Raw genomic sequence first — 119,682 nt, 5'->3', positions numbered from 1 at the left:
GCAGGCACGTCTTATCACGTCTGACTTTCGCTGGGATAATGCTTTCCCTCTTTCAATTTTAGGAAATGTTACTTTTTCTACTATCACTCTGTGGGCTGGCTTCGGAACCTCCTTTCGTCGCACTGCGAGCGATTGCGCTCAAAAAGTCATCGCGCGCTATGGTCCGGTGCTCCGAAAACCATGATATTCAGCTGTTTTTTCCGATGGAATAGCACGTGAATATCACTGAATTATCATGAATTTGAGTGAATTTGGCACACTCTTCATATTGGTCTAGTAAAAATGTGACCTTAACTTGGCAAATATCCGAGTTCAGTTCGCAAATATTTACATAATTAAACTTGGAGTACATGACATTCACATTAGGAGGTGGCAAAAACCTAATAAGAACAAATGCTGTTGACCACATGATTCTAGGTGGCGTAGTTTTTTTATTATAATTCAATGACACGTTTTCTGGGACACCCTGTATATCGCAACTTTTATATAAAGCACCCCTGGAGGAGCGCAAGGGTGGTGCGATTTTGTTTACACAATCACGCAGGAACAGCATGTGATATATGATGCGCGCGCGAAGGACATTTGGAACTTCTTGGAAACTGCATAAGCGAACCATTTGTTTTTGGTTACAGAAAGCTTGTTTCGGCAATGAGCAGGTGGTCGCATAGCGCTGTGTGATCGCAGCATCAAAGGAATCAACCCCTCCAAGACCGCCATGCTTTTCCTCAAACATGTACTCAATAAACGTTGAAAGGTATTTGTTTTCCCTGTCTGTTTGTTCTCGTAGAGCTATCTGAGATTGAGACACCCGATTGGGTTAGAACCATCTGAAGCCACCGCTGAGCGATCCGCGCACCATCTGGCGAGCGCTGGTGAAGGCTATGTTCAGTAGGCCAATCAGGACCCGCTAGCCATTATGGTGGGCAGGGTGTCGAACCGAAACGTTTTTCGTTCCGGTTACATCATAAACGATCGGGTACCGGTTCTGCTCCGGAGCAAAAAATAACGGTTCATACCGGTTCCGCTTCTGCTAGGAATATTCACCCCCACAAAAAAAAATATCGATGTTACAAAATGTAAACCCGTTTATTCCGCATACACGGTATTTAATATCAATAGACAGCTGTGAAATTGGTAGCTCCTGGTTCCTGTAGGTTACTGTCTGTTGAAATATGCTTTCTCCTTTATTGAAACACATGCTACAAACAGACTTGTTTGCCGTGACGTCATACGTAGAGTACTTTCTTGCTGGGTTGGAGCGATTGCATCCCATCCGAATGTCTGTTGCTACTGTCTAGCCAGCATGCACCACCGCACGAGTACGAAGCAAATCGAGGAACACCTTCATTCGCAAACGCGCTCGACGGCTCCGTTTTATTTTCTTCATGTCGTGTCCACAAAAGAGTTGCCACTTTGCACGGGCTTGCCCTCGCGTATACGTAAATGTATTCAACTTAGCTGCTCTCAAACAAGGGACGCGTTGCGTGACATTATCGATAAAGAAGCCGTTATGCAGCCCCCTTGGGTCGCGGTTTAGTTGATGAGAGTTTGGGGGGATCAAATTAAAACGAACACTACGGCACATTGCTGGAGAGTCACATGTACCTCGAAGTCTGTGTGCGTGTGCGAACTATAAACCATTACAAAGGGAACCTAAGGGTCATACTATACCGACATACATTCCACCGTAACCGTAACCCTCGTATAGTCCCCATGACATGACTTCAGAGCACACGACGTCTGTTTCATTCGCCTATCCGTAGTCCAAACCGGCAAAGTTTTTTCTTGGACCGAAAACCGTTAAATATATTTTTCGGTTTCCCTCCTGAGCGAAAATAACATATACGGTTTCGATTCCGTTCCGGTTCGCACCAAAATAGCGTTTTTTTCGGTTTTCAGTTCCGGTTTTCGGTTCGCTCCGACACCCTGATGGTGGGGCTTAGAAGTCTGTGGAGAAGTGAGTAGGCTTAGCGGGGACCAATCAGCGGAGCTGGCTAATTAGTATAGAGGCTCAGCGTGCACCAATCAGCGTAAAGTGGGTGGAGCCAAGTAATTAGCATAAAGGGGCAGCGCTATGATGAACCAATCAAGGATAAGTAGGTTTAGCGTGGACCAATCAACGTGAAGTGGGAGGAGCCAAGCAATTAGCATAAAGGGGTGGAGCTACGGTAAACCAATCAACGCTCAGTAGGCTTAGCATGGGCCAATCAGCGTGAAGTGGGCGGAGCTGAGCCGACTAATTAGCATAAAGGAGCGGAACTACGGTCAACCAATCGACGATCAGTAGGCTTAGCGTGGGCCAATCAACGTGAAGTGGGCGGAGCTAATGGCGACCAATCAGATGGCTTTGGGTTTGGATTGTGTTGGATTCCGACTGGATTGGGTTGGCTTAGAACTGGATTTTGTTGGCTTACAAGTGGATTTCGGCTTAGAATTGGATTAGAACAGGAATTCCTAGAATTGGATTAGAAAAAGGACGTCGTTGTTGGACCTAGGTCCCTACTACTTGCGTGCCGTCGAAGCTGAAACAAAACAGCATAGACGCACATTTTTTTTACGCATATGAGACGCAGCATAGACATTTTTTTTAATGAATAAGATGAGAGCAGCAAGGATACTACTTGTGCAGGCGGGTTGTGGGGTCGGGCGGACGTCCTGTCGCAAAGAGCTTGTAGCTACTGGACGACTAACTAATTAATCATTAATTCACTTAATAATTAGACGATTTCTGGGAAATGCGAGGTAGCAGAATTGGTGCTAGTCACTATTGAAATCTATCGTCCTTTTTGAACACCCTACAAATCCAACGTACTTCGAGATATAAATTGCCAAGTTTTGCTATGCAAATAAGCGGAAACCAGAACTACGCGCTACTGGAGCGCGGAAAGAGCGACAGGCATTCCGCGTGAGAGGGCCACGTGCTTTGGAGCGATAGAGCTGATTGGAGTAGGCGCTAACCTGTTAGCCAGATGGACCGCTCTCCGATCCAGATAAAGCGAAGGTCGTGTCGTTTCTGCGTTCAAGAAGTGCGTAGTTTTGGTTTCGGCTCACTTGCATGGCGAAATTTCACTGAAATTGACTTCAACATGTTGCATGATGTCAGAGCACTGCCACGAGAACTGACGCACCTGCGCGGCTCTCACCACGTGCCGATATTGTGTGTACTGTGCCGCGACGACAGAGAAGGGCAAATTCGTTTAGTCACTTTGAAAGGCTAATTGCCGTATTAATGGCACACAAGGCGCGAAGTGTCATTGGTGACGGAGCATACTCAGAAAGTGCATCGCCAAAAATTAACAGTGAAGAAAAGGAAGGAGACAACACAGGCGCTTACTCGAGGCCACCTTTACCTCCCCTTTCTAGCTTCCATTACGTTATTTTTAAATTTGCAGATGTATAGTTCCTAGGACTATGCGAGTATTGGGGCATTTCGAATACCGAAGCAAATAGTTGTGAATATGAACCAATATTCCAATTCCGATCCGATCCGATACGAATCGAAGTAACGGTTCAGGCTAGAAATGCTGCTGTGGCTGACTGTACGAGACCCCTTGGTAAGTCGCCCGAAAGCCGTGAATGCGCGCGGTTTTAGTTTCAGCTCACTTGCATAGCAGAATTCGGCATTGGATATTTCAAAGTACATGCTCGTTTCAGGATTACAAAATAGGATAGAAAAATACAATGGCTTTAACTAGGATCGGCTATACCATTCTGCTGTCTTAGTTTTGCCTGAAATCCCCTAACTAAAGAGTAATTAACGAATTTTAGGTAATTAGTCATCTTGTAGTTACATACTCCTTTCAAGCGCCTGGCCGTGTAACTCAACAGCAAAAACGGCATTACGGCTCTTACCTTGATATTAAACGATGACTATGTTTTCTCTTGCTGTACGACACAGACAAACGTTTTGAGAACAGACACCCCAAGCAGTAGAATTGGGGGTTGATTGGCGTAAGTCTTATAAGTGGAAAGCAACTTTGCGCGGAGCTCTGCACGAAACCACTACCATTTACAAGTAGTCACTTCCAGTTCCAGGCAATATAGGCACTATACTCACTTCCAGGGCTCTGCATTGCGCAGGATGTTATCACGAGTTGACTGAACAAGCATACATTACTCAAGTGAAATCTTTGGTTTAATGCATTCAGAACAACATTCGCAAAAAATATCGTTATACATAACAAGATAATGACATACGGTTTCATACTATGACGTGAAGATGCTGAGGCATGTAAATCCTCCCTGATGGAGCAACCATAAGCAGCTATATCCTATGGTTAGCCTGAACATGGCTGCCCTTTGATTACATTTTCCTATTTTCGTTCCTCTTCCTTTGAACAGAGACAGCTGCTGAGCCAATAAAAAGGAATATTTGTTTAACTTTCAGGGCAAACGGGCCCGTTTTGGCGACCCACCGTCTGGTACTCGATATCTCGTGTTTTGCGAACCTAACGTAATCTGATTTTGTAGTATGAACCGAAACTGTACAGACGTATACTAATGAAACTGCAATAGACGATTTTACGAAGATGTGCGCGTCACCAAGCACGCGGCGCAAAGCAGCATGGGAACATTGAGGGACACTGCTCCGTCGTCTGCTTCGGTTATGGCTTGGGCATGGGTCTGTTTTACAACGTTTGGGGGCACTCCGAACCGTATTCTGCAGCGCTATTTGTGGTCGCGTAGCCGGAGGTTTTTCCGTATACAGGCATGTATCACCTACACTGCGGCTCTGAAAAATCGTGGCGCAAGGATTTCCACAAAAGAGATAACGTTCCTGGTACGGCGGTAAGGCAGGTAACACGCCGGACACGACCGTCTAGTAAGGGCGCTCTACACTGGAGGAGGACAGTTGGCGCTGCGGTCGCCGGACGAAACTTTAGTGCAACAGGCCCATAGTACCCCGGCTGACGCTGAATGGGAAGGTTACCTCCGTCTCTGGCCATCTCATAATGCTATAAGGCGCTTGAAGTTCCCTTGCGTGCCACAGGTGGCGCTTGATATTGTAAAAGGTCTATTATGCGCGGTAAAAGGTAATGCCTATAAAACGGTCGTCGGGACAGTACCCTTTGCGGTGCTGTTCCCGGGAAGATTTCTTCTTAAAGGACTATTATGTACACAACGCCTGCCAGCAGATTTTCTCAATCGCGGTCTCAATGTCGAGATTCTGACATTCTGTCCTGATATAAGAGCATGTAACCACGTAAATCACCGACGTGGTTCTACAAGGCGGGGACGGAAACAGAACATTAAAGCGTAGTCGTAGTGTGATGTGCTGTTCAGATACACATATGTACCTGTAGCGTGACCGTGAATTGTGAATGTGACGTAAATTCTGGAATCCAAGCACAACCGGAAGAGATTTGTTAACCTGCATTAAAGCTGAACTGCTTCCAGAATGCGACGCAGAACGCCACGGCAGCCTATTTAAAATTCCTCTAGCTCGGATGCCACTCTGTAAAATTGCGCATATCTCAAATCACTGCGCCGTGACGTAGTCTTGCTCTGTCAGATACATTCGCGAGCATGTGTAGTTGTCAGACCTGTAAAGTAATTAATTGCAAGAAATTCAATTATTGTAAGTAATTACATTCGAAGTAATAATTATTTCTAGCAAATAAATATAGTTTTTGCATTTCAGTTATACGACCAGGCAGACATGCTGTCGAAGAGAGTATGTAGCTACTAGATAACTAATCACCTATAATTCATTAGTTAACTGTTACATTAGGGGCTTATGTGCAAAAGCGATCGAGATAGCAGAATGGGACACCATCCTCGTTGGAATCCGCTCAATTTCCCAAAACTTCTGAAACGAACACGTGCCTTGAAATATCCATCGCCGAATATTGCTATGCAAATGAGTCGAAACCAAAACCGTGTGCCTTAGTAGCATACGATCTTCATTAGCGTCGCCTTATCTAAGGTAAGGTAAGGTAAGGTAAGGTAAGGTAAGCGCAAAGCGGTTGATTTGGCCAGCAGATCAGCACTGGCTCCTATCATCTCCACCGCTAAGCACGTGACCCTCTGACGTGGGATGAGCGCTGTGCTCCCATCGCTCCTGAGGAGCATGGTTTCGGTTTGTGCTCATTTGCACAGCGAACTTCGGCTATGGATATTTGAATGGACGTACCCACGTGTACGTTTCAGGATTAGAAAAAAAAAGAATGGCTTTCAACGAGGATTTTTTCTCATCCTGCTATCTCACTTTTGCCCGAAAGCCCGTAATTAATGAGTTAATGAATTTTAGTTAATTAGTCTTCTTGTAGTTAAATACTCTCTTGAAGAAGATGTCCACCTGGCCGTATAACCCAACTGCAAAACTGGTACCTATGCTGTTATCATAGCTTTTAAAAAAAATCTGGTGCAGCTAAAAAAACACCGTTTGCTGAAATGAATGTAATTCAGTCTCAATTATTTTTCAGAGCAACTGTAGTTGTAATCGTAATTCAATTACTTCTGAAATGTAATTTTTACAGGTCTGGCTAGTTGCTTGTCATTTCTCGAGATGACAGATTTATTTATTTATTTAAAAAGTGTCCATCAACCGAAAATCCTACTAGATAGATAGAGACGTTTGGTAACGTGCTAGGCAAAACAGAGGAACTGTGTATATAGCTTCATAAGACTAGAAAGTGCTCGATCGAACTCAATGGGTCAGGCATCTGGCCAAACTTCCCCAGTTCCCTGATTGATGTACCATGATCGCGACTACATCTGCCAATCCGGAAGGAGGTTTATGCACCGAGGTCAGATCAAACTACTTGGTTTACGTGAGTTCTTCACGCAAGCATCTCAATGACTACACATACTGTCTTACTTCACCGTCAGCTAAAATTGCATCGCCGAATGCTGTTTGTAAACCGTTCCGTGTGCCCGCCAGAGCTGTAGATCATTTCGCTCAGGTGATCTCACTATCAAGAACTACCGCTTTAACCTGAGTCGCACAAGGAGAATGATTAAAGCAATGCTTCTGAAAAGCACATCCATTCCGAGGAGAACGACAAACTTGTTGACCAGCGATACGTTTTGAGCACCGAGTTCGTGCAGGATTTCCTCCGGTTCACTGAAGAAACAGAACGTATCCTCGTCGCAGTCCAGAGGTTGACGGCCAAAGCCATAAACTGCTGCGAACATTCCTTGCAGACCGTGGTAAATATGGGACGTGTATGTGACCCACCGAAATATCACATGAACAGAGTCCACTTTCACGAAGTAGCCACAGAACAGAAAAGCTGGAGATGCTGAAGGAAGGGCCATGTACATGCCGGTCTGAAATGTAAACAGTGAAATGTAAACAGGTGAAAACAGGTTTCAACAACGTCAGCTGGTCAGAGAGTGAAACGAGGAACGGCAGGTAAAAAATGACAAGCTATAACAAAATGAAAGCAAAAATAACAAAGAAATTTGTTCCGTCTGAGTGAACGGCTTCATTCTACAAGTCAGAAGCAAGTTACGTAGACGAGGCAATAGAACAGTGTGCACATAATATCACGCTCATGTCACTTTTTGTTCGATTAAAATTTCAGGGCAGCGTACGAGGTGTTATTTTTGCAATTGTGCTCATATCGTTGAAGTTTTCACGTAAACCTGAGATTGGCACCTGTGATCAGGGCCTAGGGGAAGTGCTCGTCGCGGTGCGTGATCGACAACCAACAGTATACGCAAAAGCACGAAGTGGCCCTGAAGACAATATTTTACCCATACAATCGGTTGGAGAATTACCATAATCCCCACTATATAGATGCTCCACTTTCACGCTATTATGGAGTGTATAGAAGGAGCGACACCTATGCATCGCAGTACTTTTGCGGCGCAACTATTCATATGGGTATAGTATTAAAAGCAGTAAAAGAACCATACTGAAGCTGAAGACACGGAACAGGAAGTGCTAAAAATGTCCCCGTAAATGTCCCCGAGTCAACTTGTCGCGCAACCACTCGCCTGGCTATCTCTTAGGTCGAACATGCATCTAGCTGGTCCGACCGGGGCAGATTGCTCAATTAAGTGTCATCTTCGCTAAGACTGGATTAATTGATGGTGAGCACCTGTAATAATGAACAAAGTCAGCACAGGCGACGAGCATCGTACATCCCTACATGCGTTTGAAAAGACTGGCGTTGTTGACAACCAATGTAGTATAGAAGGGCACTGAAGTCAGCACGGGCTCTGACAAGTTTACACTTTCCGTGCACTGAGAACGTTCTACATGATGCGCATGATAACGCCGGAAAATACGCTGTTCCTATCTCAAAGATGTGGAATAATTTGCTGCGTCAAACTTCGAACATGTGGCTTCATGGTACCATGAATGCTGCCTCAAATTCTAAAGCAGAACTTTTTCCTCCAGAAAAAAAAAGAAAAGAAAAATAGAGAGAGCAAGAACCAACCTGTAAACTGTTTTCATCAATGCTAGACAAAACCCTTATGCGTAAAGTACATTTTGTCGCCTGCCACAATTGTGAATTTTTCATTTCTTTCACTTGGAGCGACACTTGAGTCAGCCCTGCTCTTCCTGAAGGCACTAACGTGGTCTAGAACACTACATACGCCTTCAGACGTTGGAGCAAGCGTCTCGCGTCTCATACTCCACGACACAGCAACCGTCGTTTGAACCGGTACTGTTACCCGCCGAGGGTGACGCAAAAACAGGGAATGGAAAGGCTGCATTGGGGAGGTTTGTGTGACTGTCACGTGGTCTAGGAGGGTTGGAAGGTCTGGGAGATGAGAGAGTAGGGTGAATGTGTGGGGTGAAGAGGAGGCTGTGCTATGGACGAACGCTGCGGAACAAAGCCTGCAAACAAATCCACCAAGAGAAAAGACATTCTACGTCAATACAGTATACTAGACACAGTTATGTTTCATAGGTAGGGCAGGTAGGCAGGTTAAGGTGAGGTGGTGGTGGTGGTGATAGGGCTTGCCGTTGTCGGCCTCACGTATGTGGGCAACGTCACGACTGACGCCCTGGGGGAATGTGCGTCCTGGGCCGACTTCTAAGGGAACTGTGCCGACATATGTCTGAAAGCGTCTGAGGAAAACCCAGGAAAAACCCCAGACAGCACAGCCGGCACCGGGATTCGAACCCGGGTACCTCCCAGTCTCGACGTGACATGAGTTAAGGTGAGTAGGTAGGATGCCAGGTGAAAAAGGTGACTAATAGCGTGCGTCTTCGTCGGCCTTACTTTACGTGCAAGGTGCATCAAAAGCAGTGCTACATGTATAAAATACGCGCAAGTTACCAAGTGTTCAGCTAAATATAATCGCACCGTCCACCAAAACGAAAATATGTGTACAGTGCTTACGCACATCTTAGGTGGAACTAGCCGCCTGACAAGCGCTGCTGCAGCAGAATATTCTGAATAGATCAGACATGACAGAATACGTACGATAAGAAAACACATATTTTGAACCAACATTGGACGCGAAAAAAACATGTTGCAGAAGCGCTGTTGAAAATCTGGTAAACAACGAAGTTATGTGGCCAATAAACAAGAGTTTTATCTCTAAGGTTTCAGTCGAGGCTATCCCAGGTAGCGAGCAAGCTCCAACACCTTCCAGGGAAGTCGATAACCCAATAAACCAATAACCCCGTACTTGGCATACCTGCACAGTGCTGGCGGCTGACACCACAAGCCCTAAACCCTGTGATACCGACCCCACTTGAATGACGAGGCAAACCACCGTAGCTGCACGCCAAAGGACAGGAGGTTGCGATGTGATCCAGTAAAGGAAGATCATCATAAGCATCGGACAGCATATCTGCAAGGTAGAACAAAATGCGTGGGACATACAACTGAGAAAACGAACAGGAAGTATGAGGTTTGCTACTTTTTGTACTTCTGAATGGAAATGACCTCGTATGGCCGACAGTGAAGACAATATATTACGTATACAGGGTGGTCCACCAGCCATGATAGAAATAATAGAAATAAATAGAAATCAAAATTAGTAATAAAATAAATAGAAATAAGCCCTTGGCTCCGCCACGAGCTCATTTCCACGGATTTTCCGCGAATTTATTTCGGCAATTCCATTGCATTACGAGTGGGATTATGTGATATCCTGAGTAAAATGACCACGGGGAACCCATTTCCGCAAAGAAAACGTTATGTTGCCCTGGGAAATTTCGGAGTTCAATTCAAGAAATTAACTTTCCGTCAATTGAAATGAAATCAAAATGTTACCAATATGTGGTAAAAGTTATTGGCAGAAAAAAATCCCTTGACCGCATATCTCTCCGGGGCCTACGTTTTTTACTATGAATTTCTATCATGGTTACTGGACCCCCCTGTATATTGATCCAGACAAGTGTCCGCTTATAGTTCCACAGGTAATTGAATTTCGCTGAAATACTCTATGAATTCACCGAATGAGTTAATTCGCAGTTTGCTTTCGGACATTGGTAAACGTACGGAACGTGCTTAAGGAACTTTCATTCAACTGTTTACTTATATCCATAAAATTGTTCTTGGCTGGCTAGCCTGCACTCTTTCAGTTGCATTCGTTACTCCGCTTCTCATGTGCGTTGGTTGGCTATCACCTGTGTTAATCGAGTGTTCAGCATACTCAAAGGAGCACTGAGGTAAGCCCTTTTCTTTTTGTTCTCCATCGAATAAAATGAGTTCCCGCGAAAGGACGATGGGCGTATAGGTGACCTACAGAGCGAGCGCAAGGCCTTTGTTCTGCACACTTGCGGCGAAGAACATACAAAGAAACAAGGCGTGGAGCCTCCAATACGTCACGCTAGAATCCTGTCGGGCGTCTGCGGCTGCTTTCTCCGACTGTTTTTGTAAATTCGATTGCACAGCTATAACGCACTGCAGAGCGAAAATATTTTGCATGGTGACCCTTGCTGGACAGGTCGACAGGTGAGGCAGGATTTCCAGCGAAGGTAAATGTAAACTCATTGCTCCTTTAATTCGCAGCCTGCTCTCGGACGTTGGTAAGTGCGCGGAACTTCGTTAATCCATTTTCATTCAACGATATACTTATTGATAAAATTGTTCTGGCGGGCTAGCCTGCACTTTCAGTTGTATTTGTTATTTTGCTTCCTGTGTGCATTGGTTAGCTATCATCTGTGCTAATCGCCTGCACAGCAGAGCTAATTCGATTAACTGGTAAATGTGGGGTTCTTTCTTCATGCACTTTCATTCAACTGCTTACTGATCGTCAAAACTGCTCTGGCTGGCTGGCCGGCGTGTTTTCAGTTGGACTTTTACTTGGCTTCGCGCGTGCATTGGTTAACCTGTTGGCGAGTTCGGGTAAAGCATTTGAGGCACTCATTTCTGCCCCGAACCCGAGCGACAAATTCGGGTACTGCTGTCAGAGCACGAGCTGCGTGTTCGGGTGACGCACAACGGAGGAGTTCGCTCGCCGCAAGAGTTTTCGCTTTCATGTTTTTTTTTTTTTGTTTTTGCTGCCAGGGGTCGAGTTAGAACTGCCCTCAACCCTCTTCTTCCGCTCTCGACGAAGAGTTAATTCGCAGCTTGCTCTCGGACGTTGGTAAATGTGCGGTATTTGCTTGATCTAATTTCATTCAGCTGTTTACTTATCGTTACAATTAGAGATGGGACTAATCCAGAATTTTCCGAATCCGAACCAAAGGAAGGTTCTGCGAATCCCCGAATCTTACGAATCTTGAATATTTCGAATCCTTTCTTCAATAAAATGAAAAAGGGGAACAAAAGAGAGAGAGTTGAAAAAGCCAGGGGAAAAGCACTTCGACTAAAAAGTGTGTTGAAGCAGAATCTGATACCTTTGTTAAGGAAAAACAAATTAAATAATCATTCACTTTCAGGAGAAAGCATACCCTTATACTTCTTCTCAATTTACTGCTCAGAGGTCGGATTCACAAAGAGCTCGTGCGACGGAATCTGTCGTAACTCCGTCGTACGGGAAAGATACGACGAAGTGTAGATTCACGAAGGGCACGCGTCGCAAAATCTTCTCAGCTTACGGCGGAATCCTGCGAGAGCTCCCGAGCTGTCTTACGAAGAAAGATGGCGGCGTATTTGGCAGCGGTGGATTTGGAGACGGCAAACAAAGACTCCGTAATACACGCCCACGCATTGCACTTTGCCACATAACGTTCGAGATAATCCCCGAAGTGTCCATGACGCACTTTTTTAAGCTTCAACAAATGCTTCAATTTTGTTCTACGTAAAATCGGGTCACAGGGAGTTTTCAAGCATCCCCTACACCCCGCCGAGACACCCCGGAAAATTTTTTTAACATTCCTCTAAATTGTCTGCAAGAAAGGCAAAAAAAGCCATAAAAGCCCGCAGGCGAACATATTGGGAATGTCCCTGCTGGGTCGTCGAAAGCGTTTCGACAGTGATTGCATGGCATTCATTGGCTACCGAAAGACCGAAAGCACGTGTGGGACGGACGACTTCTTCTGACTGGACAACTATAATTGGTATACGATTGCATATTTTCGTCATCGTTACCATAGCGAAAACATAGTCTCGCAACCTTTGGCTGTTTCTCTCAGAGTTGCACGTGACAGTAAAATGAGCAACTTCCTCTGGAAAAGACGTACGCTCTACACTACGGTAGCTTTGTGAATCGTGTTTACGACGCCGTCGTACGCGCGTCGCAGGCTGCGACGTCTTAGCGCATCTTAGCGTTGCTTACGATCGCGTTTGTGAATCCGACCCCAGTGGAGTTAATTCGTGTCTTGCTCTCGGACTTTGGTAAATATGCAGTATTTGCTTAATCCACTTTCATTTAGCTCTACTTATCTTTAGAATTGTTCTGCCTGGCCTGCACTTTTCCTTTGTATCTGTTGCCGTGCTTTCCATGGGCGTCGTATTGCTATTTGTGCTAAGCGGCTGTTCAGCACAGTTAATTCGCAGCTTGCTATCGGACGTTGTTCAATATGCGGCACTTGCTTAATCACATTTCATTACACATTTTACTTCGTTAAAATTGTTCTGGTACGCCAGCATTTTTTAAAGTTGTGCTTATTACTTTGCTTCTCGTGTGTGTTGACTATCATCTGTGCTAATCGACTGTACAGAAGAGTGAATTTGCGGTTTGTTCTCGGACTTTGCTAAATGTGCGGTACTTCTTTAATGCGCTTTCATTCAATGTTTATCGTTCAGATTGCTTTGGCTGGTCAGAAATTTTTCAGTTGCATTTGTCACATTGCTTCGCGTGTACATGTGTACGTGTGCACTTTTCATTTGTATTTGTTGCTTTGCTTCTCGTATGCTTTAGTGGGCTATCTTCTGTGTTAATCGACGTAGAGTTAATTTGCGATTTCGTCTCGGACGTTGATTAATGTGCGGTAATTCCTTACTAAACTTTCACAGGACCGTTTACTTATCGTTCAAGTTGTTGTGGATGGATGGCCTGCACTTTTTCGGTTGTGTTTGTTACTTTGCGTCTTGTAGGCTTTGGTTGGCTATCGCTTGTGCTAATCGACTGTTCAACAGTGTCAAATACGCATACGTAAATTTGCTCTCGGGCTTTGGTAAATGCAGACCTGTAAAAATTACTTTTCCAAAGTAATTGAATTACGATTACAATTACATGTTCACAAAAGTAACTAAGTTACAGTTACAATAACTCATTTTCTATTGTAATTCAATTACGATTACAATTACTGAAAAAGTAATTGCATTACACTGAATTACATTCACAAAGTTGACTGCAACGGGCAAACGACGTGCAAACTGCAAGATTTGATGTACACATTTATTGCGCATGTTCTGAAAGATGGTGGTAGGCTTGTGGTAGAGAAACATGTTAGAGAAGTCTTACACAAGGACAAGTCTCTTGCCATGTTAGAGAAACACCGAACATCACAGTCAAAAGGCTTCCTTTCTTCATGTATGTGAACAAAGTGCGGATCATGAGTGCAGCTTGTAACGTCCATTGGCTTTTAAGAGTAAGGTATTCTCAAAGTTCTTGTCTGCAAGGCTGCCACGTCTCCTTGTCATAACAAGACCACCAACCGAAAACACGCGCTCCACTGGTGCACTGCTGGGCAGCCCAACATTGTACTTCATGAACACCTCGAGCACACAAGGAAGATCTTTCAAGCACTCTAACGACTCTGAAGTGCGGGTCGATACCCACCATTCGTACTCCTTTTCCCAAGGCGCAAGAGTTTTTCTCCTTCCACATTCAAATGTAAAAAAATTTGTACCGAAAAATGTACCGATCTGAATCGAGTCTCTGGGTAATCACTGTGAAAAAAGAAAAAAAAAAGGTGTGGAACTGACCCAAACATTGGGCCTTCCCAGATAGCGTTCAAAGTAATTCCGAAAGTAATTGAAAATGCGTTATGCGTTACTTGTAAAAGTAGTTCAATTACAGTTACAATTACATAAAACCTAATGTAATTCAAGAAGTAATTTATTATGAAGAAAGTAATTAATTACAGTAATTCAATTACTTGTAATTAATTACTTTACAGGTCTGGGTAAATGTGAGGTAGTTGCTTAATGCACTTTCGTTCAACATTTTATGTTCCGTTAAAACAGTTCTAAATGGCTGGCATGCACTTTTCAGTTGAATTTGTAAATTTGCTTCGTGTGTGCTTTGGTGCGCTATCAGTTGTGCTAATCGACCGTTCGGCAGAATTAATTCGCAGCTTGTTCTCGGACGTTAAAAAATGTACGACGCTTGCTTAATCCACTTTCATTCAACTGTTTCCCTTATCGTTAAAATTGCTCTGGCTGGCTGGCCTGTACCTTTCAGTTGTGTTCGTTACTTTACTTCGAGAGTGCTTTGGTGCGCCATCATCTGCGTTAATCGACTGCTCAGCAGCGTTACTTCGTAACTTGCTGAAAGACGTTGGTAAATGCGCGGTACTTGTTTAGTCCACTGTCATTCAACTGTTTACCTATCGTTAAAATTATTTTCGCTGGCCTACACTTTTAAGTAGTATTTGTTGCATTGCTGCCTGTGTGTGTTGGTTGGCTATTGTCTATGCTAATTGGCTGTTCAGCAGTGTTAATTCGGAGCTTGCGGTACTTGCTTAATCCACTTTCATTCAACTGTTTACGTCTCGTTAAAATTGTTCTGACTGGCTGACGAGCGCTTTTTCAGTTGGATTTGTTAGTTTGCTTCTGTGTACTTTGGCTGGTTTCATCCGGACTACTCCACTGCTCAGCAAAGTTAATTAGCAATTGGCTCTTGGACGTTTGTAAACGTACGGTACTTGTTACATACACCATTTAACTGTGTAGATTTCGTTAAAATTGTTCCAGTTTACCTGCTGCTTTTAAGTTGTGTTTTTACTTTGCTTCCAGTGTGTGTTGGTTGTCCACCACCCTGCCCATTGTGCCTTGGGGTAGTGGGCCGCATCTCATGTGGCCAATTTCTCCATTTATCATCATTAATTTATCTGTTGTTGTTGTCTATCATCTGTGCTAATCGAATCTTCAGCAGGGTAAATTGGCAGCTTCCTCTCGGACGTCGGTAAATGTGCGACAGTTGCTTAATGCACTTTCATTCAACTGTTTACTTATCTTTAAAATTGTTTGGACTGACTGGCCTGTACTTTGTTATATCTCTTACTTTGCTTGCATTGTGATTTTATGTCTATCATCGGTGCTAATCAGCTGTTCAGCAGTGTTAATCCGCTGCTTGCTCTCAGACGTCGGTAGGTGTGCGGAACAACCTTAATCCACTCTCATTCAACTGTTCAACAACAACTAAACTTGTCGTTAAAATTGTCCTTGATGTCTGGCTCGCACATTTTAGTTTGTTACTTTGCTTCGGTGTGCTTTAGTTGGCTATCCTCTGTGCTACTCGACTGATCAGCAGAGTTGATTCACAGCTTCCTCTCAGACGTTGGTAAATGTATGGTACTCGCTTAATCCACTTTGAGTTATTTGCTTATTGATAAAATTGTTCAGTAGGATGGGCGGCTTGCACTTTTCAGATGCATTTGTTGCCTTGCTTCTTGTGTACTTTGGTCGCCTATCATCCGTGGTAATCGACCATTCTGCAGAGTTAGTTCGCAGCTTGTTCTTGGTCGTCTGTAAATCTGCGGCACTTGCCCAATCCACATTCATTCAACAGTTTACTTATCGTTAAAACTGTTCTGTCTAGCTGGCCTACACTTTCAGTTCTATTTGTTACTTTGCTTCAAGTGTGCTTTGGTTGGCATCATTTGTGGTAATCGAGTGCTCAGCATAGTTAATTCGCGACTTGCTCTCGGACGTTTGTAACAGTGCCCCATTGCCTAGTCCACTTCCATTTAGCAGTTTACGTTGTGTTAAATTTGTTCGGGCTGGCTGCCCTGCACTTTTTCAGCTGTATTTGTTACTTTGCCTGCTGTTGGCTTTTGCTCTCTATTCATCGGTGCTAATCGACTGTTCAGCAGTGTTAATTCGTGACATGCTCTCCGACGTCGGTAAATGTGCGGTACTTGCTTAGAGCACTTTCTTTCAACTGTTGACTTATCTTTAAATTTGTTCTGACTGGCTGACATGCACTCTTTCAGTTCTATTTGTTACTTTGCTTCCAGTGTGCCTTGGTTGGCTATCATCTGTGCTAATCGGGTGTGCAGCACTGTTAATTCGCAGCTTGATCTCGAACTTTAGTAAATGTGCAGCACTTGTATTTGTTACTGTTCATTGCGCGCATTGGTTGCACAGCATGCTAATGAAGCATTCAGCAGCATTAATTCGCTGTTTACTCTCTTACAATAATTAGCAGTAGACTTACACGGTGGGTAAGCCTATAGAGTGTTGTGACATGCTGCACGTGTTGTAGGATAACACTGCGGACAGCGCAGGGCGCTGGTCGCTCTCAGACCTGCTTAGGGATCCTTTGGTGCGTCGACATATACTTGTCAGCATGGCCAGCCCATCTACATGCGCAAGAGGTGTGCCTCTTGTGAGCTGATCTCTCAGAATCCTTCCTGGCGTTGGAACGTTTCAGGCTACGTTACGGGCATGGGTACACCCACAAATATCGTAGAGACCTGCGGTCAGGCACCTTTTGCATCTCTTTGTGGTGGGATAACCTATATTTTTTTCGAGATAAATAAAAAATGTGACCGGCGGGCATCATTCGATTATAAATGTAACTGTCATGTGCTCCCTCTCCTCTTGCGCGTAATTATCTCTCTTGGATCCATCTGGTACCACGTGAGCTGCTCGTCTGACTATCTCAGCATATCAAGATACGAAACAAAACAAAAACAATATACTTAAGACGCTTCCTGGCTTTTGGTCTATTTTCACACCCCGATAGGGCAGAGATGTTACCACGTCAGTCCTTTTAATTGACTATCATTGTGTGGGCGTGGTTATGCGGACGGTGCTGGTACACTCGCATTATTTTCCTGCAACGCGCTGCAGGAAAATAATGCGGGTGTACCAGCACCGTGGTTGGTGGAGGTCCGCGCACACCACCATTTCAGGTCGCGGGTAGGGATGCATGTGGCGTCTGCAGCTGGCGTCTGCGGTGGCATGTTTGTGCGCTTGCGGGAACAAATTTGCATACCTGCGCTCACCTTTACCATGATGTGGGTTAGTTACTTGGTATGTTCCTTGTTCCATGCCTCAATTTTCTTGATGTGTGTTTGTGTGCGCTAGCTAGTAAAAAGATCATTGCGGTGTGTTCCACAACGTTCTGCACAAAGAATGCAGCCTTGTAGAATAGCTGCAGTAGTACACGCAGTGTAGCTGGCATAGTGCGTTTGTTCGCGATTGAAAAGTACGACCCTTTAAAGGAGCAAAGAGGTGACATTTAACATGTCTCGAAACCTTGTTCCATCAGATGCAACCATGCAAAATATTTTCACTCTACGGGGTGTTGTCACTGCGCAATTAGAATTACAAACACACTTGGAGAAAGCATGTAGAAGAGTGGAAGCGCAAAAAGAGCCTGGATGGCTGGAATGATCCCCACACGTGACGGCGTCAAGACTTCGTGTCTTTCTTCTTCATTTCATCCTTCTCTGATTGAGCGCTACTTGCACTCGCTTATGCTGCGCTGGTCAACGTCCAGACTCACATGATCAGGGATAGATGACGTCATGACCAGGGTGTCTACCAAATTGCAGCCTCCAAATTCCCTGTCTTTTCCAGGTTTTCAATGACAATTTCAAGCGAATATCCTGACCAAAACAAAAGGGCACTTGGTACCTTCTGCTACGTTTTGATAGATACCAGATAAAAAAAATAGTTGATTGAGTATTATCGCGAAGGCTGCCCTACTTTTCTGCCTCTGAGCTTGTCGTATTGGCGAACTGCTACTCGCTGCAATGTTGCTGTGGCGCGGCCTCTCAACCACTGATCCGCACTCGTGATCCGCTGTGCATCGTCACGGCGGTTGTCCGCGATTTTCGCTGACTTCAGCTGCTTTTTGGCAAATCCCCAGACAGCACCCTGACGTTTCCAGTCGCATCAAAATTCCCTGACATTTCCTGTTTTCCAGGTTGGTAGACACCCTGATGGCGTACGCTCCTTCTTTCCTTGTTCTCTTACCCGCTCTTTCCAAGAGTGGAAGATTTTTGAAAGGTGTCATAAGGAGAGGCCTCGCGTGCACTCAGCAGGTCATCTGCACTTGTCGTTCTAACGCTGCAGCAAAAAAGGAGAAAAAAAAAACAAACTGGCTTAGTCGTGTCCGAGCCGTATAGTGTTTACATGAAAACGTCGCGATCTCCGATTCATTTGCTCGGCTCTAGCTCCTCCACGGTGTTGAGACCTCCCCCAACCCCTCTGGATGCGCTCCATTGTCTTTGTAGGAAACTTTCACACTCACACAAATCGAAGTTGCCCCCGGTGGTAGAGGGTAAGGGCTCGCTGTGCGCGCCGGCGCTCGAATTTCGCTGCAGCGCTAATCTTGTTTGGCGCTCTCGTAGCTCTCTTCATCGCACAGCGCTGGACTTTGGGGGCTTTTTGGGTTCCTCTCGAGACGTCCCTTCTTCTGATTAACTTTTCCTTCGATTCTGATAATATTTTAGTTTCATATAATCCCACATTCTGGTAAAATTTATTGAAATTTGCAAATCTGTAAAATTTTGGTTAACGTTGTTGAGGTCAATATCGCTCGAGGTCCAGGTAGACCTTCTCAAGTGCTGCCCTACGCCACCTCGATCGGCTTCCTAGCTTCACGTGTTCGCGAGATAGACTGCCCGCAAAGTTCGCGTACCCCTATATTTCCGTCTCCCTCGCATGCGTCCGCCACACCCACACGTTGCGTCAGCCGCCGCAATGACCCTGCTAGGTAGAATCTCGCCACTTGGTCGCTATGGGTTTATTACTCACCGAGTTGTCGCGTCATGAAGTACGGCATAATTTCGTTGCATGGTAAATTTTGACCTGGCAACCAAACCGAACTTACAGACGTTCTCACGTAAAACAAGATGAGTCCACCTCAGTGCTCCTTTAGTTTGTCACAGGAAAGAAATTGCTTTATTGCAAAATCACAACAATCGCTGGCCTACAGAGTGTTACAAGAACCCTGGGTAGAGTGTATTACAAGAGCAATGCTCAAACGTCCACTTACCGTGAAAGGCATTTCAACTAATGTCCTTGCTATGTAATAGTTCGCAGGGCTGTACCAGCAATTTCGGTGTTCCCTCAATAGCACACTCATTTCAGTTGGAACTGGAAAGAGAAACACGCAGAATTTCAGGAAACATTGTATCTTACGCAGTGGTAAATACATGGTGGTGGTAAATACATGTGGGTACATGTGGGTAAATACATGGTGGTAAATACATGTCGACATTCTTGAAGCAGTAAGGAAACAGCCAAAGAAAGCATTACAAACATGAAAGAACAAACTCGCACAATATATGCGGATTCCGTTCTACGTAAATCCTACAGAATATGGTCAGGTTTGTCTAGCCCGCAAATGGTAGGTAACTGCGACACTAAAATCTGGAACGGTGCGTCATACCGTGGTTGTTTAGCTAGATATTGGACTGCTTTAGCTAGATATTGGACTGCTCTTCAATCGGAACCTTCGAATAAATGTCATCTGTATCCTACATGAACTATGTCGTTTGCGTCCACCGCACGTGCTTTCCGTAATCGATGTGTCACATATGCCTTGCCGACATTTTTTCCCGAGACACGCTAAATCTCTGCCCACATTAGACCTGCTGCATACAATAACCTTAAAAAGTTACACATTACGATGATTCTAGTTGTAAATCGTAATTGCTTATTGTTAAATCGAGAGCTCCACCTCTAAAGCCGTTACCATTGGTAAGGCTCCAAATCATAGAATCAACTCATACTGCAAAGCTCTTGGAACACTACAAAATATAATTTTCAATGTACGTTAAATGAGGTTTAGTGTTGGACTGATTCTACAACTGCACTGCCATAATTTCGTCCGAGAACTCTGGAGATATGTTCGTATTCAACCGTGTACGAGAAATCCGAAAAGTAAGTGCTAAGCACGTATGAAGACACGTAAGCTTACAAGACTACCCGGCTGACTTGTGCCTAGTGGAGTGAAAGCAGGAACGTTGTTGTCATCGAGAATACGGTGGGAAGGGCCACAATGGCTGAAATACAAAGAATAATGGCCAAGACAAAACGTCCGAAAAGAAACGCATACGTGACGAAGGTACGTCCTCTAAGACAACAGTGCAAGAAGTCCAATTTTCGGCAACCGTCAAGGAATGCAAGACAAAATAAGACATATTTGACATATATATTGAAATAAGCCATACTTGACATTAATCCTTTTGGGGATTATAGCGGTTTCTTAGAGTAACAACCTAAGTGTTACGGCTCATCAAGTGCATATCAAACGAATTTTGGGCGCAAAAGTGCAGAGGTGTTAGATGACACGAAAAAGTACTGGATAAAGCGAGTACAGAAGAAGTTTCACTATACCAAATGATTCAAAAATGAAAAAAGGAATCTGGAGACTGGACGGAAGAGCGCTAGCGTGCGACATACCCTACGAAGATCAACACTCAGTAATCCTTCCAACAAATGTGTTTTTGGAGGGGCTCTTAACATGTCACCTGCACGAGAACATGTATAACGCAGGTGCAAGAGACACGCTGGCATATATACGACTGTGTTCAAGCTTTTGAATAGTTCAAGGACAACAGACAAACGAAGTACTTCGAAGACGCGTAATACATTGAGATGCTCGCAGAATTGAAAACAGTATATGCACAGTATTCAAAACAGTATTCAGGCACCGGAAAGGACACCACTTCCTCAGGACCGGGCTACTCAGCAGCCACCACTCAGCACAACAGGGGTGGACCTTGCAGGCCCGCGTTAGGCAAGAACGCAAGACATGAAAAAAATCGAGCACGGGGTACTAGGTACCTATATCGTGATATTTACTACAAGGGCTGTACATCTGGAGATGGTTAATAGCACGACAGCAAACAGCTTTTTGCAGCCGTTTAGATTTATAGCATGTTGAGGACTCTGCTCCACCATATACAGCACATGTCGTCTAAATGAGTCAGGTCTTCTAAATGAGCTCATGAGGATATCAACTAGATGATGAACGACCCCACTCTTCGGCAGTTCACACCGCCTAACTGAATACGCTGGAACGTGCAAAGAGCATGTTGGGGGAGGGTTCTATGAAACACTGGTAAGAAACATGGTCTTCTCCACAACAAGCCGTTGGAAGAACCAAAGACAGAAGAATCTGAGACGACACTCGACGAGCTTGAAGGAATCCTAAACAATTGCCTGCTAACCTATGTGTACACAGATGCTGACAGTCTTTTTCCTCTCACTCAAACGGGAATCATTGGAGGACACATGGTGCCTTCAAAGCAAGCCAGTAAACACGTCATCAATGAAGATATGGCGGAAGTCTTGTCACACGCGTTTTGGAGTAGCCAGTTCTGACTGGGTCGGGACTAACCTCTCCATGTTTTTCTTCTTTTTTTTTCAATCCAATCCAATCTTGTCTCAGACAAGGCTTCATGTATACATGCAAGCTTAACTCTTTCATGAATAAATGAAGAGTTAAGGGGTGCTTTCACGACGAAAGGTCGGCGAAAGCCCACCGTAAAGGGTGAGAGACATAATCCTAGTGGAAGACGTAAGAAGTATTGGCGCGTTTTGTCAAGTAGGGCTAGTTCATTTCATCCTGTAATTAAACAATGAAGTTGAACAAGGTATTCGATAATCTATGCTCTTTGTCTTCCGTGACATTCAGGGACAAAAAGGAAAAAATACTTGCCCAACATGTCTTCCATATGCCTGCATACATCCCAGTTGCTAAAATTATTTTCACGCGAGATCGCTGAAATCGATTTTTCGGACCGACAGCACAATCGATAGCAGAACTAGCCCAAAACAACAATACTTACATATTAGGACGGTAGGCATAATGGACTGGAACAATGCGACGCAAATACACAACATGAGGAGGGAGGCGTTGTTCATCACTTTAGTAGCGCTGTCACCGAAGTCGTAATATAAAAACGCTAGCATCACGGTGAAGCACATGTACGCTACGACGCGAAGGTGTGCAGATACCTGAAAAAGAAATAAAAGTTATTTCGGGTGCCAACGCTCACTTGTGTCGTACCAAAACGCAGCCGTTTCGAGGCGCGCAAATTGCTGGCCGCGCTCAGATCTCCGAAAGAAGAGACGCGAAGAGGCCAAATACCTGCCCTTTCACTCTTCCTTTTCCAACCTCCAGCTGATAACGGCAGCACGGTTGCAACGCAAAGAAAGAGCCAGACGAAACAGGAAGGGGCGGGTGACAGTTTTTCTTCCGCCGCATTTTGCACCTTGACGGAGAACTGAGCCCGGCCGACAATGTGCGCGTCTATCGAAACGACGGCTTTCGTTTTTAAGCTATTTCAGGAAATGTATTTTGCAATGCAATGGCTAAATCCGACGTGCGCTTTCTGTTTCTGACAAAAAAAACGTGATGTTGGCTTCGCAAATTTGGGAGATTAATTGGAAAAATTCAATTTCTCGCGAACTAAGTTTCAGAAGAGTGCTCAGAAGTAACGGCAAAATCTCCCTCGAGACAAATAACGTTGACACCACAACGTTCAGACAAGTAGATTTTATAATGCGATTTTTATCACGCTAGGTGAAACACCCTGTATACGTATATACAGTGTGTTTCACCTAACGTGAAAAAAAAAAAAAAAAAGACATCGTATTACAAAGTTACTTGTGCGAACGCTATGGGGTCAATGCCATTTATATCGGGAAAGATTTTGCCTCGACTTCTGAGCAATTTTATAAATTTAATTCGCGAGAAATCGAATTTTCCTAATTGATATCCGAAATTTGCCATGTCAACATCACGCTCTTCTGATAGAAAAAGAAAGCCCACGATTCACCCCATCGCACTGCAAAATACATTTCCCACTACTTTGGCAATAGATTTTAAAAAATTGCGAAAACCGTCGTTTCCAGGCGCGCAGATTGCCGGCAAACTCATGGCGAATTCGGGTGGTCATTTCATGGCAACACGGCCTAGCGCTCGGAAATCTCTCGGAAATTGCCCGCGCTGGATCATGTGACATTTGCCACCCGAACACGAGTTCCAGGAATCTAGCAGTTTTAGTCGCTTGGATCACGCTTGGGGCATTTCGGTCGCACGTCTTCGGGTTTCGTCGTCAGCGGACCCACGTGAACTACGATGTGCCGGCCAATGAGGGCACCCGCCACCGTTGCAAAGTGCATGTGACGACACCGAATATTGCTGGGCAACCCACTGCTCGGTCGTAAAGAGGCCGGGCGAAAAAAGGGCTAGCTGGCAAATACCGGGCGCTTGGAAAGCCCCACGCGAACATGCGAGATTGCTTCGCTTTGACCAAGCGAACATACTGCTCGCGGCCTGTCAAAAACAGTTGCCACGAAATGACCAAACGAATTGCACATCAGTTCCCCGTCAAGTTCATGCAAGATGCGGCAGTAAGAAATGATTTTTGCAGTGCAACGGGCTAAATCCGACGTGCGCTTTCAGTTTGTGTAAAAAAAAAAAAAAGAACCGTGAGGTTGACTTGGCAAATTTCCGAGATCAATTATGAAAATTCAATTTATCGCAAAATGAATTTCAAAAAAGTGAACAGAAATCATGGCAAACCTTTCCCGAGATAAGTATCATTGACCCCACATGTTCAGTCAAGTAGATTTTTGTAATACGACTTTTTTTACGAGAGGTGAACCACTCTGTGTACAGTTTTTTTTTCTCGACAGATTTTTTTGTCAAAAATTATTAGAGCTGCATAAATTTCGTTTTTGCAGGCGGGTAATATTGCCAGGCGGACATCCTGTAGGACAGCCATGTATAAATTATACGCATTTAATAAATTACACAATTCATAAATTATCTAATTAGATTAGCAGAAGTCTGTCATTATTCAAATCCATCGTGCTTATTAAACACCCTGACAAGCGAACGTGCCTCGAGAACAAATTCCCGAACTTCGCTATGCAAATGAGCTGAAACCAGAACTACGCTACCAAAAATCTGTGTGAAAAAAAAAAACTGTATATAATACCCGATGACAGTCTAAACACCTACGCAATAAAGCGAATCTCGGTTGTCGTTGTGGTGAAACACTCGAAAAATACAAGCGCAAGGATGTGTATTATTCAACACACAGCTGTAATTTAGACAAAGTTGTTGTTCCTCAACACCAAGCGTCTTGTTCCGCGTTCTAAGAACAACCTATCTCAGTAATGCGTTAAACTGACACATATCGCATAGACTTTTCTCACCTTATTTCTTGTTAAACAGAGAAAACACCGCCTAGCTAGGATAGCAAATTGCTTAAAGGTGCTAATCCGTACGTTGAACTCTTCACACGCTTCTTCTTGCTCCTAATGAAAGAAAACAGGTTGTGCTTGATCACCGATAGAGCATGAGCGATCATGGAGTATCCAACAAGATTAAACACACAAATCCTCGCACAACGGCCTTAAGCCCCATTAAACTGTTTAGTCATGAAAGGCGAATGAAGATATTAGAAAGTGGGGAAAGGGAAAACGATTATGGTAATCTAGGTTTGTAACTCAGTCAAAATTGTGTGGCTTGTAGTTGCACAGTTTGGGACAAAAGTTCACGGAACACCGTGGTGTCGCATTTCTCCATTGCAGGTACACCCTAGCAGCAAAAACGAGCGGACACACATATTGAGAGATGGATAGAATAGAGTCACTAAATAGGAAGCAGAGTAGCGACACTTAGCCGCCGGCGAGCGAGCCCGTCATCTTGGGTCCGGCGTGGCTGCGTCGCCTAGCAATGGGACACTAATCTCCCCCTTCTCCGCCGGAGAAGAACGCGCAGTCGAGCCAGCTCGCAACCGGGGAAACCGGTTCTGGATGGAGGGGACTCAACATGGACGCGCGTTCTTGGAATGAGAAACCACGTGACATGACGGGTCCAATCGAAACCAAAAGGCGGCTCCTGCACGGAAAATGAATGCGATACTCTGTATCCCTATTTAGTGACTCTGGGATAGAATAGCCAGTCATTCGTTTCTTATTCGATCTCTTCCAGATACATAGCGTGGTGTTGCTCCGATGCAGAAATATGCCAGTGCCGTGTTCCGTAAACCCTTGTCTCGAGCTAGTGGAAGTATGTACTAGGATCCCAAAAAACGTGTCATTGCGTCGCACGTGTCTGCGACGTTGACGTGCATTAAACATAGCTGTAACATCGTGTTAGCGTTTTGCGACAGTGAAGATTCAACCTGGTGCATATAGCAGAGCTTCCTACCCGTTTGCTCATTTTCTTTCCTCCATACTTAGTGAGGACAGGATGGTCGAAGTTGATATCTTCGGGCCCATCAATGCCCACAGGTGTGAATGATTTTGCTAGTCTTTCCTTGATTGGTCCGTATTCACCAGAGGCTATTTCTGTGACTGAGGAAAGAAGAGGATGGGGGGGGGGGGTCGAAAAAAGAGAAGAGCAATGTCACTCTTATCATGTTGTAAGAGCGTAGTCACATAATCCCACGCAATCTCATCGACTGATTAACATGGGAGGGTCAAAATTCAATCCGCCGAATCCCAGTTCGCCGAACGTAGTTAAACGGGTTGCTTGTGAGTGGGAATGGTGGGAGCTGATTAAATGGGAAACGAACGAGAAGATTGTCATCGAGCGTCATACTCGAAACGCCGAGTCTACAGACACAGGAACAGACAACGACGACGACGTGTCCTTTTATTAGTTTTGTGTCTTTCCTTGTGCCCATGCAGACATAGGCCTTTTCAGTATAGAGTTCCTCCGTCGGCTCTATGCATCTAATTATTGCATGTCTATGCATCTTGCATCTATCCCATATTATCATCGGACATCTCCTGCAAGATCGGAGAGTGCTGAATTAACCCCAGGGAGGTCGGGCTTGGACTACGTTTGTGCGGGCCGAGCCTAACAATAGCGGTCCAACTCTCTTTCAAGGTTTCCAGAACCATAAATTACCCCAAGAGTGTATTGCTCAAAGCGGCATTGAAAGCGAGTGACATGACGAAAGGATGAGGAAAAGAACAGTTTTCAATGCAGAACAACCTATATTCGCCGAATACGATACGGACTTTGGATCATTCCGCCGTTTGGGACACAAAGTTTTCAGGACCAAATAATTACGGCTTTCTCCTAGTGTTCAATGCGTTCGACGAGTTGGGATTCGGCAGACAATGAGGACACGACATTAGAGCTTACTGAAATCCGCAGGATTATGGTAGAGCGGACACTGCAGGTTCTGCGCACTTAGGAAGTTCAGCAACTTGTCGATTGGACCGTTGTAAATGCACATGCCTTCTGATATCATGTACAGCTGAAACACAAAAGATTGTTAGGATGACACATCGTTCAAGGAGGAGGCCAGAACTTGCGTGAACCTCAGGGGGGTTGTTACACTTCCATTACATCATGCACGCATTATAGTCTACGCCAGGGTATTGGGAAAACGATAAATTTTCTACTATGTCGTTGTTAGCGAAATATAGACCCTTGAAACAGGTCCCGTTCAGGCAATTACGTCACGTGGGACGAGAGCTTTGGCTTTTTCAATTGGTTCTCATAAACACGTGACACCTCCAGCGGACACCGCCTGCAAGGGCCCCAGCCTCACTGGCGGAGGGGTCTCCCGTGATGTGACAGCCAGAGCAGTTCCAGATTCGCGGTGCCAACTTTCAAGGCGTCTATTACCACATTCGCCGTTGAATTTGGAGTGCACGTCCGTATCGATGCGAACACCCGCCGTTTTACATCGATCCAGCCTAAACCAGGGTCGAGGGGTCACAACCTCTCTATGTTCTCGAAGAATACTCCTTCTATCCAATAAGAGAGTTATGGTCTTTATTTCCTCATCGAGTAACTATAAGAAAATCGCGCATATTCACAAGCAACTAAAAATGACAACAGACATACAATATATTTAACTACATAAATATAGTTAACAAGGCCTACAAGACGCCATAACGTGTCGGTTGCTATTATGATATAATAACTATTATAACTATAATAACTATAATTACTAGTATTATAATACTAGTAATAGTTATTATTGTACAGTATATTAATAGTATTGTAGTTATATGCTACCTGAAGGAAGTCATGCCGATATTGTGTCATGTTCCGTGGTGGATTCAACAATTTATTACTTATAGTGACATATATTTAAAACCAAGGTACCACCAAACAATGATGGCACTGCGTGACGACGAAACATGGCGGAGCACAAGTGTATTCTTCAATTACACAGGGAAGGTTAAGGTAATCGATGTTCACAATTCAAATGACACAGGCTTCGAAACCCATACCTTGAGGTGATTCATAATAGCAGTTTCCCTTACCTTATCAAAATGTGAAAATAGCTTCGCGCTCGGATTGTGCACAGAGCATATTACGGTATGCCCCGAAGCTGCCAATGATTTCATGACTTGGACGCACCGTAAAGCTGAATTACTGTCCAGACCTCTGAAAGACAAAAATACAGAGAAGAAATGCTAAAGTAAGCGCAGCGAACGTATATATTTCGCATCACAAGGTCGCCAGTATTCGCTCCTTTTCAAACGTAATCGTCATCTAGCGGCAAGATGACGTGAAAGAATCAGGATAATCAAGGAAAACTCGGAAAGCTGTGACATATTGGCTTAGGGGATACTTGCAAAATCGAAGTAAATAAAGTTACGGTCCTGCGTTCTTGCACGTTCGTATTTGCTGTTACAGATTCGCATTTACACTACAGACTCACAGTAAACGGTCAACAGACAGCCACCTTAAGGAATTCGTCACATGTCCCTCTGTCTTGCCTCTGGAACCTGCCTCTCATCCGTAAGGCCGCGTATCCCACATGCGGCAAATGCGCGCTGTAACGCGTATGGCTCTCCCTCGACCGCGCAATGCACGATTTTTAGCAGCATGCCGCGCATCGACGGCCAATCAGGTGGTCAACGGTGTCTGCGACTGCGTCACGCTTTTGTTTTCTTCCAGCCTCTGGCGCAGTCTGCAGAACGTTGACAGCGTCGTCAGCGCCGATATCTTCAGAGCCAGGAAGCCCTCAGGCGGTTTCCGCACATGTGTACAGCATGTGGGTATGGGCCCTGAGAGCACGCGCGCTCCGTGCACGTACGGATACGATCGCTATACGCCTTTACCTCGTCCTACGCTAAAACAAAGACCCGCAGGAATACAAGCTGTTCTATAAGACAGAAGAAGAAAAGAAGGCCGGTACCTCTCGAAATTAACCTCATGCCACCGACACAAAAAGGGTGAAGACGAAAACAGGCGTAAACGAAAATATAAAGCTTAGTAGTCACGCGTACAGAACTTGTACCGGTGTTAACATTAAATGTAAGATGCATACACATAACGGAATGCACCATCTTGAAATTTTAGTGAACACCTTTTCAGGACTGTGTACTTCGAACACCCCACCCACGCTGACACCACAATAGCGATTAAATGTAGCCAAGACTACAACAGTATATAACTTCCGTTTCAACCGAGAATATACATTCTGAAAATAGGGAATGAAGTGCGTCAGTTCTTCCGTCCGTGGGTCGCGCTTCTCTTGGGTCCCTCCTCTTCAGTTCTCCTTTCGTCAGCCATCAGATCCACTTAGGTACAAACCTAGGGATGACACTAATGTATTGCAAAACTAACGCCGAAGTACAGTGAGGAATACGGTAGCGACTGAGTGAAAAGAACAAAGAGTGGCTACCGATGCGTGGCCCCATTCAAGAAAGGAGCGCAGAGACCGATATAGGCGAAAATGAATAGCGTCATTTGCATCAGTTGTGCTGTTGTTGTTCGCTAACGCAGATGCGACAGAATAGGTGAGCGAGGACGGCAGGATGCATTCTGCATGCGCGTAGTTGGTCGAGATGACCAAAGCATCTCTGCATTTTTTTTTTATATTGTAACCTGGGGAGCTATTCTCGTCAAAAGTAATCCAGCTCGATTACTTTACGTCACGAACTGTTGGGCAGAGCTACCAGAACACGCTCCACTCATAGGCTCCCCTTATTTACCCCCAGCCGGTATCCCTAGCCGTCCCGGCGTCCACCGGCCCATGAACAGTAGGAAGGTCGCGCTTTCCTACGACATGGGGGCGCAATGTACTATACTGAAATAAACGACAGGGGGAAAAGGAGAGAAAAGCGTGGCGCATAGGTGTAAACGTGTATTACAATTAATGTGATGTGGTGATATTCCGTTCACTGTGGAATAACCTTCATGTGCATGGATTGCGAACCATTGCGCATTTCGCCACGTTGGCAGTCAAGTGGCGTCACACTGTAGGCTATGCACTCTTTGCGCACATATCGCACGTCGGCACAAATTTCTCTTTCACGATACAACCTACAACCTTCGAGAACACGCGGAAGGGCGGCCTCGTTGTGATATGGGCACTCCGATAAAGCGCGAAGATTGCAGGATCAAGGGCTCGACTATTGGTTGAGGGCGCGTGACCTACACCTCTGTTCATCACGCCTTCTTCGCGTAACGACCAATGACAGGCGAGGCACAAAGTAATCGAGGTCGACTACTTTGACGAGAATAGGGCCCCAGGGTGTAGAACCGAACCGAAATTTTAATGACGCTGTTGAACCCGAACTGGAGCAGAACCGGAAAAAATAATACGGTTTGCAACGAAATGGTTCGGACATTAAAAAAAGTCAGCAGAGGAGTTCAAGTGCCTCAGTACCCGAACGAGGACGCATTGGTTTCTATATCATGAATTTCGCAAATTTTCCAATCAAACGAGGACGTATAATATGCTTTCAGTGCCTTTTTAACACGCTGAAGCGCAGTTGTCCTTGTGAGCGCCGCGGCTAGTGCCCCACGCACACGCTGCGGCGTCTGCTCTTAAAAGAGGAGGCACCACGCGGACGCTTGTCCAAGCAAACGTCCTCTGCTAGCAACTACTGCATTTTCTGAAAGGCGAGTGGCTTGCCATCGTCCACCGAATGAAGCAGGAATGAAGTAGGCCAGTTGTGTAGCTCTATGGAAGAATATGTGACTAAGCGAGCGCCCAACATTTCCCTTTACATGTGAGCAGTGAAATTTAAACAACTCAAACAGCCGAAGTGGAGGAGCGCACGCAGAGCGGTACGTGTATGATTGGTGGTGGTTTGAAAAAGAAATTTAGTCCTGCTTACTGGTAGCGCAATTGTGTCGTGACACATTGCCTCTGTGTTGTGGATTAACTGGGACACTACTGGTGACCTCGGACAGAGCAAGGCTGGCAGTCTTATTTTCGACATGCTTCAGTACGGTTTCAGATCGATTCACACTGCGAAGGCAGTGTGCCGACTCAGTATCGTCGTCTATGTCAAATAGTGTCCATCTTATTTCGCTTTCTTAAGTGTATCTTGCTCGCACTGTGCGTGTGAAAAAAAAGCAGTGTTGTACGTAACGCCGATACTTTTTTCGGTATCGGAGTGCGGATCACGATACTTTTTTTTTTTAAATCGGCATCGGAAAAGTATTTCCGTTACGAATTTATGGTAACGCGATCTCTGTATCGTTACCAACACTTTTTTAGTGCCTCCCTTTCTTCACCGACCATATTCTTACTCTTATTCAATGTCGCTGGCCCGCCAAGCGCTCAACAAGAAGCCTGTGGGCACCCCTACGCAGAGGAGGACTTTGAGAACCAGCTATTGATAAAAGTGAAGCAAAGTGTCAGAGCTACATATTAAATGTTACTTTTTACTGCAAAACTGTCTTTTCCCAATTTGCTATTATACAAATCGGGTGTTCACATAAGGAAGATTTCTATGTTACATCATCTTCGTATTTCCAACATAAGTATGCGGCAAAGTATCGCTCACTTTTTTTGTAACGGTTGCGGTACTCCATTACTTTAAAAAACAGGTATCGATATCGGTATTTAGATACTTTTTATCGAAGTAACCAGTATTGGTATCGTGATACCGCGTTTCGGTAAAGGGCACAACACTGGAAAAAAGTGATTTTGGGAACAGAGAGTCAGAGAGTAGCAGGACTACACCGCTTCATCAACGTGGACGCAATTTACAAGTTCTCATCCATTCCTCCTTTCTCTCGCTAAAGGGAGTACCTGGCACACTAAAAATGTCAATGCAGACAACAGCAGTAAGCTATTGGCCACGCATTTCTTGATAAAAGCGGTTTTATGTGAGATATAAAACACAAGCGCTGAACCGGTTTGCGAACCGGTTCGATTTTTGCCGCGGCCGAGCCGGAACTGAACCGGCACGAAATCCAAGCAACGCAAACCCGAACCGAACCCGTATTTTTTTGCGGTTCGACACCCTGATTTGTAATCTTGGTTGCGTAGGTGTTGTCTAGTCAGGTCAAGTCGGGATGAAGTTGAGGTTCGAGTTCGGTTAAATGACTGTGCGACAGTAGTCCAGCGAAAACAAGCGCTAGCTAGACAGAGTCACGAGCTTCGACCTCAGTTTCTTGCTCACAATACGCTGTATAAAGAAAAATCAGCTCATTTACACCAGAATGTGGGTTTGGTATTCTTACGTTGTTGGTTCATCCAGGAATATGACAGGTGGGTTGCTGATAAGCTCTTGGGAAATAGCGAGTCGCTTTCGCTGCCCGCCAGAGAGATTTCCCGCTCTCGTGTTCTGGCATTCTTCTATGCCCCAACGCGCCATGGATTCATTTACCTAGAACACATAACTGGAATGTAAGCGAGCGACACAAATCAGGAATTGTGTGCATAGTACATGTCATAAAATAGCAGCATGTTGAATGAATCATTACTTATATTACGTCATTTAATGCACATGCTGCAACATACAGGTACACAAATGCTTTCGTCCTGTCTGTAACTTCTGCTCTTGGCTGGTATGAAATGCTCTGTAACAATCTGCGTGCAAAGTGGCCGCCAAGAATGCACGCAACTTAATTAAGGATGGAATCGGAAAAGGTGCTACAATTCAATCCAGGAAAAGCATGTTCTACAGGCGACTCTTTGCTCGTAGTCCGTCCTTCATACTGTATATATTGTACTGTTGTATTGTATACATCTATTCATATGGCCATATACCGCGATACTATTACTTCATTCGCGAGAAATTGAACTTTCGCAATTGACCTCCAAAATTTGCCAGGTCAACCGCACGTTCTCTTCTGTTTCTTCTTCTTTCATTTTTCTTTTTTACAGGAATAGAGAGCGCATGTCCGATTTAACCCATTCTATTGTAAAATACATTCCCACTTCTTTCGTGATAGCGTTTAACAAATCGCGAAAACCGTCAAGGCGCGCAAATTGTATCAGTTCTCCGTCAACTTAATGCAGGATGCCCTAGCAGGAAAACGGTCACCTGCCCCTTCCTGTTTTCTTCTCGCTCTTCTTTCAGATAACTTCGCGTTGCAACCATGCTGACGTTATCAGCAGCAGCTTGGAAAAGGAAAAGTGGAAGGGCTGGTACATGGCCTCCTCGCATTGCTTCTTTGGGAGAACGTATAGGGTGCCCAGAGTGCCTCAATACTAGCACCCTCTGCGTACACAGAGGGAGCTAGTATTGATGTACCCTAGCAATTCAGCAATTTGCGCGCCTCAAAACAACAGTTTTCGCTTCTTTTTTTTGCCATTACCATTGCATTAATGAACGTATTTTGCAATAGACTGGGGTAAATCCCGCATGCGCTTTCTGCTTCTGTAAAAAAACAAACAAAAAACGTGAGGTTGACTTGACAGATTTCGGAGCTCTAGTGAGAAAATTAAATTTCTCATGAATTAACTTTGATAAAAGTGCTGAAATCTGAAGTGCTGAAGTCTGAAGTCACTGCAAAATCTTCCACGAGGTAAATAGCGTTGACCCCATAATTTTCGGAAAAGTAGATTTTGTATACAATTTTTTATCACGTTCGGGGAAACACCCTGCATACCACGATCACCTGCCGACATGAGCCCTCGGAATGCGGATATTCTTTGACATCGTCGCAAGGCAGCTTTCGCTTGCGTCCATTTTACTGTCTGCGCCGTAACTAGCTGTCCTTTCAAGATGACACTTTGACATCTGAGCTCTCGGCTACTGGAAGTCCCAAAAGCGAAGTTTTTCGAACAAAAACAAATTGTTTTGAATATTACCGGCGAGTGTTTTTCGGGTTTCATCTATTTCGGACAGAGCAGGAAACACGTAACCCTACAGACCAGGAACGATCGCGAAAATATTCCGCGTTGATCGACAGACTACATTCTTCATGACTGCCAGGGAAGGCGTATCATGGTGTGTGATGAGTGCTCCTACGGTACCAGAAATGGGCTCACGTGTCTACGCATTTGCGATAGATGACGTATTCACATATGACGACTACTACTATGACTACATCTACTACATGATTATGATGATGATGATGATGATGATGATAATTCGCGGCTTTACCTCGCGAGACAACTGTGATCATGAGCAACACCACAGTGGTCGGTCTGTGGATTAATTTTTTGCCAGCTGAGGGTTCTTTAGCATGCGTTCAAATCTCGACACGCGCCACACCGTATTTAACGTCGATCGCGAAAGACGGCGTGTTAGGGCCAGTTCTCACTTGACGACGCCCGACGCGGCGTCGTGTGCGGGCGGCGGGTGCGCTGACAGCGCGCACGATTTTCATGTTCCCACCACAGTGGCATTCCGTCGTCCAAAGCAGACGAAAAATCCCTTTCGTGTAGGCCTTTCTGTGTCACCTAATTGGTCGGCAGCTGTCGTTCTCGGCAGCTCCCGCCGACGTCGTGAAAGAAGGCCGGCATGGCAGTATTTTTGGCTCGACGTCTCTCCTCTCCCGACTCCGGAAATGCGCGTCTATTTCCGCCGCCCGCTCACGACGCCGCGTCGGGCGTCGCTAAGCGAGAGCTGGCCCTTACAGAAACTCGTACCCTGCCACCACATTGGTGGCATCCTTTGCTGGGTTCGAACCCGCAACCTAGGGATCAGTAGGCGAACACGCTACCAACTGAGCCATCGAGACACGTACAGGTCACGATGGTAATCAATATGTGAAGGTAAGGAATTCTGCTTACTATGGTCAGTTTTTCTCTGCTCCGAATGAATGGCATTCGAAGTTCGACACTCATCATGAGCGATTCCTTCACTGTGAGTTCCGGAAGGAGACAGTCATCCTGCATAACGTAGCAGCTCTGCTTGTTGAAGAGCTGAGTGTCCCGCACCCAGCCATTGACTTGAACTTCACCGTCGTAACCTTTCTCTCTATGGAGGATATGCAGAGTAATAAGTCGCCAATAATGATGTTACCAACGTCACTGCGGCTGAGGCATGCGTGGTATACAAATACAGACACATCGATCACATTTTTATCCGTTGATGAAGCAGAAATGGTAATTAAGCATTATTGTACGAGGAGCGTTCAAGAAGTTCTAGCCTAACATAAAAGCCAGAACTCTAGGACCAAACACTTTATGTTTTCGCACCCCCTCCCCCTGAACATCAATGCACTTCACACATCGCTTTTCAAGTTCTCCTATAACTAAAGGCGGGACCCCATAGCACGCGACAAGCAACTACCGATAACAACAGATCTAACCGGCTCCTTCCTACCTACAAGTTCGAAATTTCACTTTAATGAAGTTGACTTGCCACCCAACGCTGTTGCCCACCACCTCTGTCCATCGTTCGCTCCTGACACATTCTGCCAAGTCTAGCAGATTGTGGCAAGCGACAGGCAACGCTCTTTGGCGACACGCTACAATCTACTTCAAGTAGATGCAAGATTCTGAAGCCGCGACATAGCTTCCTTGTCGCTTGAGTCGGGACGCCGCCTCCGATTTTGTCGCTTGTCGTGTTATGGGGTTCAGCCTCAAAGCTGGTCCACACTGCTGCATTTACGATTGCGCTTACGGTGAATCGTCGCCATGGCAACATAGGGCTCCGCTCTCCGCAAACGCGCTACGTAAGCAGAACGAAAGGAGTCGAGCCAACTTATTCTCGACGCTATAGTACCGCAATCGCACGCCAAGTGCTCAATAGGAGGCGAGGATATAGCGCATGCGCACTGTATACGTAGGGTGCTCACGGGAGCGCGAGGAGCACACGACATCTGCGACGTTTCCTTTTACCCTAGAGGGTGCGTGGTGAACGGCGAGCGTTTATTGGAGGAGCGTAACGCACTGATGTGAACGGGGACTACGACAGCGGCAACGTGAACCCGTTCCGCTATGAAAAGCACGTAAACGCAAGCTTTGGACGCGAACGTAAAACGCAGCAGTGTGAGCAACTTTTTGTTGCGCCCTTTGAAAGTTCAACTGCCTCTTTGTGCTCATCATCATCAAGAAATCGCTGTTCTCGAAGGTGCTTCTTCAAATGTCGAAACAGAAAGAAGTCACTGGGGTTAAGAATAGCCTGGGTGGTTGGCGATTTCGAACCTATATTCCTGTATACAGCGTCTTGTTCAACGTGGGACGTGTGGGCTGGAGAGCAAGCCTCCCCCAGGATGGCTAACATTCCCTAACCCTTAATGAAGAAGAAGAAGATGAAGCAGCATTTTTTTTGTACGAGTTTTTCCAGGGCGTTTTGCTTTTATGGCCTCACGCAACCGAACCAACACTTGGGCATAATAGGTCCCTGTTTTGGGTAGTGGGGTAGGTAATCAACCAGCAGAACACTATCCGCCAAAAAAAATTTCATCATGACCTTTCCCGCAGAGGCTGTCTTTAATTTTGCTGCGGAGCAGGTATTTTGTGCTTCCAAGTCATGCTATATTACTTGCTCTCTGAGTCCCACAGGTAGATCCAGGTTTCATCTCCAGTCCCCAACCGCTCGTTAAAGCAGCTCTTGTCAGCGTTCATTATGGCTAACATTTCATGACAACATTCCACTCGATTTTTCTTCATTTCAGGTGTCAATATTTTAGACCCAACAGGAACAGCCTTGGACAAATGCAAATGTTCGTGCAAGATCGTTTCTACGGACCCAGTACTAACGCCCCGTTCCGGAGCAACCTGAAGAACCATCACACGGCTATTGCTCACACAACCATGTCTTCTGTTTTGCGGCACATATCCTCAGTGAGGACCTCAACTGGGCGAGCGACTGGTTCGTGGGACGTCTTCCAAATACTTCCTGCCAAGCCTAAACAAAGCTGCTCTTTCGTCAAAAATGCGACGACGCCGGCACGACACTTGCTGCTGTGCTTCGCTTCAGCCATTGTGGGAAGCTAACGGAAGGGCGTGTTCCTTTTGAAGGACAATGCACCTCCTTACAAAGCAAGCAAGACAATGCAGGTTCTGAAGGACTTGCGATTTGAATGTATTGAACGTCCCTCGCACTTGCGCTTCCGGTCAAGAGATCCATCGAGTCAGTAGATCCAACCGGTCACGTAACAGGCGAATCAAAAGATCCAAAGCGTCAAGAGATCCAACCGGTCAAAGCGGTCAGGTACTCGTCAGGATTCCCGACAGAAAAGAAAGTCTATCCCTTACCATGTTCATTGCAGAACGATCACGCTGTACGTAGTATTAAAGGTCAGCTCCGGAGGAAACTCACTGCCACGGATTACAACAAAAACTCGCAGGCACAAAGGTTGATGCCTACTGAATGTACTTCCAAAATAGTTTCGGCGAATACCCTGTATTTACTGCGAAATCTGTTTTTTGGTTTGCCGTCCGATCGTCCGCTTGAACAGCTGACGTCACGCTCAGCTTTCGCTTTGGCTCCTCTTGGCTTGTTTGCTGGCTCGCAGTTTCGCAATCGCCAGCAATCACAACTCGTCAGGCTGAAAGCGAAATCGAGAGTCGTGTACGTGTGGGCACCTTTCTCCGCGTCTTAATTTGATCATCTTTTTACTCCGGCTAGTCAGTACACACACTTTGTGAGAGATGCAGCGTGAGTGAATTGTGAGAATGCCGTGCTTCTCGCAGTACGAGCAGGTACGCTACTAAGAAAGATGTTTCGTGCCAGGTTCCCAGTTGATATTGTGCGTGATTGAGTGGTACGAAACCAGTGGTTGAGTGCTCTGAACTTATCAAGGCAACTGTCGTGTGTGCTCGAAGCATTTTGCATCAGAATGTTACGAGGTCGTTCACCTGACGGCCGATTTGGACTGTAAAAGCCGCTGGAAAGGGATGCGGCACCTGCCTCGTTCGACGACAGCAAAGAGGACCAAAGTTGAGGGTAAGTGTCCGCACGAACTTGCACTATGGCTTGCACACAATGTAAACATGTGAACGACAAATATGGGACTGCTAAACCCTATAATCCGCGGTTGTATGTAAAACTACGCAGTTTCTCAGAGAAGCTGGTTGAGAAATTACATGAGTTTGGAGAAGTCTGAGCTTGGGTACAGGGAAGACAAAACAGTCACAGCAGCTGAAATCAGCAACAACTTAGGAGTTCCTGTTTTGAGACACTCTGTGTCTGTCTGGGCTTCTGTGTGATCACATTCAGCCTTTTCCCAACCATGGAACCACACCATATCCTGCATACATGGTAGCATATTGTTGTTCCTCTTTAAAAGCCGGGCTGTGTCTGTGAGTGCTGCGTATTCAAGTTGTAATGTAAAGTTATTACGTGCCAGAAATTCCATTCTGTTCTTCTATACTAATGAAGTTGACTCCAGCAACTGAGTACCTTGACCAGCAAGGGATGACGATCAGCATGCTCGTCACAGATTAGCAGAAATAGGTGAAGTCATGAGAAAGGCTCATCTACCTGTGAATCATCGTTTTGACACATGGCACATCGCAAGACGGCCACATTTGCTTTGTAGCACACCGTCATAACACATGTATGCTGTCCATTGGTTGACAACATATTTCCTATTAGAAGGGGTATAGCTGGGGCAAGCTATGCTGTCAACATTGTTGATCACATTTTGTAGCTCTTAAATATGTAGATGCTTTTTTGCACTTTTCCTAACAATATTAGCCTTAACAGGTATAGTTACAATTTCTGCTTCTCCTTTCTCAGGCCCCAGGAAAGAGGTACATACAGCAGCACTGGTGAAGCAACGTCTGGTGCTACAATAATGGTGCCACAGTATCGTGAACATGTACATGTGTGCGCACATGGACAAGCAATGATAATGGCAACCTGTTTCCGGTAAAATGGCTCATGATACTCTGGCATGTCATGGATATTTGGATCATAACGTTGCTTCACGTATTCATGAGCATCAAAGTCACCATGTAAGATGTGCACACCAAGACACTGGGAAGCTGATTTGGCCCCACGAAGGTGATTTACATTATTTCAAGCTAGCAGCGATTACTAAGCAACTCTCTTGCATTCCTCACTTACAGAAACTGGAACATTCGAACTGTTGTAGGGGATAGTGGGTGTACTTCCCCTTCTGAAGGACATCCCGCCATTGTGTGCACTAAAAGTTTCCTTGTCTCAGTGCTGTTACTTGGTCATGTATCTAAGTATGTCATGGTAAGTATGTCATGTATCACTTCCACCTTATCTGTGTGCCACATATTGTATCTACACATAAGGAATGTGTGTGAGAAAACTACTGAAACAGAGAATTGCATTGCTTCTTTACTGCACAGGCCTATTCTGTCTGTTTTAGGAATTCTAATAATGCTAATTTTCATGTCAGGGTATGTCCAGGGGCTTTCTGGTGCTCTGCTCGATCTCTGTGGACGATAGCTGTTCATGAGCCCCCGAACAGAAGGAAGAGACTACACAAGGGGTGCTCACCGCAAGAGTTACAGTGAATGAGTAAACGCTAACAACTCTGCAAGGCATTAAATGCAAGTCGACAGCAGAAGGGCTTCAGCTAACATGTACAAACAGTCGCATACCTAGGATTTTTAGTTTTTGGCATTTCATTCACCATTAATCGGTGGCTTCTGTAGAAGCGTAGGGGATGGGGAAACAAACACAAGATTTTGGAGCACACAGTAAATGGTACTCCATGTTCCTTAGCCATTTTTACTACATGAAGTGCCATGGAAAAATCAAAGGGGTTGGGACGCTTACATAGACGTGGTTTGTTACATCATGGGTGCATCATGCATTGCGCTCCATAATGCTGATCAATCTGTTTTTTTTTTCACGTGTCATACTTCGCGAGATAAAAGCTCTCGAACAGATGCCTGACTAACACACGAATGTCAAGGACCTCAGAGATACAGCCAATTCCACTGATAGCCCTGAGGTCTGTGACGTCAGAGGTGCTTGAGTTTTGCTATTCAAGGTGCCCCTTTTCTACGCTCTATTCCAACCTTGGTTTGTAAAACACACATTGGTACGAAGAAGCTTTTATGTTCATGTGGGATGGTGGTGTTGCAATCCCTTTCACTGGTTTGTGGGGAGTCACCTGATCCTGCACTGAAGACTTACCACAGAACACCTGAACTGACACCTGTGTTCTGTCCATCTTGCAGTGTGCTTGTTTACCTGTTGCGAGGGATTATGGGGGGAGTCAGATAGTTTTATGATCTCTGTGTATTCAATAAAATTATGGTCTATTCAGTGTTACGTGTAAAATTACAGTATCTGTGGAATGTGTGGAGTTGTGCATTGATTCAAGAAGTAAATCCGCTCCTGAAACCAGCATGCAGATCCAGATGTAATACTGGTGTCTTTCACATATGGAAGCAACTCATCTTCATTTCTTTTCTCTTTTTTTTTGTGGTTGATTAATGTGATGGCTCATGGCTGCACTGCACTAGTAAACCAGCCGAAATAAGGTGCAAGATATCCCTGATAATTACACTTGCATGGTGTCCTTGTACTGTGCAGTGTATTTTTGTATTCGTTTATTTTTTCCTTCCTTTATAAGCCACGTATGCCCTCATGTAAGTAACTTGTTCTTGTATCTGGTGCTTGCTCTCTCGACAGTGTAAAGTTTCGGCAAATACGTTCATCGCGAATCTGCACTAAGGTAGTCATTCAAGCCCAATTCTTACGCATGTAGTACCTGCAGCGTGTATACGATAACATGGCGTTGCCAAACACAATTCGTTCACCCGGTTATAATGCCAAGAAATGAGATTACTGCTCCTGTAACGTCAAACGCCAGGTATTCGAGAGTGAGAAAGATATGCGCAAGTGATGCAGCAGTGGCGAGCCGTAACTACAAGAGAGTCTTCAATTAAGCGATGAATTGACTTACTTTATCAAAGACACCTACAATGCGAATAAAAATCTATTTCGTATGTAGGCGTAGCACAGTTCCGTTGACAATATACGTGACGTTCATTGCGTTCTTAGCCAGTCTGCCGCTGGCCGGAACGCGACAGCATAATTGCACGAATCCTAACTGCACAAGTGGTATCAACAGCGTGTTTTAGCATTGGCAGATCATCCCAAATATTAAAAAAAAACGATGTGATCAAGAAGCCTACGTCGATCGAGCAGACGCTCCCTGCCACCATCGCCTGTTTACATTCCCGTATGCTCCGTAGAGAGGGAGGGAAGTCTTGAAGAACACTGATATCACTTACGTCGGCGATATAGACCGCGTGAACAGCTGCCGTCATAAAAATGGCGGCCCCCATGTCTGTTTCGAAATGGTTAATTTACGATTATTTAAAATATGGGGCAGTTTTGTGGAAATGAAGGGTGCTTTCAGACACAGTTCGATATGGGCTTCCAGAATATTGTTACAGTTTCAAGAAGTCAAGGTATCTCCGGAGCTGACCTTTAAGTTAGGAAGTAATATACCCGGTAACAGTGAAGACTTTTCGGTGTTTTCTCTCTCCTTACCACACACGCACAAAAAAAAAATCCTGAGGTTGTGCTGTAGGCAGTGTTTTACCCGCTACTCGAAAAAGGTAGCGTAATACCGATACGCGCTACCTGAGCAAAAAGTAACGAAATTCCGATATCGTTACACGTTTCTAAAAGTAGCGGAATACCGCTACCGTTACCCGTAAAAAGTAACGCGATACTTCATGCGCTACTTTTTAGGAAAGAAACGAACAGCATCGTTGATAACGTAGTTCAAACGTCTCAAAATAATGAATAAAACAATAAAATAATATCTCAAAATAAGAAATCACGTAGGTCGCATGAAGGCTAGAATTTGCAAAACCGTTCTTACAGATTTACTAAAGACGCTTTGGTAGATATCCCGCATACCGTTTTCTGTTCCCCTCAAGCAAATAAGGCACAGAGCAAGCCTACTGCTAAAAAGCTCTACAGGTTTGTTACAAAAAGAACTGAGCTTGCCCGGAACGAGAAGTTAGTAAACATACCTTGGTGTGCCTTTTCAAATTGGACTTTAACTTCCTTGACGCACAGATAAGCTTTCCCACCGAGGCGCATAAATGACATCTGAACACCACCGCTACCGTTTCCTTTTTCCTCCTTATACTCAAAGGTGCTTGCTGTAGCAGGCCATGGTCCCTCCATTGCAGCGGACAGGAAATGGCAACACTCAAGTACCTATGCGTACGTGGTGCAATGTCATGTGGACGCAACCCATGACTCAGCAGCAGCTCCATGACTCATAGCTAGCCGGGACGGCTCCACAATGCAGTAGGAGTGACCTCAGTTTGCGGACAACTCCAGCCGTACACGGAATCACTAAGAAGGTTAATCCCAAATAGGGAACAGGTTGAGGGCACGGCCTCTTTGTAAGATAACGACCTCTGTGCCCTCGTTTCAGGCTATGTGCCCGGTCATCGCAGAATGGGCCGTGATATTGGGCAGCTTGTTCGAAGGGCAGGCAGAGTGGAGGCCTCATGATAGGTCGAAGTGGAGTTGTCGCGAACCGGAGATCGGGAAGTAGCAGTTGCGCTCAAAGATTGCGCTACTGCAAATTTGTAACGGAAATACTTCTTACGCTACCTATTTAAAAAAGTAGCGCGATCCCTACTCCGCTACCGAAAAAAGTAACGGATACGGTAGCGCCGCTACTAGTAACGGCGCTACGTACAACACTGGCTGTAGGTTACGGCGGCGAGTCCCCCTTTTGCCTTTGCACGTCTATGTCCATTGCCCCTAGCGCCGTAACACGCTATGGCAGAACAGATGCTTGTTGCCAAGAATATTGAGCTCAACTTACAAAAAAAAAAAAAAACGTAGGCTGCTTATCCTTGTCGCGTTCTTTCCATTGGCCCCCACCCTTATCACGTTATTCTATTCTTTTACTGACCGTGCGGGAAAGTACAGCCCGACTGTGCTTTCCAGTCAACATTGATCTGTCACGTTCATTGACCTCAACCCCAAAATGCAGGGTATACTGCTGGACTCAGAGTTGACTTTGTACTTTTGTGTCCATTGGCGCAGCCGTCCCCACGTTATGGCAGAACTGAAGTTTGTTACCAATTATAATGGGCCCAGCCGCAAAGTGCCGCAGTCTTTGCCCTTTTGTGGACGGCGAAAAAAAAAAAAAACAGATGTTCGGGCATATGAAGCTATCTTTCGTACCCTGAGAGAGTCCATGATCAGACGGTTCCGCCATGTAGAACGTCCGTCCACAACCGCGACTTGGCTCTTCGACTACGAGCCTGCTGTGATACGAGAAGTGTTTGAATAACCAACGTGTTTGAAACAGCAGCCGGCCCAGCCAACGTGAGTGTACGTAGTCAACGCTAACTGCAGAAATAATCTTTAACACAAAGCGCGGTCAAAAAAAAAAAAAAAAAAATGACAGCACTCCTATAAATCATGTGTTACAAACAGGTTGATCTTACTGCAACCACCTGTTTTTAACACAAATGACATAGGAGAACTGTCGGCTTTTCTTTGACTGCGCTATGTGTTACAAAGTAAGTAACTAAGTCAATAAAAATGAGATGTTGATTTGCCACCTGCATTTGTATCAGTGCCAGATTTACAGTGGTGGGGGCCCCCGGGCACTGTGCTGTGGGGGTTCCCTCGTGTATTCTATGTCTACCCAATGTGTTATTCGGGGTCGATATGCGCGGACGGAGAACACATTTTTATCAAGTTTCCATTTCAGGGATGCGTTTCAGGCATGCAAAACAGATTTCCGTTGGACAAGACCTTTTCTAGTGAGGGCCCCTTTGTGGTGGGGTCCCAGGGGCAAGTGCCCCGTCTGCCTCCCCCCCCTTAAATCCTGCACTGATTTGTATTCTATTTATGCCGCACGTAAAACGAGTCCCTCGTATTTCGATACCAGTAATTTCTGCTTAGCGATATTTGAGTTAACGACATAACACGGGTCAAAAGATCCAAGCCTGGCGAACTTTCAGACGAGTCAAGAGATCCAACCGGGTCAAGAGATCCATCGGTGGATCTTTTGACACGATTGATCTCTTGACGTGGAATCGCACTTGTTGGATCTTGCCACATCTGACTATTTTTCGTTTTGAAACCTCGGAAAAAAAATTGTTTTTGAAAGGAAAGAGATTCTCAAAGGACTAGAGGTGATAGGAGCAGCCGAAGCATAATTCGGACAGCAGACGTCGGATTTCTGTTTTCAGGAGATAAAGAAGCTTAAGGAACGATATGCCAAGTGCGTTGAATTTTGAGGTGAATATGTCGAATTGTAATAAAGGTTTATGATTCTTGGCCCCGCTGTTCCTTGTCGAGTCGAGAACTTCTCAGCACTCCCGTGTACTTCCAGTATATCTCACAAGACTACAAACGGAATACATCTGAGTGCGACCTATTAGTGACTGCTCCCGCGAATTTATTCAGAAATACATTAATATTTTCCTCACATGTGTCCAGCGAGCACGTTCAAAAGAGTTGTCTTCCCAGCTCCGGAAGGTCCCATGATGGCGGTGAGTGTCCCAGGTTCTGTTTTGCCATACATGTGATGCAGGAGCGTCTTCTTTGCTGCAAGAAGTATGACACAGAAAGAGTGACGCGTGGAAAAGCAAAACTGAAGAGATGCGGATACTTAGGTTTGTCTAATGCACCATTTCTATAAGCAAGAAAATGACAGATCGGGTAGCTCAAAACCATGCTTAGTTCATTCGTGTATGTGCTACGATATCCCAGCGTTCAAAATCCCTGATCTCAAAATCCGCAATATCAAAGCTCATATTTGCGAGGTATGAGAATGGCCGTGTTTCCAAATGCGGGACACCACTGAGCAACATGTCAGCTTCGCGTGTAGTCGCTGTCTATAGCGCTCGTTTTAGCGAATGAAATTGCGCATCGTGAGGGATAGGCTTAGCAGAGCGGACGCGCTGAAACAACACAAAATGAAACTATGTTTGTTAGTCTATGGTTAGGTGAGAGCTATATAGTGACTGCAGTGAGACCCAGGTTAGTCCAAGTTTGTTGACTACGGGTCCCCGCGTGTGCTCTACAGGCGACATGCCGGCATTAGACTGTGCCGCATCTGGATTTTGAACCGGTGAACTGGTTCTTAACTGTGGCGTTTCGGCATATCCCCTTCATTCACCAAGCAGACTACCAGCGACCGTGCAGACCAACTTTGCTGGACGCCATCACATTTCCAAATACGGCCTGAGAAATAAGCAACGCGGCCGAATCTTGATGCTGTAATATCGAGACAAGATGAGCTCTGCGTTGCCACTGAAATCGTCTACTACGACAACACCACCTGGATAAAAAAGAAACCGTGCTCAAAGAGCCACTCCGCCTAAAATATTTTTTTTTACATTTTTAATCAACATACAGCACGCGTGCTGTAAATGCAGTCAGTGAACATTACGTGCTTCCATGAATTTCGAAAGAACCCGCAAAGCTTTATAGTTTCGGATTCACCAAGAGTATTTGACGAAACCGGGAGCATTGGCGTCCGCCTCCAGGCACCAATACGCGTATCCGCTATCCGCGCCCCGTCAGAAGACTCTCAGCCGTTGTGGTGAGCAGTCGGAAATCCATCGAGGAGCAATGTTACCAGATGCGTTCGTGGTTGGGCACTCATTGTCGTCGTTGGGATGTCGTGAGTGTCAACCAATCGTCGCAGACGATATTAAACGCATGCTTCCTGTTACTATCAATGGCTACCGATGGCACTATGGCAAGCAGTTCCACCTCCACCACCGTCTCCGTAGATACGGTCGCCGAAAGCACGTTATTGATTGGCGCACTATTTTTCGCTACGTCGCGTCGGCGAAGAGACGGTCGCATCCGTTCCAGTTGATTTGGAAACAACTATGAGACAACATGAGACAACTCTGAGACAACAACTATGAGACAACACTCAACAACAACTCCTCGTTCGCCATTGATTGAAGCCACAGTTGATACGATTGAATACATGACAAGGGCAGACGCCGGATGTTGAGAGCATGCCGAATGTTCTTCTCTGGAAAAAGTCGAAAACAGGATTCCCTACACCGATCAAAAGGATCGTGAGAAAAAGACAGGACGCTCGCACTGCCGCGGTGCGGGCGTCCTGGTGGCGCCTTTCTCCTCTGCTCGAGGTCTTTAACTTCTACTTGGGCACATAAATCTTAAAAGTACTGTAATAAGCAACAGGCATACAATTTATTACTGCTGGCTCATTTGACAGCCTGGGTGCCCAGTATACAAACGCCACAAATTTCATTCAAATCCACCTTGTAGTTTGTTTTAAAGAAAATTCACATTTAATAATACAGGCAACCCTGTGTCTAAGACCCAACAGGAACTCCGCAGTTCCCGCCATTTAGGGCGGCCAAATGTGCCTGTACCATTCCTTCCCGCCAACACTTTCCAGCCCATCTCATGCGGCAATGAACGTCATACACGATATTTAAGCATCTAGGACGTGTGGGCGTCCTCCTCGCGTTGCAGAGGGTCACTTTCTGCCGCTGATAATTGAGACAGCGAAGGAAAGATCAGGAAGTAGAGAAACGTGTTTGACACAGTGGCTGAACACAGGACGAAAAACACCCACGCAATATGGCCGCTTGAACAGCTTCGCTTTCGCAATGCCAAACATACCTTTCTTTGCTTTGACGCTGTAAGAAATATTTTTCCATTCTAGATAGACTGCCCTGCAGGTTGGCCGGGTTGGAAGTACATTGACAAAGGTATCGCCTGGTCCATGGACGGTCATCGATGCTCCATTCTGAAGGGTCGTTGTTAGCTGCTCAGTCGATGTTGTAACGATCTGTACACTCGGGATTTTCGTGAGCGGAACGATCTCTGAAGAGAGACAAAAACGAAAAAAAAAAAAGAATTAAGTAGTGAAGTACGAATACAAAGGAATACATCTGCCTGGGAAACAAGCGAATGTCAAACCACTAAATTCAAGGCGAACACCAGTGGCATTTTTCTCCTGGACTGGATGCCTTTAGTATAGCTTCTCTTCAACGATTACACAATAGGGCTCGGAATCCCAAGCCGTTTTTACGGTCCCGGAATTTCGGGATTTCGAAATGTGGATCCCGGGACGGGATCGGGATTTTTTCGCAACTATACCCAGGATGTAGTATAGGGCTGTATCCACTTGCACAATCATGCTATCACAAATTGCGATATAGTTCGAGTCTTCTGTCATCCCCACGGAACATTCTAGGGGAAAAAAAGCGTAAAAAATAATTGCTCACGGGCCAAAACATGCGTATTACATTGAGCATCCGCACCGTGCCGGAATGTCAACTGAAAGGTCACAATTACATACGTCTCTTGTTGTCATCTGCTACGGAATATCTTCTGGCTGCGCCCCAGAATATTTCCCGTAGTTAGTAATGCACGAGAAGATACATACTTATGACGTACAGCAGTTCTACTTACGCAGCCGCTAAAATCAGTGACGTATTTCGCATTATCCGCTTGAGTATTCTGGGGAATGTCACTTGTGTGAATACATGGAAGAATGCGGTTTGCTCGTATTGCCTTTTATTTATCCACAGTGACTACTGTGTTCTAGACTGCAGCAGCCGAGTCTATAATTTTCTGAAAAGGTTGTCTCCATTTTCTCTTTTTACTTCCATATATATATATATATATATATATATATATACAGGGTGTCCACGCTAAGTGTGAACAGATTTTTTAAAAATATATATAACACTTTTTCCAAGATGAAATCAATTGCAATATAGCATATGCTGAAGGGCACTCCCTAGCAGGGCATTAGCAAAGTCCAAAGGCAATGTCTTAATTAACTTTCATTAATTAACTTTTTAATTATAAAAGCTACAAAGTTGTCCCAATGAGAACATCTGTTTCTTTCGGTCACCTGATATCGTAGTCGTTGTCAGAACAAAAATCCGTTCGATAGATAGCCCGCAAAAAATTCGTGAAGGAACGCCATTTTTTTCTTTATTTTGTTCATTGCGCTTCTTAGAAGACGCGTCTTTCTTTCACCCCCAATGTGAGAGGGAGAAAGAGCACACTATCGCCTCTCGCGTCCTGGAAAAAGATTAAAAGGAAACAGAAAATGCAACCCAAGATAAGGCCAGTTCCGATAGAGTCACCCGATACATTTGTTTTTGTTTTGTTTCCGCAAGTTAAAGCTCATCTTCGACGCATGAGGCGGCACTGTGCTCCTTCCCCCTCTCCTGTTGGGGATGAAGGAAATACGCGTCTTCTAAGAAGCGCAATGAACAAAATAAAGAAAAAAATGGCGTTCCTTCACGAATTTTTTGCGGGCGATCTATCGAACGGATTTTTGTTCTGAAAACGGCTACGATATCAGGCGACCGAAAGGAACAAATGTTCTCATTGGGACAACTTTGTAGCTTTTATAATTAAAAAGTTAATTAATGAAAGTTAATTAAGACATTGCCTTTGGACTTTGCTAATGCCCTGCTAGGGAGTGCCCTTCAGCATATGCTATATTGCAATTGATTTCATCTTGGAAAAAGTGTTATATATATTTTTAAAAAATCTGTTCACACTTAGCGTGGACACCCTATATATATATGACAGAGTTGTCCATATCAACGACGCCGAAGAAGAGCATGCAAGCTGCATCTCAGTCAATGACTCTCGGGCACTCATGTTGTGTGTATGGTTTACGCTCCGGTTGGCCGACCTCGAGTCACCGCGTGGTGACCCTCATGGCGACCTCGCCTTTGTGGTCAGCTTAGATACTCTCTTGATCCCCAAGCGCTGTGGAAACTACGTCGTGTTCAAGATGGCGGACCGGATTATTAGATCTACCTTGAGTGGGGGGTGGAGTTTTTGACGTATTATCACGTGACTAACCTAGTTCATTTTGCCAATTAAATTGTTAGTTCCGTTTTCTTGTAAACGTTCCCATTGGGACGTGAAAGTTATGGCAGTGTCCAATTTTTTTAGATTTAAGTCGGCGCACGCCGATTTTGGAGAGTTCGGGCGGGGACTTCAACTACCAGGGGGTCTGGGACCTGGTCTTCACTTTTCTCCCCCCGCCGGGTTTGTGTTCACTACATGCCGTAAGCCAATTTTGTTCTTGTTGTAAATAGTGTGAATAAATCCTGTTGTTGTTGAGTGCTTTGCTTGTCAGACGTCATTGGTATCAGCCACCACCACCAGAACACATCACGGACCTCCCTACATAAACATATTTCTTCTTCTATTTTTTTTTTTTTTTCTGGCCTTCACGAGTTATTTAGAACAATATCTACGTTCAGTCTGCGCTCTAACCGCAATCTAATCTAGGTTTCGCCAGTTCAAATGGATCTAAGCCCTTCACGTTACCGGCACCGTTGGAGATATCTTGAGTACCATGCACGAGGCTGTTGTTGGTCGCTGCGATGTCAATGCGCTTCAGCCACGAACTCCTTTACTATGTCGAGAATAAGGACGCACAGTTTAGCCTTGAGCGTTCTTATACTTCTCTGTCATAGAGCAGCTGATGGTCGTGACTCAAAATCCTGTCCTATCATAGCAATGGCAGCAACATAACCTTGTGAACCATGTCACTCTGTGTCGCCACCTGTTGTATCATATGCAAAACTTCACGGAAAATTTTCAACATGCGGTGCGCGTGCGCGGCGGGCGGTGTGTTGGCACGTGTACTACATTTTGCAATCTACTTTCGAGCTGCGTTGTGCGTTTGGTCTCGCATTGGCTCGATAATTTGTGTACGGAAAACTTAAGTGCACCAAGAAGAGTGCATGTCTACTTTAGGTCCGCCACTCGATTTCAAACTTGAAATCTACATTCGTAAATGTAATTATGCAATGCGCATCGTCATCCGTTGTATGCGCTCGGTTCCATAAATTCCTCCAGAGATCAGTTTCTCACGGAAAGTGTCTGCAGCGGCGACAATGTCATCTCCATGCAGCCACTATTCACCTATCAAAGCCTATACGTGCACCTGACCCTCTTCCCGCAGCCGAAATAGCAGCCGACCGCGACACGACAGCCGGCCGCCTCCTGACGCAATTTCTGCGCGCCAAAATTGGCACAATCTGCTGAAAGCACTGCCTAGAACGGCTGCGGTGGGATACGCCCCCCCCCCCCCCCGCGTGCAATATGTAGGACCAAAATTAACCTAACCTCACTACACTTAGTCTAACTGAAAAAAACACGGCCCTTCGGCTGGCGCGTAAGACCGCCCCAATTGATACCCGTTGAGATCTAACGCCTTCCTTGTGCAATGCATTGATTTTTTCTTAGCAAAGGCCAGATGGAACAGGCGAACTGCATGCCGGAAAGAGGGCAAGGTGTGCGTAGGCAATGATAGGTAAACAATGGCCGCATGGAGATGACCTGGTCGCCGCTGTCGCATCTTTCCGTGAGAAACTGGTTTCTGGAGGAATGTGTGGAACCGAGCGCTGCAAACCAATGAGGGATTACGATGCATCTTGCATAATTAAATCCAGGTATGTAGATTTCAAGTTTCAAATCGAGTGGCGTATCTAAACTCGACATGCACCGTTCGGATCTCGTGTCTCTGACGTTGACGATGTTACGCTTCAGACTTGTTTCTGATGCGTCCCCTTCCGTTCATGTTCGTAAAATGTAGCCCTAGGACGCTGCTAGTACACCAATAGGAAGTACACCAGCTTCAGTACAGAGTGAATTTGAATAATCACGATGGGTTGCAATGAACTGTTTTCAACGCTGAAAGTATAAGTGCGTGTTAGTTTCACTGGTTTAGAGCCCCTAATACAGTAAAGTTCAAGTTTCTGAATAATGGTTTCGTGCACGCTTATGCAAGCACAGGGGTAGCATCACGTGTAGTTTGTGCATGCAAATTGGCGAACTTACCTTGCTTGTTCCTCCTAAGGTCACCCTTGTCGGCGTACTCCTCAAACTCTGAGAAGGCGAGCTCGCTGCCCTCTCCGAGCAGCGTACCTTCTTCATCAGAGGCATCTGACGTCTCGGGACGTTGCTCAGTCATTTTCTGTGCTGTAATAAGTAGCATAAAACCAGAGGTGAGGAAGTATCACTTACGCCTGCAAGCTCTATCACTTTAATTTATAATTGATTGGTTCCCAGGCATGTAAAGATGAGAGCTGATCCAGCTACAGCAATACAATTTCCTAAACAGCTGTATATCTACAGGAAATGTCGAGGAAAACATGCAAACGCATGTTATCGTTGTGTGCTTTTACACAGAGGCGTATCAGTGATCTATGCTGACCCCCTGTTTCTTGTTTTTTCCTTCCCTTTTCTTTTCCTGTGGTCGCCGAGCTGGTTGTTTGTGTTATTTCAGCTTTAGCTACACGTCGGCAATGATACATTAAGATGTTGCAATGTAACTGTACTCATGACCCCCCTCAACTTTTTGCGACACGTCTTGTTGCTTGCGATTATGAATAAACCACTGAGTGTAATCCGATGATCCAAACGTCATATACCTGGAAGAGCGTAGCTTTTAGTACGATTCCTCGCAGGTGGCATTACGTTCGGGCGCCTGTCTCCTAAAGAAACAAAAAATTACTATAGGGTCGGTCAGCTTTAAGCCGTTGGGCTTAACTTGCTGCTCTTCCGGGTTTATCAGAGCTTTTCAGGATCATAACCCGATAGCGAAATCAGGTCACAAGAACTAACAACTTGGCAAAAATAGTCATTCAAAACGCGATTATTTCGGCGGCATACAGGCGGCCATACCATTTGTAAACAACGCGATATCCCTATTCTTGTGTGTCGTTCTATAACTTGTTTCGACCTCAGTAATTTGATTGACTCGGTAGATTTGGAAATGACACCTCGTTCTGCTGACCACCACCAAAGATGGGATAACGACACAGGTGCTAAGACTCACTCAGCCGCGGTTTCGCTCACGGCGTTGGCAGAATAGCGGTTTTCACTATCTGGACACGCCAACCACGACCGATACAAACAACAGTAATCGGAAGCAGACAGCAGATAACAGCAAACAAAACTGAAGCAGAGGGCGCAGATGTACTTATACGTTCTACCCATTTCAACCACGTTGCTCAGGGATTGTCCATCTTTAGTAAAAAATTGTCATTTTTAAAGTTGTTATTGTTATTCACCCCCTACAAATCTGTCGGGTCTACTTGTCTACTATCATGCGATACTTGTACGCCAACCCAGAGCGGCCTTTCCTATACACTTTTCTGCGCATCGCTGTGATCAGTTGTCCCACGAAAATATGAAATTTGGAAATACATCAGTACGAAAACTACGTAAAAGTGAAGGGCTTACTCTTTGTGTGTGTCGCCACAAACGCCAAAAAGCAACAAATATGTGGTGACAATGTCATAGTGTTTTCGCGAAGACCAACGCCGTGGCACATGCAACAACCGTGATTGGGTTTCGCCTTTTGATTTTGCTAAGTCTATAAGAGCTCATGTAACATGTCGCACCGTGTGCTTTCACACGTCAAGCGCCCTAGAACAGCTGGTCGCACCAGTGCGACCTGCTTTTCCATTTTCTTTCTATTCCTATTTTTTTGTCGCACCGCGGAGATACAAGTCTCCCCCAGTTAAAATATCGAGTTACTTATTGGGCAGAGTGACTTATCGCTTGTGCCGTTGAGACGGTACAAAGCTCAACCTCGGCGACAAACACTGACGATACCAAATTCAAGCCGGAGTAACTGACAAGTGAAGCAATTCTTCTTGCATTCCCGGTAAATAAAATTTCCATCCAGCAAATTAGCGCTTCATTACGCAACCACTGGAAAAGTTACATGCACATATTCTATGTAGTTATTTGTACATGAGAAACAAAACTGAAAATCAGAACTCATTTGTTACGCCACAATGCAGATTCTCACTTCCCATTGACACTGTGAACCTTTTTCTTTCCCACTTTTTTTTTGTTTTCAATTTCGACAATTTTTTTTCTTCCTATCGCACAAATAAGGCTTTGGAAGTAACGTCTCACACAGTGTTACAGCATTAGATGATGAGTTGATGTTTTATGGCGCATAAGCGACTATGACCAAGATGCGCCAAACAATGGCGAAAATTGTGACTCGTTGAAAAGAATGCATTACGCAATTTCCATTCATGACACCTTAGTGCACCCGAAGACACGGACAGAAAGCGACGGACAAGGGCGAGAACTTTATGCAACTTCAAGAATAAAACTACAGGTTTTCCCGTCGTATTTAATCCTTATGCCGCGGAATTTAATCCTTATCCTGTGGAATTTAATCCTCATACCGCCACCTTTAATCCTTATACAGTGGGATTTAATCCTCCTTCTGTTAAATTTAATCCCCGTGCTACCAATTTTAATCCTTATGCCATGGAATTTAATCCTATAGACTCTCGGGTTATCTTTTCATTACTCTTTTCACTACAATACGACAGTAATTCCGCACAGTAATTGGCAGAAATTGACAGTGTAGGACTACCTGTATGATTTATGACATGTTTTGACTATTTCCTCGTTGACAGCCACACACTGACTTTTTGTGACTATCATTGCTCAGTGCACTACTCTGTGATAGTATGGGACTACCTGCACATTTCATGACCTGTTATGACTATTTCCTTGTTTGCGGCTATAAATTGACTTTTTTGTGACTATGGGGTGACTAGTGGGAACACGACATAGCTCACTCCCTTCTCTCTGATGTAGACCCCACGCTTTCTCTCGTCCTTCCTCCGCGACTACCGCGCCCATTAACTGCTCTCTTCCACCGCATGAGGCTCAACGTTGCCTTTACACCTGCCTTTCAACACCGTCTCGGCTCCACCTCGTCTTCCCTCTGCCCCACTTGTGGAGTGCACGGCGACCTCAGCCACGTCATCCTGGCTTGCGGGCAATACCACCACGAGCGTGCCCTAATGGAACTCTCTATGCAACGCATTGACAAGCGGCCGTTCAACCTAGCGAAGATCCTCGGTCCGTGGTCGAACGCTGCCCACCAGACGCAGGGCCTTCGTCTTCTGGCGGAGTACTTGTGCTCCACCGGTCTGGCGACGGCTCTTTGAAAGCCCCATCATCATCCCTTCATCCTCCCCCAACGCGAAATAGGGCAGTGTACCGCCTCAGCGGCGGTGAATCGCCCACCCCATCACCATCCAATGTATGTGTGTGTGTGTGTTGTGACTATGACTACATCTATGCACTACTATGTGATAGTATGGGACTACCTGCATGATTTATGATCTGTTTTTACTATTTCCCCGTTTACAGTCATGAATTGACTTTTTATGACTATACCTACACTATGCACTACCAGCCGCCGGCTCTAAAGCGAAACGCACCGCCTCCAAAATCGCGCTGGCGCGCGCCGCCTCCAAAATCGCGCGCTGTAGTCGCTACTGGCGAGCGCGCTCCGAAGATCTCTGATTTGCTGCACATTATATGTATAAATATTTGGATGCTCATTGGTCTCCAAGAACTGGCGTCAGTTTCCTTCGCGCTGATTGGGCGAGCCATTTGAGTGAGGCGCGAGTATCCAAACGGTCAGTCGAACGGATGAGAAAGAAAAACCACGGAGGAGACATCACGTCTGTCCGGCCACGCATGTTCTCTCGGATTGCAACCGTTGTGCACGCAGACGCAAGCGGGTAGTTTGAGGATTTTGAATGCTTTAGATTTAGATTGTGGCGAACTGCTAATGTGAGAACGGAATGGCACATCCACGTGATCATCACAACAGCGGGAAGACGAACATGACAGGGAATCCCTGCACCTCCAAAGGACGCAGAAATCGTCAGAGAGGAAGTCTGCACTCTTTCCGACGTACCGCAGGTGAACGGTAAGACAAGTTTGATTACTTTTCGCGACCGGTACGTTAGCGGCGTTTCATTGTGCAGTGCATTGCCGTAACTTATACGTTTCTGATATGCCGCTAATCAAATTATGTGAGGTTATGCTAGTTGCCCCTCATGCACGTCGCAGCCGTTCATTCACTGTGATCTACGAACGTTTGTGACAAGTGCGCATTGGTGTTCAAATACGAAATCAAGATCGATTGCCTATCATAGCAGTCATTTTCATGCAGAGTTACGGATCATCAATAGATTTTTTTTTTTTTTTGTTTTAGTTCTCCCGCAGCCATGGGCACCAACGACGTACATAGCTCAGCATTGTCTTCTGAACTGCTCTTCGATGTCGAAGCACCCAAAGTTCCAGTGAAGCCTGCTACAAGATGTAAAAAGATATGTACTGTAGCTTTTTCGAGGCAGTTCCCGAGGACAAATAGACTTGATTTGTCATACACCATCGCTTTTTGATTGTCTGCCTTGGGACAGCATGATCGTTGCTCTACAGCAATCGCCGAAGACAAACGGACGAGGCTGGGGGGTAGGGGGGACGAGAGGAGATACGAAAAACCAGAGGAGAGAAGGGAGAAGAGGTTGAGAAAGGAGGACGGTCTGCGCATGCGCACTCGGCCGCAGCTTTTTTCCCGCGCTGCAGGTCGGGGACGCTGTGAGTGGCTCCTGGAGATCACGTGGTTTGGACGACCGCCATTTTCCCTGGACCATTGCGTAAACGGGAGCTTCCGGCGAATGGCACTACTATGGGAGTGTAGGGACTACCCGCATGATTTATAACATGGTACGACTATTTTCTTGTTTATGGCTATAAATTTACTTTTTCGGACTCCCACTGCTCAATGCACTACTATGTGATAGCATGGGACTACCTGCACGATTTATGACCTGATAGGACTATTTCCTTGTTTAGGACTATAAACTGACTTTTTTGTAACTATCACTGCTCAATGCACTACTATATGATAGTATGGGACAACATCCACAATTTACGGCCTGATATGACTATTTTCTTGTTTACATGTATACATTGACTTTTTTTACTATGCCTACTCTCTGCGTTACTATAGGATGATATGAGACTACCTGCACAATTTATGACCTGTTTTGACTATTTCCTCGTTTACAGCGATAACCTGACATTTTGTGACTATGCCTACTCTATGCACTACCATGGGATGGCATGGGACTACCTGCATGATTTATGACAGGATATGACTGTTTCCTTCTTTTCGGCTGTAAATTGACTTTTTGTGACTATGCCTACATCTATGGACTACTGTGATAGTATGGGACTACCTACATGATTTGGCCTGTTTTGACCATTTCGTTGTTTACAGTCATGTATTGACATTTTATGACTATACCTCCTCTATGCACTACAATAGGAGGGTATGGGACTAGCTGCATGATTTATGACCTGATATGACTAAATTTCCTTGTTTGCGGCTATAAATTGACGTTTTGTCACTATCACTGCCCAGTGCGCTCCTATGCGAGCGTATGGGACTACCCCTACAATTTACGGCCTGATATGACTATTTCCTTGTTTATAGGTACAAATTGACTTTTTATGACTATGCCTACTCTCTGCATTACTATGGGATGGTATGGGACTACCTGCACAATTGCCTCTTTTGACCATTTCCTCATTCATAGCCAAAAAGTGACTTTTTTGTGACTATGCCTACTCTATGCACTACCATGGGATGGAATGGTACTACCTGCATGATTTATGACCTGATTTGACTATTTCCTGGTTGACAGCCATACACTGACTTTTTGTGACTATCACTGCTTAGTGCACTACTCTGTAATAGTATGGGACTACCTGCATAATTCATGACGAGTTATGACTTTCCTTGTTTGCGGCTATAAATTGACTTTTTTTGTGACTATGACTACATCTGTGCACTACTATGTGATAGTATGGGACTACCTGCATAATTTATGATCTGTTTTGACTACTTCCCCATTTACAGTCATGTATTGACTTTTTATGACTATACCTACACTATGCACTACTATGGGATGGTACGGGGCTACTTGCATGATTTATGAACTGATAGGACTGTTTCTTTTTGGCTATATATTGACTTTTGTCTATGCCTACATCTATGCACTACTATGTGATAGTATGGGACTACCTGTATCGTTTATGACCTGTTTTGACTATTTCCTTCCTTATGGCTATAATTCGAGTTTTTATGACTGGGACTACTCTATGCACTGCAATGGGGTAGTATGGGACTACCTGCATCATACATGACATGTTATGATTATTTCCTTGTTTACACCTACTGGTGGACTTTTTATGACTATGACTACCAGATGCACTACTATGGGATGGTATGGGACTGCCTGGAAAATATGTCACCTGTTTTGACTATTTCTTTGTCTATATAAATTGACATTTTATGACTATGCCTACTCAATGCACTACTATGGAAGGTACACCATTGACTGCATGCTTTGTGATATGTTTTGACGATTTCCTTGTAGCCATAAACTGACTTTTCGTGACTCTGACTACTGTGTGCACTACTATGGGGTAGTTGAGACTACCTGCATGATGTATCACCTGTTATGACTATTTCCTTGTTTATAACTATAAATTGACTGACTATTGCTACTCAATTAACTACAATGGGATGGAACTACTTGCATGATTTATGGTCTGTGTTGATTATTTCTTTCTTTACGACTATAAATTGACTTTTTATGACTGGGACTACTCAATTTACTACAATGGGGTAGCATGAGACTACCTGCATCATATATGACATGTTATCAGTATTTCCTTGTTTACGCCTATACATGAACTTTTATGACTATGACTACTATGTGCACTACTACGGGATATTATGTGACTACTTGGAACTCACGCGGAGTTCCTGGAAAGTAATTGCTCTGAAGCTGGAACATAAACAAAACAAACAACACAACCTTCAAGCTGCCTGAGAACAAGAACAATTGAAATATGACAATCGAAAAAGCCCCCATCTTTTTCACACCTCTTTTCAAATGTAAGTTGGTTAGCAATGACATGCACATCACAGTACCACATCGTGGTCATCAGTTCTATATAAAGCTCTTCATGTTTCCCCACAATTTATCACTTCATTGGTCTCTTTGCGCGTCACAGGCCTTCTATATTAAAATGACGTGGGCCCTGTTCTTGAATTCTCACAGAGTAAGCGTTATCGTGAAGGTAGCTTTATAATATCCCATCGCGATGTAAGGAGTAGCCGTTATTATAAATAATCCATTTGTAACTGCAAACCAGAAAATTGTCATAACAGGTGATAAATCAGGCAGTCTTATATTATCCCATTGGAGTGCAAAAAGTACTAGTCGTATTTATAAAAAGTTAATTTGAAGCTGGAAACTTGAACCAGCCATAACATGTCATAAATCGCGCAATCTCGTACTATTTCTGGCCGAATCCAGCCACCAACGCTCTACGCTCAAAGCTCTTTTGACCTTTCTGGACACAATCGAAATTCGATCCTTATTGTGAAGGGGCTCAATATTTCCTTCCCCACATCACGACCAGCTATGGTGTAGAGTATCGCTTCAGGCTATGAAACTCCCCATTCATAATCTTAAAATAAATTTGTTGATGTTTTATTCCATTGTAGTGCACACTGTAGGCGTAGTCACAAAAAGATCATTGGTAGCTGTAAACCACGGAATTGTCATAACAGGTCATAGATTATGTAGGTAGTTATAATATTCATTTGTTGTGCAAAGAATAGTCGTATTTATAAAATCAATTTGTACCTACAATCCAGGAAATAGCCATAACAGGTCATAAACCAAACAGGTACCTTAAATTATCCCATGGTAGTTCAAGTACTAATTATAGTCATAACAAATCAATTTATTGTTGCAAACAAGGGTTGAATACAGCTTGTGTATTATGTTTATAAGAACACACACACACACATAAAGATACGATGATGAGATGGGGCTGATGCCAGCCAGCAGGTTGGGCGCTGCCCCAGTGCCATTTGTAGATAGTGCGAGATGATGATCGTTCATAAGAAATTTTTTCTTAACAAGGAAATACTAATAACAGGTCATAGATCAGGCAGGTGCTCCCATACTGTCGCATAGTAGTGCATTTACCAGCGATAATCAGTTATAGCCGCAAATGAGGAAATAGCCATAACTGTTCATAAACATTGCAGGTAGTCCACATGACCCCATAGTAGTGCATGGAGGAGGAGGCAGTCATAAAAAGTGAATTTATAGCCCTAAACAAGGACTGTCATAGTCTTAGGAAGAATAGGAAGTCATCAAGGAAATAGTCATAACTGGCCATAAATCATGCTAGTAGTCTCATATCATCTCACAGTAGTGCATAGAGTAGGCATAGTCATACAAAAGTCAATTTATACCCGTAAACAAGGCAATTGTCATATCAGGCCATAAATCGTGCAGGTAGTCCCATACGATCACATAGTAGTGCACTGAGCAGTGATAGTCACAAACAAGGAAATAGTCATATCATGTAATAAATCATGCAGGTAGTCCCATACCATCCATAATACTGCATAGAGTAGGTACAGTCATAAAAAGTCAATTTATACCAAAAAGGAAACAGTCATATCCTGTCATAAATTATGCAGTAGTCCTATACCATCCCATAGTAGTGCATAGAGTAGTCAGTCATAAAAAGTCAATTCATAGCCATAAACAAGGATATAGTCACAACAGGTTATAAATCATGCAGGTAGTCCCATAGCATCTTTAGTACTGCATAGAGTAGGCATAGTCATAAAAGTCAATTTATAGCCATAAACAAGAAAATAGTCATAACAGGTAATAAATTATGCAGGTAGTCCCATACTATCACAGAGCAGTGTACTGAGCAGTGATAGTCACAAAAAGCCAACGTATGGCTGTCAACGAGGAAATAGTCAAAACATGCCGTAAATTATACAGGTACTCTCACACTGTCATATTGTAGTGAAAAGAGTAATGAAAAGGTAACCCGAGAATTAAATTTAACAGAAGGATTAAATCCCAAGGTATAAGGATTAAAAGTGGCGGTATAAGGGTTAAATCCAGCGGAAGAAGGATTAAAAGTGGCGGCATGAGGATTAAATGCCACGATATAAGGATTAAATACGACGGGAAAATCTGTAGACGTGGATGCGGTAAAACTTTGTATGGTGGGGGATACATTTATTACAGCAAGGAAAAAAATGGAGGAAAGGTCAGCCAAACGGGACATCGGCTTGCTATTCCGCAAAACAAAACAAAAAGAATCAAATTAATAAAAGAAAAGTGAAAAGAAGAATAAAATAAATTAAAGAAAAGAATTACAAAATAAAGGGTGGATAAACTACCAAACGTTGAAAGAAGGATGAGAGATAAAAGACAAAGATCACTCTTAAAAAAAAGGTAACTAACAAATGGTGAAAGAACAAAGAACAAACAGTGAAGAAAGTGACTTTAAAAAATAAAAGAAAAAGATGAGGGTAATGCGTTGAGGGTGAGTGGGACACTGTAGAATGAGATGGCACGACTTGAGTTCACAGGCTGTTCAAGAGACCTGTGTCGCTCAGGAACGTCAAAACTGCTTTGGTCACAGACCGCTGTGTGGGATGTGTTACTGGGCCGAGCAGAGTGGACAGAGAGACGTCAATGCACCGCAGCTGGAGTGGGCGTCGTCTGAGCGTGGCTCGAGGGGTGTCGAATCTGTGACAGTCGAGAAGATGATGTGGAATATCAGCTTCAACAGCGCAAGTGGGGCATTTGGGCGAGTGGAGAAAATCCATTTTACAGAGAAACAGAGGTGTCCTGACGACATTAAGTCGTGGTCTGTGTAGGATGGACGCTTCTTGACGCGAGCAGTGGTGTGTGGCAACGAAATCCATCGACGGGTCAATGGACCGGAGATGATCGTTTAATCCGATATCGTTTAATCGTTTAAGCGTCCTCTTGAAACTAGCCTAGTGCCGCTGTGGCGGATTCGGCGTATCTGTATTCGACATGCTAAGGTTTAAAGTGGTAGCGAACAGTTATTGAAGGTGATGTCCCCCAGTAGTATCGAATGAACACACGCTGCCGCCAACTCACAACTTGGTCTAAACACGATTTAATTAGCAATTAGAATTAATTGGGACCCCCCACATTAATCAGCACCCTCCAGGGAGTCATTACACTAATTGGGGAGCATCTAACTCGTGTCCAGACCAAGCTGCGAGTTCGTGGCAACCTGTGTCCATAAAAAAGAAAAAAATAGATAAATAGAGTGGAGAGAAACAATTTATTCGAAAATCAACAACGCCTTGGCAAAGAAACCGTTCCGGAACGCCCGAGTGACCAGCGCCCGCCATGTTGCTTGTTGGCGGCTGGTAGTTGCAGAGATCGACGACAGGTGGCCACCTAGTTGCAACGCATCACACCAGATGGCGCCGTCGTCATAGGTCTATGCGAGAAAGAAAGAACAAGATTCTAGCGGTGGGTAAAACTGCAACGCTGCTCAACAAGTCTAGGTATGCCAGAGCACGGACAAAAGGCCTAACTGCTACTGCTAAAAAGCACGGAGAAAACAGTACACATTGGGGAAAACGCTTAGGGGCGACCGGCTAGGCCTAACCACAGCGTCACCGCACAATGCTACAATATTCAACAGCTAACACAAGACGACAACCACAAAACGCTAGGCTCACAACGCTAAACGTGAGTCAACAGGCTTGGTACACTACGGGTCATTGCTAAACAAGTCTAAACATACGCGTACAGGGAATAAGGTCTATCCATTATGGCAAACATGCGAGAAAAGGCTTAACACGAGCGCAGTAAAACAACGCACAAACATCGGTCACGGCAAATCACTCACCTTTTCCCCCGCGGCAACGGTCCGTCCGATCCCGACGACAGACAGGCAGAAACTGAGCCGGCGGGAGGACGAGGGAGCGACCGAACGCACGTATGCACTCCACGAGAGCCAGCGAACAAGTGACTGGGGCGCCTCTCCGCTACAAATGCGCGCGCTTCTAGCGCCCTCTGCGCCGCCTGCCCAGCCGTCATCGAGGGATCATCTCCTCGCGGGCGGTTTCGTTCTCTGCTCCTTCCACTGCGCGTGCTCCTAGCGGCAACAGGTGGCTTCTCCGTTTTGGTTTTGCTCTTGTTTCTTTGCGCCTGTTTATTTGTATAAAGGCAGCACGGACTGCGCTCGCGTCATCATTCTGACCGATACGTGGAAAACCCCATGTGTGGTTTGTTCACCTGCGTTTCTCGCCGATTAGGAAAGACAAAAAACGAAGAACTTCGCGAATTTATTCGCGGCATCGTAGAGGAAGCCTTCCAAGTCCATCGCCTGGAATGGTTGCAAGCACGTCAAGAAATGTGTCAGGACAAGATGAAGACGCTCAACCGCATCTTAGCGGCAAACAGACTGACGAAAAAGTAGTCCAACTTTTTGCCTGGATAATCTGTATTGGGAACGCAGTTCCGATCTAGAGGACGACGTGTAAATAAAAGCGATACATTTTGCTACGAGTCTCAGTCTCTTCTTTTTCTTCGTTCAACGTGTACGCACGCAACATGTCTTCCTCGTTTCCGCCACCCTTTTCGCTGTATCTTAAGCGGCTCCTCCATGTGCTGCAAACCTACGTTCGTTGCTAACATGCTGAGGAATTTGAACGACGTCGTGGACAAGCCTCCATCACAAATATTCTACGTGCAGAAATATGCTTCGCCGAGCATGCAGGACGAATTTGGGGACTCTGTAAAATTTCCCAAGGAACTACCACTTGAGTGGGACACGTCGCGCGCTACGCTCATCGTCATCGACGATCACATGACCGACGCCGATTCCTTGAAGGAGGTGACAGATCTTTTCATTCGGGGTTCACACCCCGCCAACGCGTCAATCTTCTTACTCGTTCAAAACATCTTTTTTAACAGTAGCCATTTTAGAACTATATCCTACAATGCCAGTTACTTCGTCCTGTGGCACACCGTGCGCGGCGTCCACCAGATGGAACATTTCAGGCAACAGCTATTTTGCAGAAAAAGATTGGAGTATTTTCTGGACGCGTACAAACAAACAAGTGATGTCGTCGCCCCACGCTTATTTACTCGTGGATCTTCACAACTATATGCACGAGGATCACAGGTTGCGTAGCAATATCTTTCCGGGAGAGTGTCAACATATCTACGCTCCGAAATGAACCTCTGCCCTCACCTCACTCTACTCAAAGTGCTCTCTACTCTACCCCCTACGCGCCGTCACGACATGTTGAGACATTCTTCTTCGTCCGACATGAAACACCTCTCCGAAATTTGCCTCAACGTATTGAACGGAAAGGTGGCTCCAGCTCCAGACACGTTCGCACGTTTGAGGAAGCACAAACTCTTCTTACGTCGGCTCGTCTAAAAAAAGATTCACAAGAATCCCCAACGTTTGAAGCGCTATCTGTCCCAGCAGCGAGGACAGGGCGTTCTTTCTTCGGTGGTTCCTCTCCTGCTTTCTGCCGTGTTGAACCTCTTCGCCAATGGCCAAGAGAATTGAAGTGACCACCTCCATCGGAAATATTCTTTTCTCGAAGGAGAGTGACGACGTCAAAGTGAAACTCATACTGCAAACACTGTATCGCATACTCAAGAAATACGGATACGATCCCTACGATAATAAAACAAGGCGTCCGACGCTACAAATGACTGACAATTTGCTCCTCGCTTCCAGAGGTGGATGAAGAGGAAGCGGAAAGGTTCGTCTCGGAATTAAAGAAGGTTCTTTCCTGGGATCACGAGGGTTGTGTGTCCGTGTCGGGCAAGCCCATCAGGCACTCCTCCGTTTACGAACTCATCAATTCTTTGTTGCAACGTAAGATGGCGATGACGAACCCCTAGATGGACATGACAGTGCAGACGAACTGCTCATATGGGAAGGGGATCAGTCATATGCAGATTTCATTCCTCTTTCTGGTAGGATTATAGATGAATCACCAGATGCAAGCCCAGAATTTCGAAGGGACGAGGACATCGTCGGGGGTCGTAGAAATACGAGAACATGTCGTAGAGAATCATCCCTCCGTCACGGAGAGACGATTCCTCCCTTTTTTTGTCACAGATGAGGCATTCGATGGAACGGCAACTAGGTACACGCTTCTCTGTTCCCCGCACGACGACAACGTTGACGATTTGTAACTCTATCTACCGAGCATAGCTCCAGTAATCACGCGCGTCCTGGAAGCATATCCCATGCCTTTCAAATTTTGTCTGTGCTCGAAAGCGCTCATGGTTAAGGACGGAGCCGATGGGTTGACTTCTCATATCCTTCACGTGAACCTTCACTTGAGAGTGGTTCATAACAGCCAAGAAATCAAAGGCAGGATAAATGCTGCCATCGCAGAATCCTCGCAGTGTGTAGGAGACTATGCGAGAGAAGAGTCTGGTTTCACCTCCAACGACATCCAGTACTGTAGAAGTGTTGTTTTCCGCGTGGAAAATATTTTCGAGTTTTCCAGCAGAGCTGCTTTCAGGATTGATTCGCGAGAACTTAAATTCGCGACACAGGTTTCCGGGAGTGCTTTCCTCTTCCATATCGTGCCGCTGTCAATACTCGGGCATATTTCGGCACGTACTAAGACATCCGTTGTTCACGTGGATTGCGGCATTCTAGGTCTATTCCTCACAGAGATAGGAGGAAAGGTCCTGTCAAATGGCCTTTAGGGACCCTGTAGGAGTCCATAGTACTGGCCGTGTGCAAGTTAGCCAGTTTATTTTAGCAGTTCTGATTAATTATCACTCGGGGCACTGACCAGTTCGGTTGAGATGTGGTACTATCATTCAAGCTGGTTTTGAGAATGCGGGGAAAGGCATGTTCTGGCTTCGTGGTATAGTGGTATATTGCATGTATAGTGCAAAGCGTTTATAGGAGTAACAAAAGCATGATGAATTTTCATTTCTTTTCATCTTGCCTGATGGGATAAAACAATCTTCTGCACTTGCTTAAACTGCCTATGCTACATGGAGTAGAAAGTATCAGGTAGTCGTGGTATAGCGTCGAACGCTTAACGATTTTCGCCCTCATATGGCCACAGTTATTCGCGGGAACTTAAATTCGCGATTTTGGAGGTGTGCGCGAAAAACGCGAAAAATAATTCCGCGCGAAAGAAACCACTTCAACAGTATGTCCACTTAAAACTGACGCGTTTGAAACCGAAACGGATTGGGTGCACGATCGAGCTTCCAGCAATGTTGAAAAGAAAAACAAGGACTCCACAAACGTCAAACTCCCACCGAATCAAGAAAACGAGTGTTTCAAGTATACGAGTGCTGGCACTCTTGCATCCATTGAGGAGCAAACCAAACGATTATGCCAGATACCGCAAATACATGAATCCTTCGAATATGGAGATGCACATAACGTACTGGCCGCCCTGCTTCCCAGTCACTTACGAAGACATTACCCGGTGGGAGAGAAAAAACAAAATCTCCGTGTTCATCTACGTGTTCGACGAGCAGACGAGTTCGATATCTACAGGACGGGTTAATTCCCTGCACGCTCTATAAAGATAAAGTCCAGCTGCTCAAGGTTAGAGAGCATTTCTATGGAATCAGAAAATTCAGCACTTTCATGGGACGAGGTGACCACTTTTCTTGCGAGAAATGCAAGAGCGGTTATGGGACTAGAGGGGCGTTGGAGCAGCACGAACGTCTGTGTCGAGACGTAACCGAAGTGATTCTCGAAATGCCAAAAGCGGGGGAGAGCGTCTCTTTCAATAAGATACAGTACATGCATCCCTATCCCTATTTCGCAGTGTTGGACACGGTGAGCGTTTTGGAAAAGGACACGCTCATTAAGGACGCCGCGAGTGTGCACAGGATGAGCTCGTACTGCATCGTTGTAGTGAGAAGTTGCGACGGAAAAATACTACGCCTAGATGGCTATTTGTGACCCAATGTGGCAGAGAGATGCTTGCTCTCGCTCAAGGGATTTAGCGATCACATCGATAGGTTGAACCGCTGTCCCTCACCGTTGGTCATGAGTATGGAAGACCATTTTCGACACGAGAGCGCGACGCACTGCGAATTTTGTGGAATCGAATTTCACCGACATACGCGAAGGGTGTCGCATCAAGACCACACCCGCTTCGTAGAGCCCGGTTCTTCGAATTTCGTCACGACGCCGTGTGATACGTGTAACCTTATGTGTCGTAACACCAAAGAACTCGTCGTGTGCGTGCACAACCTGCAATATGATTTGAGCTCCCTTCTTCGCCACATGCACGCTCTAAATTTGGGGAAGCCGTGGATCTTAGCTTCGAGTACGGAAAAGATAAGAAGGTTCAACATTGGCGATCTCCATTTCCGCGATACCACGCAGTTTTTCAACCTCTCCTTGTCGAACCTGGTAGAAACCCTCCTCGCCAGCGGCGGCGAGGGCACGTTTCATTGTATCCGTCAAATGTATGGTGACCGTTTCCAGTGCCTCCTCAGGAAGGGCATTTATCTGTAGTGTTAGCTCCGCTACTAGGGGGGAAAGGACGACGACGTTGACGAGGTGTAGGAGCTCGTGGGGATGAATAAAGCATTAACGTTCTAAACTGCAACGTGGCTGGATGTCCTTTACTTCACGCTACATGGTGGCAGCGGTGGGATACGTTTGAAGACAATGTCCCTGGAATCAAGCTTTATGTCATCATCGTCTATCTCATCGATCGCCGGACTTCGGCAACCAGCCCAGTTCAACTTCATCGACGTCACGGACTGGCCTGCCTGGAGGGACGAGTTTGAAGACTACCTCTATGCGTCCGGAACTCAAGATAAACCAGGAGAAGTTAAGGTCAGGACATTGCTTTACTGCATGGGAAGAAAAGCGCGTGAAATCTTACGAACCTTCAACCTATCTGAGGAAGAGACAAAAGATTACGGGATTGTGCTTGAAAAGTTCAATGCACATTTTACTCATTCACGAAACACTGTTTACGAGACTGCAAACTTCAGCCGACGGCAGCAGAATCTCGGCGAAACCGTAGACGCGTACCTCGTAGAGCTGCACAAGTTGGCAGAAAAATGTGACTTTGGCCTAACGAAAGAGCGGATGATACGAGACAGGTTCGTTGTTGGCCTAATAGATACTAAGCTGTCACAGTCGCTTCAAATGGATTCGTCTTTAACCCTTCAATCGGCCCTAACGAAGGCCCGCCTAAAAGAAGCGGTTGTGAAGCAGCAAAGCGAATTGGGGAAAAAAGACCTGGTTGCCGACACCGTGGGTTGTGACTGCAGATGTTCAAAGCCAGCCCTTACTGAAGAATTCGCAACAGATCTTGTTAGCCGTCAGGAGAAGAGAGATCGCCGCGGCGTTGACTCACGCCATTCATGCGCCCACTGCGGATATCGGCACCCACAAAGGCCCTGTCCCGCACGCAACAAAGAATGTTTAAAATGCTGCAGAGTCGGTCATTTTGCAAAAATGTGCCATACTAGCCTCCCACAGTGGGAAAAACCGGGACCCAGAGACTATCGCAGGAATTTTGTATCCGAGGTCACACTGCCCGAGAATGATTTCTTCCTCGGTACGGTAGCAATGCAGACTCCAGCTCCCGTAACCAGAGAAGTAGAAGTCAGAGTCAATGGTGTTCCTCTGCTAGCAAAGATTGATTCTGGCGCTGACGTCACTGTTGTCGGGTCTGGATTCCCAGGGTTGCCAGACCTTCTTGAACCGCCAGACACACTGAAAGGACCAAGTGGAACTACGCTCGACGTTCTTGGGAAGTTCAGAGCAGTAATCCAATGGAAAAAGAAGACTACGTCCCAAATGGTATATGTCGTGCACGGTCTAAGAAAGCCCCTCTTGGGGTTGCCAGCATTACTTGACTTAGAGATCATACGTTTTTTGAACGAAGTGGAAGTCGGAGAAGATCACTGGTCTACTCGCAAGTTTCCCGAGCTGTTCCGAAGTCTAGGCAAAATTCCCGGGGAATACGTCATTCGATTACAAGAAAACTGTACGCCGTTTGCCATAGCCGCGCCACGTCGCGTTCATTTCGCCATGCGCACTTCGGTTAAGACAGAGCTCGACAATATGGAGAAACAAGGTGTTATACGAAAAATACACACTCCGACAGATTGGTGTGCACCAATCGTTCTTGTGAAGAAGCCATCGGGGAAAATCAGGATCTGTGTTGATTTGACGAAGCTCAACGAATGCGTTAAGCGAGAAAGGTTGATCTTGCCAACCGTAGAAGAGGTCTTGGGCAGCATTGGCCCCGCCAGGTTTTTCACGAAGCTGGATGCTAATTCCGGGTTTTATCAGATTATGCTCTCGGAAAAGAGTCAAGAGCTCACAACTTTCATAACGCCGTTCGGACGTTATTGTTTCCAACGCCTTCCCTTCGGGATCACTTCAGCACCAGAGGTCTTTCAAAGGAAAATTGCGCAAGTGCTTGACGACTTACCAGGAGTCCTGAACTTAATGGATGACATCCTTATTTATGGAGACAACAGAGAAGAACACGACCGGAGACTAAATGCAGTCTTACAGCGCCTGTCTGACAATAACGTCACCCTGAATCTTGAGAAATGCAAATTCTTTGTGGAGAAGATTTCGTTCTTGGGAGTTCTCATTGACCAGCACGGAATTTACCCGGACCCCAGAAGAGTAGAAGCGTTGACAGCTCTAGAACCTCCTCAAAACGTTTCGGACTTGCGTCGTATTCTAGGGATGTTCAACCATGTTGGAAGGTTCATCCCTAACATGTCAACATTATCAGCACCTCTGCGCGAACTTCTTGTGAAGAACGTTGACTGGTATTGGGGAAACGGCCAACAAGATGCTTTTCAACGTCTAAAGGCCTCCATCTCTTCTGGAATTTGTATGGCCAAGTACAACCCTAATCTCCCGACGATACTGTCAGCAGATGCCTCATCCTACGGGCTTGGAGCCGTGCTACTGCAGGTTCAGCAACCTGGGAACTGTAAGCCAGTAGCGTACGCGTCGCGATCACTAAACAGCGCCGAAACTCGTTATTCTCAAATGGAGAAAGAGGCTTTAGCCTTAACCTGGGCCGCGGAGAAGTTTGACGAATATATCTGTGGTCTGCGCTGTAGCGTGCGTATGATCACAAACCGCTTGTCTCCCTCCTCGGTCTCCAGCAGCTGGATCAGCTACCACTAAGAATTCAGAGGTTTCGGCTGAGACTAATGAGATACGATTACGACGTCACCTATGTACCCGGTGCGTCCATGACAATAGCCGACGCTCTTTCGCGTTCTCCGCTGAAGGACACCACGTCATCCCTTACTGCCGATGAAGTTTCGGCATTCGTACGTGGAGGAATCGAGGCGATCCCGGACTCCGACAAATTGCTAGACCGTATCCGGGAATTTCAGAAAAAAGATGAAGTGTGCAGCACACTAAGAGAGTATTGCAAAACGGGATGGCCCCCCAAAGGGCGAATTAACCAGGCACTACGTCCTTATTACGAACAAATGGCAAAACTCTCAGTGTGTGAAGACGTCCTACTGTGCGGCCAGCGCATCGTAATTCCCATGTCTCTGCGAGAAGAAATTCTGGGTCGCATACACGAGGGACACCAAGGAATTGTTAGATGCAGACAGAAAGCGAAGGAGTCTATCTGGTGGCCGGGTATCAGCAAGGAGCTGGCAGACCTTGTTAGAGCCTGTTCCGTCTGCGAGGAGTACAGACTTCAGCCGTCAGAACCCATGATCCCAACGGAGACACCTCCCCTCCCATGGGAAAAGGTCGGAGTGGATCTATTTCACCTAGGGGGAATCGAATACGTCCTGGCAGTGGACTATCGGTCCAGATACCCAGAAGTGCTACCTCTGTCGAATGATTGGTCTTCACGAGCTGTCATTTTACGCTTAAAAAGCATCTTCGCGAGGCACGGCATTCCCCGAGAAGTGGTAACGGACAACGGTCCTCAGTTTGCAAGTGAAGAATTCAGGAACTTTGGACGATATTATGGATTTAAGCACACCACATCTAGTCCCTATTTCCCACAATCTAATGGACAAGCGGAAAGAACTGTCAGGACTGTCAAACGCCTCATTCAAATGTCCGAGGACCCCTATCTCGCGTTGCTCAATTACAGGAATACACCCGGACCTTCTGGGGAAAGCCCAACACAGCTTTTGATGGGACGACGCTTGAGGAGCAGGGTACCACTTCTTCCTCAACAGCTGAAGCCTGATTCTCAGCACTATGGGTGGAAAGACCGAGACACCTACGAAAAGAAGAAACAGAAGACGAACTTTGACCGGAGACATCGCGCTCATACTTTGCCGCCTCTTCAGAAGGGGGAATCCGTCTGGCTACCACAGCTGAAAATACAAGGAACTGTCGTGGATATCGATCGCGCTCCGCGGTCCTATTGGGTGCAGACTAACAAGGGTCTGCTACGTCGAAACCGCAGACATCTGATACGCAGGGTTAACGCCCCTTCAGGAGAGGGGCTCTCACAACAAGATTCTACGCTGGACATTGAGGTTCCCGAAACACCGATTCCTGTGGGGACTGCCAGAGAAGACTTGGAAGGTGAGGTCGACCAACGGTCCAAAGATGATCCTGGCCCGAGGGTAGATGCCCAGGCTTACGGACAACCGTCCCTGACAACATCTCGATATGGAAGGGTATCCAAGCCTCCGAACAGATATGGTTACCCAGTATAGGCTCTTTTCATTTTGTATTTCACTACTTGTTTGAGGTTTGGAAAAAAAAAAAAAGAAAGTTGTAGCGTTAGCTCCGCTACTAGGGGGGAAAGGACGACGACGTTGACGAGGTGTAGGAGCTCGTGGGGATGAATAAAGCATTAACCTTCTAAACTGCAACGTGGCTGGATGTCCTTTACTTCGCGCTACATTATCCATAGACCTTCGTCGACAGTTTCGAAGCGTACAATTTGCCCGCACTACCACCAAAGGAAGCTTTCAAGAGTGACCTGAACGACCAAGAGATCACGGATGAGGACTATCAGTATGCTCTCGACATTTTCGAATTGTTCGAATGTAAGAACCTCGGCGGTTACCAGTCGCCCTGCAGGAAAGTCCGTGATAGGGTACAGAAATCGTCTGCTTCAGCGCGCGCCAGTGCACCGGCGTGAGAAGACAACTTTCAGAAGTGACTGGGGACCGCCGGCAACTCTCGTACATTTTCTTTCAGCTATTAGGCTAAAAACGCACATTCTAAAAAGTGGCCAACATGGTGGTTTAGAACAACTATATTCATCCTCAAAGACAAGTTCAGAGTCGCAGAACAACCCCACCGAAAAGCACAAATCTCAAGTCGTCGGTCATCGGCGCACGCGGTCGCATTACAGCTCCGACCAAAAATATATTACGCGCGCTTCCATTACACTCCCCGTTATACACTTATCATGTTTCAAAATGAAGTGTGGCTAATGACATATATGGAGAAGGAGTGAGTGTTTATTTAAAAACCGCATTAAATACTCGCGGAAAGAAGACACGTGACTTAGCTTCCACGTATCCGATTATGCGCCACATTGTCGGAGACCCCACAGTCAATGCACGGGCTACATTCTCCGCTCGCGGAGATATATGTCTAAGTGTCCCCATTTCAACAGCAAAGGGGATAACTCAACCCAAGGTCCTTCTGCAGGTTCCAATTGCTATGACAACGGCGACGTAACCACCCGCGAGGAGATGACCCCTCGATGACGGCCAGAGGGGGGGGGGGTGCAGAGGGCGCTAGGAGCGCCAGCGAATGTGGAATGTGGTCACATACAGGAGGCCTGCGAAGAGTCCACATTGGCGGGGCATAGGAACGCACTGATTGTGTGATGGGGAGGCACATTTTCAGGCGGTCAACAGCAATACCAAAGCTGGAGTCCGGACAATCAATATCGATGAGCTGAAAATAATGGTAGGGATGGCTGTGTGAGGAACCACGCATAAATACGGAGTGTTCCCATGTCTCGTAGGATGCCTGCTGGCGTTTCGTGTGCCTCTGCCAGGACAGAGTAGGTCTCTGTCGTTCTGGGAACTCCCAAACAGGTGTGGAGACTTCGGGCCTGAGTACTGAGAAGCTCACGTTCTCTGGATAGGCTGAGGCCGTGTAGAATAGGCAGATTGTAGCGCAATGTGCCCAGAATCAACGCTGTGTGCACGTGACGGAGGTGAGCGTATGAGGGGCCCCACGGCGATCCAGCAATGCAACGTAGAGCATTTACAAAACCGCTGATCTTGGTGGGTATTGTTTTTACGTGCCGCGACCACGTCATGCCTCTGTCTAATGTCACTCCAAGGTACTTGCAATGAGGCACAAAGTCCAGCGGTGCTCCACTGACGAACAATGGATACTTTTGGAATGAGCGTCCGGTGAATGCCATGACAACGATCTTAACAGGGGATACCGATAAGCCTCGATCGGCAAGGTATTCTACAATAGAATGCAAGGCACATTGTAACCGGCGTTGGACAGTGTCTCGATGGGTGGCAGAGGTCCATATGCAGATGTCGTCTGCGTACAGAGTGATGCGGGTATGATCACGAAGCTAGGCGGGAAGCCATTATAACATTAGAGAGGAGAGGGCTCAATACACTTCCCTGTGGAACACCACGACGGACGGGATGGAAAGCGGTGTCACCTTCCGTGACGCGCACGAAGATGCGTCGGTCAAATAGAAAGTCTTGGATCCATGAGACTGCGCAACCTCCTACTTCAGCCTCTTGTAGCGTCGAGACGATGGCGCTGTGCAACACGTTGTCATACGCTTTTTCTACGTCGAGAAAAACTGCACCGATGAGGTTGCCACCAGCCTTCGCTTGTTGCACTTCAGCAACGAGATCGAGTAGGTTGTCAATTGCTGAACGTCCCCGACGAAAGCCGGCCATGACCGGAAAAAAGCGCGCGCTTTCCAGGTAACAGTTCAAGCGGCGGAAAACCATCCGTTCCATTGTCTTCGCAACGCAGCTTGTGAGGGCGATCAGGCGAAAGGAATCAATAATATGCGGCGACTTGCCTAGTTTCAGAAGAGGAACAACCACTGCAGTTTTCCATCCGCGTGGAACTTCACCTGTACGCCAGGTTCTGTTAAAGAGCCGCAAGAGGAGCCGACGCCCACATAAGGGGAGATTCCTGAGGGCTTTGTACGTCACCTGGTCAGCTCCAGACTAAGTGTGACGGGGAATTCCTCAGAAGGGTATAGGGTTATATGTCATTTATGTAAATAGCCAATGTCCGTAAAAAATTGATAAGTTCGTATGGAGGGTAAAAGAAGCTCATTACCCAGCAATAGGGATGGCTGTAGCGGTAAATGGTACTCATAAAACTCGTGGAAATGACGACGACAATGCGACTCATGTATCGGGCACGTTATAAGGATACGTAGACCACCTGGATATGAAAGTACGGAAAATATTCCCCTGCACTCGGTGCACTGTGGTGGCTCCTCTTTATGGAGTTACAAAATTAGAAAATGTTAATTTTCAAATATTTACGTTCAAAAAAGAATTAGTTCCATTGAGTAATGTGCTACTCTAGATGAACTAACGCCGCATGTTCCTTTAGTTGAACCTTAGCATAAAGTTCGCCCACATTTCTATTTCCTTCTGCCTGGTCTGGTTTAAGTGCGTACTCCATTTGTATAAACGATTAATTACTCAGATAAGCTACCAAATTTGTATGGTGTGTTGTATTGAGAGAAACAACAACTGCAATAATTAAATCGTGAGTGGAGAATTAATGGAGAGAAATAAGCTGAACCAGGAAATGTGAAATGGACCAACCTTTTGGCTGACGGACACCCGACATGTGGAAACACGGCGAACACAGCAAAAGTAAGCCTTATAACTGGGGTCGGAAGGTATCTGAAGTGTAACACAGACAACACCGTTACTCGAGTACTGCAGCGACTGTGATTATTTTATTTATTCGCGATCAGCGCCGCTCCTGATTTCGCGCCGGAATCGTTATCAGTACACACCTACCCATCGCACATTTTTATCGCCTCGCACTAGCGGAAAAAATGCCCTTGATCTTCTTGTGCAAATGGGTGGTTGGAAGGTGGTTAACCCGAAGTTTATCTCATACTACCTGAGTGGATTGGCATGCGATACAGAAGATAAAGCTGTCTGTCTGAATTTCGACAATCTATTTATACTCACCTTACGTGTAAATCTACTCCTAATTTAAATTTAATTATATTCAGCATATTTCATCATGTCTCGAGATGTGCCTTAACTTAACACTATGAACTTCACACCTTTTTGGGGGGAATTCCGGAATCTGTCATTTATCCTCCTGTAATATAGGTTGGTCCCACTTTTGCGCCAGAGGTTGAAAGACTCGAGCTGACGTTCACGAGGAATTACGAAGTCTCACAACATATGTGGTCGTCACACATATTTAGTGGTCACCAAAGTTTACTTGAGTTCACCAAAGTTCACCAAACATTACTTGACACCAACACCTTGAAAAATCAAGTTTATTCCTTTCCTTTGTACGGCCACGTTCAGAATACGCGTTTCGTTTACTGCTAATACTAAATTACTTTAAAGAGTACCTTAAATACATCTCAGTGTATTTAGCACTCTACTCAAATTACTTTCAGTTTTGAGGATTTTGTACTCTATCCTAAATACTTTTTACGTGGAGTACTTAGTATCTTATTTTGAATACTTTTGCGCAGTATTTTGTACAAGTCTGCACAATGAGACGAAAAAGTTTGTCGATATTTTGTATTTTTGTACAGGAAGGAAAACTTTGCATTCGCAAATCCACTGGCTGGAACAAATCTTGTTTTATACTGGTCATATCAAGATAAACGTTGTTTTTGAAGAGATAGTCCGACAAATACGCCTTATTCATAAGTGCTGCCATCTCGTGGCGGCGGCTGGCGGCGGCGCCATGTTTGAGTAGTCGGGCGGTCGCGCTATGTGCGATTTCCTGTAACGGGACCAGCTGGAATGTCGGGAAACTTGCGATTCAAGCTTTTTAGCATGGCAGGCGAGCAGGAAGAATGCACAGCCGAGCTCACGAAGCTAACGTTATACGAACGTTTCTTTCGGACAACTTCGTTATTATCTTCTACAACGAGCAAACGGCATCAGATAAGCACGCTCGGCGTAGCTGCAACTTCGTGACTGTATCTCACGTCGAACTGCGGAATTTTGGGGACCCTGTCGCTTTTATACATATGAATACTCAACTACTTGCCCCAACTTTACAGCAGAGTGTTCTGATGCGGTGTGTTACGCAGTTACGTAGCGGGTCCCTATATGCGCGTTTGTGCAGCATGGAGTGGCGATGGATGATCTTACTACAGGACTCTCTGCTTAGCTGCTGGTCCTGTTCAGTAACGGAATAAAAAAGCATTTGAGCACCTGTGACTAGACACATTTTGTGTACCTTCACTAAAATATCAGATGTACTTTCATACTCGCACATGTAGTTGTTTGGTACCAGTAACCCAACAAAAGGTGAACGGATACATACTTTTTTAGATGGAAGTCTTGTGGAGCTGACTGTTCACACAAAGAAAGAAAGAAAGAAAGAGCCCCTTTCTTGGAGACACAGAAAACCAGACTTTCTGTGATGATTTGACGATTTCCTCGCATCATATGCCATTTTCTTTGTGATGCAAAGGCAACGGCACATCAGAAGGAGCACATTGCTTTTGCTCTGAAATCTTATGTGTCGTACTTGGTTATCTGCTTGGTACATAGCTCCTTTTTAAAAGCAATTATAGCAACAATGTCCCAAACGGACATGTACCACTAAGAGAGACAGTGCACAAAGCTCATTTTCCCAATCATCTTCTAAATGCTGGTCTGGCAGCACGCTTCCACTGGAAATTCAACACTCCTGCACATAAATGAAGTCCTCTGTAGCTCGCGTTTAGTATAGACCTACTTCTGAAAGAAGCTGCCGTCCCGTGACACGCCAAAAAACCCCAATCTAAGCATGTTCTGACCGTGAACGTGCCTTTTTAATTATTTTAGAGGCAATAATAGCGAACTGAGGATTTACCTTATTGGTATTCGAGCCAATATTGCCCTTTTGGGTGCACAGTGGCACGAGCAGTAATGGGGAGTTGCCGGTCAACCTCCCGGGATGCCGCGTTGCTGGCGATAGTCGATGTGGCGAAAACCGAAACCACCGGCAGCTATACTCAAACAATGCGCGTAAACGTAGTCTCCGTCTCCGCACATAGATACCGCGCACTTATGCATAAGTCGTATTACCAAAATATAGACAGCTAACTCTTGTAACTGTGTGCCCCAGGCTCGTGCAGAGTGTTACAACCAGTGAGGGAGTATAACACCAATAGCATACAACGAATGAACCTTTCTCACGACAATCTATGCGCATGACCTTGAGGCGCCGGATAAGGTTATCTCCATCTTCAGTAGACGCGCAGTATGAGGACGACAGAAGTGGGGTCGGTCCCACTCCCAACCGTTTTTGGTCCTTTGTGCTATACCCATGTGGGTTGCTTTTGGCCCGCGCCGAGCGTGGTTCGCTGGAGAGCGGCTAGGATACGACGCGTATGTGAAAAGGTTCAATTAATTGGGGTTGCCCACCGACTGCCGATTTGCGTGAACTGACGACGATATCGCCCTGTTTGACGGACACAGTTACAGATTCGCTTCTCGGATGTTCCCGAATGAGGCAGATATCTGCAATGTAACACGCTGCCCCATATTTCAGTGTGCCTCGTTCCCCTACCCCTGTCACACGAGGTAATTTAGTGTCATTTTCGTGAAGTGCACTCCTCCCAAGCGAATGCCACTTTCACTGACGGTAGATGAGAATGAACGGCGCGACAAAATTTTTAGGTGGGCGCCACAGCTCCGTCGTGAGCATGTTGTCTGGGAGGAATGCCTGTGCGGAAAAGCGGTTGATCTGGCCAGCGGATCAGAACCTACTCCAATCAACTCCATCGCTCCAAAGCACGTGACCTTCTGACATTATATGAACGATGTGCTCCCTGTGCTCCCGGTCGCAGCGGTTTCGGCCCAAATGCGTATCCAACTTCGGCTATGGACATCTCGACGTACATCTCGCGTTTGAGGATTTCCTAAAAATGGAATGACTTCCACCGAGCATTGCCTCCCATTCTGCCATCTCGCTTTCGTCCGAAATCCCCTAATTAAAGAGTTAATTAATGAAGATTGGGCAGACTTGTACGTATCTTGAGAACGTACCCAAAATACACTATTTTAAATACTTTTCCGATATTTTGGTGCTGTACTCAATACTTTTTGCGACAAGTATTTCAAATACTCTTTTCGGTATTTGCTACTCAGTACTCAAAATACTTTCCTTGCTCGTCAAGCCGTATCCAGCACACTTCCCCGCCGTGTCCAGATTTTCAGCTCAATGGTACTTAACCACCTTTTTCCTACTTTTTTTTTCGGGGGGGGGGGGGGCAGGGGGATTCGCGCATCTCTCATATATCCTGCTGTTCAATAGGCTGGTCCCACGCTTGACCTTGCTTGTCAATAGCCCGACCGCTTCGTCAGACAACAGTTCCTATTCATAGTGTCAGGTGAATCCCCAGGAGATTAGTTAAAAGAGAATCCCGGCATTTATTTCCTTGGTCAGCAAAGCAATAAACACCCACGAGAGTTTGAAAGATCCGAAATCACATGCAGGAGGTGTTACGAAGTTGTGGTGCAAGAAATATCACCAAAGTTTACTGCAGGGATCGGAACCAGGCCTCGGAACCGTTATTTTTGGGGGTTCGGTTCAAGTTCCTGTTCAAGCTTATCGGTTCGCTTCGGGTTCAGTGCAACCAAAATAATGGTTTGAACCGATATTAATCGGTTCGAACCGGTTTACGTGTGCTGTGGTAATCAATGTACGACATGTGAGAGGTAATATCAGGTCCCGGCGATGGCTAGCACAGCAGATCATCCTTTACTGTGCCGAAAAGTGCTGGGAAATGTCGTACAGCATACCAATGATCTCCACTAAAAAAGGCTTATAACTAATTTCTAAGAAAAAAAGGAGAAGAAAGCGGTCACGTGGTAGATCGTGCGCAGGCCGGCACGCTGCTCCTCACTGAAAAGAGGGCGAGAGGCCGCTCATGTGTCCTTCCTCCATGCTCTGGACCTCACGCCAACCTCTTTCCCGTGGTCGCTAGAGGTTTACGTTGCTTGTGGATGTCACTGTGAACTATTAAATTAACGCTGCCTTCACAATGCGACGCTGAATGAAAGGAAGCAGCCGAGGCAACAGTGCAAAGTGTAGCTGTCGTGTAGCACATCTCTTTTTAACACCTCGAGTCACACAAATGTACAGGAATGCCGTGAACATTCTGGAGGCGAGGCTGTAGGAGGTGCATGGACTCACCACTTCTTGGTTTACCAATTTGTCCGCTCTATGAATTCGGCAAGATTCCGAGCGATGCAGGGAGCTTGTGTGCGGCAGTCGAGTAGGAAGGTATAGGCGTTTTTTCCGTTTGGCGAACCGGTCAACGCATCATATTTTTTCGTTTCAGTTCCGGTTCGTTCAAGGGGAGAGAAAAAAATGCTTACGGTTCGGTTCGGCAAAAAATAACGTTTTTTGCGGTTTTCGGTTACGGTTCGGGTACGGTTCAGTTCCGGTTTCGACCCCTGATCGGAACCGGTATTTTTTTTCGGTCCGGTTCGGGTTTAGCTCCGCTGAACCGAAATTATATGCTTGAACCGGTTCAGGTATATCGGTTCGGTTCGGCTCAGGGAACCCCCCCTCCCCGCACACACACAGACAAAAGAAAATCAGTCAGTGTTCGGAACATTTACAGGGATTGGAACCGTTGCTTTTTTCGGTCCCGGTTTAACCGGTTCATGGGCAGTAATTTTGCTACATGAAAGCGAGATTACGCTCGCCGTAGAAAGGTGTGAGATAACCGCTTCAGGTGAAAAACCTTTGGGGAAAGCAGCTAGGTGAAAACACAAGACAAGTAATAAACACATTTATTATTTACTGATATATTACTATATTGTACTCTTGTGATCGTCTGCTGAAAACGAGAAGCGATGTGCTGGAATCTTTTTTGCAGAACCCGGTCAGCGCCCTATTTTGCTGCGGTAAAAAACTGGCGCTACAGTCAAATTTTTACTCGCATATGGCATCTTACAAAAAATAAATAAACAAAAAAAAATGTCGTCAGTAGTACAATTATTTCACCTTTGAACCGAACCGGTAACCGTATCAATTTTTTTTTTTCGGTTCAGTTCCGGTTTGGTTCAGGACAAGCAAAAAATTGTTCGGGTTCGTCAGAAAATAACGGTTTTTCCGGTTTTCGGTTCGGGTTCAGTTCCGGTTCCGATGCCTGGTTTACTGGAGTTTACCAAAGTTCACAAGCATTACTTGACACCAAGACCTTACAACTAACAGATATGCTTGAAGTTTATTGCTTTCATTTGTACGGCCGCGTTCAGAATACGCGTTTCACTTACTGCTAATACTAAAGTACTTGAAAGAGTATCTGAAATACTTCGTAGAGTATTTATTAATCTACTCATATTACTTTGTTTTGAGTATTTTGAACTCAATTTTAAATATTTTTTACGCAGAGTATTTAGATTATTGTAAATACCTTTCCGCAGTGTTTTTCACGTATGTTGCATGACAGACGTACGTATGTCTGAGATTAGGTAGTCAGTTATCATGCATTTACATTGTAAAACGACGATAAAACCTGAGACACAGAACAGAAAAAGGACGACACGACACGTTCTCAACAGAGAGAACGTTGAGAACGTGTCGTGTCGTCCTTTTTCTGTTCCGTGTCTCAGGTTTTATCGTCGTTTTACAATGTACCAGCTCGCCTGCACCCTTGCACTTCTATACCATTGATGCATTTACATACTTTTGAAGTCATTCATTCATTCATTCAGATCTATACCCAGCGTGTTTTAAAGTTAGCTAATGTGTCTCACTCGCTTAAGAAAATACCATTGTCCCACTCAGTATGCTCACTCTGTGAGAACAAAACTACGCAACGGAATACTTGCATCCACTTTGCAGCAATTTCGTGAACCAAGACACTTTGTCCAGCAACGGTCTTATTCGCAATACTTCAATCGTGCTCAGAGGAGAGCCAAGGAAACTATTCTCACATGGCACTACTCAATCCTTCTCCCGCACCGTTCACTCGTTTGTTTAAACACAGCTGTGTCGGCTCACGTGCAGCTGTATTGACAGACTGCGCTCCCATCCGCGCCCCAGTTGCTCATATTCTCTACTAGAGAAACTATCACTCACTCTGTCTTCGGGGTCCCTGACGTTCCGTTCCCACGTGATTTGCTTCCCAATCAGCAGCTCTCAAACGCGACGCCACCTGTCTACAGTACCCACGTGGAGACGAGCCGTACCTGTATCATTTCTACACTTGCGCATAGGGCTGTTATTGCGGCACGATGCACCTTTGTCGCCTTTGTGTTCATGAAAGCGGAAAATAACGGAGGGCAAAGCAGAGCAACAACACTCTGGTTCTTTCGCTTACGTTGTGAAGCACACTTGACGGACGACGTATCCTGTGTAACTTCCGGCGCCGAACTAACGCATCCAACTGAGTCTCAAAACGTGTGGTCGATGCGCTTCATGAATTCAAGGTCAGAGCAATTTCCCCTTTTTTGATGCACGCAAGACAGACAGCCGTCAAGGCGGTGCCTTTTTGTGGCAGTATGCCAATACACTGACGATGGTCTCACGTGCACACGTTGATGTAGAACTCTACGGGCGAGATGTACCCACGGAAACACCCAAATGCCAGCAGTGTCGGGGACGAAGGTTGCACGACACAAACTTACACGGTAGTATGTGCGCGGTTTCCGTCGGTATCACAGAGCGGAGTCATGATCGGAGTCTGAATTCCACCATGGATACCGTGTTGGGTGCTTTGGCATCGATCGCCGGTCTGCGCTCGCTGCTGCCCAGCTTGGGGAGGTGGAGCCCCCGAGCGGCACGGAAATGAAACTATTTTATTTCGCGCCCTGATATCGCGTATTTTGGGCTGTCTCGACCATCCTGCTGTTTCAGCCTGGATCTACAGGGTGAATTTAGCAAAGGTCACACATCTCGATCGAGTTGTAAAAATATAAGATAACGTCTCTGGCGCTTCAAACTTCGCAGACGGATATTCATTCGCCTTAAGTTTTATCCAGTTTTTCCATTTTTTTATTTTAAAAAAGCTATCATTTTGTAGAAAAAGTTAGAACCAAAGCAAATTCTCACCCCATGCATTTCCTATTGCCGACACCGCCTCCATCCCGCCATTTTTTGAGTGAGCCAGAAATCCCACATTGGACACCCTCCGATCTAACCCTGGGAACGAGGCTTAGACGGAAGTGAGCACAGTCTCGAACAACTGCGGGGGGGGGGGGGGAACCCCCCCGCGCGTGTAAAATGTACTGACCTAACCTAACCTCACTACAGAATTTGCAAATTACAGCGCAATTTATTACTAGGGACGCGCGACTTCCGGTTAGCCTTGTTCCCAGGAGGGGGGTCCGATATGGGAATTTTGCAATTTCGCCATTTTTTCCTCTGTCTGCTTCACGTTTACATCACCTCGTAGACGTAGCGCTGCCTGGAGACGAAGCAAAACCTCTAGAACAACAAATAACCAGACCATACAGATGCAGGGTTTACGTGGTGATGTGAACGTGAAGCATTCTGTGTCCGCCCATTTGGTCGAACGCCGTTTGCTCGGACGCCGTTGGTCGAAAGCCGGTTGATCGACGCCGTTTGTTCGAAGCGACTTCAAAGCTGCATGCACTGTCGTCCGCACCTCTTTGTCTGCAACTTTTGACTTGAGCATATACAAAGCAGGCAATTGGTGTCCTCTGCTTTTTGATTTTTTTGCTTTTTGCAGCCGAAGAGGGGAGACCACTGGTTATTTGCAGGCGTTTGTCATTTACGAACCAGTAGAACACATATTGAAGAAAGTTGTCCACGGTCGGGAGCAGCCGATAGTCTGTGGTTCTTCTGGGCACCCTTATCATTACTGGCGACATATTTATAGAGAACGGTCTGAAATGGGATAGCCATATGTGCGCGAAAGCCACTCGAAGTCTGTGGATGCTAAGGAGGAAATTTCGCCATGGTACAACAAAATATATTAAATTAACGGCACATAAAACCTTCGTTCAACCTTGTTTAGAGTATGCATCTGCAGTCTGGGATCACTACACATGCACGCTATCCGAAAAAATAGAGTCCAACGATCTGCTTCCATGCTTATCTTATCTACGTTTCGAGTAACTTCTTCGGTTACATGTCTGTTGCAAGAAATAAAGTTACGCGTAGATGCACTTGCACATCGGCGAGAAATAAATATACTAAAACTGTTCTTTCTCCCATAGAATTGTCAGTTTTTTTTATTGCGTGTTAGCGCCGCGAAGCAACTGTAGCTATGAGCGGCGTACAGATGTGGACAGACGGAGAGAGGTCAGCAGGAAGGAGTGGGGGGACAGAGGGATTAGTATGCGTCTTGGGCCGACTTCTGGGGGAACTGTGCCGACATTCGTCTGGAAAGTCTTCGGAAAACCCAGGGAAAAGCTCAGACAGCACAGCCGGCGGTAGGATTCCAGCCCACCACCTCCCAGTCTCCAGCACGACCTTGGTTACCACCAACGAGCGGACGCCTTAGCCCACTCGGCCATGCCGCTGGTGAGAATTGTCGGTTGATTACAAACAATAACACATTGTTAAATTTGTCCACATTCGACGGGAACAAATCAATGTCATTTATCTATTTTTTATTTATTTGCCAAAATGTTTAATACTTTACACCAATTATTATTTGACAAAGGGTTGGGGGATTAACATGTATGGCATGTTTTAGTCACTATGTGTCAGAGCGGAAAAACCTATCAGGTTGTCGAACGGGCTAGGGTGAACAACCCAGGCCCTTGGACCGCTTTTTTGGACACGGAAAAGTGGGTTAGCATGAGGAATGTGTTTACGGGCATGCGGAGTACACGTAGTTAAATGTTCCTTAGGATAACGGCATTTGGAACTAAAGCTTTTTTTTTTTTTTTTGCTTTGGTTTATTTTCAACACTCCAAGTGAACCAATAAAATAATCGATCAGACGACCGCTGCCGTTTCGATCAAATGACGTTCGACCACACGTCTTTCGACCAAATGTCCCGCGTTCGATCAAACGGCTTTCGACTAAACGGCGTTCGATCAAATATCCCGGAACCGTCCAGAAGAAAAAATGGCGGTTTGCGGGCGGTATAGGCCATTGGAAATGCATGGTGTGAGAATTCGCTTTGCTTCTAACTTCTTTTTTACTTTTTTTTTCTACATTTGACAGAAATATGGATAAAACTTCAGGCGAATGGCTAAGAGCCTGCAATGTTTGAAGCGCCGGAAACGTCATTTTCTATTTTACGACGCGATCAAAATGTGTAACCTTTCCTGCAGATGTGGAGCAAGGGCCACAAATAAGTGCGCGCGCGTTGTTCGTTCTTAAATTTCTGTGCTTTTAATACTCTGCGGTTTTTGTTTTGTTTTGAAGTGGCCAGATCTTCTATGCCACACGCACTTAATATCGAAAGGAAAGATAGGTGTAGGCAAACTGGTAATGAAGCATATGCAAAGAACCGAGAGGCATGAACATGGAACCCTGCGTGTGTTTCTGCGTCCATAACTTCCGGTTCTTATGATACACACATATTATGTGTGCCATAGATATTTACGGACTAACCATAGGTTCGCGTAAAAGGCTCTTTCTATTTTGGATGTCAATAAACTTACGGAACATATAGGCTGTGCGCACTTACATTCAACGTCTTTGCGGATAGCCCATAAATACGATCTGTATACCATCCCACCCCACTTTCTACGAAATATTCTTTATGATTCCGTATTCTACGAAGAGACCAATACACTCTTCGTGTTCCCACACCTCGCACTACAATCAATAGCGTAGCATGTTCAGAAAACTTGGAACACTCGCTTCTGTAGATGTTGGGACCCTACGCGCGACAGACATTAGGGTTGCCACGTTTTCCGTCGGCAAATACCGACCATTGGGAACTTGGAACCGGCACTGGGGAGCGGGGGGGGGGGGGGGCGTTGTCGCTCGTGGTGGTAAAGAATGAACCCCTAAACTCGCGTGCAACTTTCCAGCATAATAGTGAAAGCATTTTTCTAAATGCACCGTATGTACAGCTTGGGACAAAAGTTTACGAAACACACGGGTGTTGCATTTCTCTATTGGGGCGACACACTAGTAACGGACGGTAGCGGGCATACACACTGAGAGATGGATAGAATAGCCGGTCTAGAACATAGGATACAAACAGCCTTCTATTCGGCGGAGCCGGAACCTTTTCTTCAAATGCTACAATTTCTTTTTTCTTCTTCTTCTTCTTCTTCCAAAAATCGGCGGTTTCCCTTTGCACAATCATAAGCTGCCCTGCCCTGCCTCCCTCCCATTTTTGCACTGTCTTGGATTGGATAAAGTGGATTGTGAGGGAACGTATAAAATTCTTGAGACTTGAAAACTGAGCGCTGGGTACCGAGGGTTCTAACAATAGGTTAGAGGTTTCTAGACTTGTACAAAATATTCCGCAAAAGTATTTAAAATAAGATATTAAATACTCTACGTAAAAAGTATTTCAAATAGAGTACAAAATACTCAAAATTGAAAGTAATTTGAGTAGAGTATTAAATGCTCTAAGAAGTATTTAAGATACTCTTTAAAGTACTTTAGTATTAGCAGTAAGTGAAACGCGTATTCTGAACGTGGCCGTACACATGAAAGCAATAAACTTCACCTGCCATGCTTAAGCATATCATTCATTTGCAAGGTCTTGGTGTCAAGTAATGTTTGGTGAACTTTGGTGAACCCAAGTAAACTTTGTTGATATTTTCTGACCCAAAACTTCGTAATCCCTGGTGTATGTCAGCTCGGGTCTTTCAACCTCTGGCGCGTGTTTATTGCTTTGGTGAAGGAGGAAATAAATGCTGGGATTCTCCTGTACCTAACCCGCGTGGATTCACCTGGCAATATGAATAGGAACCGTTTTCTGGCGAAGGAGTCGGGCACACAGGCAAGGCCAAGTGTGGGACCAACCTATTTTATAGGAGGATAAATGACAGATTCCCGAATTCCCGATAAAAAGAAAAGAGGGTTACGTTCTAGTGAGCTGAAAATCTGGACACAGCGGGATGTGTGCTTGACGAGAAAGGAAGATATTTTGAGTACTGAGTTGCAAATACCGAAAAAAGTATTTTAAATACGTTAAAAATACTTGTCGCAAAAAGTATTGAGTAGAGTACCAAAATACTGAAAAAGTATTTAAAATACAGTATTTTGAGCACGTGCTCAAGATACGTACTAATCTGGTTTCCTACTATTTTCGTGTGGCTCAACGTAGCCTTTTGCTCATTTTAGCTATCCCTCAATCTTTTGCGCGATGACGCAAACGAAAACCTATAGCCATAAGGGTTTAACTCCGACTTCGCCAATTTACGAACATTTGATGTATGAATTACACCTTCACCAGAGAGAGAGAGAGATACATGACGACGATGACATGGCCTTCACCAGAACACCGAACGCAAGCCTTGAATTTCCGAACTGTTCGGGTGAAAACCGGACATGATGGCAACCCCGACACTAGAGAGGTGTGATCAGTGTCTGCGTCGGAAAAGCAGGCACGCTATTTTCGAGAGAAAAAAATATTGTAATACCCAAGTAATACGTGGCAATAGTATTAATAATTGCTTTTATGTACCCTCAGATTAAAATTATTTAACAAGGAATAGCAAGCCGTCCTTTCTGGCTGACTTTTCCCGTCAAAATAAATAGATTCCCCCCCGCCGGATTAAAATTTTTGAAGATGTAGCAAATCTGAAAAAATCTGAACATTATCAACATCCACCCGTCTTTTTGCATTCTGCTGCGGGTTGTATTCGAATAACGAGGATGATAATGATGGTAGGAGTAAAAGTATGGAGATGTGAGTCCACTTACTGCGAGACAAGCTACTCCAGATCAAGTAGGAAAAACGAAAAGAAAGAAAGAAACTCATAGCCGCAATTAGCCACAATTGCTTCGCGGTATTGTGCACGTGTGTGCGACACGAAGTTACATCACCCTTGAATGGCATTCCGGCCCCATTATAACGTGATTCCGACAGCAACGTTTGAAGAATAGCGCACTGCTATGCAGTCCAGCTATGTGTTCCAGCCTCAGAACATCAATTCCCATCATGCTATGCAGTCGCTCCCTCGCGTATGAATATTTTCATCCCAAGCTTGACGAATGTGCTGCTTCGCCTGCGTCTCAGCGCTGGACGGGATCGACGTTAGAGCACTGCACAGGCCGCATTCTTAGGCCCAGAGACCCGAACCGAGCCCGGCATTCCTTTGATTTACGCGCCCGAGCCCGTCCCGCCAGCTCCATACCTGACCCGGGCCTAGCCCAAGCCCGGAGGATTTCTGGGTTTCCTGGCCCAGGTCTGGCCCGAGTGCGATAAATTTATAGGCCACCCGGCCCGGCCCAGTGTAGCGGGCTGTAAAAGTTGACCGTGGCTAACTAAAAGTGGGGTAACACAGGCTGGAGCCCGACCAGGCCCGGCCTAGACCGTTATGTGCCTGACCCGGGCCCATAGCGGTCAAACCAGGGCCCAGCCCAGGCCCACAAAAAGAAGGCCTTACCCGGCCCGGCCCGAACTTTCGGGTAAGCGCGAGCCCGTACAGTGCTCTAGTCGACGTCCGTGTTTGCCTCCAGCGATAGGGCGCGATTATTCACGCTCAAATTTGTGGTCATATACTGCTACCCAATATAATTTTGTCTCTCTTCTTCTGTTACGGTTTGGCTACTTCAAGTCCTTAAAATGTACATCTCGATCCCGCCATACACTATCGGTGGATCCCCTAACACCTTGCGTGCATATAGGAGAATCGATTATCTGGACTCTCCAGTTTTAAAGAAGATGTGAAAGACCCTTCATAAATTTTTCGTTTTTGGCTGTTGCGTGCACATCAAATATCATGCGTACTTGCTCAAGAACAACGCTGCTAGCTAACCTGTATGGCGACCAACGGCTGTAGACGAAGTTCTTGTCATTGAAGCGAGCCAGCGAGGATGTGCCGTGTCCTGTCTGTCTGTGTATTGTTCTTCGGTTTTCCTCAGGCTCAATGTACATTTCTCAATCACTTATTGGTGTTGTTTCAGAAGCACACTGCACAGTGGATCACACACGCCTGGCCCGCTCCTCAAATAATATGGAACGATCAGCAGCTCAGTCACCAGTCACCACGAACCATAACACCGAGTGCCGTACAAAGACTGCAAGCGCTGGCGACATCTCACAGTCTGCTCGACCACCTACGTCAGAGCACAAACTCGTAGAACCGCCCCTCCATGCATTTCCAGCTCTTCACCTGCTGAACAAGGGGTACCAGGCCATTGCAACTAAGTACGGTTCCCCCGCGTACGGACGTGGACAAGACCTGAGAGAGGCTGATGGTACACCCGTGAGGAAAACGGCCGCCTCGGAAGCAAATATCCTGAACCAAGGCAGCCCTCCCCGCAGCCAGCCCTGCCCTCCCGTGCCGGCTCTTTGCCTGGCTAACCTTTCCTTACTTTTCTTCTTAATAAACATATACCTCCCCCCCCCCCCCCGTGCAAACAGAGCGACAACACCAAAAGCACCTTTAGTGTATGCAGACCATGCGAAAGACACCCTATTTGCCTCTTTGTTGAGATGTGCTATTGTACTTGAGCCAAAGAACCTGGAGAGATTAGTGCCTCCCCAGACAGTGGCTCAAGCGTCACCACTCTGGCAGCAAACCTCCACGTCAAACCATGGACCTAACCGCCTTTAAGTGTAGTATTTGTCTACTTCTGGATCGGTATTGAACCTTTCACTGCAATTGTGGAAGCCACGAAAAGAACGCCTTTCCCTTGATCTTGGGCGAAGACTGGTTTCACGCATTGGCCGAAGGGCATTGAGCGCTCCGCGATTGGTTGGCAAAGTTTCGAAGTAGCAGTTTTTTCTCGGGCAGCCGGCCTAGCGGGCAGTTGCCAGCAGTGCCGCAGCGTCTCGACGATGTCGGTTCACAGCATCGTACGACCGTATTGTTATTGTGTTCAAAGAGAAGGGTGTTCGCGGATTTGTTCGTGTGTTAGAGTGACTCTGCGCGAGTTGTGGTGTTTCCCGACACAAGTATCATCCTACGAACAGTCTCTCCAGTTCGGAACTGGAAAGGAGTTGTGAGCCCACGCCTGCGGAACATGTTTGAACGGCGTCGCATTTTCAAATGCAGTGACAACGGAGACAGGGTTCGGTGCCGGTGCGACACAAGCATTTCTCGTTTCGTTGTAACCGTTGATGCACTGCAAACAGGAGCGGATCCAGACCCTCGGTTTTGGAGAGGGGGGGGGGCATTTCACACGCATTCTACACACATCAGCCACCACTTCTGGCGCCAGAACATGTGCTCCGTGTGAGAAAGTTTGTGTCTATATGCAAGACGCATTAAAGCTATGCAAAGTGCTCGTCCCCGTGTCGTTCCCTGTTTGGTCTAACTATCAACAGAAGCTCGCAAACGGGTGATTAACCCTTTTCAAGGCGAAACTGCCTGGATGAACGATTCATCCGATTTGCAACAAGTCTCTGTAGTTCGCTTCCCATGAGTTTTTGAATCGGAAGGATCGGTCGTTTGGGCACGACTCCCGACGACTCCCTAAAACGACTCCCTAAAACTCATTATTGTCTCTAATTGCTCTCTTTCGTTGACCAACAACATGCTTGAGGCGTCCTCCATCCCCTTGCCTTTGTCGACAGGCCTGCAACGAAACAAGACGTTGAGTGTCTCTCGTTGAGTGTCTGCCTGAGTGTCTCTCGCACGTTTCTCTCGCTGAGCCTTGGAATGTTTTAATAATAATAATAATAATTGTGTAGGGGATTAAACAAAAAAAAATGAAGATGTGAAGAAGGAAAAGTGAGAAGCGCAAGCCAGCGCCAGGCGAGAAAGAAAGAGAGACTGTAACCGTATACTCAGAATCCAAAGGGTATATTCTCAAGTGTATTGAGACGAAAGGGAGCGTCAGTTCATCGGTGTGAGCGGCGCTGTTCGGATTAATTCCTTTGTGTACCAAAATAATGTATTGTGTATTGATGTGTAACACCGTTGGGAAGAAATAAACTACAGGATTACCCAACATTAATCAGAAGTGGGATTGTGAACACACCATCGGACGGAGACAACATGCGAAAGTCAAGTAAGCAGACTCCTCGTTGGAATTTAGGCCCAGCTAACAATGGGATGACCGAAGAAGATGCGTTCGCAGTCGGGAGCTCAGCCGCAGGCAGCTGGAGATACATCAGCTTCGAACACTCAAATTTCACCTTCGGGAGATGGCACAACACCAACTGCCGATACAATTGGTCAGTCTGTGCAAGACATGAGAGCCGTGAGGCGATCATAGATTCTTCTATCACCTGCGAAGAAGGGTCCACCGCACCGAATGTGACTTCGACCACCGAGGGCACACAGCAACCCAACTTCCAGGCAATTCTTCAAACCGCGGTTGAGACAGCGGTCAGAGCAGCAATTGCTGGCATATCACCAGCTGTGCAGCAAAACGCAGCGCGTCCTCCTCACCGCCATGTCAACGACATGAAGGATCTCGTTCCCGAGTTTCATCCGGATCAGGACAAGGTGATGACAGCAGAAAGGTGGACGAAACGTATTGACGAACTTGCAGAAACATTTGGCTCATCAGATCTGGACACAGTTGTGGTGGCTCTTTCGAAACTCAGAGGAACGGCACGAACGTGGTATGAGGGTGTGTCGTACGCCGTCGAACTTGGGAGGAATGGAAAGAACTGTTGCACGAGTCATTTCCCTCCACATCAGGCCTTCAGTCGCTCTACAGAGAGATGGTCGCCCGAAGGAAACGTCCAGGGGAGACATCAGAAGAGTACTTTTACGGCAAGGAGACGAAGGCAAGACAGTGCAACCTCTCCGAGCCAGACGTTATCGAACACATCATCACAGGGCTCACCGACATGAAGCTTGTTCAAGCTTTGAGTCTGAGAGACTACCAGAACACCAAGGAACTGTTACAACACATCAAGAAGATAGAGGAAAGAGTCCAACTCGCCACAGGACAGTCCACAGAAAGGCACCAGAAAGGAAAACCACCTGAACAGTCGAAAGAAAACGCTTCAGAGAAATTGCACGTACAGGTGCCCAAGTCAGAGAATCAGAAGGGGCAGCAACGCTGCTTTAACTGTAATAAAAGAGGGCATATAGCTCGTGATTGTCCAGAGCCGTCTCGACGACAACAATCACCAGCTGTTAAGGACACAAACTCCAGTCGTCAAGCGCGCGACGCAAGTCGGGGATCATCGCAGTTTGTCGTGGCCGAGAACGTCAACCCCTGTGGACCCGACAAGTTCATCAAGGTTGCCAAGATCAATGGTTCTCGGGAGGGACAGGCAATGCTGGATACAGGCAGCTCTAGTTGCATACTCCAAACATCAGTAGCCGTGATGTGTGGACTGAACATTCTACCTTGCGACAAGACGCTGTATGGGTTCGGCTCAAACACAGAGCCAACAACACGCGCTATTGGGAAAGCATCGGTGGACTTAACGATTGATGGTGTGACCGCACACGATGTAGAGGTACTGGTTGTTCGCGACTCTGTGCAGCCGTTTGAAATCCTGGTGGGCCGAACCTGGACAGAGCTCCCTCACATAGCCTACTGCAAGGTGGGTCAAAATTTCATGCTGGGTTACAGAGACGAAGAACCCTTCCGTGACATCGACATTGTCTCGCCTCCAAGCAAGCAGCATAGAATCACAGTACAGAGGGATACCATCGTGCCCACTGATACCGTTGTCTGGGTAGAAGCGGAGACTGTTGAACGGAAGACACTTGATGCGCTTTACGTGCAAGAGTGTGGATCGGACAGGCTGTTACGTGTAAATGAGGGCGTAGTCCGTATTCCCTTGTTCAACTGTGGACAGGAAGATTTGCTTTATAGGAGCGGACAACGACTAGGAAAGATCGAAGAGGTCAATTTGTACGAGAAGCCTCAGAGGAAGGATGTGTGAAGGCTCAATCGTGCCAACAGAAGGCACCAATAGAAGTGTCGCAGGTGAAGATGGGCAGCGAAATATCAGAACCAGATGCCGCACGTCTTCTTGATCTACTTAACGAATATCGGGAATGCTTCGCCTTCAGACTTGAGGAGCTTGGTTGCACTACGCTGGTATCGATGGACATTAAGGAAGCACCTGGAAGCAGTCCCGTCGTATCCCGTCCGTATAGGGCAACACCGAAGGAAAGGGGCGAAATATCTCGGATTGTTCAGGAATGGAAGACGCATGGCATAGTGTCTGACACCACTTCACCGTATGCAAGCCCCGTACTCCTACTAAAGAAGAAAAATGGAGAGAGCAGACTTGTGGTGGACTATAGAAAGCTAAACAGTCAAGGAGCATTATCCCCTTCCAAATATCGACGATCAGCTTCTGCACCTTGCTGGCAGCCGACTTTACACAACGCTTGATCTCGCGCACGGGTATTTACAAGTTCCTCTGACGGAAGCAGCGAAGGACAAGACAGCTTTCGTAACACCCGATACCACCGGGATGTTTGAGCGACTCATGTTTGGTTTAACCAACGGGCCAGTAGTATTCCAGCGTCTAATGAACAAGGTGCTAGGGCCGTACAGAAATACAATAGCTTCGTGCTATTTAGACGATGTTTTGGTGCCGGCCAAGGACTGGAATGAAATGCTAGAAAGGCTCCGAAAAATCCTAGAGGCTCTCAAGGAAGCCAAGCTCACACCCCTACTACAAAAGTGTGAGTTCGGAAGGAGCTCAGTTGAGTTTGGGGGGTTTACGCTCGAAGCAGGTAGCATCAAGCCAGGACCACGCAAGGTTCACGCTATACTGGATTTCCCCATGCCACGAAACGCCCACGAATTACGTAGGTTCCTGGGCTTGACTAGGTTTGTGGACCATTATGCTACAAGGGCGGAACCACTGCAAAGACTGCCAAAGGGCAACTCCACTTTCATGTGAACAGAGAAAGCAAATGCGCCGTTCGAGGACCTCAAACAGGCATTAACGAGCGCACCGACACTCGCACTTTACAACCCAGAGGCGAAGACTGAACTCCATACCGACGCTAGCCAGGATGGATTGGCAGGCATGCTTTTACAGCAGGACGGCCAGAGACGTTTTCGACTCGTTTACTGCATCAGCAAGCGAACGTCCGAAACAGAGGAGAACTAGCATTCCAGCAAGTTGGAGCTATTAGCTATTGTATGGGCGATAGGACGTCTCCCTCCCTATCTGCTCGGGATTCACTTCACGGTAGTGACTGATTGCCAAGCACTGGTTTACTTGAACGCCAACAAGACCTTGAAGCCACAAGTGGCTGGTTGGTCCGACCTTGTACAAGAATATGACTTCGAGGTGAAGCACCGAAGCGGAACAAAGATGGCTCATGTCGACTCCTTAAGTAGAGCACCAGTGGAGCCTGGAGATAACACCCTGGAAGATATCGTAGCGGACAAACTCGAAGTACTGCTAACAATGAGTTTAGAAGATCAAATCTTGACTGTGCAGCGACAGGATTCTGATCTCACGGAAATTATTGCCTTACTGAAGAAAGGCAGGAAGGATCTCACGTCGTCGGATCAAAGTCGGGTCAAGGACTTCGAGCTAAAGGATGGACTCCTGATGAAAAGGGTGACGGATGGCGACGAAGTTAAGTGGCTTCCTGCGTTGCCAAAAAGCATGCGAAAAAGCATTGTGGTACAGGCAAACGACTTAATGGGACATCTCGCCACAGAAAGAACCGTCGCAAAAATCAAGGAGCGTTTTTGGTTTCCTAAAATGAGGCACTATGTGCGTTGCCATATCAGTAAATGTTTCGAGTGCCTTCTAAACAAATGCCCAAGCGGAAAGAAGCCAGGTTTGCTCCATCCGATTCCACCGGGAACGTATCCGTTCGAGGTGATACACGTGAACCACTTGGGGCCCTTTGTAAAAAGCACGAAAGGAAACCAACACCTTCTCGTAGCTGTGGATAATCTTACGAAGTCCGTCAGATTGTTTCCTGCGAAGACTACTACAAGCAACAGCGTGGTGAAGGCGTTAGAGCAACTTATTCTTGAGAGGGGCCTTCCCCGAAGAATTATCGGTGACCGGGGAACCTGCTTCGCTTCTCACGAGTTTGAAGAATTTTGCCAGTCAAGGGGAGTGCAGCACATTCTCAACTCCTCCAGACATCCTCAGGCAAATGGACAAGTGGAACGCGTGAACCGCGTACTTGTGCCTATCATTTCAACTGCCATCAAGAGGAGAGACCACAAGGACTGGGACGCTGAAATCCCTAGCATAGAGAGAGATTTAAACAACGCAGTATGCAAAACTACAGGCAAGACACCGTTTGAAACATTGCATGGCTGCTCGCCCAATTTTGATGACGGTAGACTACATCAGTTAGCGGATGAGAGGAATGACGCGACGTGGAGCGACCCAAGGGAACTGCAAAAACAGGCCAGGGAGAAAATTTTGGAAGAACAAGAGCACACGAAAGCACACTACGACAAGCGTCACTACAGAGCCACTGAATATCAAGTAGGAGATATTGGTGTCCTACAGCGTGCTCCTGAGCAGACAGGACAACCTACGAAAACGCAACAGAAGTATCGAGGACCACTCGTCGTTACTCAGTGTATTCCAGGAGACACGTATCGAGTGATGGATTTGAGAGAAGGCGGACGACAGCATAGGTTCGCTACTACGGCATATGTCTCGCAGATGAAACTGTGGGGACACCGCGAGGACCCTTCTATAAAAGAGGACGAATCAAACGAAAGTGACGAGGAAGAGGACGTAGGATCCCCAGCGAGTCCTCCAAGGCGGTCACCTCGGAAACGCCGAGATACAAACACCAACGTATAAAATTGGAGAGAACTAGTACAACCTCTTGAGGACAAAAGAACTTCGAGGATGGCCGAATGTAGGGGATTAAACAAAAAAAAATGAACATGTAGACGCCAGAAGGAAAAGTGAGAAGCGCCAGCCAGCGTCAGGAGAGAGAGAAAGAGAGACTGTAACCGTATACTCAGAATCCAAAGGGTATATTCTCAAGTGTATTGAGACGAAAGGGTGCGTCAGTTCATCGGTGTGAGCGGCATTGTTCAGATTCATTCCTTTGTGTACCAAAATAATGTATTGTGTATTGATGTGTAACACCGTTGGGAAGAAATAAACTACAGGATTACCCAACAATTGGGAGTAGACTTACACGCAAGGTGAGTCCGGCCACATTTATGTGCCTACATGCTGCACGTGCCGCAGGGTAGGACTGTGGATAATTTCGACCACCTAGGATTCTTTAACGTGTGCCTGAAATCTCCAACACACGGTGCTGGAACAATCTATATCTCCTCCACACTGCTACCATCCTCGGCAGGGATAGAACCCGCGATCTTGAGCTCAGCAAGCCACCACTTTTTGCTTGACATGTTTTCTCTTCTTCAGCGAGATGACATTTCTTTTTGTTGTCCCATGACCACCTTGTGTAGTAAAACGCACCACGTATAACCGGTCACCGGTGTTACGCTCCAGCAGCCACTCCTGAACCTACAGTCTCGTGGTCTGATACTGCGCCCCGAGACAAGTCGGCAACGAGCCCGCGAGAATGCTGCGCAATGGACCTTTCTTACAAAGCTTCTGCGCATGCTCTGTGACCCTGACGGCGCCGAAGAAGATTCCCTACATATTCAATAGATGGCGCCAATATGGCGCCACGTGTAGGGTGCCTCGATGCTTGTGCTACTTGCGCCCTCTTTGCAAAGAGGGCGCAAGTATCGAGGTACCCTAGCCGGCTGTGCTTTGCCGCGCGCCGATCGTGTTTCGCTGGACAGCCGCTAGGATAGGATGCGAGTGTGAAAAAGGTCAATACGCGGACGCTCCGCGCCCTGCTGCGCATAGCACAGGAGTGACACAAACCCGCCAATGATGTAACTACCCTCAAGCGGCGGCTTTTGGCAAAACTGCCATCTTGTCCTGACATCAACATCTCAACGTCATGCAACATCTTGTCCTGGTCGCACGCCACAGAAAACGTCATTTTTAGGTCATGTGACTTTATTTACATGTCGTTTTGCCGTTTACCGACATATTTCCGTCGTGATAACGAGAAGAGACAACAACAACAACAATAGATGAAGAAGTGACGATGACATGGGATGTTTCCCCGTGGTAGCCACAGGACTCTACCCCACTTCACAGTGGTTAATATGAGAGGATGAATTATGGTGAAATTGAAGCGACGACACGTCGGAGTTCTGTTTAGAGCTCTTCGAGGAGTCCAGTGGCTTGCATGAAAGCAAAAAGGGAGGGAAGAGCCCGGCACTGATGGCAGGGGAGCTCCATGGGCCAAGTACTTTGGACAGGCTGAATGGTCTATGGTCGAGGAGTTGGCGTCGAAGTACCCGGCGTTCACAGGTGTAGCGCTCACAGTCCTCGATGGAACGAGAAGAGATGAACGTATTTTGCCAGCGTAAACTATACATTGGTTCTTCCGCAACATGGTAGCCCATTTCTCCTTAGTTTAAGTACATCGCATCGGATCAATGAGCTTTAACGCGCGGTCGTCATCACATCTTTGGAAGTCGTCAACAGTACAAGGCCTTATGTGCAAAACTGCGCGTTTTACTGCGAGATTATCGGATAAAAATAATTACCGTGATCGGAAAACATCCAGAACGTCGTGCAGAAACAACAAACGCATTGTTTACAAACGGTTTGGCCGCCGATCACGGGCGCCGCCATCTTTAATGTCACATGTGCCTTGACGTTTGCTGTGACGTGCGACCAGAACCTGTCCAGGATGCATTGCGTTCGCCCAGCACGCTTTCGTCTACGGAGCAATACATTCGATGCCACTCCTGTGGCGCATAAGCTGCTCAATACAGCTCCCGTGGCGTGATCTATCGCCGCTTGGCGCTGTAGTGAGTTTTCGCTCACATCACACACAAAATAATGTGGATGTACCACAGTAAAGCTGTCGCATCTCCATATCTTTTATAACTCAATCAATCAACCAAGGCTACGCATCAAAGTTGTAAACTGGGGAGAATTTACAGCTCCTAGTCCCCTAAACTGCAATCACTACCCATCATTTTAATCCTCTGACCCTGACATTTCATTCCAGAAATGTAAATTGTTCCTGAACTTTGCATGAGCTTCCGTGCATTTGTTCCGAAAGGGCTAATGATTGTGACAATGTGCTCTTTTCTTTATATTAGATTGTAGAGCTTGTTGGACACAAATCAGGATGTACCAGAGCCGTTTATGTTCCAGGATCTCCGTCACTGGGACGAGCATCACAGGCATGACGAAAAAAGCATCATCGGACCATCAGTCCTTCCATGGAAACTACATTTCATGCCAGATTGTGAACATCAGAAAGAAACTTTGAAAAAAAAAGGGGGGGGGGGGGCTTTTGTCTATACCGGATACGGCATAAGAAACTATTGCCCACCCCATAATAGATATATTTTTGCTCACCAAAGTGAACACTACTAATACGGAATGAACGCGAGCCTCAGTAGTCATGAGCGGCAAGAGGGAAGTGTGGACGGTTGAAGGCGAGAGTCACTTGCGTGACGACGGACCGTCGGTGAGACGGATATAGACCTGTCTCTCTGGGCCAGGTGGCGCGAGTGAGCAGCAACGTCAGGGCCCCAAAATATGCAACGCGCGGTAGCTGACGACGGCGGCATTTCATATACACTGTCTCGAGTTGTTCGCGCTTGGTAAGATGCACCGCTTATTCTTAGGATTTCCTACAGGTTTTGTAGCTTTCTCTGGCGCCATACCGCTTGAAACACCATGCAGAACCCGCTCATGAAACTTCCTACTGTTGGATCAGTGGCCGCTTTGGCCCGAAATGGCGCTGTGCAAACTTCGCTGTAACAGCCCTATGCACACACTTTCTGTTGTCGTCGTTGGCTGGTTCCCCAGCATCGTCGAAGGCTTACGCGATCTACGCTGCACGGGTCATTTTTCTTCTTTCCTCTTGAAAAGACGTCGCCGGAGAATCATTCCCACATTATGTTTAGCTTGGTACGTGCACTGATGCCCGACTAAAAATAGCTCAGTCTGTTGCAAAACAACAACAACTTTATTTCAGGATGATGGGAGGGGAGTTTCATCGCCGAGGGCGATTGCTGTTGCGGGGCGATTGTGGGGGCGGGGGCTGTTGCAAGTTTTGAATGCCATCTTCCCTTCTCGGACCAAAACTTCATACTATGCGACATGCGTTCCACACAGCAGTGCATATGCTGAGCTACAATAATATTTCAGTAATCTGAAACGTCACTGCGTCTTTGTTTTCTCGAGTCTCGGGTGAACATCCGGAGTGACATAGCTCGTGTTGTAGTATAGCAAGCAAAGCATGTGGTGGGCTATGCGGCTCTCGTTAACTGAATCCATTTATTTATTACCGTGGCGTGCTGTGCGGAGATGATTAAGAAAATAGAAATGATATCAACGAAGAAAAACAAAATAATACGGGTTTGATTAGGAACAGTTCCTTGGACCATTCATTAAACCTCGGAAAGTGTTTTAAGTTGCATTTCTCGAAAAATTTAGTAGTACGTATATGCAATCAAAATCATCTAGTATATGTACCTACTAACGTATGCCAAAAGGAATAAGCGCAATAATATTCATAGTTTTCTACTATCATTACTGTCACCACATTCCAATCCAGCTCGTTTCGGGTGTTTTGGTGAAACTCGAGGCCGCAGACATAAGAGGTCGTAACACTGACGACGAAAGAACTTCTCCGTGTGCTTCCTTTTCTGCTGGTGTTCATGGAGCTGAGGTGCAAGCTGCTGAGCTTTATACTGCAAGCTAAGCACGTGCATAGCTTGCACGCTCTGCGTTTTGCCATCAAGTTATGAAATGCTAAAAGAAGAATGTAAGTCACGCAGTGCCAAGGCTTCTGGTCATTGGATTTAGCCTCTTAACACCTCCAGCACGGTAGAAAATTATGCGAAGAATGAGGGACCACGTTCTCGATTCGTGTTCTGTCATGTACTTCTTCTGACACCGTCGATTCCCGATCACAAACATAGAACCACCGGAAGGAAGGTAAGAAGGCGAAATATTACCATGGAAAAGTATTGACGAACTCCTGGGCCACGCGTGAAAGATGAAAGTCACTGAAAAGGTTAGCCAGCTGTAGGAATCGAACCCACATCTTCTGGATTACCGGTCCAAGGCTCTACCAATTGAGCTAAGCTAACACGCCTCTCCAGTGACTTTCGGGGTGCGTCATCTGAAGGGACGACAAACCAGCCACTCACTCTCACTCACCCTCCTGTCACTCTTACATTTTTTGCTCACTCATACACACATTCATACGACGGAAATCGACGCAAGCGGCACCTGTTGAACAAGAGAGAAACTGAAGTTCTGAGGCTGGAACAACATAGAAGGGACAGATACAAACAAAGCCTCAAATTGCAATTTGGAACAGGGACAGATTTGGAACAGGGACAGATGCAAACAAAGCCTCAAATTGCAATTTGAGGCTTTGTTTGTATCTGTCCCTTCTATGTTGTTCCAGCCTCAGAACATCAGTTTCTCTCTTGTTCACGCGTGACATCCCCGCGAGTTGTTGGAGGTGAATTCCAGAATCAGTGACCGTGACAGTGACTGTGTGTGGCGCTAGGAAAACACTCAAAGTGGCGCATAGAAGACTACGTCATTGGTATCTTCAAATGTACCATACAAAAATTTCTAAATGGTTCCGTGCATCAACTTTTTCCGCTATACTTTTCAACAGCGGGTTTTAGCAGGTCGGAAGCTGCAAATCCAAGCTCAGGAGTGTGATGTCATACACTTTAAACGAAAGGCGCAATTGGGTTACCCTGTCCACGTGAAAAAAAAACATGTGAAAAGGTGGTAACTTCTATTGTTACCACCTGAGTCCACACAGCGTCTGACGAAAGGGTGTAAAAGGGTGGTAACCTTGCCTGTTACCGCCTCTTTGCAGGTGCAGTACAAAATGTGTGTAAGAGCTGTTATTACAGCCACAGAACCAATGCGCTTTGAGGGAGTGTTGCTTTCCTAGAATTGACAGTGCAATGGACATTGAGCACATTGTGCAAGGTATATCTAAGCAGGTAGCGCAACTCCCATAGGCCCCTGTGTCTTCAGAATGACGCCATGATAGAGAGGGTCAGCGCCATCCATCCGTTGCGCGGACTACTACCATTGTAAATAAACGACGTCAGAGATGACGTCAGCAGTATAAATAATAAGTAGTGCATAATTAGCCATGGCACGTTTACATTCGCGCACTTCGTTTGCGGTGTATTCCCTTTTCCTCACCCACGCAACAACACAAGACGAGAACACAGAAAAATCAGTCATATCAGGTTTAATTAAATACATCAATTCGAAATACATACAGTTATCACCGATTTTGACAACTCCAAACAGAAGGGCATCGTGATACCCACACAAAAATTGGGAAGGTTCACTTAAGGTCCATTTCTCACCTAGAGCTACACGTCCACCTAGTGATTAGACGTTTGCATTTATTCAGTGAGCGGCCATTATAGGTACATTGAAACAAAACATGACATCGTTGGTGCACAGCTGATTCCTGCTAACACTCACGCTATCATGGCCGCTCGTCCCATGACGAAATTTTTTTTCGCGGGGCGAGCAACAGGGGATGCATTGTATTCATCTGCTCACACGTGTAAATCTTGGTCTACAGCTCCGAGATGTGAACGTCGCTTCCTGTTTAACCCAAAAAGTGTACGAACTCCATATTACAACGCACGGACACACGGCACGGATACAGAGATGCATGGATAAACACGCCCACTGTGACACATGCGCAAAGGGAGCAGGACACGGAAATGTACTCGGGTAGTAGATGATTTCGTATATGTGCACGAGTGGGGCAACAGAAAGTTTTTCCTACATTGCAATTATGAATAACCTATTAGTACACACACAAGCCATGCCCATCTTGTAAAGGTTTTTTGTTTACGATCGTACCTCTACTACCAACACCCAGGATCGCTCGCGCCTCATGCTGGTAGCTTTGCTGATGGGTCTGATTTGGTATTTTCGCTTGTTTTCGCTACCAGTTTAGATATACCTTGAATTGTGTATAACGAAGATAACTGCAACTAAAATTTGTTGTTGTGCCGACTTCGACCAGCTAGCAGGTAGAACTTTGCAACCTTTCAGGCACAAAATTTGCGACAACTATTACTTCATAAAAGGTGTAACTGCTCCACCCTCTTTTCTAAGAGTGCACTACCGTCAGCTTCAGGCGTGGCACTTCATGCGCGAGGAATTTACGGCTGAAAATAGCTCGGCGTGCCTGACACACTCTCATCAATGCGAGTGACGTCATATGCCGACGTGACCGGTACTTTCTAAGAGTCATGGGAAGGGTCGACTTCCGTGTCTTCCCTAGCAGACGACGCATGCTATGGACGCTGGAGGCGGACGTGCCCGGCTCTAGAAACATGTTTTAGAAACGAAAAAGCGCGACTGTCAGAACCTGTCTAACAGACTCTGTTTTCCTGTGTGTGTACACAAAGTAATTTACCAACAGCAAGCACGCACGATATGTGAGATTGAGTATAACGGCTGCAACAAGTAAACGTCAAGCGTGTGTCACGTGTGTATATGCACAGATGTGACCTCTTAGTTCCGTATCATTTCCTTTGGAGTAGAGACGTAGAACTGTACGCAACCAAGGTACACACACAAGCTCTCGAAATACCACACATCGAATCGACACACCGTTTGGCTCACTTTCCTATTTTTTTACAGCAGCTGCTGTTAAGGGGAAGACGTTATGAGATCGCCGTGTCCGTGCCACAAAACCAACTGTGACACACACGCGCGCACGCAAACACACATGCACAAACACGCATACACACGAAGGCTCGCACGCACACACACGCGTGCGCATGCACGTTCACATAAAGACACGCACACGCCCACACACAGTCGCGAGCGCGCACACGCACACAAACGCGCGTACACCCATACGCTCGCTCACCCATACGTTCACACACAGAAACCAAAGCGCACACAGGCTCACACGCACGCACAGACGCACGTTCCCCCATATGCGCACGCACAAACACACAAAACAAGCAAATAAATTGTGCGATTTTCAGCTGCCACTGAAAATAAGAAATGCAACAAACTCATAATGTCAAAAATTCAACTTTTCTTTGACAATTCAATTCAATTCAATACACAAATTCAACAAGTCAATTCAATTCAACAAATTTTTGATGTTGTGGGTTTCATATTCTTCCATACATTCATACATAGGAAAAGTACGCAGCATTACCGTCGCTGTGCCAATACTTGACATTGTAGCCCTGCTGTCAAGGTCCAACAGCCCAACAGCACCTTATAGTGCTTCAGAAGCGACTAGGAGACAAATTTTAAAGACGCAGCAATCACCAGACACACTGTATAAACCTATCGGAACATATGAGGCGCTCGACACGGAAGCGAGGAGTAACATGAGCACTGACGACATTTCCGCACGAGCGGAAACGCAGTCGTAAACCTGAGACGCTGCCACACTGCTGCACGTTCTCCAAGTTTGGCTGCTGCATGCTGGGCATGGAGAATGAAAAGCGCACTGGGACAACATAGTCGCTTATGAATGACGCACGGAGTTTCCCAGCAACCTTTCCACACGCCCTAATGTATCCCCACAAATCTTGCAACACCCCTCATCCCCCACAAAAAAAAAAACAAAAAAAAAAGAAAAAGAAAACAGACAGACGGAAAAGACATACCGTCCAGAAATGCCAGAAAAGCAGCGCATGGAGCGCCACACACCTACTTACGGGATAAAATTATGTAGTTTTCTAAAATAAAGTGTGGATAAAATAATAACTGTTTTCATCCCGTAATAAATATTTTTTTTTTTCAGTTGCGAGTCAGTGCTTGTCTTGTATCTCTTACTTTCGACATTGCCGTTTTTTTTTTCTCGCGTTGTGTCTTCTACGTAAGCTCTCTTGTCTTTCTTGTTAGCACCGCGAAGCAACTGTCGCTATGAGCGGCGTATAGACATGGACAGATGGAGAGAGCACAGCAGGAAGGGTTGGGGACAGTGGGGTTAGTATGCCTCCTGGGCCGACTTCAGGGGGAACTGTGCCGACATTCGACTGGAAAATCTTCGAGGAACCCAAGGAACTCAGACAGCACAGCCGGGAGCCACACTAACCACACTATGCTACGGGAGCTGGTCTCTGCTCGTTCATGACACCATTGTCGTCGTCTCGCCGACACGTTGTACAGTACTGCAAGTTGCGTAGTCTGCATTCGAACTAGCTAAAGCTTTTTTTTCGCACGTAATACGGATGCAAGTCATGTGAAAGCTATTCAAACGAGAGAGTTCCAGTATCAAAACGAAGATGCGTCACTTACCGAACACACGATATTCTTCTCGCACTGTGCGTTGTCGTACTATCTGGTCACACACAATGAACACATGCAGTATCGACGCTAGTCCGGTTGCCTGTTTCTCGCATTCCGGCGCCCAGTGTGCTCAGGTGAGTCAAGTAATGGCTGTCTGCTTCGCTGGAAGTACGATCTGATGACATTCACAGACGGTGACAGAGCGGTGATACTAGAAACAATACGCCAAGACGCGCCAAGGCTAGGCGAGAAATACAACCCACTGTCACGCAACCAACGAGAAACTCGCGTGCGGAAGTTTGTTTCGCGAGCGATCATGTGCGACCGTGCTTCGCCGTCACGGCTAACACTGGTAGTTCGAAAAGAAAATATTGTCGTTAGCGAGCAAAATGAAAGAAAAAACTACACATGGGCGGGCCACCTGACAGCCTTGTTCCTGCGAAACAGAAGAACTTTCAATTTTATTTTGTAAATTTTGAAATGAAAACTTCAAAAAAAGAAGGAAAGAAAACGAATACTACATCAACTGCCAAAACGGAACCAAACATCCCAATAAAAAGATCCTGGCATCTTAGCGAGCAAATTCCATACCAGTTGTCGTGCGTCGGCAGAGTGCGCTGCGTTCACTCACACAGTCTAAATATCATTTGGAAAGGGACATCAGATGTTCAGTGGGCAGTATCATATCTTTCCTGCCTAGGTCAATATCGTTGCTCGGAGAAGCCAGTGGAATGAAATTACATCGTAAGGACATTCAAATACGAGGGGCGTTCAAGTCAAACCGGGACTTTCTGTCTCCTGAGTGTACAAATGGCTCGCCTTCTGTTTCGTCATTTTCACACGGGACAGGCCTCCACGTTCACCACGTGGTGGTCCAAAGTTTGTCCAAAACAGATGACACGTGCTGGACAAGATGACCCACAACGAGGTGAGCGAGCACATTGGACAGCGAATTGTCATGAAGTTTCTCGTGAGTGAAGGCGTAAAGTCATCTGAAATTCACAGAAGACTTCAGGCTCAGTATGGCCACGATACACTTAGACGCAGAGCCCAGTGTCAGAGTTCCTGAGAACATCCAACTTGTGGAGCGCCTGATCCTTAAGGACCGACGGATAATGTGTATCGAACTGGCTCGAAAGACGGATCTTTGTGTGGGAACGTTGAACACTATCATTCATGAACACCTCCAGTTTCGGAAAGCCGGGCCTCATCACCAAAGGAGTCCTCCTCCTACAGGACAATGCACGCCCGCATACCACGCATCTCACGACACGCACCTTACAGGAACTTGGCTGGGAGTTGCTGCCACATCCCCCTTACAGTCCACACCTCGCCCCCAGCGATTTCCATCTCTTCAGGCCACTCAAGGCGTTCTTCGGGGGCCGCCACTTCAGCTGCGACGACGAGGTCAAGAATGCGGTCCGATCATGGCTGCTACGCGCCGGTAAGGATTTGTACGCTGCTGGCATCCAAGCCCCCGTGAAACACTGGGACAACTGCATTAGTGCAACTGGAGATTACGTTGAAAAATAAAACTAATTTATCACCTGTAAGTTCATTTTACTTTTGCGAAATATGAAAAGTCCCGGTTTGACTTGAACACCCCTCGTACTTAGTTTTTGCCAGTTAAGCTAGGACAGTGCAGGGACATAGCTTTCTTTCAGGGGACAGGACAGGGAGAGGCTTTCAGTTGGTGAGGCATTCTCCGCGACCGGAGCCCTGCGGTTCCCTGTGACCTTCTGACTCCACCTTTTCAAAGGTTGCCTGTACCTACAGCCATGCCGAAACCGCTGTCAGTGGTAGTGTATATGGAAACGTTTGAGTTCCAAACTTCATACGCGACCGGCTGCATGCGTGGGACATCACATCAACTGAGGCCTGCCCGTACTGCGGCAGGGCAGAAACAAACTACCACTTGCTATACGAGTGCCGCATTTCCCGCATCTTCTGGCACTTGGTTAGACATTGCACGAATGTCCTTTGTCCCGTGCAGTGTGATCAAAGGCGCCCAAACAGGCTGAGTGTGCTATTCACTGCGTGTGGCGCTGCAGTGTTGTGGAAGGCCCGTTGCATGGCTGTCGCTCAACGGCGGCGGAACATCCCCGTTTTCCTGCTGGTCCGTCAACTGCGTATTCTCGTGACCAATAGCTTGCAACAAGAACTCTTTGCACTCGGCGGCGACGAGTTTCTGCAGCGGTGGCGGTTCCACCCTTCGCTTTTGGTGCAAGGGGGCTCCGTATCTGTCCGAGGTGTCCCTCCGTGAGGTGTCCGTGAACAGTACCCCTCCCATCACTCATCTCTCCCATCACTCATCTCATGTTCCATCGAATGTAAATAGTGCATATCCCTTTTGTATCAGGAAGCGTAGCAATGTGTATATCGCCCCTCATAGCCTCATGGCTCATACATTGTAAATATTGTTTTGAGGCGCTGTCCATGTACTGACCGTTCCACGTCGTATTAAATTTTCCTACAACTTCATACAGGGCGTTTATTCTTAACGTGTACAGATTTTCATATTGAGAAAAAGCAATGAGAGCAGCATAGGTGCCGTTTTTTGTTTGTTTTTGTATGGGGGGGGGGGGGGTCAGACGACTTCTGCAAGAGAGTGTGTAACTGCTAGATGACTAATTACGCTAGAATACTAATTACTAAATTCATTAATCCATCTCTAGAGAGCACTAAAACATTTTTTTAAAGCCTGAATCCAGCACGTACATTGCGACATCAATCGCTGGGTTTCGTCAGGTTTAGCAAATCAGCCGAAACCACGCGCGTAGCGGGCGTTGTACTAGATCAGGCAATTAAACATCGAAAAACAAACACAACACAATCCTTCAACCAACGTTTAAACCGCTTTCTGGTCGAGGCAATCCGCGGACGCCGAAGTGGGTTGTCCTTCCTAAACTCCTGCTTATCTGTGCTGCTCTCATACAGCGCTACACGGAAACTTAAGGAACAAAAAAGAATAGCCAGTTACCACCCTCTCTATAGGGCACATGAAAATATTCTGATTTATGCTTGGCCGTGACTCAGCGGCACAGGGGTGACAGCGGCACAACTACGTACACGAGGTGAACCTATTTTGCCCCCAAACACCGCCCATTGTCATTAGGTACCGACGTGCCCCTGTGGTAGCGTAGCCTCATGGTGCTGCTACGTCTGCTGCCCGTCCTTTGGGAAGGCATGGACGTTGGAGTGCCGTTGGTACTTTATAATTTTTTTTATTATCTATTGGAGTATTTCATTGTTTCTTCTGAAGTCGCCATTTCAACAAAATGAAAGCCATGATTCTGAACGTCGCTTCGAACGCGAGCAAGATCAAGCTTTGCAAATAAATTCGCTTGTCGGTAGTGTCCGTATAAGCAAGGAACTCCGCAGGCTCCTCATAAAGACAGAGGAAGTCTTCACAGTCCAAGGGCTGGCGTCCGTAGCCGTAGATTGAGAGAAGCATGCCCTGGTAGGCGTGGTACATGGGCGAGAGATACGTCAGCCACCGAAAGTACACGAGCACCATGTGAGACTGCACGAAGAAACCGCTGAAGAAGAATGCTGGAGATACAACTGGAAGAGCAACGAATACAGCTGTCTGGAAGAAAAAAGAGCAGGTCGTCATCCTCGTCGTGGTTGCTAGACTTCGAGTGACACGTCTCATATACCCTTTTATAAAAGGACCTGCCTGCCTTTATAAAAGGACTACGAGTAACTTATGGATGACTGTACACATGACTCGCACGTGACGTAATAGAAAAGAGTGACTAAGTGACAGCATACAAAGCCAGTGCAGTGAAAGTATTTCGATTTTGTTCCTATGCCTGCTTTAAGCAGTTTCACCGCGTTGTGGTGGATGCAATGTATCAAACGCACCATGAACTAGATGCATGGTGTAAAAAACATACCTGTAAACGCGTCAGAGCAGATACGATCAGTCCCAGAGCTTGCGTTACAGAGCAGAGCTGAACAGTGAAAAGCGCGACGCCCGCTAGTCGCCACAGTTCCAGTGGTTGCGATGTAGGGTAGTAGATAACGGCAATCAGCACTAAGCTGGGCAACGTCTGGAAGACAATCGAACACGTTTAATGTGTCAGAATCAGTGTTGCGGAATGGGTCGATGCATTGAATTCCAATTCCATTCCGAGGATTGGAAATTCCATTCCTTTTAATTCCTCGGAATGAAGAGGTGGGGCTCATTCTCATTCCACCCAAGACAAGGACATTCCCATTCCCACTCCGGGGCTAACGTGGCGCACTGTAAGTTATTAACTGGTGCACTGATCAGTGCAAAAAAAAAGAAACGTGTAACGGGATACGAGGGTGGTTCCATAAGTTTCCGGCCCGACCAACTTTTAATAGTCATAGAGACGAAACAAGTGTACCACTTTTCGACATAGTCCCTCTTAACTTCGATGCACTTTTGACACCTTTCAACCAGCATTCGTATACCCTTGAAAAAATAGTCCGAAGTTTTGTCCACAAAATGCTGGAAAACTGCCTCTTGCACCTCACTATCGTTTTGAAATCTCCGTCCTCTGAGATCCCTCTTCAAGTTTGAGAACAGGAAGTAGTCACTCGTTGCCAAGTCTGGACTGTAGGGTAGGTGGTGGATTTCTTCGAAGCCGCACTCTTTCAGTACAGCCTTGACAACAGAAGCCGTGTGGACAGGGGCATTGTCCTGGAGCAACCGGACACCTCGACTAAACCTGCCGCGCCTCTTTTCCATGATGGCGTCTCGCAGTCGGTGCAGGAGTGAAGCATAATAAGTCGCACTCACTGTGGTGTTCCTCTTTTTGAAGTCGATGAGGAGGATCCCGTGACAATCCCAAAATATTGTTGCCATGATCTTCTTTGTGGATTGTGTGACCTTGACTTTTCTTGGGGGTGCTTCTCCTGGTTTGCGCCATTCCATCGACTCCTTTTTCGAAAGGGGATCATAGTAGAGCACCATAGTCTCATCCCCTGTGACAATTGACTTCAATATTTCTTCTTCGTTCTCTTGACAGAGTTCCAAAAACTCTTTGGCACAGACGACGTGCTGTTGCTTTTGAACTGATCAGAGAAGTCGTGGCACCCATCTCGCTGTGACCTTTTTCATGTGAAGGCCATCGCCGATGATGCGAAAAATGGTTGTTTTCGAAAGCCCCAGTCTTTCTGAGATTTCCTTCACCTTCAGACGCCTGTCGCTCAGCACTTCCTCCTCGACGAGAGATAAATTTTCTTGTGTCACCACTTCCACTGGACGACCATCGCGTGGATCATCTTCAATGGACTCTCGCCCCAGTCGAAACTGCTTAGCCCAGTTTTTACCGTTGTGTACAACGGAGAGGCTTCCTTGTACACGTTGTCCAGTCGCGCTTTAATTTCTTTAGGCGGAAGTCCCTCTTTTGTCAAGAATTTTATCACAGCGCGGTACTCGATTTTTTCCATTTTAACCGAAGAGTGCACCCTGGCTGTTTGAAATGCCGCTCTCCAACCGACAAAAGCATGGAGAGGGTTGAGGGTGGTGCTCCTGCCCACCAACAGATGGCGCCACGCGTCCTTAATCGCATTTTCAAATTCGCGCGCATTTTCTACCTCGGGCCGGAAACTTATGGAACCACCCTCGTACTAGATATCCCACCAACAGCCAACGCACAACAAATCGTATACTGCTTTATTTTGATGAATTTTATGTTACTTTGTTTTCAACATTAACATCTTAAAACAAGAACCAGTGCCGCGACGAGCGTTTACGAGCAAGATTGCCTGCACGTACAGCGTCCGAAGTGATGGCTTTTTTCTTGCGTTGTAATCCGAAACTACAGACGAACTTCGGTTGAATGGTTGCCAGACACTTACTTTGAGTGGCCTCCGCTCAAAACCCAGCGTGCTGGAGGCCAGCAATTTAACACCATTCGCTGGCCATTCCATTCCGGCCCCAAACAGGTCTAATTCCATTCCAATTCCATTCCTAACAGCTGGTGACTTAACTCCATTCCCATTCCGTTCCGGTGCGCTAAAAACAGGGCATCACTCCGGAATCATTCCAATTCCGGCATTTTAATTCCGCAACTCTTGTCACAATGTTCCTTTCCTTCCTTCCTTTCTTTTTTGTATGACTCACTTGCGAATTCTACTGGTCGACCTGGAGAGGTTTTTTTTTCCCTCCCCGGCGAAGAATGCGTGTTTCGGATTCGCGTGTTTCGCTAGCTGTTTCAGGATCTCGCACAACGACGGAGCATCCCTTCTTGCTCCGCTGAGAAGGTCCGATTCGACCTGAGCTTCAACTGTCGAACAAGTACAGTCGTCACCTTCGCGGGACAAAGCAACAGCGAGCGTCGGGCCGACTCGCTGGTGGATTCGAATCGAGTCCCTCCGTGTCCGATTTCCTTTCTCTGTGGCGGATTCAAGTGCTCGCTCCAGATCGGAACAGTGACTATTCGGTCTGGAGCAAGCACCCAAAATCGGCTACAGAGCAGCAAAATCCGCCAGGGAGTTTTCAAAAGAGCCTGACGGAAGTCGTCGCCCACATCCGGAAGACTCGGCGAAACGGCGCTACTATTTGCTGTTGCGCGGATCTTTGATGGTACGAAAGGTACGATCGTGCTGCGTTGGAGTTCCGGCCTAATCTGAGCTTCCTCGGCGGGACAAGAAGGAGCACTCCGTCGCGGAGCGAGTTGATCTGAAACTACCAGTGAAACACGATTTCTCCGCCGAGAAGCAGGAAGAGCCGCTCCAAATCGAAAAGTCGAATTCGCCATAACTGGCCTGAACTGTTAACAGGGTTGTGAACTTGCACAGCACTTGCAACCACCGCTGACCAGCATTACAAGTTTTATACGCCAAGGGGGTAATAGATGCGTAGAAAATTGGCACAGAGAATACCGAAACTTATTCGGCTGTGACATCACGACAGGCATCTCGTGTGCATTCGACAGGCGCTATTTCGACGTCTGCAGCGCAATGCGTGCCACAGTGTAGTGAACCACATCTATCAAAACTTCACAACCCCTTCAACTGTCTTTGCGTGGAAACACGCCGGTGTGCAACAGGATGACCATACCAGGAACGGCAGCTCGGTAATGTAGTGTGAGAGGTAGTACATCCTGAGGCTATACCAGCAGTTGCGATGTTCTCTCAGAAGGACAGATATCTCCACGGGAACTGGAAGGGAAGACACAAAATATCCGAGTCTGTAGCCGTCGTGTTTCCTCATGGTGAGTAACTAAGCGTGTTTTTAGACGGCGTGGCCCTTACTTACATACAATGACGGTGGGGAGGATGGATTGGAAGACAACAATGCAACAGCACCCGAATATCATGGCAGCGTTGTTAAATACAGTCGACGCCTTTCTTCCTATGTCGTAGTACAACATGCAAATCATAACTGCCATAGCTAGGTAGGCCACAAACCGCAGAGGCGTGGCTACCTGCAACAAAGCAAACGCTGTACAGTGAGCTCCACGGCAACGGAAAGCACACATGAACTGTGGATTTGCGCGTATGTTTGCATAAATGTACTTATGAGGGCGAAGGTTGCACCTTATTTCTGGCAAGCGTCAGCCAACACCTTTTGGAAAGCACTAGAAATTGGTGGAATGTGTTCATCTTGAAAGAATACTGTCTATTAGCCTCCGTCCTCTCCTGGAAAAGTAAGCGTTTGAAGAATGTTAGTGAATCGCACCACTGGCCTCTATATTTAGAAAGACTGACAATATCAATGACAGTGTCGCCGCCGTACTCAAAACTCTTGACTGTTGCAAATGTGCACGCAGTATGAAGAGTTAAAAGGGATGATAAAGGGACCATGAAGAGACCCACGGAAAATCTGAGTACTCGGTGGAGAATCGCTCTCAAGGATGACATGTATCTGGAATATATCCGATTTCTGCAATCCGATATCTACAGTCTGCAGATATCCGATTTCCAGTCAACGTTGGCGCAACTCACACTACTCACAACTCACGCGACAAAAAAAAAAAAAGAAAGAGTGAAAAAGCGCCGAGGGGCTGCCCGACACATCCTCTACAAGACGTTTGACCACATTTGCATCATTTTCTCATCCAAGGTTGCACCAAGCAGTCACCTGCTTCTGACGTCACATGTAGTTTCTCCGTTGCGCCGATAACGGTCGGGTTGCAGCAGTCACCTTTTTTTGCTGTGGTTATATGGTTTTTAGTCAATATCTCAGTTACTTTAATAAAGGCTTGGTTCATACTCCGCATGGTGGATCTATTAGGGGGCCAAGAATGCATTACATATGCTTATAGAGGTTTTGAGGATCTCTTCATGGTCCCTTTAAACCGGACGGTGGGCAAACGGCGTCGACTTTCGGAGGTTGGTCGGAGTTGGTATAGAAGAGGTCCCTAATATAAGTAGGTCCCTGCGGGAGCAGCGTCAGCAGTAAGCGCCACACTCACCTCGTCCGTCATGAGCTTCCCACCATATTTCGATAGGCCTTGTTTTGTGACCACAGTTTCACACTCTGTTGTATACGGCGTAAATTTCGCTGACAGCCTCTCAACATGGTCTCCGTATTCACCCGCAGCAATTTCTGAAACTAGTGAAGACAGAGACACGCACTGGTATTGGCAATATGCTCACATTTCTTTCGACTTTGTAGTTCGGAATGTTATGAGAAGGGCCAGGGAGTTCATGCAAAATACATATTTTTTAAACGCGTTCTAACTGATGTCCTAACGTTTCTCCACATTTTGCCAATCACAACGACACAATTTTACAATGTTTCGTGTATCATATAATTGGAATTTCGGCATATTTCTTCCTGATCGTCATATAATATGACGGTTGCATATCACATTATATTTCGGCGCCATTTGAACCATTTTCGTAACGTTTTTCCTTTCCCTTTATTTTTCCGCTGCTCACGTTACTTCTAAAGGGATGTCATCGCCTCAAAATCCCGTGTTGTAGCTGCACACCTATAATACGCTACTTTTGGACTGATTCGTGCTGCGTAATCAATTGATTCGGCAAGGGCAATTTGGATCCAGGACCAACTTCTGAATACAGACTGCGCGACAAGTAGACAGCGAATACAAGTTGTGCTTGTTAAAACTAAGGACATCAAAGTATAATGCAGTCTATGAGCGCCGTTCTCGAAGGTAACGAACGGCACAACGAAGAGCTGTCTGCACATGGAGTATAGATGAGCTAGGTAGCTAGCTAATTCGTCGGAATAACATCCAGCGACATAGTGCACATTTTCGCGGTACATGACTTTCTTAACTGGCAAAACAGGAAGTTTTTAATTGTCCCATGTAAAAGTGCATGTAAATGTAAAATGCAATGTATGTATGTGTGTGCTCTTTTTAAATCCTGAGTATGGCCATGGTGGTATACTACAATGAACAACGAGGAACGCCTTGAGTGTGCACGCGTGAATGTACGTTCCAACTGCCAGTAAGGAATGTTCACTTTCATTTGTAGAATGTTTTTTACACAACCTGGGTATTGATACAGGTCCAAGGACCAAGGCACGCAAAAGCTTCCAGAGCCAACATTCCCGGCATCATAATATTTCTGGATATCTTGTGCATACTATAACGCATTCATACTTTGAGTATCTGTCACAGCTCGCTATTAGAGATTAAGCCCAATATTGAAACTCGCATTGCAAAGGCTGTCCAGTCATGCAGTGACTAAGATAATGTTACACCTCGATAGTAGTAAGACAGGGTTCATACTGAAATCTGCAGGGTTGTGGTACTGTGGACAGGGAAACCCTTGCTGTTTTAAGAAATCCAGCAGCTTCTCAACACGTCCGTTGTAGATGCATCTTCCTCCAGAAACCATGTAGAGCTGAAAGCGAAAATCTCGTGCCAGGAATCACATATCTTATGAACTGCGCAGCAGAACATGCGTTTCGCACATTGCGCTTCGCACATTGCGCTTGCTGACGTCGCAGACGTATTAGTACGTGACGTACCTTGTCGAAGTATGAAAATATTTTAGCGCTAGGGGTGTGTATAGAGCAGACGACTGTATGTCCAGACTCAGCGAGTTCCTTCAAGATACCCACGCACATGAGGCTTGAGACGCTGTCTAAACCGCTGCGAAATCATGAATACGAGTAGAACATTGAACAAATATTTCCAAATATATCTGATTACTACAAGGGAACGTACCTGGTTGGTTCATCGAGGAAAATAACCGGTGGATTATTGACGAGTTCCTGAGCAATCGCTAACCGCTTCCTCTGACCGCCAGAGAGCTGCAAAGTCCTTGTGTTTCGGCAGTCGTATAGTCCCCACTTCTCTACGAACTCTGTAACCTAGTAGACAACGGTAATAACGTAACTATAAAGTATATACAGGGTGTTTTCTTTAGCTGCACCAGATATAAAAAAAAAATAGCAGCCGTGGATACGGTTTTTGCAGTTCAGTTATACGGCCAAGCGAGCATCCTCTCGAAGAGAGTATAGGTATAACTATTGGATGGGTAATTACCAAAAATTCATTAATACCTCTTTAAGTAGACGCTTTCGGGAAAACGTGAGACAGCAGAGACAGCAGTCTGGGAGACATTCCTCGTTGAAATAACCGTCTCTGAATTTTGCTATGCAGCTGCCGAAACCGTGTGCCTCACGAGTGAAGGGAGCATATATAGCGCTCATTCCATGTCAGAGGGTCAAGCGCATTTTGAACGATTGAGATGATTGGAGTGGCAGGGTGTCTACCAAACTGCAGCCTTCAAATTCCCTGACTTTTCCAGGTTTTCCCTGATTAATTCAAGCGAATTCCCTGACAAAAACAAAAAGGGAACTTCGTGCCTGCTCCTACGTTTTGATACAGATCCCTCATAAAACAGACCATTTACTAAGTATTAGTGAGGCTATCCTACTTTTCTGCCTCAGAAGTTGTCGTACTGTGGCGAACTGCTACTCGCGGTAACGTTGGTGCGGCATCGCCGCTCAACCACCGGTCGGCACTCGCGAATTCGCCGCGCATCATCATGGCACTTGTCTGTGATTTTCCCTGACTTCAGCTGCTTTTTGGCCAAATTTCCTGACAATCCCGTGACTTTTCCAGTCATATCAAAATTCCCTGACAATTCCCTGTTTCCCAGGTTGGTAGACACCCTGAGTGAGTGCTGATCTGCTGGCCACATCAACCACTTTACGGCATTCAGCTCCCGTGGCTTAGTGGCTACGATGATGACACATTCCGCGCCGAGACTGGGAGGTGACCCGGGTTCGAACCTGGCCGCGGGCTGTGCTTGCCTGGGTGCTTTCCCCAGAAGCTTTAAGACAAATGTCGGCACAGTTCCCAAGAAAAAGTCGACCCCGCACGCACGATCGCACCGAGCAACATGCCGCCACGCCGGCAGGCAGACCGCTCGGAAATAGCACACCATCACCGCTTTGCGGCCCAGTTAACCCGATGACGATGAAGGTCATACGCCCCTCATTCGCGCGGTTTTGGTTTCGGCGATTGATATTTCAACGCACGTGCTCGTTTCAGGGTTTTCTTCTAAAAATTGAATGGCCTTCAAAGAGGACTGTCTTCCATTCTGCTACCTCACATTCGCCCGAAAGCCCTTAATTAAAAGGGTAATTAATGGGTTTGAGGTTATTAGACATTTAGTAGCTGCGTACTCTCTCGAGAGGCTGTACCTTTGCTGTATAACTCAACTGCAAACGCGATATACTGTTGTATACGACTGTATGTGCTGCTTTCGTAGCTTTTTAAAAAAATCTGGTGCAGCTAAGAAAACATCCTGCATAATGTATTTGCAGGAACTGCTTATTCAGCACCCGGCCCTTATGAACGGGATCGTCTTTCACGCCGAAGCTATTATCTCATTATTTGTAAATATAGTCACAACATTTCAGTCAATAATGACGACCGCGTGAGGAGTCGTTGCTACTCACGCAGGTAAGGCGAATGACACGCCACGAACCGATCCAATTCCAATTGTCACCGAGAATGCATACACAGTACTGCACGTTGCATGTGCGCAGTGCGAACGCTTTGTCACGGTGCCCCACTTCAGACAAGCCACGAATAAATGCAATTTCGTATAGGTCAACTTATGGTTGTTTCTCACGTTATCGATATAGGCACATCGTGTCAAGGTAAAGCAACACACACGACAAATCACGAGCCTTTCGCAGATCGGTACAGTGCATAAACTACCATCAGCAGCAAAACCTCGTAATGAAAGCGTCTCAAACACAAGGAAGCACGCGGCGGCCGGGCAAGAAAAAAAGTAGAAAGAAATATTGGAACAGATCGTCATGCAGTTGTCTGGTGGTGTCCGCCTAATGGTTGTCTGAATCCGCGTTCGAAGCGAGTTATGGTTTCCTTGGAATAAGTTCGAGTGCTGAGTTTCGAACACTTGGACTATATTGAGGCTGATATCCTCCATAGGGGTTTTCCCGGCACACCCCCACACATGTCCTTAAACACCCTCCCCCACACAATCTGCAACACCCCCAAAAGCTCCCACCAAGAAAAAGAAAAAAAAATGTGGAAATAATTTTTGAATTGAACGTAATGATTTGCAGATATGGGTCAAATGTAGGAGCACGACTGCAATGAGTTATGATGATGTAATGCTAGAGAGAGTAACGCGCTGTGGGGTGTGGCGTGAAGAAGAAGAATAAACGGGGTGAAACAGTGTACTGTTTGCGACATCTCTGAAATATTTTGTTTCCCCTGGCGACAAGAACGTGCGTTCCCTCTCGCTGTCCCCGATAAGTGGTAGGTGGGAGTATCAGTGGATTGCAGCAAACAGCGAGAACCGTTCTCGTTTACCGTCTTGCGCCGCTTGTAAGTTATCTGCCCTTTTATGAGGGAAACAAAGCTTGGCGGTCGCAGTTGGCAGTCTGTCATAATTACCCTTTAAAAACATTACAAACGTCTCACTCATGATCACAGGAATAAAGTGTGGTTGTTGAACTTTTTACCACTGAACTGGTTATGCGTTTACGGAACACGTTGGACGCGAAGGTGAAGACTGCTGTTCTCGACCATCCAGTGCGCCGAAATGTTCCCGCTCCATGCTCCAATACTACGGCGCAAAAACATTGAAATATATGTGCCGACTGCCAAGAAGCATAAATGAAAGGTTTACCAATAAAAAAAAGTCCCGCAAAACGATGTTGATATATAAAACGCAGTGCGGTACTCAAGATACAACTTTGCTTATTTGCCCACAAGAACAGTCTCTGTTCGAAATATCGGCGGCTTCTGTCCTGAGGCAACTCCCTTCCTACATCTCTACCGGTTCGCTGGATTTCTACCCATCTAACTTTGCTTATTGTTGGATACGATAACCATAGTGCGACATGAGTGCGGTATAACCTTGCTTTTCCTCTCCTCTCTTGTCATTGAAGGCATGCGCAGCTCGACGCTCATGGTAAGGGCTTCCTTCACGGTAAGGGCAGGCAAAAGTTGGTCTTCTTGCATGACGTAACAGCTTTGCTTGTTGAACAGTTCCGGTTGTCGCACAAATCCGTTGATGTGGACTTCTCCTTCGTAGCCCGCGTCACTGCAGTTGCAAAACGAGTAAGGTAAAGTAATGGCGGAAAGCGGTCAGAAGCAAAAGGTGAACTACTATGCAGAATAATACTGGAGGAACTGAGTGCACACAGTCAAGTTCTGAAAGCGTACATAATTTACCGCGCAAAGCTGGGTGACGAGGACTCTCTTTCCAATACTCGCTTCGAGCACCATGGAGGACAGCGTTACAGTAATGTCGGAGTACACTAAGTAATGTCGTTACTTGATGAAAGTAATGTGATTAGCACTGCATTACCAAACACGAAAAAGTAATGAGTGGTGTGATGCATTACTTTCGGGGACTGTAATCAGTAATGGTAATGCACTAGAAAATAAAAGTAATTTCCCCACTTCTGCTTCCAGCACTGTGTGTCGGAGATTTCCGGCGAACGTTAAAAAGCCCCCAAGTGGTCGAAATTATCTGCAGTCGTACACTGTGACACGTGCAGCATGTAGCCACACAAACATGGGCGGACTCACACCACTTGTATATCAAGTCCTAATTAATGTTTCAGGTATTCACTTTAGTCGTGGCCTCAACGTAAAGCCCATTTGATACCGCTATAAATAAGTTTCCGCGTTTACTGCACATGTACTGCGAGTATTCGAGAGGGCTTCTAACAGATTACCAGATGTTGATCAACAGGGATTTTCAGAAAAATCGAATACAGTCACGAGAACGTAGATTCACACTTCCAGCCTTTTGGCTGCGCATGAAAATATGTAGCGCGGTTTTAAATGGCGACATTTTCGAAATTTTCGCAAATTCGTCAGATTAGAAGGGGGATCCGTAGGGTTCCGCACTCCAGATATGTGAAACACCAATGTCACGGTCATGATATATTTATTGTCGTTATTATTGTCAGATCAAAACTATTAATTTTTTTTGCAGTGTGCCGAGTACAAAGAAACATATTTCGCCGGCGTTTTTCGGGTGCCTGTCATCAAATGTCGAACCACGTGGTCGAACACACGAATCCCTATCACTGAACGGGCCGTATGCCTTGAGAGGAAGTTTTGAAGGCTGTGCTTTCACTGTGACATACATGTGACACGCGACCGCTGTTTCATTTTTATCTTCGCTTCTCAGCTATCATTTTACTTGCTTCACTGGGTATTTATTTAATTGAACTGGAGTAGCCGGCTCCCTTCGTGAGCGCCACATTCTCTCTTTTATTTTGGATTGGATTGGATTGGATTGGATGTGATAGTGTGGTGTGCTGGTGAAAGGGCTCGCCGTTGTCGGCCTCACAGAGGTTAGTATCGTCACGACTAACGCCCTGGGGGAATGTGCATCCTGGGCGGATTTTTAAGGGAACTGTGTCGACACATGTCTGAAAGCGTCTGAAGAAAACTCAGAAAAAAACCCAGACAGCAGAGCCGGCACCGGGATTCGAACCCGGGTACCTCCCTGATATGGATATGAAAGAAAAATATGCAGAGGTTAGTCCCGGCCTAGTCAGGACTGGCTACTCCAAAAGGCGTTGTGGGTAGAACAATAGAGAAAAAAAAAACAGGAAACAGGCACAGTGGGTCAAGCAGAAGAAAGCATAAAAGAATAAGGGGAAAGGAAAGCGTGAGACGTTAGGCACCGAGAAACAGTCACTGGTTCATAATGTCAGAGATCGCGGAGGCACAGCGTCACAGAAGTTGTCACAGAGTGTCAAGCAGCAGGTTGGAAGCAGTGAGGAAGTCGACAAGAGCGCGCAATGCCGTCACCTGGTGATGGGCAGGCCAGCCAAACAAAACCAATTTTTGAAGGACGAGGATCGCGGGGTCTAGAAGGTTATAAGGCGGGAAAGTGCCCCTCGGTAAAACGCTGTCCAACAAAAACTACACTGAAACAGTAATAATAATAATAATAATAATAATAATAATAATAACAACAAGGATCACGCAGGAGACTCACTAAACCTCCTTCTCCCACACACAGAGATTCTGACGTCACTGGGGACCTATCATGCTCTGGTAAAAAAGTAGACCACGTCCTTGAACCGCGGGCAACCTCATGGTCTTACGTAAGTGGCCAAGGTTAAGTGTACGCGAATATCGGCCAAACGATGCCATACCTGCCCAGCCTACCAATAAAAGTACCTAGAAGAAACGGTGTTGCCAGTCTCTGGAATAAATATCGTGCTCTTTTGTACTCGGAAGGCGCACAGCGATCAAAGGTTGTCGCTCATCCATTATTCAGTTCAAGGAATGGCGTCGCGTCGCGCAAGGGAGGAGGCACTGCGTTCTAGGAAGTGTCTTCTTATGAGCCCAGGAAATTCATCGCTAACGAAGACCCCAATTTATCCCGCGAGTTGCCCAGGAATTACTTCTTTTCCGTTGAAATCACACGTTTGAATCCTAGAGCGCAACAGACGCGGCGGAGTATTTTCGAGGGAAATATTTGTCTACATTATAGACGTTACGATTAAAAGCTCAGCTAATATACCGCTAAACTTCTCGGGATAACTAGACTACAGACATTCTGGAAACCAGTTCCAGTAACTACTGACAAAATACGACCCGCGACATATGGCGCATCACTTTTTGCCCTCAAGATGCGTCATTCCGATGCACTCAAGAGCTCTTGAATAGGAAGAACGGCCGTTCGACCTCGCCATGATTCTCGGACCGTAGTCGGACCGTAGTCGAATGCTACCCACCAGATGCAAGGCCTTCGTGTTCGAGCGGAGTTACGCCCCACCGACTGGCGACAGATCTTTAAGAGTACTCTTTCCATCATCATCCCCTTATTCGTTCCCACAAAGCGATGGGACATGTGTACCGCCGCAACGGCGGTGAATTGCCCGCCTCAACATCATCTAACGTATGTGTGTGTGCGTTTTGAACAGGCAAGGCGACAGTAATGTGATACCCTACTTGATTTTGCACGGCGGCGCGGAGTGACTAGTATAAAAACGTACGGTGTTCCAGGTGACGTTGCGGTCGCAGCGCCACGAAGCGTGAAACTGTCAGGGAGCACTGGACACAACGCTCTTTGAGCAGTTGACACGTTACACGTTTGGTGGCGCTAAGGGCATGTTCAATTACCATTGGTTTCAATCATCATTGAGGAGTGCCCGTTTGACAGGGGTAAAAGCGGGTTGTACATGCGCTACAGTACGCACTGCATGATGACAGGTTACGCTCGTGGTACACGCATACACGCACGAACACGGTAAGTGTGGAAAATTATCTTGAGCTCAATGTCTTTCCCAGCTCTGCCGAACATCTAAGAAACCAAGTTTTAGCCGCAGGTTCGAATTTCCGCGATTGATGTAATAATTTCGGAGCTTAGGAGTGCGATTTCCTGGTTGTCAAGCGAAAAGGGATTACTCATCCCCTTCCTGCCACCTTATATTGCTCCCATGTGCTTCCGTACTACTTGTCCTCTGTGGAAGGGGACATTGCTTGACTACAAAATGGGTATTAAATTGACATGTCGAATTTTGAGGCACGAACTGGATTAAAACGAGCACTGCTATCTGCTACGTCCTTTATAATTCGAAACGCGCGATGCACAACTGCAGAACTACACACGACCGTGATACCACTGAGGGATAACGTTACCGAACACACTACGACTTTTGTCGAATATTTTGATATTTTTTCATTCGACAAATTATTTAAAAGTTCGTTGTAATATGAGAATGCTTCTCATCATCACGGATATTTTCGCAGAGTTCTGACCAGCTGCGCAAGTTTCTTTTTTTTTTCCGAATCGCGCTAGTTGTTTTATATTTTCCATGGTTTGGCTTACTAGTATCCCGTGAGCATATTGAGGAGAGTTGTCTTGCCAGCTCCTGAAGGTCCCATGATGGCCATAAGAGTCCCAGGTCTCGCAACACCGCTGAGGTTGTTGACCAGGACTTTCCCCTTTTCTGCAAAAGAGTGGTGCAAAACCTTGTATATACGGAATGATGTTTTGAAACGAATGAACGAAGATAAATTTCGAGAGGAGAGAGCTTTACCTTTCCCATCTGTGATCTTGAATGTCAAATTTTTCCATTCCACCTTTATCGTTTCGAAACTTCGACATCCATTCGGTCTGTCTAGGGAGCTTGTGTTTGACCTGGGTATCTCTACAGTCACTGCATCGTTGGAAACAATATTATATCTCATAGCCCCAGCATATATTATGATATGCTACGTAGCTGATCATATATCATGATCGCTGGCACGCATCATTATCATCATCATATCAGCTATAGTTCGATGGTCCCCCAGTCGTTGTCTTGGTTTCTAAAGAGATAGCTTTATAGGGTCAACCACAGCGTTGGTGCGTCCGTGACTTTATAGAGCCACGTGACACCAGGTGACAGTGTTACCACCACGTTATTTTTTTCGTGTTAGAGCCGCGAAGCAACTGTGGCTATGAGCGGCGTACAGATGTGAACAGATGGAGAGAGGACAGCAGGAA

At 46.1% G+C, this 119,682-nt stretch overlaps 2 protein-coding genes and 1 long non-coding RNA gene across 8 annotated transcripts; 1 reads left to right on the top strand and 2 right to left on the bottom strand.

Annotated features, from left to right (window-relative positions):
• Nucleotides 1-4,117: 4,117 nt before the first annotated feature.
• LOC135385840 (ATP-binding cassette sub-family G member 1-like) lies at nucleotides 4,118-101,915 on the bottom strand. 6 transcript variants are annotated; one of them, XM_064615403.1, is made up of 15 exons: nucleotides 79,533-80,208; nucleotides 50,975-51,037; nucleotides 50,382-50,522; nucleotides 46,176-46,379; nucleotides 43,991-44,108; nucleotides 34,415-34,601; nucleotides 31,912-32,057; nucleotides 27,744-27,867; nucleotides 26,608-26,722; nucleotides 25,663-25,808; nucleotides 24,663-24,764; nucleotides 22,283-22,451; nucleotides 19,480-19,580; nucleotides 9,604-9,759; nucleotides 4,118-7,272 (listed from the first exon to the last, which is right to left on the bottom strand). In XM_064615403.1, exons 2-15 carry the CDS (start codon nucleotides 51,015-51,017, stop codon nucleotides 6,925-6,927), a joined length of 2,100 nt encoding a protein of 699 aa, XP_064471473.1. In that variant the 5' UTR covers nucleotides 51,018-51,037; nucleotides 79,533-80,208; the 3' UTR covers nucleotides 4,118-6,924. The 6 variants fall into 6 exon arrangements, with proteins under 6 accessions (XP_064471473.1, XP_064471472.1, XP_064471476.1 ...); XM_064615402.1 differs by lacking the exon at nucleotides 79,533-80,208 and adding an exon at nucleotides 73,064-73,201; XM_064615406.1 differs by lacking the exons at nucleotides 50,975-51,037; nucleotides 79,533-80,208 and adding an exon at nucleotides 101,779-101,915.
• On the top strand, nucleotides 79,534-87,794 carry LOC135385845 (uncharacterized). Its single transcript, XR_010420514.1, has 2 exons — nucleotides 79,534-79,882; nucleotides 86,469-87,794. It is a non-coding gene; the product is annotated as an uncharacterized LOC135385845 (long non-coding RNA).
• A 3,062-nt stretch (nucleotides 101,916-104,977) lies between the features above and the next one.
• On the bottom strand, nucleotides 104,978-119,399 carry LOC135385842 (ATP-binding cassette subfamily G member 4-like). Its single transcript, XM_064615409.1, has 12 exons — nucleotides 119,234-119,399; nucleotides 119,023-119,143; nucleotides 115,074-115,260; nucleotides 111,894-112,039; nucleotides 111,695-111,818; nucleotides 111,453-111,567; nucleotides 110,166-110,305; nucleotides 109,288-109,389; nucleotides 109,007-109,175; nucleotides 108,809-108,909; nucleotides 105,669-105,824; nucleotides 104,978-105,358 (listed from the first exon to the last, which is right to left on the bottom strand). The coding sequence occupies exons 1-12, from the start codon at nucleotides 119,382-119,384 to the stop codon at nucleotides 105,014-105,016; spliced, it is 1,857 nt and encodes a 618-aa protein (XP_064471479.1). The 5' UTR covers nucleotides 119,385-119,399; the 3' UTR covers nucleotides 104,978-105,013.
• Nucleotides 119,400-119,682: the final 283 nt, after the last annotated feature.

This window comes from Ornithodoros turicata, chromosome 2, assembly GCF_037126465.1.
Source record: "Ornithodoros turicata isolate Travis chromosome 2, ASM3712646v1, whole genome shotgun sequence".
NCBI lineage: Eukaryota > Metazoa > Arthropoda > Arachnida > Ixodida > Argasidae > Ornithodoros > Ornithodoros turicata.
The sequence above is the reverse complement of the archived record's forward strand: the minus strand, read 5'-3'. Positions and strand labels throughout refer to the sequence as shown.

Excerpts from the sequence above, each read along its gene's own strand:
- LOC135385840 (XM_064615402.1), bottom strand. The coding sequence starts at position 73,088 with ATGTCGGGTGTCCGTCAGCCAAAAG. Across the intron at positions 27,868-31,911 it reads TTCCTGGATGAACCAACAAC|AGGTCTGGACAGTAATTCAG; the intron begins GTAAGAATACCA and ends TTTGTCTTTCAG. Across the intron at positions 19,581-22,282 it reads TATGCCTACCGTCCTAATAT|TTCCAACTGAAATGAGTGTG; the intron begins GTAAGTATTGTT and ends TTCTCTTTCCAG.
- LOC135385842 (XM_064615409.1), bottom strand. The coding sequence starts at position 119,384 with ATGAGATATAATATTGTTTCCAACGATGCAGTGACTGTAGAGATACCC. Across the intron at positions 110,306-111,452 it reads CCACAACCCTGCAGATTTCA|TTTCAGAAATTGCTGCGGGT; the intron begins GTATGAACCCTG and ends TGTCTTCACTAG. Across the intron at positions 108,910-109,006 it reads CCTCCCCACCGTCATTGTAT|TTCCCGTGGAGATATCTGTC; the intron begins GTAAGTAAGGGC and ends CTTCCCTTCCAG.